Raw genomic sequence first — 144,179 nt, forward strand, 5'->3', positions numbered from 1 at the left:
TTCCAACTCACAGTTAGTTATCTGGGGTTGGAGAAGGCCCAGGATGCCTGAGCGGCTCTGGGGGCTGTACCACCTGATCCAGATGGGGGGATTTCAGCTTTAATTACTGGGAAAGGAGGCCTGCACCAAGGTTCCTCAGGCTGCTGCTCTTGCTGTGGCTTAAAGGTGAATTGCAGAGTAAAATGAAAATAGAATTAAAAACTAGATTTCTGTTTTGAGTGTCCCCACAAATCAGGCTCTGGAGGACATTTGGCACAGAAATTTGTTTTAATTAACTTTTAAAAAAGAGTCCCCCACTTCCCTCTCTGAAGTTTTCTTGGTGCTTCCTACCTGACTGCAGACATCCCAGAATATGCCATCACAAATACCAGCATCTCATTGTAACCCATGCCATCCATGGCATTTTTAATATCATAGGCCTTGACTGCACACTCAAGTTATACTGATTTAAGGCAAATCGATTTACATTTATCAACACAAACTAAAGTGCTATAAGCCAGGTATAAACTGATATAAGAGCGTCCACACAGGACTAGGCTCTTGTTTAAATATATTGCTTTTTAAACCGAGTTGAGTAAAACCAGCGCAACTTTTGTGTGTAGACTGAGCAACAGAATCAGTCTGAAATATGTTCAGCAAACCAGGAAGTGTCAAGAGGATTTCAAAGAGGGGAAAAGAAAAAAAAGGTATTAAAAAAGTTAGTGGTTTACTCATTGTTCATCTTTGCTTTGCAATTCACCTTAACTAATCCTGTGTGTGAGCTACAATGCCTGGGACTGGAAATATGTGCAAAATACATAAACCTAAGAAATGGAGAAAAAACTCTCCACTGTCTAATAAAGTCTAATAGCTATTTGTTAAAAGAACAAACAGGCTAAATCAGTAAATATGCTCTACATCTTTTTGTGTTCGTGCTATAATTAATGTAAGATCCTTTAAAACTCCTATCGATACATACACTTGTCACAGGGTATGATGGGGCATGGGCCCCACACAAGTGTAAAAAGAGTTAACCTTAGCAGGGGGCAGTCAACGTGAGTCCTCGAAGTGGCCTAGGCCACGTCCAGACTACCCGCCGTATCGGCGGGTTAAAATCGATTGCTCGGAGATCGATATATCGTGTCTAATCTAGACGCGATATATCGATCCCCGAGCGCGCTTATATCAATTCCGGAACTCCATCAACCCCAATGGAGTTCCGGAATTGACAGGGAGAGCTGCGAACATCAATCCTGCGCGGTGTGGACGGGTGAGTAATCCGATCTTAGATATTCGACTTCAGCTACGTTATTCACGTAGCTGAAGTTGCGTATCTAAGATCAATTTCCCCCCCGTAGTGTGGACATGGCCCTAGAGAGGTTGTATGGGACACAGCTAATAGGAGAGAGGCTGCAAGAAACAGCCAATCAGGGCCCAGCAGGCTTACATAAAAGAAGCTGCAAGGCAGCACAGAATCAGTTGTTGCTTGAAGACTGTGTTTCTAGCAGGCTGAGAGTCTTGTGGCACCTTAGACAGAGAAATTGTTCACAGGGACAGGGGAAGCAAGATGAAGTTTATGGCCGGCTGCTGGGATTGGGTAGTTGCATGCCTTGAAAAAGGTGCTGGAGCCATAGAGAATTGGCCCAGGAAAATATAGCAGCATTGTGAGAAGTATAAGAGTTGCAGCAAGAGGTTGCTAACTGTAGGGTCCCTGGGCTGGGACCTGGAGTAGGGGGCAGGCCCAGGTCCCATGCACCACTGGGGAAGTGGCAAGATTATTGGACTGAGATGCTAACCCCCGAGAAGGGGGGAACATGGATGATGACACAGTTTGAGGCCTGAGTCATGAACAGGGTGTGGCAGTTCCTGAGGCAGCAGGCAGATGCAGAGCTGGAGTGATGGTGTGCAAGCTATGAACGGAGTGTTGGCTTGAGCTAATCCTCAGAGTAACCAGGAGGAGGCACCAGTCCAGTGGTGAGTGATGTGCCCTGTGACACAAGCACATATTTAATATATGACAGAGCTACATCTTTTAGAATTTTCTTTTGCTTTATTCAAATTAGTAATCATTTAGATCATCTTTGAAAGTCTTTCCTCCCTTGCTCCCAATGCATGCTTAACCTAATTAACTATAAATGAGAAAAATGCTATTCACATAAAATGTTAACCTATAAATTATCCAGCTCTCCCTATTGAGGCTGGCAACACCTCTCCTAGAAAAGCTACAATGTCGGTGCAGTGTTTTTGGCTTGCCCTCCGGTTGGTGCCCCCAAAATAATTTGAGACAGCATGTTTCTCTGCCACTTTGGCCATTTGACAACATTTGTTGACAGTGGGTTGTCTCCAGCATTTGCAAGATTATACACAGGAGGATTTCCAAGATGATTTTGGAGGGTGAAAATCACTCTTTACATTTCAAAAAACATTTGCAGAAAACTAACAGTCATGTATGGAAATATGAATTCTTTATTCCCATTAATGTCCTCAGCTGCTCACTGTGCACCTCATTACAAACCATCCATTTGTGTCTTTCTGCTGCTCTCCTCTCCAAGCCTTCTTCTCAGTCACCCCGGATCTCTGGGACATGTTCAGTCCTCCAGATTTTGATCAAAAGCCCATTAAAGTCAATAGGTGTCTTTCCATTGACCTCAAAGGGATCAGGCCTCCCCAGAGCCATGCATCCACCACCTTTCAAGTTCCTCCTTAAAATATGCTTCTTCCAAAAGGCCTTTCTGCTCCACTCCAGGTACATCTACACTGCAGCTGGGAGCTGAAATTCTCAGCTCTGGTAAGTGTACATAGGCTAACTGTGTATGAACTAGCCCACTAAAACTAATGTGGCCATGGAGGTATGGGCACTGACTCAGGTTAACTACCTGAGTACTTGTATAAGATCTCAGATGGGGATATACAAATTAGATCATTGAAACCTTTGACGTGTACAGCCAGATAGGATTCCCCCAGCTTTTCTCTTCCTGTAATTTTTTTTCTTGAAGTCCTCATAATCCTTCATTTTCATTCACTTCAGATTGGTGATAGGTGACCCACAGTGAACAAGACAATATTCAATTTAGATGTAAACAGATAGAGGAATAAACATCTCGTCTGAAAGAAAACCTGTTTTTATTTACCTTTGCAGGTCACGAACCCCCCAGACACAGACTTGAACATATTTTCAATAATATGTACATAACTCCTTACACTGTATCTATGCATACATTTCACAATGATATTGATGACCAGTGTGATGCCAGCTTTCATTGGAGATCTAACATGACCATTATTTGGTGAACTAGAGTATATGTGCCAGACTCAGGAGGTTCCTTTAACCCCTCTTCACTTTCTTGCCAGTTAGCATTAAGAGGCTCTTACATAACAGAGCATTAACAGAGTTGTTCCTTTAGCTGATTGTTAGGGAACTAGGCTTTTTGCTGTTAGTCTGCTGCATGTCGATGAAGTGGATATTCATCACCCACGAAAGCTCATGCTCCAATATGTCTGTTAGTCTATAAGGTGCCACAGGACTCTTTGCTGCTTTTACATAGTTCAGGGCACATTGCTGGCAGTAAACTAATTAATAATAAATAACTATAACCATTGAAACCTGCTAGGCTCTCATGGTGAGAGGTGCCTTTTAAAGCTGTGGGGGGAGGGAGAAAATTACTATAACCTTATCGTGTTGGTAGTCTCCTTATTTTGTTGTGCTGATGTTCCTCAAAGGATGATTCACAGCCTTATATCCTCAGCAGAAAATACAAAAGACATTTTAAGAATATTCATTCCGATTTTTAAATGAATTTGCTTTGGCCAGTTATGTGCCCTGTTTTTGTTCCATCGACTTTCAAAAGAGTATATCAGGAGTAGAATGACTTGTGGATGGGCCCTCAAGCAAAACTGCCTTTCCCCACATATGACTTCTCTCACTTTCCCCATTCTCCATGTCTTCTGTTTCCATTGATTCTGCTACAATAGCCAGTCCCTCTCTTCCATATCCCCACAGAGACACTGCAGCTAAAAATGTTCCCCAATACCACTCTCAGTTACTTCTTAGCCAGTGCCAAAGTCACCCACAGCCACATGGGGCCATAATTATCCTGCTTCCAGACAGTCACATAGTATAGCCATTCACCTCCACCCAGGGCCAGCTCTAGCCATTTTGCCGCCCCAAGCATGAAGGTATGCCGTGGAGGGTGCTCTGCCACTCGCCGATCCCGTGGCTCTGGTGGACCTCCCGCAGGCGTGCCTGCGGATGCTCCACCAGAGCCACGGGACCAGCGGACCCTCCGCAGGCACGCCTGCGGGAGGTCCACCGGAGCTGCCTGTCCCCCTCCCAGCAATCAGCAGAGCGCCCCCTGTGGTATGCCACCCCAAGCACGCGCTTGGCGCGCTGGGGCCTGGAGCCGGCCCTGCCTCCACCGCTGCAGGAGGCAAGCTGGTGGGAGTACCTTTGTTCAATGATTCACAGAGATGTAACTGCTAGGAATGTAAACCTATATCCTCAAAGGTATTTAGGCACATAACTCTAACTTAATTGCTTTCAGTGAGACACTTAAATGTCTTTTGAGGGTCTGGGCCTAACGGTATGTCTACATTTAAATTGTGTCACAGTGGTGCTTCAGTGCAGATACTACTTACGCTGACAGGAGGGGTTCTCCCATTGGCATAGGTAACCCACCTCACTCTTATCTGGCTCAGTTCTATGGGCTTAGTAGGAATAAAAAGTAGTTACATGCTGACAAAAATAAGCTTTATCTGAATACACAGAGGGAGGAGATCTGCTGAGTATGTAGATTCCATGTTTATGAAGTCACTTTATGAAGCAGAATTTCACTGTAACTAGTTTTTACAACACTCTATGTTACTAATGGGGTAACTGAGACACAGAAAAAGCAAACAACTTTCCAGGGCTTTGCAGAATTAAAAAAAAAAGAAAAAAGGAAGAGTCAAGATGAGCACTCAGGAGTTCCCGGCTCCAAGTCCATGCTAAGTTTAGTAGATCAAAACTTTTCTCCTTTAAAATCACTGAACTGTGCAAACGGCATGCTCTCCAAAACCAGAACATATAGGCTGAGCTGTGTCACAACTGCACAATTTAGTTTTAATTAATCAGTTCCGAGTCTCATTAGCAGAACGCAGCAAGAGAAAAATATTTGAAAGAAAATGAATTTTTGTCAGAAAAGAGCATATTATTTGTGAGACTAAATTGCTTCAATTTACAATTAATAGGATTAATAGGATTCAGTAACCACCAGTAGAAAATATCAAGAAAGCTATTAGTGGACACTTAGGTCATGTTGTAACTGAACATATTTTGTTTCAAAGCTTTAGATTTGAGAAAAACACCCACCATTCTCTGCAGTCCCAGCTATATCTTAGCTTCAGAACAAAAATGTGAAAGGCCCAAATATTAAGCAAGGATAAATGTAGATACATAAGCAAATGTCATGTTACAGATTTACCTGGCAACAAGCTGCCAACGGGGTTCAGGTCAGAGGTTAATGAAAGACATCCAAAGGTCATTCAGTGATTATGTGAGAGCATGAGTTTAATAGGGCATCAGTACGACAGACACTGACAGAAGATTTATACCAGAGGTGATGACATTGCTACGAATACTGCTGATAAAAAGAGCCCCAATATAGGACTGAACAGAATGATGAATGGGGCACATGTCGACTCACACTTCTCATTATAAGCTCTTTCACTCTTGGTGGCACTTAGCCTCATTTATTTACTGTGGCTTGAAGGTGCACGGCAATAGCATGGTATATCTAGTGCTTTTAAATGTAGGCTTGCCATATAAAAATGAAAGAAGAGATGAGATTAGACCTTTGAATAATTGCCCAGCTTTCCAGCAGAGATTATATTCACTAGTGCTAACATTATTTTTTTCCCTAATGTTCTCTGTGTGAACAGCTCAAGTGAATGAATTTTTTAAGGCAGAAGGTCAAAGGAAAATAACTGATAAGCATTGCGCGTGGTATAGAATATCACTTTACAGTGTTCTCTCCATCTCATTTGTCAGATAGGGAATAAGAGATAATATAATAAAAGTATATAAACATATTTTTTGTCATGCCACATTTAGTTTTACTTGTCCCAAGCACTATTTTTCTTTGTGGATATTGGTAGGGAAAGGATCAAAGAAGTCAGCCAAAAATGTCTAATAATAATAATAATAAAAACCCTCAGAACCAAATGCAAGGAAAACTGAGACCTGATGAATAACTGGCACTGCACCAAAAAACACCTTTTCAGCCTGTTATATATTTATCAAACCACTGGAGTGTGAATTCTATGAATAAGTCTTATCATCTTTCATGCAGCAGGCACAATAAAAATTAGAATTACAGAAAATTGTGGGTATTACAAAAGGTTAGTTCTACCTATTCATACCTATCCATAGATGGGAATGTCACAAAGGAAAGTCTCATCTGTCTTTCTGCCTGGGTTCTCAACCAGTGATGGAGCAATGTTGGATGATGTCGCCTTTAAATTTAGCTGCATATACAACAAATGAAATGGCTTGACCAATAGAAATTGTAAAAGGCATATGCAATTTTAAAGGATGGAGAGGTGGATCATGCAAAGCATGAATTCCCCAAAATAGTTGGGAAATAATTAATAGTTAAATAGTTGATACTATTATTATCTAATTTTAAAATCTAACATATCTGTATTTCATACCACAGATCACCATAGTATCTGAGCACATTACAAGTATTAGAAAAACTAAATATAGCAAGAATTTATTACTATAATAATTATTATTATTTATTAGGGGCCAGATGGTAAGCCCCTGACTCCTGTTGGTGACACTGGCTTCACTGGGACTACTCATGTAAGTAACTGTTCACTAAAGTGACTAAGCGTTCACAACCTGGTCCCATAGAAATAGTAGTAGCAATTAGAGATCCCCATAGACCCTATATACACACACAACAAAAATATGGTCCCTGCCCCGAAAAGCGCACACATCACCTTTCTGAACTGAAGAACTGTGGTTTCTAAAGTTGTACATAAGACACCATTTAAAATGTAAAGGATTTGTTCACTATAGCATTATATAATTCCAAACCAATCTCTTTTCCAAGATGAACACTCCCAATCTTTTTAATCTCTCCTCATGTGAAAGCTGTTCCATATCCCTAATCATCTGTGTTGCCCTTCTCTGTACATTTTCCAATTCTAATATATCTTTTTTGAGATGAGGCAACTAGAATTGAATACAGTACTCAAGGTGTGGAGGTGCCATTGATTTATACAGAGGCAATATGATATTTTCTGTCTTATTATCTATCCCAGTCCTAATGATTCCTAACATTTTGTTAGCTTTGTTGCTGCACATTGAGCAGATGTTTTCAGAGAATTATCCACAATGACTCCAACATTTGTTTCTTGAATGGTAATCATTAATTTAAATCCTATCAGTTTGTATATACAGTTGGGATTATGTTTTCCAATGTGTATTCATTCGCGTTTATGAGCACTGAATTTCATCTGCCATTTGGTTGCCCAGTTTTGTAAGACCCCTTTGTAACTCTTTGGAGTCTGCTTTGGACTTAACTACCTTGAGTAATTTTGTATCCTCTGCAAACTTTGCCACCTCACTGTTTACCCCTTTCCCCAGATCATCAGGAACAGTCCTGTACAAGTTTTCCCACACATTTCTACCAATGAACTTCAAGCCTGACATGCAGTAATCTAGTACTGAGTCTCTGATATCACACATAGTGGGGCGGCTTACTGATTTGGATATATGTCCATCATGGGGCAGTGTAAGAGTCCGGTGCTGGGGTTCATCCCTCTCAGGCATGGTGGGGAGCCAGGACACCTCCCTACAGGCAGCAGTCCATGTAGGCCGAACCCCTCAGCAGGGGCTGAGGGAATAGAGGGTCTGTAAACAAGGCAGAATCCCAGCCCTTCAGCAGGGTTGGGTACACACAAAGTCTATAAGCCCGGCCCTGGGGCAGTAAGCAGTTCCAGCTCAGGCCTGTCAGCAGGCTGAGTAAACACAAAGTCTATAGCCCCAGCCCTAGGGCAGGGCGGGGCAGTAAGCAGTTCAGGCTCAGACTCTTAGGCAGGGGCTGAGCAGCAGTTTAAACTGTAAGTCTATATAGAAGGCCTCCTCAGGCCAGGGAGAGGGGGAAGTCTGCCAGCCTTGGAAGGGTGGCAGGGGGGACGCAGGCCCTCCCACTCCACTGCGTCCCAGCCCGGGGCCCTAGCAGCGGCAAGGGCTCGCTGCAGTCAATGGGGAATCCTGGCCGCAATACACTGACATTGGTTCAGGGTCCCCTGGAGCCAGACTGGGGTCGGCTACCCCCGGGCCACTTCCAGTCTCCCCCTCTCTAGGTACCTGTCCTCCGCTGGCGTTGTCCGGTGGGTCCCAGACCATGGGTTCCTCTGGATACTGGGTGGCGGGAAGCTCTGGCAGCTCCTTCGGATACTGGGCACGAGGCAGGTCAGGCCGGCGCTCCTCCGGGTAGTGAGTGCAGGGCAGGTCAGGCCAGCACTCCTCCGGATACCGGGCACGAGGCACGTCAGGCCAGCGCTCCTCCGGGTAGTGAGTGCGGGGCAGGTCAGGCCAGCGCTCCTCCGGATACCGGGCATGAGGCACGTCAGGCCAGCGCTCCTCCGGGTAGTGAGCGAGGGGCAGGTCAGGCCAGCGCTCCTCTGGGTACCGGGCACGAGGCACGTCAGGCCAGCGCTCCTCCGGGTAGTGAGTGCGGGGCAGGTCAGGCCGGCGCTCCTCCGGATACCGGGCACGAGGCACGTCAGGCCAGCGCTCCTCCGGGTAGTGAGCGCAGGGCAGGTCAGGCCAGCGCTCCTCCGGATACCGGGCACGAGGCACGTCAGGCCAGCGCTCCTCCGGGTAGTGAGCGCAGGGCAGGTCAGGCCAGCGCTCCTCCGGATACCGGGCACGAGGCACGTCAGGCCAGCGCTCCTCCGGATAGTGAGCGAGGGGCAGGTCAGGCCAGCGCTCCTCCGGATACCGGGCACGAGGCACGTCAGGCCAGCGCTCCTCCGGGTAGTGAGCGCAGGGCAGGTCAGGCCAGCGCTCCTCCGGATACCGGGCACGAGGCACGTCAGGCCGGCGCTCCTCCGGGTAGTGAGCGAGGGGCAGGTCAGGCCAGCGCTCCTCCGGGTAGTGAGCGCAGGGCAGGTCAGGCCGGCGCTCCTCCGGGTAGTGAGCGCAGGGCAGGTCAGGCCAGCGCTCCTCCGGATACCGGGCACGAGGCACGTCAGGCCAGCGCTCCTCCGGGTAGTGAGCGCAGGGCAGGTCAGGCCAGTGCTCCTCCGGATACCGGGCATGAGGCACGTCAGGCCAGCGCTCCTCCGGATAGTGAGCGAGGGGCAGGTCAGGCCAGCGCTCCTCCGGATACCGGGCACGAGGCACATCAGGCCAGCGCTCCTCCAGGTAGTGAGCGCGGGGCAGGTCAGGCCGGCGCTCCTCCGGATACCGGGCACGAGGCACGTCAGGCCGGCGCTCCTCCGGGTAGTGAGCGCAGGGCAGGTCAGGCCAGCGCCCCTCCGGATACCGGGCACGAGGCACGTCAGGCCAGCGCTCCTGCGGGTAGTGAGCACGGGGCAGGCTGGGCCCAGCAGGAGCTCAGGCACCAGCATCTGTCCTCTCCGACAGCCTGCAGCCAACTGAGCGCTGAGGCCGGGCTTTTATACTTCCTGTCCCGCCCCTTGACTTCTGGGGGGTGGGGACAGGCGGCGGTGACTCCGCCCACTGAGGCACCTGCTCTGGCTCGTCCCTCTCAGGCATGGCGGGGAGCCAGGGCGCCTCCCTACAGGCAGTATAAAACTACAGGTTATATTTTTATTTTGAGCCAGAGCCAGCATTTGAATGGAGGACTTTAAAAATGAAAGGTTGGCATACTTAGTCACCAGTGAGACACTTTCATTCGGAGACTTTTATTATAGGCACAAAAGTCAAATGAACAGAACACATTTTATTTGGTGGATGGAAGACATGGTCCTGAGCACAGGTAGCATATTTGTTACCAAAGCAGACAAGAAAATCTCAGTAAAGCATATGAAGCTCATATCCTCCAAATGAATGAGATTTCTTATTTAGGAATAAATTAAATAGAACAAAAATCAGATTTCTTATTTATATGCAGTGAAAGAGAAAGCCAGGAGCAGTGGCAGTATTGCTGAAGCATAAGATCATAAGAATGGCCATACTAGGTCAGACCAATGGTCCATCTAGTCCAGTATCCTGTCTTCTGACAGTGGCCAATGCCAGATGCTTCAGAGGGAATGAACGGAACAATGCAATTATGAAATGGTCCATCTCCTGTCATCCAGTCTCAGCTTCTGGCTGTCAGAGGCTTAGCAATCTTGGCTAATAGCCATTGATGGACCTACCCTACATGAACTTATCTAATTCTTTTTTGAACCCAGTTATACTTTTGGCCTTCACAACATCACCTGGCAATGAGTTCCACAGGTTGTGCATTGTGTGAAGCAGCACAAGGACGCTAATAAAATATGCATCACTCACCAATGTTCTAATATTCCCACTGGAGATCATGTCCTGTCTGAAGGTGTTTGATGGAGGATCAAGTTGACTGTGAAGATTAGACCACTATTTCTGAGACTGTAGATAATCACTGAAGTTCTAGACAAAGCCTCTCTCAGTTTACCCCATATGCAGTGTTTCCCTAACAGTGGGTCCCAACCCACCAGTGGGTTGTGGGAAGACTCCAGATGGGTCACCACATCCAAGGCTGGATTAACTCAACACCGGGCCCTAGCCTAGGCAAACATACATTTCTCTTGGCACAGTATGGATGGGAGGCCTAGACGACGGAGTTGGAGAGCAAGCCCACCCTGTGCTCAGCCTGCAGCAGCAGTTTCTGTCCCACAGGGCTTGGCCTAGCTCCCTGCTCTGGGTGTTGCGACCTGGTGCCTGGGATTTCAGCGTCACTCAGGTTTGGCCTGACTGCCCAAGTGACACTGTGATCCCACGCACTAGGTCACAATGTCTGGAGCAGGGAGCCGAGTCCAGACCCGCGGGACAGGAGCTGCCACTGAGGGGTAAGAGTGGGGTGGAATTGCTCTCCAACCCTCACCCCTGGAGCCTCCCCTCTGCACCAACCTGGGATTAGAATTGCAGTGCCAGGGCAGAAGGTGCATATATGTAATAGTGTGTGTGTGTCGGGGGGAGATTTTCAAAAAAAGACAAATGCAGTTGGTAGGTCATTGTAGTAAAATGTTTGGGAACCACTAAATTATAACAGGTTTCAGTTTTCAATAGAAAGCAACAAAATGCCATAAAACTTTTTGACCATACACAATCGGAATCCCATTTAGTAGCACGAAACATTATCTTTGCTCCACTGCACATTGAACGGCAGCAAGATTGTGCTAAGCAGCGGGGAATTTCCATTGAGAAATTGTATGAGAAGGTTACCTTGAAACAGATTGGTGCTACGCGCTCCAGAAATGTGTCTTGTTTCTACCATGCTCAACTGCCACTCCCTGTTGGTGTCTTTGAATTTATTCGGAATGGAAGATCTTCATAAGACTTTCAGAAGGAATATATGATCATTTCTCGCATTGTACTAATAAAGGCTGGTATAGTTTTGCAAAGTGATTATATTATATGAACAATGGACATGGAGTTCAACACTTACCTAAGGAACAGAAATAAAAACAATGTGAATAACAGATAACTCAGAGAACATTACCTACTGGAATTTGATTATAACTCTATAAAAAGAGACTGCTTGCTCACTGAAAACAGATGGTCAATCATTATATTTTAGCACCTTCTATGGAATGACTTAATATTGTTCTTGGAAGAGGTTTCTCATCCTACTTTTCCAGTCTGTAAAGGATCCAGTGGGTAAGTAATAAAAGACATAAGCTCTAATACTACTTCGTGTTTCCAGTATTTCTATTTGTTTGTGATTTCTGTTTATGCAAGACCTGGCCTGCTCAGAGGACTTCAATACTTGGATGATGGAAATACCATTAGAAGCCCAGATCTCATCCAAAAAAAAAAAATCCAAACACTAGTATGGAGATATTATTTGGGTTCCTTGAGAGTACACACCCCAAATTCTTTACTGATATAAATCAATGCCACTCCAGTGGAGTAGTGCCAATTTATACCAGCAGAGACTGTGTCCAAAATACATTGCCATAATAAACAGGAACAAAGGGACAAGGGGAAACCTGAGATCCTGTCTAGACCATGCTTTAATTCAGTGCCTCCATATCACCAAGGTATCGAGGCACATTCCTGTCATTAAGCACATTTATATACCCATTGACTTCAGTAGGACTACTGACATGCTTAAGGTGCGATGGATGTATAAGTATCTTTTTGAAACAGAATTCAGAAAGAATGTATGCTTAAAAGCCCTGGGGCAACCTTAAATAAAACAAGGTGAAACATAATAAAGCTAATGCTGAAAACAGAAACTTTTTTATTATTGTGAAAATCTGGAGGTGGGCGCAAGGCATAAAGATTAGATCTGGATTCAAACTCCAGCCAGGTTTGAAGGGTTCCGCTCCAATGTTCTGAAAAAATACATTTGGATTATTATCAATGCTTTTTTCCAGAAAGAGAAGCTAAAACAACAGTGTAGACAATTGTAAAACCAGGACTGCTTCAGGACTCATTGCTGACACTGATTGATGGATGACTGTAGAAGATTTGGACAAGTCTTTCCAATCAGTTTCTAATAAAGATTATAGCAAAAGCAGCAAAACTAAAAGGGAGAAGAGAAAAGGGTTTAATGTTTAGGCCAGATCAATCTACAGTACAAAACCTACTATCTAAGGGCCACTTTTGCTAATATTTATATCATGCAACCACTCTAGGCATTACCTTCATTTGTGAAGTACATAGTTTGGAGAAATGGTCTGAGGTAAACAGGATGAAGTTCAATAAAGATAAATGCAAAGTACTCCACTTAGGAAGGAACAATCAGTTTCACACATACAGAATGGAAAGAGACTGTCTAGGAAGGACTATGGCAGAAAGAGATCTAGGGGTCATAGTAGACCACAAGCTTAATATGAGTCAACAGTGTGATACTGTTGCAAAAAAAGCAAACGTGATTCTGGGATGCATTAACAGGTGTGTTGTAAACAAGACACGAGAAGTCATTCTTCCGCTTTACTCTGCACTGGTCAGGCCTCAGCTGGAGTATTGTGTCCAGTTCTGGGCACTGTATTTCAAGAAAGATGTGGAGAAATTGGAGAGGGTCCAGAGAAGAGCAACAAGAATGATTAAAGGTCTTGAGAACATGACCTATGAAGGAAGGCTGAAGGAATTGGGTTTGTTTAGTTTGGAGAAGAGAAGACTGAGAGGGGACATGATAGCAGTTTTCAGGTATCTAAAAGGGTGTCATCAGGAGGAGAGAGAAAACTTGTTCACCCTAGCCTCCAATGATAGAACAAGAAGCAATGGGCTTAAACTGCAGCAAGGGAGATTTAGGTTGGACATTAGGAAAAAGTTCCTAACTGTCAGGGTAGTTAAACACTGGAATAGATTGCCTAGGGAAGTTGTGGAATCTCCATCTCTGGAGATATTTAAGAGTAAGTTAGATAAATGTCTATTAGGGATGGTCTAGACAATATTTGGTCCTGCCATGAGGGCAGGGGACTAGACTCGATGACCTCTCGAGGTCCCTTCCAGTCCTTGAGTCTATGAGTCTATGAGTCTATCCATATCAGTTGTGAATATAATAGTTAAATTAACTAAATACAGATGAATAATTGCTCTCTTTATAGTTGTGGTGAAAACTATGTTGAGTAGGTTTCTGGGCTGTGGATCCATTCATCCTGAAGCATTTATATAATTACATTACCAACTACTGAAATGCAGTCACGTTTGGTAGAACATGGCAGATAATTAACATCATCCAGCAACAAAAGACAAAGTTTAGGTGGGGTACTATATCCAGCTGGTTTAGCCATGTGTTACATCCTGCTCTTCAGATAGGAATTATTTTGGGGAAGACCCACGGAGGTTATGCAGGAGGTCAGACTAAATGATCACAATGGTCTCTTCTGGTCTTAGAATCTAAGACTAGAATCTTATCCTCTGATTTACCCACTGTAATGAGTAGGGCTGGTCGAAATTTGGTTTCCAACTAAAGGATTTTTTTTTTTGTGAAAAATATCTGATTTCTGTGGAAAATTTAAATTTTTTAAATTAAAATCCTGAATTTCAGCTGAAAACTATTTGTGTATTTGAATGTCCCCCAAATAAATAAATAAATACATTTTATGCGGAATAATGTTTCCAACCAGCTCTACTAATGAGTCCTATCTGCATATTATTTTCAGCTGTGATTAACAACTGTTTTTCAATGCAGCTGTGGCTAAAACAAATTATAAGTAAAACTGACTTTAAAAGTGAAATCAATCTCCATGGAAAATAATGTATTGGAAAATATTTTGTCCATTTTGCTTCAAAAATTTGACTATTTTTCAAACTTCTGACCATGACTAGTTATAACATGGTTTGACCAGTCAGTGAGGATGAGTTCTGAACTTTGTTATAACCAAACTGAAAAGCTACATGAAGAGCTACATGAAGAGCCAAAGCAAGATATAACCTGGTTCAGATAAACATCTCTTACTTATGCTTATTGTGACATTCTATGCCTTGGGAGAGCACCCCATATTCCTCATGTATATATATATTGTGATCTTGCATATAAAGCATGCCATATAAGGCATCAGGGGAAAGGTTATGATCTGGTGAAAGTCATTGTTCTATCTAAATATGTACATCATTAGTGTATGGTTGTCAGTAAAACATGCTGTAAATTGGGGAATCAGCCAGATAATAGCTCCCCAGAGACAACAGCAAGGAAAGTAACTAACGCCCAGGCAGGTGTCAAACAACCATCAACAACCATTGTCCAGCAAGCAAGTTACAATTCAATGACTCGGCTGCATAAGGCCACGCCAGGGGAATTGCTCAACTTTGTCTGGTGACTCACCAATGCCCACCAGGCACGCCTGGACTTGTGTTCTCCAAACACATGGACTAAGGGTATAAAACAGAACACACTGCAAGCAATAAGGACACTCAGAGGACTGAAGTCCCCAACAGAGGGGACTGGCCCAGGTTTCAAGGGTGAAAACTGTGTACTATGAACTGCAATATTCAGTGGGATGAGGAAAAACTACTTAATCTAGATGTTACCCAGTCTAACAGGGTTGAGACTTTAGACTGCGTGCTTATATTTTCTTTTCTTTTGGTAACTTAGGGCTTGTCTACACTGGCACTTTACAGCACTGCAACTTTCTCACTCGGGTGTGAAAAAACATCCCCGACTGCAGCAAGTTTCAGCGCTGTAAAGTGCCAGCGTAGACAGTGCACCAGCGCTGGGAGCTACGCCCCTCATGGAGGTGGTTTTTCTTGAGCGCTGGGAGAGACCTCTCCCAGCACTCTGCCGCAACTACATAAGCCAGCCCTAACTCTGACTTTTTGCCTATCACTTATAATCACTTAAAATCTATAGTTTGTAGTTAATAAATTTGTAATCACTTAAAATCTATAGTTTGTAGTTAATAAATCTGTAGTTAGTAAATTTGTTTAACTGTTTATCTTCACCAGTGAGTTTGCCTGAAGAGTTTGGCAAGGGTGTTTGCTCAGGTTTACAAAGGCTGGTGTTTTTCCACTTTCCATTGATGAAGTGGTGAACCAATTAATAAATTTGCACTGCTCGTCTTGAGCAGTGAGCTGGGGGGATTTGGCTGGTGCCTTTTGCTATGTGATTTATGTGTGGCTCTGGGAGCATTCCTGCAGTCTAGCTGGGTGTGGGCCTCCACATGCAGTTGTGCTGCATGATAACAGCACCTGGAGTGGTTTGCTGCTTGTCACTAGCAAGGCATTGTGAGACACAGTCCAGGCTGGAGAGAGTTAAGGGGGCACAGTGGTCCCACAATCCCAGGCTATACCCCAGGGATCCCATCACACTTATGCATGTTTGTTAAACATGATATAATGACAGGAGGCTTATGTCATAAACAGATAGTTAAGGGTTAATAGAACAGGAGTACTTCATGTCTCTTTTGCCTGTAAAGGGTTAATAAGTTCAGTGAGCCTGGCTGTCACCTGGCCAGAGGACCAATCAGGGGACACGATACTTTCAAATCTTGAGGGAGGGAAGTTTGTGTATGTGCTGTTAGTGTTTGGTTGTTGTTCACTCTGGGGGCTCAGAGGGACCAGACGTGCAACCAGGTTTCTCTCCAATCTCTCCGATACAGGCTCTTATAAGTTCAGAATAGTGAGTACTAGGTAGATAAGGCAAGTTAGGCTTATGGTTGTTTTCTTTATTTGCAAATGTATATTTGGCTGGAAGGAGTTCAAATTTGTATTTTGCTGAAAGGATTTTAATTTGTACTTGTATACTTAGGCTGGGAGGGTATTCCCAGTGTCTATAGCTGAAAGACCCTGTAACATATTCCATCTTAAATTTACAAAGATAATTTTTACTGTTTTTTTCTTTCTTTAATTAAAAGCTTTTCTTGTTTAAGAACCTGATTGTTTTTTATTCTGGTGTGAGACCCCAGGGGAAGGGGTCTGGATCCACCAGGGAATTGGGGGAGAGAAAGGAGGGAAGGGGGAGAGAGAGGCTAATTTCTCTCTGTGTTAGGATTACTGTCTCTCTCAGGGAGAGTCTGGGAGGGGGAGAGAGAAGGAGGGGGGAAGGTGCATTTTCCTCTCTGTTTAAGATTCAAGGAGTTTGAATCACAGTGATCTTCCAGGGTAACCCAGGGAGGGGAAGTCTGGGAGAGGCAACGGTGGGAGAAAGGGTTTACTTTCCTTGTGTTAAGATCCAGAGGGTCTGGGTCTTGGGGTTCCCCGGGCAAGGTCTTGGGGGGGCCCAGAGTGTACCAGGCACTGGAATTCCTGGTTGGTGGCAGCACTACAGGTTCTAAACTGGTAATTAAGCTTAGAGGAATTCATGCTGGTACCCCATCTTTTGGGCGCTAAGGTTCAGAGTGGGGAATTATATCATGACAGCTTAAAACCGAGGCTATTGGCTAAGACTCCTAAAGCATGGCTGCACAGAGGTTTTTGGGGTAGGGTTGCCACCTTTCTAATTGCTGGTAACTGGTCCCTTGAGGCCCCACCCCTGCCTCTTCCTCCCTAAAGTTCCACCCACTGTACTTCACTCCTCTGCACACTTTCCCTGTTGCTCGCTGGATTGTCTCCACCTCCACCCCACTCCCGCTGGGCTCCCTCTGATCCGGGGCTGGGACAGGAGCTGCTGCAGCCTGACAAGCAGCCTGCCTACAAGTAAGAGTCAACCCTGGTTGAGCAGGGGCTGGCACAGGTTAATGACCTGGCACCTCCCCTGCCCTGCAGTAACCGGACTTTTGGCGTGCTGCCAGGTCCCCTTTTTGACTTGACTTTCTGGTAATATACTAGGCACCTGGGAACTCTAAATGGCACCTGGACACAGAAGCCAAAAACTGGACTGTCCAGGTAAAACCAGACGGGTGGCAACTCTGTTTTGGGGTCCTAGGGCAAATTCTGAAACTGAAGTCCTCCCACTCTTCCAAAAAATGACCATGGTGACGAAAGAGTTTAAAAAGCGAGGAGAGGGGCAGGTCAGAGAGGGCCAAGGCCTGTGAGGTTGCTGGCTTCCCCTTGGGGATGAGGGCAGTGCAGTAAAGAGGCATTTTAGTGCCCAGGGTGGGCAAGCATATTTCCCCCCCCCACCTTTTTCCCTCCTCATTTTTCTTATTTAATTCTCCAATCCTTCCAGTGATTTGCTTAGGCTGACGTGCTTCTTTCTTTCCACTTGCTTATACATTCGTCTTGACCTTGTTTTGATTTCTATTGTATTTATTGCCAAATGACACACACACAATGCTTGGGAAATGCATTACTTTATGTCTATACATTTTCCATTTCCTTTCTGTGACCTTTCCCTTCATTGTTTTCGCACATTTAAATTCACACAAACCTTCCTTTTCTTTAAAAAAAAAAAAAAAAAAAGTATGCTGCTGAAGTTCTACGTTCCTGCATTCATTTTCCTGTATTTTAGTTTCATTTAACTCCTGTTAGACTCTAGATGTCCAATGGAATTAATAATGCAGTAGGAAGCCCTTCAGGTCTAGGTCTTCTGAATCTGGTCTAATTTGGTAGTGGTCAAACCTATAATGTCAATGGCATTATTTAAAACCTAAATCCTACAATACTATGGCTGTCTGTGGCTGTTTGGTGCATGATGTAATGTGGTTGTGTTAGTCATCTTCCTAGTGGGCAGGTCTCCATATCACAGAAACCACCAGCGTCGTTGGCACTACACCACTCCCTAGGTAGCAGCCTCAGCAGGGATGCCAGGGACTGAATGTGTATGGAGACTAGATCACTGCTGAGACATGTTGGCAGGCTGGTGTGGGGAAACTTGTGCTGTGACTGTCCATGCTGCACCTGTTCAGTAGATAAATAAAGGGCTTTAGTCTCTGGAGCTGGTGATCCAGCACCTTCTGCAAGCAGTAAAATAAACAAATAAAACAAACAAAAACTGCCAGTGATATCGTCCCTAGGATTTTATATTCCATCCATAATGTGAGATAAGTAATAACCCTTTTCACATGTAAGAACAGATGTGAGCTGATAGCTTAACATCACTACTGCTCTGTTATGCTTCAGTCTCTGAAATGCCAACCTTGTTGAAAAGCCAATTGTATACAACTTGTCTATAGCAGGTTGTACTCTTGCCAAAATATTGGAAACATTCACAGTGTGCTACCCCTTTGTGCATAACAAGTATCCCATATGTTGCAAAACACAACAGCAGTTCTGATTTCTGCATGTGTCCCAGCTGCATGCTAACCAGAATGGCTAGTCTGTCTCCTTTTTTGAAGAAGAGACAAGACAGCAGCCTTAGCTGCCAGAATAAAGGAAATCTGTGGAAAATGTGCTTACTTTTCCACATGTCTGAAGATCTTCCAGAGGTCTTCTGTATGGATGGAGAACTTTCAAGAAGGCTTTCCAGGAGATTTGTAAGGTATTTTGTACAGATATATTTGCTATATACTGTTTATAAAATAAAGACCTTTTTTACTGTTATAGATGATGTCTCAGATGCACAGTTGTACCTGATGTAGTTGTCTGGATTTTGCAATAAAGAAGAGGCAGACACTGCTGACTACTCACTCTTAGTCAGACTCCAACATAATCTATGTGAGAGGCTCCTTGCAGGACTCTGAAAGCAAATTTGGCCTCATACCTGAGAAGAAGCAATTTACAGAGGCCTCTGTCTGGATATCTGTAGCCCTCTGAAAAATACAGGCAACAGCAGGAGGGGTTTTCTTCTGAGTATAGTCTCCACTAGTCACAGGGAGTGTTTCCCCTCTTTGCCTGATCCATAGAGGATCTGAGCCTATCACAGTCCCAAGCTATAGCAACCTACACTCTTACTCCTATTTGACCATGCTCCAATCCCCAGTGTGGGCCCTGATGACAACCGCACATATGTATCACACCTGATGTCTGTTTCTTTAAATTTGCTTTGCCTTTGGATTTTTGTAAGCTTCTCCCTCAGCAGTTCCTCTGACTCTTAAATGGCTGCCTCTGAATTTTGATTAAGTTGTTTGCTACAATCTTGTTTAAATTCAGCTCATTTAATTTTTTTCGCAATGTCTTTCTTTGCTATTCAGGCTCAACCTCCCGAATTCTCCATTTGGTACCTCAGGAGCTGTTTCTGCCCCACCAAGAGTTTGATTACCAAACCCTTTGAACTTGATTCTGGATTTGACAGCCAGAGGCAGGCTGGAGGGGATACATCACAGCTGCAACGGAGAGGGAGACCCTAGGGAGAATTGTGTCTCAGAGCAGTACATTCTGCTGTCTGGCATCTCTGCACTCTTGCCCCTGGTGCACTGTGCACTCCTCCCGCCCCCACACACTAACTGGTGTAGAAAGGAGGCAGTAATATAGCCCTAAATTCATTATGCTCCCCATTCAGTTAACACATGGGAGCATTAGCAGGAAGCAATTCCTGTTCTCTCCAACAGCACTGCGCTGAGCAGAAGCAAAGGAGCGTTCTCTTCCTACCCAATACACACACACACACACATGCACAGAGATCCAGGAGCAACTTGGCCATTTATGTCACACATGGCCACATTGTGAACTACAGACCAATGTAGATTATTGAGTCTCTTCCTGTCTGCTTCTTTCTCATCCATCAATTCATTGTCCTCCTCTTCTTCATTTATACTGCTTTCAAGGCACATGTTCTGGTAGCCAGCCTGCTGTCAATATCACTTGCTAAGGTGAACAACTGCTAACCTCACTGGAGTTAGAGTGGTATGGGTAGGGCTCCACACCTTAGGATTAGAGTTCCTATGGCTAGGGTACTTGGAGTTAGGGTTAGGGATCCTATAAATAGGATATTTGGAGCTAGGATTAGTGTTGCTTTGGGGAGGGCTCCCCGCCCTACAGCTAAGGTTCCCTGTGGTAAGCATGTCTATGGGATGGATTGTGGGGGGTGCGGGCTCTGGGGTGGGGCCATGGATGACGGGTTTGGGGTGCAGGCTGCTCTGGGGCTGCGAGACAACTCCCTTCAGCCCTCTCTTGCTGCAGCAGCTCAGAGCCAGGTGAGAGGTGCCTCTCCCAGGCCGTGGCAGTTCCAGCGGGCCTGGGCTAAGCTGGGGGAGGGGTTGCTCTCCCCAGTAGCTCCAGGCTGGGCCAGGGGAGCGTCTCCTCTTCCCGGCAGTTCTGGCGGGGCAGGGCTGGTCTGGTCTCAGCTTAGGAGAGTGTCTCCTTGCCTCGGTAGCTCTGATGGGCCTGGGAAGGACTGGGCTGGAGGAGGGGGTTCCTCTCCCCGTTTGCGTGGCCCTTGATAGCCTGCCGTGTGGCCGCACAGCTTACAGGGAACTTAGCTCCTGCCCTAGGGTTAGGGTTCCTATGGGTAGGGTCCCTGCCCTAGAGTTAGGGCTCCTATGGAGAGAGTACTTGAAGCTAGTGTTATCGTTCCTATGGGTATAACTCCCCGGCCTAGGGTTCCTTGGAAAGGGTATTTGGAGCTAGGGTTATGGGTTCCTGTAAATGAGTAGGGTACTTAGAGCTAGGGTTAGGGTTCCTATCGGTAGGGCTCCCTGCCCTAAGGTTAGGGTTCCCATGGGTAGGATACTTGGAGTCAGGGGTAGAGTTGCAATGGGTAGGGTACTTGGAGTCAGGGATAGAGTTGCAATGGGTAGGGTATTTGGAGCTATGGTTAGTGTTCCTAAGGCTAGGGCTCCTCGGACTAGCGTTAGCATTCCATCCAAATTGGGTAACGGGAGGCAGGGTTATGGTTCTGATGGTTAGTGTATTTGAAGCTAGGGTGTGCGCAAATCTTCGTATCAGAAAAGGCCTAATTCAGGCCAACAATTTTTAAATCCTCTTTGAAATTAATCTAATGATTAAATCTTTATCCCTGTTAGTGATATTTATTAAGCAGAACTATACTGTGCCAAAATAACAAAGTTGAAAGCAAAAGGATTTTACACAGTGACTCAGTTTTGTGCTTCCTGTTTTAGTCATGAACTGGATTTATAACAAAGGCCAGTGTTTTGCATTTTAAAAAGAACTGCAGTTGCATTCATTAAATTTTACTTTTTTATATATTAATTGCTCTTTTATTCATTTGCTATACACTGCTAAATTGCAAAAATACAAAATATAAAAAATAACTTCTAAAAATGCATTTTTAATACACTTCCCATTTACACATTCTTTCTGCATTTAAGTGTTATTGCATGGATTCTCCTTTTTATATTTTTTTACTATTTCTTCCCTGCCCCCATTTTTTTCATTTCATAGGCCCCAATCCTATGCTTTACATACATCCTTAATGTTACTCCGGAGTAATCCCATTGAAGTTGATGAGCTAATGAGTTCACAGAAAAAAATCTAAAAAAAATGCAGTTGAAGGCGACATGCAAAGAATAATTTTATAAAATATAATGGAGAAAAAAGAATTCAGAGACTGCAACTGAAGTTTCTTTTTCAAGCGTAAAACATTGAATTCTTTTAAAACTAGTTGCACTGAAGTCACTAGGGCTAGGTTTAAAATAAATCAATGGGAGTACAGTTAAGTATTTGCATAGCTGTTTGCAAGATCGGAGCTACAGTATTTTTTTAATTGTTACAGACTATTTCGTATTGCAGTTTCTCATTCTTTCTCTCTCTCGTTTTTTCAGTCTTTTAAAAAGACTTTTTTGACGTTGCATTTCTTTTTCTTTGAACAATTCCTGCTCCTTCCCTTGTTTTAGCACCATCTCACTCCCGTTTTTTCACCACTGTGCCTTTTTTAGCTTGCATCCCTCCCATTTCTTAGCACTAGTTATTTCTTTGAATTACTGTTTCTTTTTGCACTTTTACCTCCTTCCTCACTATCTTTTTATTTTAGCGGTTGCTTGATGGGTGCATTTCCTACCTCTCTGTATATTATGGACTATACTACGTTCTTCTTGCACTTTTTCCGGGAATCTTTCTCTTGATGTCTCTCTCTCTCGTTTCCGGCAGGTCCCCGCTCCCCTCTTCCCAGCACCTCTGGAAACGACCTGTTTCATTACTACAGGAGCAAAGGGGAACCTCCGCTCCGGTCCGTGCTTTGCAAGCGCCCCAACTGGCCCCGCGGAAGCCCGACTGCCCCGAGCTCGTCTGCAGCCGCCTGGCCCCGCGGAAGCCCGACTGCCCCGAGCTCGTCTGCAGCCGCCTGGCCCCGCGGAATCCCTCGTGCCCCGAGTCAGCTGTTCGCCCCGGCTCAGCTGAGCGCCGTGGAGCCTGCGCAAGGCGGAGACTGAGGCAGGGGAGGGAGAAGATGGCGGAGGCAGAGTAAGTAAGGGGGCAGTGGAGACACTTGTGCTGGGGCTGGGCACTGGCTTGCAGTGGGAGTGGCGGGGCGGTAGGTCGGGGTGGGGGAGATACGGATTGTGCCTTCTGGGGGATGCAGCTGGGATGGGACAGAGCAGCTGCACCCCTGACTAGGCTGGGGATGTCTCGCTGCTAAAACCTTTCCCCTGGAGGGAGTGACTTCAAATGCCGTGTTCAGTGGGGTGGCTCCGGGGTTCCCTCTTTGGGATCCTATGTAGTGAACTCCCCCAGGCGGGCGTCAGCCCTGTATTATGTGTCAGAAGGTGCCACGTCCACATCCGGCCCTGGGTAAGGGTCAGATGCTGCTCTCTGGGCGCACAAGCCCCTTGTTGACTACAGCAGGAATTTTATACGTCTGTCCAAGGGCAGAATTTGGCCCTAAATGATTAATAACAATGTGCTGCTTCACATCGGGCCCGGACCCAGTCACTGAGAGTTGTTGCCACCCGACTGTTGGCGTATGCAGGGCTGGATTAACTCTCCTGTGTGCCCGGGGCTATTAGATTTTGTGGGGCCCCTGTATGCAAGTCTTTTTCCTAATTTAAAACAAAATGATCACAGTTATGGCATCGAGGTTATTAATGCTATACTAAACTCGCCTTTTAATAAACATAAAGCCGTTCTGTGGTTACATTTCAGTCTTAAAACATGTAGAATATAGTTAAGTTAATTCAGACTAGTTTGAATTAACTTACCTTAGAAGGGCTGTTATATTAGTTTCTTTCTGGGAGGGAATTTGGGTGCAGGAGGGGGCTCCAGGCTGGGGCAGGGGCCTGGGGTGCAGGAGATGGTGAGGGGAGTGAGCTCTGGGAGGGACTTTGGTGCTGGCAAGATTCTGACCTGGGGCAGGGGGTTGGGGTACAGGCGGGGGTGCAGTGTCTGGCAGGGAATTTGGGTGCAGGAGAGGATTCTGACTTGGGGCAAGAGGTGTGAGGTGCAAGCTACCGCCAGCAGGCACTTACCACAGGCGGCTCCCAGCCGGTCGGCACAGCAGTGCTAAGGCAGGCTGCATGCCGTGGCCCCATGCCGCTTCTAGAAGCGGACGGCTGCTGTCATGTCTCTGCGTGTCCCAGGGGAGAGGGGGACAGCATGCCTCTGTGTGATGCCCGCGCCACCCCACAGTGATGGTGCTGGGGGCATGAGCAGCACGCAGATCCATCTCCCCCCTTCCCCCCCCCCCAACGAGGGGCCGCAAGGACATTCCAGCAGCTGGCTGTTTCTGGGAGCAGTGTGAGGCCATGTCATGCAGGCAACCTGCCTGAGCCCTGCTGCACCAAGCCCGGGGCCTTGGCCTGCTGTCACTGAAGTCCCTGCATTAATCTGGCCGTGGGCGTATGTGATCCTGGACAACAGGCATCTCTGAAAAATCCACCATCCGCAGCAGATGCTCTAGTTGGCAGGCTAATGAAGGTCTGAATTCCCCTTGCCATCTAGTTACTCTCTTATCTCTGAATATGTGCCAGAGCCACAGTGGCAGGCTGTAGTGGAGAAACTTGCACTGCTATTGTCTGTCCTGAACCTGTTCTGTTCTATGCTTTTGCTTTCCAGGGCTGTCAGGCTGGTAGTTATCATAAGCACAACATTGACTTAAAAAAAAAAAGGCCTTCAAATTAATCCAAAATGATTCACAGAGTCTCCTTCCAAATGAATGGGACTTGCAAGGCCAGGAATCAGTAAGGGCCAGGGCAGGACAGGGAAAGCTGCATAATTATTGGTGCGGTACCTGAGTGGTTAAGGTGCTTGACTGCAATCCTGAAGGTTGTCTTGGGTTCAAGTCTAACTTGATCTCACACTGAAAGGCCACTTCCAGTTCACTCAGTTGCAAACTGGGTACCTGATCCACTGGGTTAAGCAGTAAAAGTCAGTCTGATTTGATGCTGGCCACATCACTCCCTTATGTACTGTTGGCCAGGAAACTGACATGCCTTAACCACCTCAGCCTGAGAAGCTATTGTTTTGGGGGAACTTTGATTTGGCTTTGAGGTGAAGTTCCTGGATTTTAATGTCATGAGGGAAACTTAATCCTTGTCTACATTAGAAAACTCCCTTGGTGTGATAATGGTAGCTTTTCATTTCCCAGTTCTCATCACCTGGTGCTAGATTTTTAGTTTAAGAAACTGTCTTCTTTTCCACTCCACCATGTTTTGCATAACATCTATATACTACATAAGAATAGTTTATTTGTGGGATTCACACAAATGAGCCTTATTGATTAGCTCAACTGGTAAACTTTGGAGCTTTTCGTATTAGAGACATTGCAGTGACTGGAAAAAAAATCTCAGGTGATAATTTCCTTATTGTACATGACTCCCAAAGCCTTCACGTGGCACAGTTTCCCCTCATTAAAAAGTTTGGGTTGAAGTGATGTGCCACAGAAGGGGTAAAGTGGAGTCGAGCCTGTCTTGTAAAAGTGCCAGCTCTGTAGCTTTCCTGCGTTGTTACAACTTTTCAAGAGGTGATGGCACAGCAGTGTTGTAGGGTCAAATTGTAAACTGTGGTGACATTATTCAGACCTGGATGGAAGCTTTGGATAAAATGTAACTTATTTCGATTAATGTGTATATATAGGCGCATACCGTTCCCACACACACAGCTGTAACTTCCCTCATAAATCTTAATCTCCACATTTAATGCAGGAGGCACATTAGTAATGCATTGGAAAAACATAGGATCTTGGTGCTTTCTAAAGATTGGTCAGTTGTTGTCCCTTATTTATTGGTGGGAAACTGAGGAACAGAGGTAAGTTCATTTTCCTTAAAATCACACAGCAAATCAATGGCAGAACCAGGATTAGAACCTAGGAGTCCTGTGTCCTCGTTGCCTGCTCCTAACCAATACACCATGCTGCTAATTCAAGGCAAAGCACTCGCTGCTGTAAACACGTTCATACTCTCTATAACTGCCTCTGCACTAGGGAATTCCTTTCCTTGCTCTGAGCGGTCAAGGTGACACTGGTAAAAATGTTTGGGCCACAGCAGAGTTTGCCCGGTTAATAGCACCACTGCAGCTGCACTGTTGCTATAAAACAAGTTATTTCCTGCCATAGGCAAGGCCTGTGATTGGTTGATGAATGTTGCCAGTTGTTTCATAAATCATTGTCTGGTGAATTCTTTTAATATTGTGTATGCTGACATCATTAAACTCCATCCATACTACTGCCAATATGTTTTCTCTAGTAACTAATAATAATACTATACCAAGCTGTATATAACATTTTTCAGCAGTAGGTCTCAAAGCACTTAAAAAATATCATTATCCCCATTGTACAGACAAGGAAACCGAGGCACGGGTAGGTGAAGTGACTTGCCCAAAATCACCTCACCTGCTAATGGCAGAGACAAGAATAGAAGCCAGGTCTCCAGAGGCCCAGTCCAGAGTTCTATATAAAAGGCCACACTGTTTCCCATGCTTTTTATTTTACTTCTTTAAACAATGACATATTCTTACTTGGAACTTCAGTGATTGTGCAAGAGGTCCATGGCTTATCTCACTAAGCAGATGTGATAATGTTTAGCTGCTGCTTTTGCTGTCATCTCATTTTATATGATGCTTATTAACCTTGCCCAGCTCTCCTCTTTCCCCTTCTTTAGGGGCAAGAGTACATGACATTGCTGTAGCAGCAGTGAGATAAGCTGCCACATTCATATTTTTTTTAAAAAGTCTTAGTCGCTTAAGATGTTGTTGCTCCATTCTAGATGACAAATTTCCATTACATTTTTAGTTATCTGCGCCATCATGCCAGAGCTGCATCAGATCTGGTAGTGTTGTAAATTTAGCACTGGTGTAAATAACTACACAAGATGCAGGAGGACAGAAAAGTAGGCCCTCTGTATCCACAATAATGGCAGCATTTCAAGTTCACAAACCTGGGTCGCACACTTAACTACTCACAAGCGTAGTCCTATTGGAGTCGTTACAACTGTCCACATGAGTGAACTGATGCCCAAATCCACAAGAATGAAGTTCCATATGGATAGGGCAACACTTTTTTATGCGGCCTCTTTGGTAACCCTCTCAAAAAGTATAGATTTCTGCCTAGCTGTGGATCATAAGACAGTATTGAAGACTGTATGGTGTGCACTAGGAATGGACTGGGGTCGTCTTCTTCTGTCTCTATCCATGTGGCCGTGAGTAAGAGTTACAGAAAGCTGCCACCAGTTGGCAGTTTCAAATTTAAAAACAATGTTTGTTTTCTTTAAAGTTCCAAGTGGCTAAGCTGTCCATGTCCTACATGAATGTGATGTTGAATCCACGTAAAACAATAGTTTTGATTGATGGTTTTAAAATAGATGATTGAGAAGGAAATTCTGCCATTCATATCTAGTGTGTACAGAGCTGGGCATATATGTCTGGAGTGCTCTGATGCTGATAGGAAGGTGGAGTTTCTTTACCTCTTTGCACTGTTTGTTTTGTAGCTGAGAATCATTTTTCTTAACACACTGTTAAAATTCTAATGAAATCTGTTTTGCCTTCATGAGAATTTCTGTGTAATGGGATTGTTTGTCCTTCTAGCTTCCAAAGACTCACCTTCTCAATTATTACAAAGCTTGTTGGCTCAACCCTGCAAATTTTTTCTCAAATTTCATTTCCCTACTCTACACTGTGATCATTGTAATGGCTTCTTTTGAAGATCAAAGAAGTGTGTAACTCCACAGCTGCCTTGAAGCTAGATGCCTCATTCTCCTCTGAGCCACCTACACCCTTGTACCACTTTGTTGTCTTCTTCCACATCAGAGTCATCACAAACTCATTCTCGGGTTTGTTTTTCTCCCCCCTCCAAAATATGTAAAGCTGTTGCTAAAACTTTATTTTTAGCAGCATATACATCAGCTTAATGCATGATTGCAGACAGAACTGCAGTAGCATTGTTGCACAAAGAGCTAGTTCTGTTGAGGTTTGCCTTCTTCAGAAGGTAAATTGTATTTTCTGCAAATTCAGAAAAGCTTGACTTATTTTTAAATATTTTTTTAACAGATTAAAATACATTTTTGTAAAAATGTCTTCTCTTTTTCAGCCTTGTCTGTTGTTTTCACAGGGTTTGGAGTACGTCCTAAATTGGAAGAGTTAAAATACTGACTGCAAGTGGATCCTCCCCAGTCACACTGGTGGATATTACCTAGTGCGTCATGGCAGAAAGCGATGCAGCACCAACCATATCAAAAAAGTGTGGTCCATACATTTCGTCTGTAACCAGTCATGGCATAAACTTGGTGATACGTGGATTAGTGCTGTTCTTTATTGGCGTGTTTCTTGCATTAGTGTTAAACTTGCTACAGATTCAGAGAAATGTCACACTCTTTCCACCAGATGTGATCACAAGCATCTTCTCTTCAGCTTGGTGGGTACCACCTTGCTGTGGCACAGCCTCAGGTAATGTCAGAAGGTGCCAACTGTCTGTATGTTTCGTGTGTGTGTGTGTGTGTGAAGGGGGTGGTGGTAGTGAGGAAATTAAAAATCCTTCATTAGTAGAAAAATACGGAAGATTTAAAATTTTGGATCTAGTCCTGCCCCCTTTCCCATCTATCTGTTTCCTCTCCAAAAGATTGGTGTACATTTTACAGAAGTTGTAGGGTGAATCATAGAATCGTAGAAATGCAGGACTGGAAAGGACCTTGATAGGTCGTCTAGTCCAGTCCCCTGTACTGAGGCAGGACTAAATATTAGCCAGTTTGAGCCCTGTTGTGCTGAATTCTTGAGTCAGAAGATTATGCTCAGTTTTCAGGATTAGGAAAACAGAGTTTGGCAATCCACTGAAATCCATACGATGGTAACCTTGAGGCTAGATTACTGCCATGCCCTTTGTGGGCAATTCTGGAAAGGAACCTGGAGATCCCAGATTTTGCATCATGGAGTAGTTTGCCTTGTCTGCTGTAAGCCGTAATGAGAGTGTGCCATTTTTGCCCTACCTTCCTGTTTGCTTCTGAGTGCGGGTCAAGGTGCAGGTTTAGATCTGTAAAGCTCCACGTGGTCTGGAACGCAGCTGTCCCCCTATATCCTAAGGCTGTGGCTACACTCAAAACTTCAAAGTGCTGCCGTGGGAGCACTCCCGCAGCAGCGCTTTGAAGCGCGAGTGTGGTTGCGACACCAGCGCTGGGAGAGAGCTTGCCCAGCGCTGCAGGTACTCAACCTCCCCGAGAGGACTAGCTGGGGCACTGTTTACACTGGCGCTTTACAGCGCTGTAACTTGCTGCGCTCAGGAGAGTGTTTTTTCACACCCTTGATTGAGAAAGTTGCAGCGCTATAAAGTGCCAGTGTAGCCATAGCCTCTGGAGATATAGGCACAAGGTGCTGCTTTGCTCTTGTCAGTGGCACGTTGTTAACAATGGATGTTCTCTGAAATCTGCTCCCTTTAAAATTCTGGCAGAGTTTGGGCTTCAGAACACAGTGTAAGACCTTTCCCATGGGTCAACATAACACTTTACCAGTGGATTATTCTGAGCAGATGGATGGGGGAATTCTATTATAAGCAGACCTTTATTTTAAAGACAGTATCTTCCTTGAGCTTGATTTTAATAAGAGCGAGGAGTCCATTTGCCTCTGTGGGTGGTGATACAAATCAGTAAACTTACCTTTGGTCTGTTGGGCACCTCTGGCAGCTGGGTTTTGCTAAAGGCAATTTTTAAGTCAAATATTTTATCTGTTTACTTTTCTTATGGTATGGTGTTGAATCATTTCACTACAGATTTCATAGAAGAGCCTGATCTGAGAGGAAACCGTCCAAATAGCTGTCTCAATATGTCAGTTTTGTTCTCTCTGTATTTGGAATATTTTGGTCATAGTTATATACTTGTATCTGTAAGTTGCCTATCTAACATAGCTCTTATTCTCTAATCTTGCTGCTATGGTGCCCTGTATTTGCTGCATATATTTTTATGCTTAAATTGGTTGTCTTGACATAGAGCTCATGAGGGGTTTGATTTACTGATAGAGCAGTTTGATTTGGTCATCTCGAAGGATTTTTTCTTTCCTATTTGTACCAGGGCTCAGCTATCCAACAACATATCTATTATGTCTTTTTACAGTAAGAATGATCTCAGGCTTGTTTTGTAAAAGAGAATACATGGATGTAGCTGTGTAAAATTATGTTAGTAAGATGTGCCTTTTGTGTCCATGGGGCTTACAAGAGAGAGCGGAGACAGGCTCTGAACAGATTTAAAGGGTCAGCGGTATGCCTACTGTTCTCATTTAGTTACACACCATGCTGCCACACTATTTTCAGTGCACAGTCTACTCCAGTTGTTTCTACCTAATGGATTTGTTCTGGGGGTTGAAATGAGTGTCCCGTTTGCGATAGTGTCACTCTCTTAGCAAGCAATTGAGACCATTACATACCTACATAACTCTTTACCAGAACTCTAAGGTTCAGGCTTTGTCTTCGTCTTGAGGTGACAAGCTGAGCTTCTATGCTGAAATTGACTTACAAGGTTGCATGTTCTTAGTCGATTTCTTCCAGCTTTAAATACTACAGTATCTCTTTCTAGGAATGTTTCACAATTCTTCCTTGCCTGCTCTTGTCTGTCTAGCACACAAGTGCTACCTGAGGGATTAGTGTTTGCAACCTACTCAAGGCGATCTGCTGGATAACTGGTGTGGTGTTCTGCTACTCCTACCTACACAACCTGATTTACATTAATATGTCTCTGGGGTATGACTTCCCCCTCTCCATCACCCCCGGTAAACAGATATGCAAAATCACAAAATATGTAATTCTTTGAACAACCCTCTAGGCATTAGGCCTAATTTACTCATCGCAAAGACACAAATGAAGAGAGATTTTTCATAGCCATCCATCAGTGCTATTTGCGGAGACTTTTTTCATCTGCCAGTGTTACCTATCAGTTGGGCCTCACGTCCTCAGCTAGAATGCTGGTTACATGGCAATTTCTGATGCTGCTTCACTGGTGATTTTTCATTTATTTCTTAAACCCTGTAGATCAGGTTCCTCTCTGGCACATGGAAAACATTTCTTGTGAGATGCATCCAACCTACCACCATAATAGGTGTTAGAATTCAAAGCTACCTCCTGAGCCCCTGCTTCTTACATATTAAAACAGCGTAACATTAAACAGCACTTTCAAGTGTGCCTCCCAGCTGGGGTGGCAACTGTCTTTATAAGTGGAACTATATAGAGTGAGTGTTTAAGGAAATGTATTGACAATGTTTAGAAAATCCCACTTTTAATTTATTTTCACCCCTTCGTGGTAATATGCACCAGCGCAAAGCTGCTGTGGCTGAAGATGCTGCAGGGGAATTTTAAATTACAAACATATAGCTGTTTTCATTGAATTTTAAGGCAGCCTTTTAATAATAGTTTAGGCCCAAAATATAAGTTATCTGAAATGCCTTTTTTTATTTTTAAATCATGACAGTGTTTGAAAAATATTTGTTTTTTATGATTGCAGAATCATCTTGGTCTAGATTGTCTCAAGATATTGCAGATGCTTTAATTGTTAATTTTTCTTTAATATTTCCACAGCTGTGATTGGGTTGTTGTATCCCTGCATGGACAGACATCTGGGAGAGCCACATAAATTTAAGAGAGAATGGTCCAGTGTAATGCGATGTGTAGCAGTCTTTGTGGGTATCAATCATGCTAGTGCTGTATCCTTCTGTGTGGTAATGAAGTTTGCAGTAACAAATTAGTTTCTGACGAACCAAAGGTTAAATAGCTGCTCACAATGTAACTGTTTCTAAAATATGATATATAAAGTTTTTAAAGGACATACAGAGTGTAGCTTAGAGTTAAAACTGTTATAGAATGTCAGTAGCTGCACTAGTTAATGAAGGTCATGCATATAAGTTTCTGGAAATACCACTTAAACTGAAATCTCTCACCCTGTTTTTTTTAAATATATATTTGTGTCTTTTTTAGAGTTATTCAAGTACATACGGGAAAGGAGTTTATGCTCTGAGACATTTTTAAGGATGCTCTTCTTGCACTTATTGTAAACTCAATACAGTTACAGTTTTAAAGACCAAACTTCACATGTGTAGCTGCATCAGTGAAGAGTGTGCACTTCGCTAAGCATGGGTAAAAAATTGGTAGGAAAAAAATACTTGGCATTGGCTGTTCATGGATCTCAAAGCACTTTCCAAAAGCGAATAAGTGTTATTATCCCTGTTTTACGGACGGGGAACTGAGATGCAGATAGGCTAAGTGACTTGCCTTAGAATATGTGGAAAGGAGAGAAGTTACAAGTGAGTCAATGTGGCATGATGTAAAATCCATCGTTTTTCTGCTGAATTCTCAAAAATCCATGTACAACTTTACACTAGATTAATACTAGCCTTGGATGAAGGAGTCATGATTCCGAGAAACCCATTGGACAAAAACATCCTCAGAATGGACTGTGATGCCTCAGTGGCAACCCATGAGCAGTTGCGCTTTGTGTCAGCATGTATAGGGTCTCCCTCTCCAAGTTAAGGCAATTAACTAGTCTACCAAACCCAGACTCAAAGATAAGTAATTAAAAAGAAAATTAAGAATCTCTAGAAGGCTCATTCTTTCATCTTTAGCATCAGGTCCCAGACTATGGTCTGCAGAGAATTGCTGGTGATGTGGTGAAAACTCCCTGGCCATGTGGTGCTGGCTCTCTTTCTTCTTTCCAGATGAAAGAGAACCAGAAGAGAGAGAATGGATGAAATGAAATGCCAAAGGAAGGCATGGAAAATGGGCTGCGTTCCCATTCAAGTAGCCTTACCTTCGGCTGGATGTTGTTCTTTTCCCACAATACCCCATCCTATCTAGTGTGGCCAGAAAAGTTGGAGCTATCAAGCTAGGGTCTGCTAACGTCCTCCTGTGGGCCTGAGTTCTCCCATATTTGAAGACATGTCCATCTGATCTCATGGATGCCACCAACTTCTGACCATCCCCTGACTGTGGGCACATTCAGATACAGGACCCTAAGAAATTCTGACATGTTTCTTGAAAATTGAGTGGCGAACTCCTCATGAGTCAGATTACTTTCAGCAAACACCTCTGCAGTTTGCTATCAGCCGTTCCACATTTTTAAGGAAGCAGTGCCTCTTCCATAACAATTATTAGTGTAGCAACTCTACTTTCTTCTAAGTGGCTTCCTGAAAAGCCTGAGCTTCAGTTCATCTCACTTTAAAATAACAGCATTTGATCTGACTTTTGGTCATTGTGTCCTTGTGTCTGCCATTCTCTCTCTATTACCGTCCAGTTTACCCCATTTCTTGTTAGACTACTCCACTAGATCTTTCTCCAGGCCAGTGGATTCCTGTGGTTGAGACCAGGACAACCTTTTAACCTATACATTTGTCACCCCCTAAATCTAAGTTTAGGCTTATGAAAATTAACAATCTCTCTTTAACGGTACTTTCTTACAGAGATTTTAAGAAAATGAATTAGTTGATATTTGTAAAGTGTTTAAAAGAGGGCAAAGTGCAACAAAAGTGTTTAGGATTATTAATTTATCATATTTGCATAGCTGTAGCTTTTTTAAAAGCAAACAAGATTCTGAATAAATGTTTTACTGGATAAAAATACTATTCTAATTAAGAACATGTAATAGTTATTAAAATTAAATAGATTTTGTTTTTCCAAATGACTGTATTTCAGTAGGCAACAACGTAAGATATATGGCATTTTGGCAATTTAATGCTAGATTTAAGGCTTTAACCTTAGGATATTAAAGGAGCAACAGGTGAGGCTGGACTGTCATTGGTACTTCTTTATCTGAATAGTAATATTTTTACAGTAAATCTGTCCAAAAATCTGGTATTCCACTTAATTTCTGGCTAGTCTCCTTGTACTTTAAAGCACTTGTACAGTTTGTAGCAAAGTCCTGAGACAACATTATGAGTTTAAAAAATATTGTAAACATAAGATAACATTTTAAGTAAATATTTTTCTTAACTTAGATAAAATACTTTAAAATTATTATTATAGTATTCGTATACCATTTAGTTGTATTAAATGAAGAGAGCCATGTGTATGCAAGAGCTCGGTGGTGTTATTATATAGGACTGTGTTATTTTTCAGGTCAAAAGTTAGTTAACAAAGTAAATATTATTGATCTTCACCTGAAGTTGGCACTTTAAAACTGATCCTTAACAAATGACCACAGAAAGTGGATTTTGCCAACAACATACAGTTGTCTCTTACACTTGCAGCGCTTTCAATTGGACTATGGTGGACCTTTGATAGATCACGAAGTGGCTTTGGTCTTGGAATAGGAATTGCTTTTCTGGCCACCTTGGTATCACAGCTTCTGGTCTACAATGGGGTTTACCAGTGAGTCTTTATTTTTCTTCTGGTTAAGTGGTGTTCATGTTAGATTAGTAAACAAGAACGTTGAAGGTAGATCTGACTTAACTTGAGCCCCAAACTTGCAAAGACTTAAACACTTTACTTTACTGTAATTGGACTAGTCATATGAGTGCTTATGTGTGTGTAAGACTGAGATTTTGGTTTGGAGTTGTAAAACTGCTACATTACCAACAGCGAAACAACCTGGATCAAACAGAGAAAGGATATTAGAATGAATGAATGGATGGGTAGTAAATTCGATATTTGCAGTAAGAAATCAAACTTTCTACTACAAATGTGTGTATCTTTAGGCTAATCTATTCCCATATCTAGATTTCTCAGTATATCTATCTCTGTGCCTAACTTTAAAAGTATAAGTTTTTTTGAAGAAAGGATTGTGCACAGGGTTAAGTTCAATGTTGGCAGTAAACAGGTAACAATGCAAACTTGTATTCCTTTCTAGATATACATCTCCAGATTTCCTTTATGTTCGTTCCTGGTTACCATGTATATTTTTTGCTGGTGGCATTACTGTGGGGAACATTGGTAGGCAGCTGGCAATGGTAAGTTAGGGTTTATTTTATTTGGTGGGGGGAAGCTCGATACTGAGCTTGTATTGTCTGGTTTTAAAAAATTCTTTCCTAATAAACACCAACCAGTTATTCAAATTGCAAATGTGGACTAAGATGGGAGTCCAGAGACAGTGCTTTTCGGTTTGGTCAACATGTCCCTGCCACCAGCAGAAGTTCTGTCCGCTGCTGAGTGCCCCACATATCCTAAAGGGTTCCCCATTTCATTGTGTTCATTCCATTCTGTACGTGCTTTCCAGGATTAAGGCCAAAATAAGAGCACCATGTTTGGGGGAAAAAAAGCTGCATAAGTCCTAAGTTAATAGCTAATGTACTTAGGTTCTCTTTTGCTATGCAAGGAGGCACAGAATGCCAGCGCTCTGTGCATAGATTGTGTACAAAATGAACGGTAGTTGGTGAGGGTACCCTGAAAAGCATGGGATTTTGGGGGCCTGAACTGATCTGGGGAAAGTGTGGGTAGAGCTGTTGTGTCAGTTGCTAGGTAGATCCCTCCCTTTCACAGCTGTCTAACTCAGAACTTCATTGTATAAATCCTTGTTCTCAAATAATTTTCACTTTCTTTGGTTGTTTTGCAGTATGAATGCAAAGTCATTGCAGAAAAATCTCACCAGGACTGAGGAAAGGCAAAATACATCTTTTATATAGGAAAATATATGACAAACAACTGTCGGAAGAACATGCTATAAGGAACATTTTGACTATAAAATTGCCAAAATGCAGTCCCTCGCCACCCCGCCCCCTTTGAATGGTACACTTTATTGCAATCTGTGATTGCTGCTTCTGTAAGTCAGTTAGAAACCTTGGTGTCTGATTACTGTGAAGTAACACTTGTATGCAATACATTTAACAATATTTGTTCATAGACAAGATTGGTTTTTTGCCAGTCTAAACTAGGTTTACCATCTTTTTCCACAATGTTACAGTGCCAAACAGACCTTTGAGTTACTGTACTGTAGCTGAAAATTCTGCTTCAGTTTTTCTAGGCAATTTGGGGAATTGAAGTTTTTGATAGTTTAGCAAAAGCCAGAGAATTCAAAATTAAAGCTGAAGATACTGCAACTCATGCTGGTAGCTAGTCATAAACATGTCTTTTCCCCTGAACAGAATCACAGCCTTGGTACTGATTAACGAAGACATGCATCACGTAGGGCCAGATTCTGACACTACTAGTCATGCTGAGTAATACCTTACTCTACAAGTAGTGTGGCTGAAGTCTGTGGGACTAGTGGGTGGGGGAAGGTTCTATTTTAGGTACGTGTATGGCCTGATTTGTGTAATATCTAAGTGTCTCAAACTCTATAATGTATTTATCCTCACTACCCCCACTGTGAGATAGGGAAGTACTGTAATCGTCATTTTATAGATGGGGAACTGAGGCACAGAGAGGCTAAATTTCTTGCCCAAGGTCACACAGGAAATCTGTGGCAGAGCAGGGACTTGATTCCAGGTCTTCCAAGACCAAGATTATTGCACCTTTCTGTCAGTGTGTGTGTGTTGGAATCTGGCCTATATTTTGGGGCTTTCCCCCAGTTTCCCTTTTTGGCTTTGCAATTCCCCCTTGAAATTATAGGGCACACTCACCTTTGCTTCAAATAGACTCCCCCCTGAATGATTTAAATTGACGTCTGCCTGATTATGCCAGCAGTGAATTATGCCTGGAACGTCCCCACCTCTTGTTTCTTGACTTCCATCACTGTCTTGATGTTGTTTAAGCAAGCTCTTTCATTGCATTTTAATTGTTATTATTTTTAATCTTCAGTGAAAGATTTTTAAAACACGTAACAGTCACATAAGGAGACTGAAGTTGGTCCAAAGAACAAATACATGTTTAGATAAGTTTTAATAAATAATAATGTCTATGTATGTATTGTACATGAAGCCTGATATAGGCATTTTTTTTTCAGTCTTGTGTGCTTATATCTGAAATCTGTAACATATGCAGTGAAATGCCTCCAATAGCATGTAACAACAATAAGAGTCATCAGAAGGAAAAACTTTTGCATGGACGAAGCTTTTCAAATTTTTAAATAAGCAAATGATATTTGGAGATCTCAGTTCAGCAGCACCACAGTTGTTCATTGGCTTATTACAGCTCCGTGACATTTCAATGCCTCATGCACATCTTCACATATTGGCAGGGGCAGCTCCAGGCATTAGCGCACCAAGCGCGTGTCTGGGGCGGCAAGCCGCAAGGGGTGGCCTTCTGGTCGCCATGAGAGTGGCAGTCAGGCTGCCTTGGGCAACATGCCTGCGGGAGGTCCGTCAGTCCCCCGGCTTCGGCGGCAATTCGATGGCGGGTACGCCGAAGGCGCGGGATCGGTGGACCCCCCGCAGGCATGCCGCCAAATCTGTGTTACTGGTGGACCTCCCGTAGGCATGCCGCCAAAAGCCGCCTGACTGCCATGCATGGGGGGGGGGAAATGCATAGAGCTGCTTCTGCATATTGGTCACAAATCAGGAAAGCACTTAAGCATGCTCTTTCCTTTAAGCTAACCTATGCTTAAGTGCACTCCTGTTTAGGGATGTTTCTCCTCCATTAGGGCCATAATAAATAATGCAACCTTGGATGTTACATAAATGAAGGCTGTAATTCCATTTCCAGGTTCTCGCATTTCACAAGGAACCTGCTGCTATATTTTAATTTATTTTTTTCCATAACATTTGGCCTGATCTGCATTTCTTACTCAGGCAAATGATTTCTGTTGGACTGCCTGATCAGATCCTCAGCATGGTTGTCTTCTTAAAAAGCCAATGATTGGCATAAAAGCTGAGATATTGCTCATAATTTTTACAGTAGCTGTAGGGAAATAATGTGATACCTCATTCCACGGCTTTAATATTGACCACTGTGTGTGTTTAAAACTGGAGGTAAGTAATTTCTTATTTGCTTAGTAATAAGTTCTTCTGTCTATTGGTTTACATACCTATAGAAAACAGGGCATGTGTATTCAAATGTACAGTAAAAATCCTTGTGAAAATTGGTTATTGTTCATTTGTGGCACCCACTTTGCAACATTTTAAAATCACATTCATTTAAAAATGATTGGAATATACTGTCAGCTAACTTCTTTCAAAATTTCAGTTTTGAAACTTTAAGCTGATTGTGCAAAATGCACTTGGGTCGTCTCCTTTATTATAGAGATGTTATTTTTAAAATTCTTATTTGACTAAAATAAATTGCTGCCGGACTAAAACCTTGTATGCCAAATTTTCAAACTGCATTATAATTTTATGGCTGGAATACTCAGAACCTGAAAAAAAGAGGTACATAATGGGAATGCTGACACAGCCTTAACTATAGTGGTGTGAACATGCTGCTATTATATAGTATGTAATTATAATATTAGACTGTATTCAAAATGTTCAGTATAGAATGAATAAGGTATATTTTAGATACAACTTTATAAGCACTATAAACTCTTCACTAACTGCGAGTTGTAAGGTCTATGCTGTTTACTTCTGCTGTTAAAAGCAAAATATGTATTAAATATAATTACAGTATTTTGTGACAGGCTTTTATTTTTTTAAGTAGTAATCATTCATAGTTATACTGAACATCTCTACAAGTGGTTCACATGCTAATTTTAGCTGTAGAGCTGGCATGATGGTTTCACAACCCCCCTGTTTAAAACTACTAGATTAAAAACAGGAATACTGAATAAGAAGTGAGGCTTAAATCAACAGTGATTCCAACAAAACGTTGGTACTGAACTGCTTTTAAAATTCTGACATTTTTAATCTGAAAGCTGGTTGGGGAATACTGGGGCTGGATGGGAGAATATATACAAATGGCCAATTTTATCTTGAACTGCTTAAGAGACAGAAAATAAAGATTTTGGAATAAATGGTCATTTAAACATGGAAAAGAGGTTAATTGTGGGATGTCCCAAGACTCCATACCAGCACTTGTGTTGTATAACTTATTTATCCGTGGTCTGAACTGGGTGGGGTTAACAGTGAGGTGGCAATGTTAGGTAATGCAGCATTAGTTAGGTTAATCAAGTCTAAAATTTTGAGTTGCTTCAAAGCTACCCACTTAGCAATTCTATAGTACATATATACCTTTCATTGTAAACAGATGTGGAGGGGACTGGACTTGATGACTTCTTGAGGTCCTTGTTAGCCCTATATTTCTATATTTATCTAATTCACATTGGAAGGTTCAGTATGAATTATTCATATACATTGATGGATCTTTCATTAGCGGAAAAGAGAGGAAAGAGAGCTGGGTGTCATTGTGGGCAGCCCAGATAAAAATTTCTGGTTTATATGGTGTACTAGTCTAAAAAAAACCCAACAACCCTGGGGAAAAAAAGCAATCAGTCATAGGCGTATTAAGGCAGATAAATATTCAGGCTGAAACATAATAATGTCTGTGTTCTGTTTGGACACGACATCTCAAAAGTAATATAACAGAAATAGAAGAGGTCAAGAGCATTGCAACCAATGAAAACAAATAGCAGTATTAAATGACTGCATCTGAACATAGGAATTACTACACATATTTCCCTGTTGTCATAATAAGTAATGCTCACAAAAATTTTGGAATGGATATGAAGGCTCATGCTGCATGGTTTAAATCAATCTTTTAAATATTAGATATTAGGCTGAGAGATGATGTGGGGGGAAATTTTCCCATATCTGCTTGCTCCAGCCTTACAGCTTCCTCTGAAGCACCTGGTGTTGGCCACTGTCAGAGACAGAGTACAGGACTAGATGGACCTTGGGTCTGATCCAGTATGACAATTCCTATGTTTCCATGGACTGTTATGGAATAGCTTAAAGCTTTTTTCCTAACACCTGTGAGTTAGCGGTTAATTTATGGACTGAAGATTGAGGGTTTACATCCCTCATTGTGTCTAATGAGATCTCACACACCTCTGGATGATGTTATCCATATAAACATCTAAAGTGGGGGATACTAGAAGGGTTAGGCTTATTTAGATTAGAGAGGACACAGGTAAGATGTGGTGCGATGGAACTATTTACAATAATGAACGTTATAAAGAACATAAATTGGGCATTTCTTTACCTCTTCTCAGTGCTATAGGAAGGAATTTAAACCAATGAAATAGCCAGACAATACATTTTCTGTTTCCTCCTTAAAACTCACCTCTGCCTTGATGCCTATAAATCATTGCACTATGGCTAGGCTGTTGGCATACTAACACTTTTATTTATTAATATAAACCGGATTGTTTCATTGTCTATCTTGTCTTTTTCCAGGTCCATTTGTTTGTTTTATACATGTATTGTCTCAACAGGTATATAGATTGTATACTCTTCGGAGAAGGGGAGGCCTTTGTATTATAGGGTCTAGCTAAATGGGTCCCAAATTAAAGTTTCTGGCTGCTACTGTAACTCTGCTTTGAGTTACTGCTTTGTAACTCATTGGCAGAAGGTAGTATTGAGGAAAAGAGCATGTAATTAAAGATTAGACGAATAATAAGAATATCCATAGTTATGCTACACAGGGTAGAAATGTACAATGAACAGAGCCCTCATGCTAACCCTCCAGGAGTGTTCTGGAGTCTCCAGAACTTAAAGGTTAATCTATAATTGAAGATTGTTATGTGATGAAACATCCAGGAATCCATCCAACCAAACTTGGCAACTCTACCTCATGCTAAGTCATGCCAAACAGTTGCATGGGGTTAGGAAAAAACTCCACCCCATCCCATAGGACAGTTATTGCATAATTGTCCTTAACAGGGAAGTTTATACATTTCTTAGAAATATCTAGTACTGTCCATTGTTTGAGATTGGATATTGCACTAGACAAATCATTGGTTCGATGCAGTGTGACAGATCTTATGTGCACTCCTGCAGGTTCTCAAAGTCTTTAGCTAATGAATTTACTGACCTTTGCAATTAAATAAAAAAAGCCATGGAAAGCTGCAAGCTACCATCTGATGTGGGGAGGCAGGGACTGGCAGTTGTGAAGAAAGCAAACCTGATGCCAGTCCTTTAAATATTAATATAAGAGAAACCCTGGCAGGAGCAGTTGGATAAAGAGTACTATGACTCTGTGATGATTGGTGCTTCGTTAAATATGTAGAAATCTCACTTGAGTCCTTAATAAAATAATGAAACAAATATGGACAGAGAGAACTCATTTTCTTAATAGAGGGTGACAACAGACAGCATGAGTTTACAAAGAACAAATCAAGCCACATGAACGTGATTCCTCTTTTGATGTTGTTTGGATGAAGGGAGTAGGTGTAATAAATCTGGATTTTGTGAAAGCATTTTAATGCAGTGCCTCACAGTTGTGTGTGAAAGCTTAATTCAGATGGTCTTAAATACAGGCACTGTCACACACACATGAAAACTGGTTGAAGGAACTGTAAACAAATAAGAATGATAAACCACAATTTTGGGAGCTGGAGATTGTCTATTGGGATCTAACAGGCATTGGTTTTAGGTCTGGTCTTGCCAGCCCAAACCCAATGCTGATGTCCTCTCCCATGGACAAGGAAAACACAGAGCTTTCAGTGATGTCACTTATCAATTTACCAGCGTGGTGGTGACCCAGAGTTCTGTGTCTGGAAGTTGGATGGTATGCTTTGTGGCTTAGATCTGTCTTTTTTCTTTTCTTTTTTTTTTAGCCCATCAAAAAGTGAAGACCTTTTGGAGAGAGGCTTTTGTAGGCTGCAGTCCCCATTTTGTTGCTGTTTTGACCTGCAGCTTTTTCATAGCTGATGCATTGGGTGCTTTAGTGGGTAGGTTGTATATGTATCTGACTGTTACTATTTTGTTATGATAGTGCTTAGAGACCAGGACCCCATTGTTCTAAACACTGTATAGACATAAATGACGTTGCCATTCTGTGCTGCTGCCCATCGTCATAGCACCTTCCAGACACAATAGATTGAGATTGGCAATAGAGAAGTCCGAGGCTTCTTGGAGTTGCTAGTTTTTCTCCTTTCTTAGGTTATAGACAGCTTTGCCTGGGGTAGAGTCTTTTTTCTTTTCTTGAGGAGGGAGGAAGGATAGAGTGAAGCAGCTGGCTGTGAATGTCTTTCTGTTGCTGTGGAAAAGCTTTATCAAATAGGAAGCTTGGCAGCATCTCTTAGAGCAGTGTTTCTCAACGACTAGTCTAGATCAGCACTGGTCCCTGAGATATCCATGACAGTTTAGGAAGGCAGCACACTGGTGCCTGGTATCAAAAAGGTTGAGAAACCTAGAGGACTCTGGGCTCATCTAATCTGTCCTGGACCGTTGGATCCCCTCCCCCGACCTCACCTCAAGAATGCCTTGTCCTCACAGGCTTTGTTCTGAGCTTTGTGATCTATGATGTCCTGGGGATTGCAGTTGCCAGTGGTTTGTCTGTGGAAATGCTGTCTGTGGGATCTGAGCCATTAATGGCTCTGAATAATTAATGGAGTCACTTGTTCCCACCCTGCCCTGTAGGAATGCAGCAATGAGGAAGCTGGTGATCCTCCTCATGACAGGTCCTGGACACAGGCCTGTCCTGTATGGTCAGGTAGGTGCAGGAGTTTTACCACGGAGTGTCCATCCAAGTGTTCATCCTAAGCTACTCTGTGTCCTCTCCACCCTTTTCCAACTTTCCTGTCTCTGTGTCCCCCATCTAAGCCAGTGTGACAGAGCCACCTTCTCCACACCTTGGGCCACCACAAACAGACTAGATGCTCTCAAGTTCATGAACACCAGTGTGTTATTTATTGGGTCCATGACACCAACTTACCAGTTCAGCCTTGTGCAGCACCATACTGTTGGAAGTAAACCTCCTTACCCACTCGCTGGGCAAGGGAGAAGGCAAGATCTCACCATCCTGAGATCCTGTACCCCGTGGCAGCCTTCCCAGCACTTCCTTCCTGTCCTATAACTGTTCTCAGCTGACAACCTGATTGCTCTTATTAGCTCGTCAACCTCCCCCCTAATTAAGCCATTGAGCACCCATCTCCCAATTAACTCTGCTCCATGGGAGAAATAGCTCATACCTCAGGGTCCATCTACTCAGTGATAAAAGACCTGCAACATGGATGCAGCTTGCATGGGTCACCTGTCTCCGGGTCACAGAGCTAAAAATCACTGTGGAGACATTTGGGCTTAGGCTGGAACCCAAGCTCCACCCAACCACTTGCAGTGTTCCAGAGCTCGGGCTCCAGCCTGAGCTCAAATGTCTGCACAGCAATTTTCATCCTTGCATGCCAAGCCCCGTGAGCCCAAGTCAGCTGACCTGGGCTAGCCCTGGGTTTTTTATCCCAGTATAAACATAATCTTAGTGACCAGAGTGCTGCATCAGCTGTAGGCTCCTAGCACTCTGTCACATCTAGTCTTTCCATCTCTGCTTTTGGCTGGATTCTGCGGCAGTAGAGACTGGCAGCCCCTTCCCTCCCCCAGCTCCTAAGGAAAAAGTGTTATCATAACAGATGCATCACCCTGCCTGTCTTGCTTGTTTTTTACATTTGGAATCATTGTTGCTAGTAATGCCCATTTATAACATTAATGGATAAACATCACACACTTAAGTGGTGTTAAATGTGAAATATAGTGCTTGTAAAAGTACAACCATGGCTGGGAAAGAGGGAGTGTGTGCCTCACAGTGGGAGTAATCATCTAGTGCTGTTAGTTCTGACGCCAGCACTAAATGCAAAGCAGGAGGCATGCTGGAATTTAATGTCCAACTCTAAATCTTAAATGAAAGGTAAATCCAACTACTTAATGACAGTGGAATAGTAAACATTACTTAGTTTAATTGTTTCATGCAGTCACATTGCATTTTCACTATGTATATGATCATGTTTTGTGCAAAAGGACCTACTGCTTTGTCCTGAATTTTCTTCAGCAGGCAAGTTGCAGCCTCAAATGAAAGTATAAACTTTATGCACAGATTTGCAGGCAGCATACTGGCAGTTAGTGTGTTGACTCCTGAAAAGCAGTTAGTTCCGAGGGGAAGCAGTAGTCCGCTCCTGACCTCCCTTAGCAGGCTTAAATCCAGGCCAAAAGGCAGCTTTGCATTTTTTTTAGAAAGGGTTTTCTTTTTTTCCTAGCAATCACTAGAACCCTGCTGTCTGAGGTGTGAGGTACAAAAGATTAACTGTCCTGTTAATACTTTTGCTCTAGGTATTTTCTAATGCACCCAGTGTACCATAATTTCAAGGAATCAAATACAATAGTAAGAAAGAGAAGATGGGGGAGAGAGAAACTAGTAAGTACATTACAGGTCTACTAGCTGAGGGTTCAGAAAATCCTACGTTTTAGGCTTCCAGACAGAACTCACAACATTCCAAATCCCAGATAAATAGAATTCATCCAAACGTTAAAAGAGATTCTCGTCGGCTATGCCCATGCCTCTGTTGTGTTAGCTTTCTATGAATATGCTAGTAAATAAGTTTACTGGGAGGGATGTTTGCTGAAATAGTGCAATTTAAGCGAAGGTTGCAAAATATATTCAGAAAGGAAATACTGAGTTTGTAAATGTGAGTGTCTGTACACTTCACTTGAAGTTACGCTCAGCAACTCAGGGAACAGGAATATGCCTTGTGGTAAAAGCAGCTTGAATTTTTAGATTTTTGAATATTTGCTGTGACTAGATGCTGAAGCAAGAATTATTCAGTGAAAATTCGTAAACAGAAATGGAGACAAAAATTAGCAAAGGAATTGTTACAAATTATTTATCCATCTCTGGGGAAGGGAAACCACAAAACTTTGCACAGGACTACACAATGAACAGTAAGGGACAAGAAAGCTTGAAATGATAAATGGCTTTTTTTCACAGCCTGAATTTCAAAATTGGCAGCCAGATCCACAGATCCAGTGTTCATACAGACACGCTCTCTGATCCTTGAGCCTGCTTCAAATTATGACAGTGGGTAACTGCTCCTAAGGAGTAGCTTTGCTGCCTAGAACTGGCAGAGTATGTTGTGCATCAGCCCCATCCCATCCCCACCCCTATCCCCAATCCAACCTGGAATACCACTTTATAACAGAGGTCAGCTGTCCCTTAGCATAGGCCATTCATTAGCTGCAGTCTTTAGGCAACTTAAGTATCCGCTGAAGCAGTGAAAAACAGTTTTGGGAGGATCTGATCCCCAGTAATTTTGTTGGTAATGTGAGAGTACATCAGGTTTATGTGGGGCAGAAATAACTTTGATTGTAATGGGTGTGTGTTTTAATGATGTACAATTGAAACATAGGCTGCCTTGCTTTTCAAGCAGTCACTTGCTCATCCTCCACTGCTGAGATCCCCTATCACTCAAAAATACCAAAGAAGTAAAAGTGATATCCTCTTCTCCTTTCTCTTCCTCTGCTACCGCCACCCCCACCCTCAAACTAGTTACACATATGAGTTTGATTTAAAGGCACTTTAGTTCTTGGAAAACTGGGACTATTTATAGGGTGGGTTAGTATTGAAAGAACCCACTTTTTTCCTTTTAAAAACAAATGCATGTTCTGTACTGCACGTTGAGTACAATCATTGCCGAATGAACTGAGACAGGGCCAAGTCCTCCGCTAAACTGGCACAGCTCCATTGACCTCAGTGGATTTGCAGCAGTTTCACCGCAAAGAATTTAGCCCACCATGGTTGAGAATGCTCAAGAATACTACGACAATTGTTCAATCCTTTTCCTAAGGTAATAAGGAGTCAGAAATGTATCTAGATAGACAAGAACAAACTGTGAAACTTGCCTTTCCCTTCTTCTCTTTCATCATGGATGGAAGCTGTCATCTTTCTCTGTGATTTATAAGGTGCACTTTTTATAAGGTATGTCAACTCTTCAGAGGGACGAAGTTGTTAGCATCAGATGTGGCAGATCAGCGTAATGATGATGTGGGTGCAAAGTGTTGGCTATTGATGAGCTTGTTGTCACAACAGATTGCCATATTCATGCATTTTTTTTTTTTATATTTCACTGGTAGGAAATTCAGCTCAAGATTGATTTGGGCTGGTGTCTCTTCTGTTAAACAATAATAATGTTCCATGTGATTTCAGACCCACATTTAGCCACTGGCTTCTCAAAAGCAGTGTAACAAGCACAGACGGTTAGAGGTGGCCTGAGTGAGAGTTGGTGAAATCTAGAAATGAAATCTTTGAGTTGGGTATCTGCTCACGGTAAAGTTTGCTTCATGAGCCTGATCATTGCACTGATCCAGTGAGCTCAACTGTGGGTCGGTGAAGGGAAAGTTCTCCTGGGCATTAGAACCTGAAATATATTTCCTAAAATCATCAGAAAAATAAACACATACTTCTTTGTATGTGGAATCTCTCTGCTCTGAGGATACCGATTCTCTTTGTATGGATGATTCCCTGAAGCTCCAAGAGTAGTGTGGAAGTCTTCAGGACTCCTAGTACATAAGAATTTTCACACTGGATTGGAGTAATGGTTCATTTAGTTCAGCCTTCATAACTCTCAGTAGCGTTTGACTTAAACTCTGAAGTAGAAAATAGCTAGTAGAACAAGCAGAGATCTGTTGTGCAACTCTTTTTATTTGGTACAAAGTTAAAGGTTTATAAACAGGAGTTTGAAGAGAGAAGAAATCATAATCCTTCACTTGAGGATCAATGGATGTGAATTGTTGGACTATAGCTTTTGCTCAGGAAGCCAACAACTGACAACTCTGAAATTCAGTTCAAATATGTTTGTACAGACAAATCTATGTGAGATATGATACATGATCTAAAACTGGTTGATATCAAAGGTGCCTAGTGGGGTGAAATGAACAGGTTAGAAATTGTTTACCTGAATCTTGGTGAAGCACAGAGAAATGCAGCCAGTTAACCTACATGAAGCTGGTCAACATTGCTTGTACAATGCAGAACATATATTTGATGCTTTTGAGTGTTTTTATTGCATAACACCTTGTCCATCCTGCTAATTAGAATTCTTTAAAACTTTCATCAACATATAGAAAGAGTACTATCTGCTTATAGTACTGACCCACCCAATATTCTGGATCACAAGAACTGCCACTTCTTAAACTCATGGTTAAAACGATCTCCCTCAAGTTGCTCTTCTGTTTGGAAGAATGAATATTTTGATTTTAATTTTTCTATGCTTTCCCATTATCAAAGGTTTTTTCCCCTTCACAATACTATTTTTTAATAAAAATGTGCCAAATCAAATTTTGATTATACTTGATAAACTTCTAGGGAGGATGTCTACTTTAAAATATTTTTGGTTTATTTCTAACAAACACTCACTGAGTCTTAATTAAGGTCCCAATCCGGAAAAAGTCACATACGTTCTTACTGTCAGTTACATTGACCTCGTGCATAAAGCCAAACATACCTGTAAGCATTTGTAGGATTGGGACTTCAGGCTTTGTTTTATCTAGCTTTGGGACAGGGTTTTGTTCTCAGTATGTACAGTGCCTAACACAATGAGTCCTGGTCCATGGCTCGGACTCCTAGGTGCTACTGGAATACAAATGCTTTAGTACTTACAAGTACAAGTAATTTAGTACTCCCTAACAACGCAATCCTGAGAATTTAAACTTAAACCTCTACAGTCCTACCCAGAGCCAAGTCATAACTATACAGTTTTGCTCTACAGTTTCCCACGTGTTGAAAAGTGGTTCCTTTTCAACACTGTCTTGTCAAAATGCCAGGCACAGCTTGTTTTTGACATTTTCAGTGATGGTTAAATAATCATCATGTTTCTGTTATACCTAATGTTGACTTGAAGGCAGTTGTGCATTTCTCAGCTCAAACGTGAAATAGCCAGACTTGTGTCTTGACAAATATTTTTTTTGCTTGCCCAAGGCAACTTGGAGAAAAAAAAGCAGCTTCCAGTTAATCACTTGCTTTAAAATTCAGTTTGATGAAATAGGCAATTAAAAAATACGACATTTTTCATCAAAATCTGCAAATTAAATGCCTCTAGTCAGAGTGGGCTGCAAAAAAAATGCACTGGATAATTGCCACTTGAAATCAGTGAAGTATCTAATGTTCTAGGGGAGTGAGGATTGTGGCTGTTCTGCCTTAGTAAGCCTTGATTGATTTGGTAAATAAGCATTTCCACTTCTCTCTTTAAAATAAAGAAGCAATTTTATTGTTTCTGTATGGGAGGTAAACAAGCTCGTGAGCAGTAACCCAGTAATAGCATGAGGCCGAGTGCCATCTGTCATAGAGAATTTTGTCCCTTTATGCACAATACTTTCTCATAGTGTTGGGTCCAGTGTAGGTTAATTGAACAGCAGAGATCTTCCTTTTCTTTGCTGACAAATCTGTATTTCTCACATCCATATCCTGTTGTCTTGTCTCCTGAATTAACATACCCTTTGGTGTCAATAGTCTAGAACACCTGTTGCTAAAAATCTAAATCCATTTTATATTAGGGGAAATGCTATTGTTCTGGGGATTAACAGATACTTCTGATGATAGTAAGAGGTGACAGTGAGGAGAAGGTCATGGGGGAGTAAAATAATTTGATGCAATGGTGTAGGATGCAGTTGATAATTACATTACTATTACAATAAAGAACAAAGGCTAAGTCACTCACATGTTTCCCCTTCAAATTTTGCCACAGTTCCCCACACCTGTTTCTCCCCTTCCCAGCTGTTAACACCCATCCTTCTGTCAATGGTAATAATGAAATTTTAGGTGGGTTATATATTACTGTAACATGAAAGAATTACTACTTTTTGATATCAGAAATACTTCCATGGAAAAAATATATATTTTAGTACCAATGATTCAGAACAGCATGTGTTTTTTGGTTTCGGATTAGAGATTTTAGGCTCATTTTGCATAGATAAACTCCAAACGCATGAGATGTCCTAGAGTGACCTGGTACGGCTGACTTTTGTAGCTCTCATTTTGTTGCTTGACATATACTCAGAAGGGTATTGCTGCATGGTGCTCTTCTCCCCATGTGATGCTCGTTGTTTGTCCTCATCAGTGGCATACACTGTGCCACTGTGCATTGATGGCTACCAGAGCAGACACATCCAATGGTGGTGATCTCTTTTCTTACTCCTTAAATGAATGCAACACACACAGAGCTGCCTGCAGTAAGCACTCTGCACCTTAGTCATGTCTATGTCTACATTACACTTATGTCAGGTATAACTTATGTTGAATGTGTGTGAATAAACCACTCCCCTCAGCAACATAAATTACACCGACATAAGCACCGGTGTGGACAGTGCTTTATGTCATTGGGAGAACTTGTTTCTCCCGCCTACGTAGCAATGACTGCTCTTTGGGAGTGGATTAATTATGTCGACAGGAGAGCTCTCTCTCTTGGCATAGAGCAGTTACACTAGGGACCGTGCAATGGCGCAGCTGTCTCGGTACAGTTGCACTTCTGTAAGCTGTGTAATGAAGACATAGCCCTAGTCATTAAGAAAAAAATTGCCCAACTTCCCTGCTCCTAAAGATAATGAATCAGATTCTCAACTGTTGTAAATCAACAGGGTCCATTTACGCCAGCGGTGGATCAAGTCCATTTTTTTTCACAGTAAGCTCATAGACTCATAGACTCAGGTCAGAAGGGACCAATCTGATCATCTAGTCTTCTCCTTTACAGTTAGATTTTGCCACAAGGACTCAGCCCATACAAAGGGTGGAGTTGCCCCAGGAGCTTCCCAGGGAAGGAACTGTGGCTCAGGGAGTCACAACTCCCTCCCTTCTCTCCCCTTAGTGTGGAGGTGGGGGCCTTAGTAATTTTTTGCTGGCTTATATCAGTGACAAATTATGATTCCCTTACCCATTACTGGCTCAGCTTTGCTGGCTGGAATGGTGGGGAAGAGGAGTCAAAGCCTTGTTCAGCCCCCATCTCTACCAGTCCATTCCCTGTCCAAGGGCCTGGTAGGCAAGGTAGAGGCAGAAGAGGATTTCTTACTCCCCCATTTTGCAGATGCATAGTTCATCCCAGAGCCCAACCCTCAGTTTAGTGTAGGATTTCATGGTGAGCATAGGTGCAGTAGGTCTTTGTATCCATACACTGCTTGATGTTGGAGTGAGATCAGATAGATCATCAGAGGTATCCATTCAAGAAATGAGGGGATGTGGCTGGTACAGCAAGCAAAGTGCTGTCCATTTTACCCCTGCCATGACTTCTCATCTGAAATTTATAGACGTCCTTCATGTATATTACAATACATTTGCTGTTGTGACAGCCACTTCAGACCCACAATGAGTCCTTGTTGTCATTCTAATGGGCCCTCTGCAACATACTTTGTTGCTAATGAAATGTTACTAATATTTGAAAAATGTTAAATTAGGCCAAAGTTTCCAAACTTGGGAACTAAAATCCAGTACCTATATCAATATTGTGAGCACCAAAATAGTTAGCCTGGTTTGCAGATGTGCAGCATTTCCACAGCACCAAAGTTTGAAAATGTTGATTGTACTTAATTGCTCATAGGACCTAAAATTTTATAATCCAAATAGATACCATAGGGCCAGTCCTACCAGCCCTCGGCATATAATGCTCCAATTGAAGCCAATCAAATGAAGCTGACTACATGGATGAAAATTCCTCAGAAACTATCACAGCCCAAGAGCTATAGCAAAGTCAGTGATAAACCACTCACACCCCATTGATTTCAGTGGGAGAAGAGGTAGGCTAGTGCTGCACGCTTTTGAAAATCCCACTCCTCATATTTAGTCATTCACAATCCCTGCATGAAATCTGACCAAATTGTCATGCACAGGGAATCTCCATGGGCTTTGGTAGGGGACTGAACTCTGCCTACGGCACACAGGGCCGGTTCCAGGTGTTTTGCCACCCTGAGCAAAAAAAAAAAGGGGACGAAGTGCCGCCCCTTGAAAAGTGCCACCCCAAGCACATGTTTGGGATGCTGGTGCCTAGAGCCAGCCCTGACCTCACACATTAATAGTGTAGCCATTAGAGATTTTTATTAATGGAAAGCTGAACGCAACCGTAACTGTGAATCAAGAAGATTATATCCTGTCTGCTATCACTGGGCTTTGTGTTTTGTCAGATAGGCAGCATTCACTTTGAGGAGGAATAATTATGTTTTAGGTCATCAGCTGATTGGAAGATTCAGTATCCCTGTTACAGATGGTGAGAAAGCTAAATACAAACCATGACTATCCCTGCTCTGGAATCAGTTTGTCTAAGAAGACCAAATTGCTGAGTCATTTTGTTTTTCATGCTGTAATTGCCAGTTGATATCCACACTAAGTTAGAACTCCTGGTAACTTTCAAGAATTCAAGGACTGTGCAAATTACAACCAGGATGTTCCGAGAGCAGAATGTCCCCCTCTTAGCAGATGGCTGTGGCCCACAGTGTCCAATAATCACATCATGAAATCTTATTACTTTTGCATGCTGTGCTTGGAAGAACATGCCAAGCTGTAGTCAGGTTTCACGGGATCTGAAAGTTTCTTAGTGAAGAAATAATTTTTCTTCTTCTACTTCCTTCTTCTCCCCCTTCCCCCAATAAATGGACGGTTCACAACCTAGAAAAAGTCATCAGCAGTTCAGGATACACTGACAGGAATAAGGGAACATACTGATTCTCGAATGAAAATTGCTTAGCTTTTCCTTACAAGGACAATGTTGTTACTCATTTATAATCTGCAACTGTAATTGGTATCCCAGCACAGCAGTGTTCAAAGAGGTAGCATGAGCAATATCATTCTGCTCTATAGCAGTGGATTAGCGTTTAAAAACCCTTTTAGACTGACTGACTTGGCATTGCTTTACATGTGTCCTTGCCCTGGGAAATTTTTAGGATTTGGCTACTGTCAGTATGAGACTCTAATAAGACAGTTTGCCTCATGTGACTTCAGCTAAGCTTTGTTCCCGCTGCCTCTTGGTGATTTTCACAGATGATAGATGATGCTGTAAACGAAGTGTGCAGAAAAGAGCAACCTTCCTGCTGGAGACAAATTACCTTCTTGCTTCTGCAGGCTGCGTGACTGTTATGTTTTTTCCTCGATTGCAATCTGTATTGGGTGTAACATTATGTAATAAGTGATTAAAGATCAATGATGACCAAGAAGGTAAGTGATCAAATATCGTACCTGATAGACGTGTACACATCATTTATCTCACTTTTCTCAGGGAAGAAATTATACTGAATTCCTCAGCTATTATTTCAAGGCAAATGGAATCTTAGATTCAATTATGGGTTGGTGCTTCTGCCTTAAGTTCTCTTGGAAGTGTTATTCAAAAGTCAAGATAGTGTAGTTGCACTTGTCCCTTTTAGCAGCTCTAATCAAACTCCAGCTTATCAAAACCTTTACTTGAGGGAAGAAATCAAGTCAATCAGGATATTGTGTAGATTATAAATTAGGACAATAACTATTTATTTTTGCTTGAAACATTTGCTACTGAAGTTACCCACTAAGTCAATGTCTGAACCAGACCTAGAATGAAGTATTTCCTATCCTGTATATTGTGGCAACACCTAAAAGCTTCATTCAAGTCAGAGTTCTGTTGTGCTATCCGCTGTAATTCCTACCCCAGAGAATTTGCAGTGTGAACAACAAACAGAGCAGCTAGAGGAAACAAATAAGAGACTAGAGGAAGGGAATTTGAAGTGAGGAAGGAAAATTCGATGTTTTAGCGTAACTGACTGCACAATTCACAGCCAATCAGCATCAGTAATCACAGTATTCACAATTTGCCTGCCTGCCTAATTCCTGCCTCTCAGTCCTTTATTCATACCCCTGGAATATTCTGGATTATACTGGGCAGTTTAAACCTGCATAGGGTAAAATTAGTTAAATATTGATACATCATTTCATGAAGATTTGGCATGGCTTTAGATGCATTTTTACAATGGGATATTGAACGACACACAGTCAAGATTGACTGATACAAGGTTTCCTGGCTCCGACCCCAACCCATAGGCTACATATCTTTTTAAAATTAGCCTCCAAACTAGCAACCTTCCAGAATGACAGCTGCAACATAGGTAAAATCCAAAAACTCAGGCTGTGAAGTGAGTTCTTCATGCTGAGGAGGAAGACATTTGTTCCACGCTGCAGAGTATTGAAAAAGAAACGTCATATCTGATGTTGTTCAGTTTCTTATGTCAAATGAATTAGGTGGTTTGGGCCAAGTATGTAGCATTCCATTCTCCTCATCACAAAGCCGCCATCACCGCAGCTGTTACCTGTCACCCTGCCTTAGATGAGAAGGAGTGGAGGAGGGCAAATAATCCTGAAGCCAAACTTTTGGGATGCAACATATTTACAACCACTTTGCAGTGAGAATACCTAAGAGCCAGACCAGGTGCAATAGAGGTTGGAGGGAGAAGAGAACCAAGCCAGGCTTCCCTTTCCCTCCGTCTCTCCTCTTAATATCAGGCCCCTGTGACTCATTCTTCTTCACACTCCCTGGGGGGACAACACATGAGACCAGAGGTCCACCAACTGCAGGTGTGGTGAGAGAAAGAGCCAGATTGGGCTTCCCCCAAGAGGCCAGCACATGGCCACGGAGGCTCATTGTCTCCTCTGGCAGCACCACATGGGGCAGGAACTGCCCTATCTCCTGGGAGAGAAGAGAGAGAGAGGGGCCAGGCTAGCCTTCCCTTGTGTCCTAACCGCATCCTCAGCATTCTTTTAATGTTGTTTTTTGTATGTAATACATATGTAGAGGCCCTGATGCTGTGAAGAGTAAGCATGTATGCAGAGATCTTCAGGTTTCTTTGAAGCATTGGAACCACAATAAAGAAAAGGCGGGGTTAAGCAGCCCAAGAGAAACACAGTGGTCAGGCCAATATCCCTTCTAAAGAGGTAACCCAGACTCCCTATTGTCAGGACCAAACTGATATAGTGTGCTCATCTCTGTCTTTAATGAAGAAGAGGCTGATCCTTGTCCTCCATTCTGAAGTTCTTCAACCAAATTATAATGCATCGCCTGGAACAGTGAATCAGTCAGGAGCAAGTATGTTTTGTAGAACACAGAGACACATTAAGGCCAGATAACCAGTTCCTGTCCCAGAAACCTCGATGTGTGATCTTGGGCAATTCTTAACCTCTCCATGCCTCAGTTTTTCCAGCTACACAATGGGGATAATAACACCCACCTCAGAAGACTGTTGGGCGATTTAATTAATTCATATTGGGGAGGGGCTTTAATATTCTTAATGCAAAATATTGTTATTCTCACATCTAAATGGCTTTCTTTGAAAATGAAACTCTGCTCTGAATGGCCACGATGGAAACGCAGACTTGATTGCCAGCTTCTTACTCCGAGGGGGCTGGCAGCAGGAAGAAGGCAGCAGGCTGGTTCATCTCTTGGAGGCAGGGAATGAATGCCTCAACAGTGACCCCTCTGGCTGATTAAGGCATGACAGCAGTGATGAGTTTTGAAGGCAGTCATGTTCCTCTATACAGGGGTTCTCCACCCATGGACTGCAGACCAATCAGCACACAGCTGTGGCCCATGTGACATCCTCCAGGCCGTACAGGTAATATATCAATTGTGTGGCTGCACCCCACATAAAAACATAGAGCTGCATATGTGTCCCACAATGGTAAATCAGTTGAGAACCCCTGTGTCTAGTACTTCTGAATACTGGACATAGTGTGGGAGATTGCAAGGGACCAATCACAACAAATTTCCAGCAGATCTATCTATCTTATCTACCTGTTTATATAGCACTTACTGTCTCATCGCGTTCTTTCTTTGGAGCCACTTTGAGAGCCAAGGCATGCTTACAGCACATTTGAAGTGTCAGGATCAACACTACTCCAGTGGCTGAGTTCTGTAATATAATAGTTACAAGGCTTGTTTAGGCAAGCAGAGCTAAGAAAGACTTCATACAATGTTTCTTCATTCTAACTGTGGGCAGGTTTTTCACAGCATTATCTCCAAAAGCTCTGCTCTAGTGCTGTTCCTTTCTTCTTGTGTATGATACGTCACACACGGTCAGGGTGTCTTGTTCAAGGGGGTTGTTTTTTTAATTTGCTTTTCCTGGCTGGAATGTCCACCTGGATCTGCCAGTTAGCGATTATGCATCCAGAGCTGAGTATGTCCTGATGTAACAGGCTTAAATGCATAAGCTCTTGAGGGCAGCATGTGGTAAACCGGCTATAAGTGAGGACATGAAGAGAGAGTCTAATTTTGGTTCCCTAGTATAAAGTTTCCATGTAGGAAAAAGCAGGAAGACATGTGTACCCTTTCAGTTAAGAGAAGAATGACTTACTGGGATATTGGGATGTTTTGGTTATTTATGATTTAGATTGGATACAGGGTGAGGAATGGTATGGCTTGGGGCCTTAGAATAGGTTATGGGAGGATGTTGAGGTACAGCAGCCAGGGGATACTCACTCTCCCTTTCCAAGCCCTAAGGGGGAGCTGCTGGGAATTTATGTTTCTGAAAGGAGGAAACCTCCAGTGCTGCAGCTCAGGGAAGTATCTGGTCTCTGCTGTGTGCTGTCACCTCCAGCTGGAATCTCTCTGTCTCCACTGGGCCTGGTGAGACCCAAGCTACATTATCCGTGGGTGGATCCCCTGTGTGTTGGTGGCAGTAGGCAGCCTGCTGCTCCACCAAAACATAGCCATGATGTTGCATCTCTATGCACAAGCACTGCTCATGATGCTGCCAGTGCAGGCCGCTGCCAAACCTTGACCTGGTATAACAGCACCACCTGCCCTGCCCCCTGGGCCCTCCCATTGGAAAACCCACTGCACTAATTCATTAACTGGCACCAATCAGCATTTGTGTTGGCATCTCAGAAGTGAAGACATGGAGAAAGAACTACTCTTGCGCTTCTAGCCGGGATGCTGAGGCCTATTGGCAGGGCAGCATGGGGAAGCTGGAAGGGCCAAAGCCAAAGTGGGTAAATGGATGGCTTCAGTGATCTCCAACTATTCACCCCAGTTACTTTCACAAATATTTATAATCCTTTTTTAAAATATGGAGGAAGAAAATTTATATTTCATGTGGTAAAAATATAAAGGTTCCTTTCAAAGAGTTACATATAGGCAAAGCTGAGAACATTTAAAAATTCCACATGCGTAGATGGGTAGGCTATGAACTTGTGAGAGAAAGTGAAACTCAATAAATTCTTCATCATCATCATCATCATCATCAAAGCAAACCCAAAAGTCTCCTTGCACATTGTGCGCCATCCCAGCCCAATACATTGCATTATAATAACAGTGTTTGCTTAGCATGGAAAACTCTTAGTTACTACAATGCTGAGTGCCATTATACAAATCTAGAAAGATAGACACGATGAATGGGCCAATAAAATTTTATTCATGTATGTTCCAAGAGCTTTTGTATTCCTAACTAAAACACTAAAGGGAAAGTTGGTCCATTGTGTTTGTTCACAAACTGAACATTAGTCATTGCTATGGTATATTAAATATAGCCAGAAACAAGGGGAATGGATGGCTAAGCAGCCTGGTATGGGGCTGCAAAACCTTTCATATAACAATATGATGGGTTGGTGATCTATGTGAAATGAGTAGTTAGTTTCATTTAGAGCCAAGTGAATAATTGTCTTTTCCGTTTAGTGGCCAAACCCAAAAAATCTAAAAAAAATATTTGGTTACTTTCAAATTGAAACTTGCATTTTTTCAATTTTTCTCAACAAAATGAAGGACAGAAAAACTTGTTTGGGTCAAAAATGAAACATTTTGGATATGGATTGAAAATGACATTTTGAAACAAAATGGTGATTTGAATTGATATTTGCAAAACAAACAATGTTGACACTTTCAAAATTTTTGTTTTCATGTTTTTTTGGGGGGATGAGGGTAGGGTGAGGGTTGGCCAAAGCTATTAAATGAATTTGACTGAATTCATGAATAGTTTGTACCACCAAAAATACATTTTTCATCAAATTTACTATTCACTAAAAAGTTTCAACCTGTTTTCCTCTCACTGCATTTTCTAGAGGACAGGTGCCCATGGTTTTCAGTCTGTGAGTACCTCCAGTGAAGTCCTGAATACTTTAGACTCCCAGTCAAGTCAAGACTACACTCTTTGACTGCCAGGTGAACTATATTATAGAGCATTTTATTTTGATTTAGTTGCGAGTTGAGGATACTCATCACCTCACAGTTTAAGCCCCATGTCCCCCCAAAATTTCACAGTTATACCTCATGTGTAACTAGAGGATTTTCATAGATTTTTAAGGCCAAAAGAGACCATTACAATCCTCTTGTCTGATCTTCTGTAGGCCACAGAATTCCAGCAAATGGTTTCTATATCAAGCCTATGGTGGAGCTAAGGCATATTTTTAAAAGACATTCAACTTTGATCTAAAGACTTCAGGTGATGGAGAATCCACCACATGCCTAAGAAAGTTGTTCCAATGGTTATTTACCCTCACTGTCAAAAATTTAAGCCTTGTCTAGCTTCAGCTTCTAGCTTTTGTCTGATAGATTAAAGAGTCCTTTAGCACCAAAAACCATCTCCTCATATAGGTACTTGTAGACCGGGATTAAATCACCTCTTCTCCTTCTTTTTGTTAAACTAAATAGACTAAGCTGCTTTAATCTCTCATGTTTTCCAGATGAAACATTCTTTTATCTCTTTTCTGAACCCTTTGCAATTTGGATTTTAGTCTGGAGAACTGTGAATCTGGCACCTTTTATGTCATGAACAATACAGTCATTTAAAAAGACAAGAAAAGATGGCATCTCAGTAAGAAAATGATTCTGGGAAAAATGTCCTGAGGTCTGTTTGGCCTGTTTCCCCATTCACTTTCCATTGTTTTAGAATAAGAAATTCCATCAGGGTGATTGCTACTCTGAGGAACTGTGTGTTCTTCTAGTTGCTGTCAACATCATTCCTACTAAACTCAGTTCTGGGTGTGAGGTTAGCTTGAAGGATGCCAGACAATACTGGCATCCATAGCCTAATTATATAGTCATTGGCTGCATCTTCTAGTTTATTTCAAGACACCCAGAAACCTACTCAGTTATTCTGAGGCATAAAAGGAGACTTATTTGGAGACTTATCTTTTCTGTTTTTTTTTTAAATATACTGACTGTTTTAAAAACATAATGTGCCATTGTACTTGAATGACATAAACATAGAAACTTCAGAAAAGATCTATTGCTAGAGAGAGATAGACTCGTTGGGTCAGATCTTCAGCTGGAGCACCACAACGTTGCTGTGTTAGCATTAATGGAGCCACACCAAATTACACTAGCTGAGAACCTGGCCCATGATGTTATAGTGATCTAACAGTTAATGGATTTATAACACTATATGCATGAAAATCCAACATATTGAAACCTCAATTAATGGGACTTAGGTGCCCATATACCTCTGAGGATCTGGGCCTAAATATATGATAAAGCAAATCCACTATGAAGGTGGTCTCGGTTGGTCATCAAAACTTATTTTGGTAAAGTGAGGTATGCAGGTTGCTTAGAAAGAACTTTAATGGAGTTGGGAGTTGGAATACGGTAATTTTATAGTGTACTTGACATACTAACGATTAGGGCTCACTGTATGCTTATATGAATCATTAACTTCAAAAGCTGCTAGTTCAGCCTCTGGCATAGAGCAATGCATCACTGCTAACTGGTGTTCGCCACAACAGAAACAACACAGCTGTTCAGATAAAAGTTATAATTCATCTCACTTGTGTAATGAACAGTTGAATCCAACTCAGATACTACTAACAAAATTTAAGGTTTATTGCAAAATATTTTAAATGTGCTCAGAGCTAATCTCCCAATGATTATTCAGCAATGATATCTGAAACTTTCTCATTTTTATTAGGGCTACTCTTTGCATATCTAGTCTATAAAACTTTAATATTTGCATGTCATAAATGATTTTTCTAAAGTTAACTTTTCTCATACTTTGACTTATCAGTTTTGGTCTTGGTGGTATGCATTTCAGTTGAAGTTTTATTACATTATCTTGGCAGCACATTATATTTTTTTACACATGGATTTGATTGAGAAATGAAACTGGAATAAGAATGAGGTAGTAGCAGCATCTGCTGGAATACCCAACTATTGCTGTTGTCAATCAATATGATTGATTAAATATGGTGGCACACATTTTATTAAAATGAAATGCTTTCCCTGAAAAAGACTATTATGCCAATATATTATATAGCTTTTCTAAAGAATGTTTCTGAAGAGGTTGTCTGTTTATGATGTATAATACATATAAATAGTTGGTATGAATTGAGGAGTTCAAATTATATTTGGCTGTTAGTGGAAACTGGTGTGTGTGTATGTGTGTGTGTGTGTGTGTGTGCACGCGCACACGCCCTCACTCCTGCACACGCAATATCTATTATTGTCATATTGGTAAGGCCAGCAACAAAAATGGGAGTTTAATTTTTCTACAGGATTGCAAAAAAGATTTCACTCAATTCACTGATGTTTTTATATACAGGTCCTTGATTTCAAGGTACTTAATGCCCTGGTCGCAGGGTAATTAAGAGACCATCTAAAGCTCTGGGGTGAGGGCTGTGATCAACAGCTCCACTTCTCAGGCACCATGGGACTTTATACCATAAGACTAAAGCTTGTCTATGCAGGAGAAGAAAAAGCTTTCTCAGAGTCCGGTCTGTGGCATGAACTGCCATAGGAACAAAGAACCATCACAGATCTCACTATCTTCTATACCAAATGCAAGGCATACGACTTCAACCTGCGTTTTCTAGCATGAACACAGAGCAGCATGTACGTTTTTTTAAAAGAATCCAAATTTCAAATCCACAATTCTTTCCCTGGGGAGAGAGTGAGAGAAAGAATGAACCGCACAAGACAGATATTAGTCATGTGGCTTAATTCATTCCTGGAAGGTGTTTATAACTACAATGAGGACGGCAGTATAGGGGCCTATACAAAATAGAATGTGTCTTTGCAACATTCATTATTCACTTATCTTAACATCGCTTACTCTGGTGAAGACCTTTTAGGGGGAGAATCATGGTGCTATTGAGGTCAATAGGAGTTTTGCCAGGATTTCACGAGTTTTGGGTGACTCTCACAGTTCTACAACATTTAAAAACTGAAATATTGTTCCACTCACACACCTTGTCCATACAATAGAATGAATTATGAAAGACTCTAATGAAAATGTCTTGCCATTTTATTTCTGGATTTTGAAATTCTAAATGTCATTGAAATTTCAACAAATTCTTACCATTGCTGCCATCATCCTCATTAAATGAACTGGAATAACATGTATCCTTGTTATTTTTGTAATAATGATCATTCCTAAATATAAAACAGATATATTTTCCTGATATCAGGCCACATACATCAACCACAGAGCTAAAATCACAAACCTTATGTGAACCAGCCACTATCGGGGGACAAAGATTCACACTCTTCTATAGCAGTGGTTCTCAGAGCTGGTCTGCCGCTTGTTCAGAGAAAGCCCCTGACAGACCGGGCCAGTTTGATTACCTGCCACGTCCGCAGGTTCGGCTGATCGCTGCTTCCACTGGCCGCAGTTCACTGATCCAGGTCAATGGGGGCTGTTGGAAGTGGCACAGGTTGAGGGATGTGCTGGCCGCCCTTCCCGCAGTCCATGTATACACTACAAAATTACATTGGCCTTATTTACATTGGCTTATAGCCACTGCAGTTATTAAATCACTAGTGTGTGTGCACACTTGGATCCTTGTGTCAGCAGTACACAGCCTCACCAGGAGCACTTGTATCGATTGTATTGTCAGTGTGGAGCATTGTGAGACAGCTCCTGAAAGCCAGTAAAAGTCAACATAAGCAACACAGTGTCTATACTGACACTGTGTCGGCCTAATTACATCGATTGTGACTTTATGCTGCCTGGGGAGGTGATGTTACTATGTCTGCACTACAGACCTTACAGTAGCATGGCTGTACTGCTGCAGCTGCACTGTAGTAAGGTCTCGTGTAGCAGCTCCATGCCAATGGGAGAGCTCTCCTGTTGACATAATTAGTCCACCCATAACGAATGGCGGTAGCCATGTCTGCAGGAGAGCTGTCCACACTGATGCTTTTGTCAGTGAAACATGTCAATCAGGATATGTTTTTTTCTCACTCCTGACTGACAAAAGTTTTACTGACAAAAGTGCTAGGGTAGCCTAAATTGTCATAGAGAGGGATTTATGTTGGCCGGAGCCAAAGTCAAGTGAAGACACTTCCACAGCTAGATTGACACAAGGCAACTTACATTGACCTAACCCTGTCGTGTAGACGGGGCCTGGGTAACAGCTGCTCTGTTTAAGCTTTGAGATATTAGACTAAAAACTGACCCCACTGACTTCAGTGGGGCCAGAATTTAACTTCTTTCTTTATCTTTTTCTTTTTCTTAAAATACATGAGCAAAAATGTATAAATATACAATTGGGGACTTTTCCTTGACCCACCTATGCAATTTATGGGGGTTATCCCACTAATGAGAGTTATTATTGCTGGCCATGGTTATGAACTTCAATGGTGCCTAAATCTGGGGATTAAGAGCCTAAGTACCTTTGTAGATCCAGTCTGTAGATACTAGGGTGATAGACACAACAGAAATGCCTTAGGTTTAGACAGAAAGACAGACAGATAATCAGAACAATGTCATTAGCTAAATATACCTCAGTGACAGGCCTCTGTTATGCCACCACTCAAAGCTTCCAAAATAGTAGCAAGGAGTTCTCTCCTCTGACTCCAGTTCAACAAAGCATGTAAGGAAATGCTTAATTTTAAGCACTTTCCTGAACTGGTGTCTCACTGAGTATGTCTACACAGCATTTTGGAGTGGTCCTCCCAATCTGGGTCAACAGACTTGATTAGCATGGCTTGCACTAGCACTCTAAAAGCAGCTGCATAGACAGCACTTGGAAGTTGCGGCTTGGGCTGGAACTCATGCTCCAAAGCCTGGGGATGGTGGTGGGCTTCAGAGCCCGAGCTCCAACCGAAGCCTCTTCTGCAGTGATATTTTGTTTGATTGCAGTTTGTGTCATCACACGGTAAAAACACTATACTATAAAATGTGATCATACTGTATAGAGGACTGCCTTAGGCAATCATGTATATATGATCTCCATTAAATCAGAAGTACCTTTGCTACAAAGAAATAATTGATAAACATCAATTTCTTCATTTGTTTCTCAGGACACCAAGGCTACCTCCTGAAACGAGAAATGTCCTTGAACAATTGAACAGCAGAGAAAACCAGCTGGAGCCTGTTGCTTCTTATTTTTTCACCTTTTTAGGATTCTGAACATCTGTTTGTGAATGTGTCTGATCACTAGATGGGAATTTAAAGCAAATACACCATTCACTATTTTTAGCGCAGTGCAGGCCTTTAAAAATTACCCATACGTCTACTGCAAACCAAGCAAACAAACAACGTATTTGGAACCAGAAAACCCCCAAATCCAAAATATCGTGAGTGGCTTTAACATTGTTGTCCAAAGCATATGAAATACAACATTTTGGAGTTGGTAATTGCTTTTAGTGAAATCTCTGAAACCCATAGATTTATATTTGTTCAGTTTCCTTTAAAATGGATCGGTATAGCTGCTTCTATTTTTTTACACAGATTTCTGAGAAGGTGATATTTGCCTATACAGTTGTATTTTTTTATTTTATTATATAAAAGATTCTAACTGTTGATTTATTATGTATGGAACAAATTGTGTCTTTGAAACATGCTATAGTATAATGACTTGAGTTAGCACCGAAGATACATATGCAGGGACTAGCAGTCAATTTTGACTCAGAGTAGATAATACACCAACTGTGTATTAAGTTTAATGTAGATTAATGTGAGTTGCTTCCCTTTGCATGTATGTACACAGGTACAAATAATTAAGATTAATTTCCACTAGATATAATGGCTCTCATTGTGCACGGTGCCATAAAATTCTTCTTTAATAGCTATTAATTGGATGTATTCGCTTTGATGGTAAAGTCCTGATTAGTCTTGTTACCCTACAGTCCCTGTCCCCCTCCCTTAGCCCACTTTTGTGCTTAGGGAAAGATTTACAAGAAGAGAGTCACAGCTATGCAGTTTATTAGCAAAAAATCAATACATGTATGCTTTCCTCCTACACATATAAAAGGTTCTACAAAACATAGTGACTCTGCATAGTGTTAAAAGGAAAGACATGGGACATGTTTCCATTGCTTTATTCCCCATCCTCCTTCCCTCATACAGAACTTTCACAAGGAACAATTCACAGTTTTTGCTGGGTTTCCTTTTACATCTTTGTTTTCTTCCTTTGGCTTCTGTATGGGATAGGAATCTCAGGATTACTCAGTGGTAACATAACACCATACACTGAGAGTTTACTGGTGCCAAGCTATAAGATGCAAGACTGAAGTGAACAATCTCTTTTATTGGCTGGTCCCAAATATTTTTTTTTGGAAAAGATTCAGTCATTTTCCTCCCCCCATCTCCATTCTTTGACCTACTTGCAATCCTAGGCACTAGGCCAGAATCTCTTCTGGTACTAGCCAATGTAGCTTCATTGACATCTGTGGCACTATTCTGATTTACATCAGCTGAGGATTTGGCCTAGGTTTTTTTTGTTTTTGGTTTTATAATAATATTTTTTTACAAATGTTAATTACAGATGGGTAAAGTCACATAGAAGCTAATGTCTAAGGCCAACCCTTTCAAATCAGGGTCACCCAGAGCAGGGGGCAAGTGGGGCAATTTTCCCCAGACCCCACAGGGGCCCCGTGAGCCCTGGCCCAGTGGCAGTCCGGGTCTTTGGTGGCATTTCAGCGGCGAGGGGCCCTTCAGTGCTGACAAAGACGAGGAGTGACTGAAGGCCCCCTTGCCACTGAAGACCTGTACCGCTGCCAGGTGAGTACAAGCACCACAGCTCCCTCACTTTGCCCCAGGCCCCCTGAATCCTCTGGGCGGCCCTGTTTCAAATTTTGGTTCCTAAATACGGGGCATCTAATCAAGTGGCTTCTATAGATTTTCAGTGGTGCTGAGCTTCTGAAGGCAGTAACAGATGCAGGAGGTCAGCAGCTCAGGAAATCAGGCAAATTATTTTGTTGCCTAAGTATGGATTCAGGAACCTAACTTTAAGCCCCCAAGTTTGAAAATATCAGCCATTTTTAGATGCGTATGTGTGTGTAAAAATTTGCATGCATTTTTTTTCATGCTTGAATTGCACTTGCAAAACGCTCAGGGCAAATGTACAACTGCAGCTTGTATGTGTGCATTGGGCATTGTGTGCCTGGAACATTTGTGTGCACTTTTAAATAATTAGGCCTGAATCCCAGGATTCTTCCATTACAGTTTGCTGCTCTCGCAACTTTCCCACACTAACACAAATCCTCTGTACTGTCATATTATTAAAACACTGTCCTGATGCCTTCCTTTTTGGTGATTAAGGAATAACTACCATGCCATAGGGTTATGGGTAGCAATAAACAGACTTTGGGGTTAACAAATTAAGATTTGGGATAAGTGGTGCTATTCTATGCACTCCTGGACATTCAGGCTATGTCTGCACTTATGGCAGCATGTAGAATATGGGCACTACATGTGTAGCTACATGCCACATTGAAAAGCACACTGGCACAGAAGTATGCAGCTACACCTGGCAGTGAAAGACTGTGGCAGCAAGGAGACAATGGGGAAAGGCTCCAGCAGTGGGGCACTATTTTGCTAAAAATAGTATAAATGTGGGAGGTACAGTTTGGGTATGTAGAGAGCCATGTAGGCTCAATACCATAGGATTCAGGCATGTGGGCACTCTACTTGTTTAAGCCATGCCACACCGTCTACACTGCTACTTATACCCATGCTAGCTGGGCATGCAGTTTTTGTGCTTGTGGAAGAAAACAGAGTCTTCACTCTTAGGTTGGTTGCAATAAGTCAGAGACAGTTTATTTTCCTGACACTTGCAAGGTGGGGAGGGTACATCCGGACAGGGGTTTCCCCCCGTCCCAGGCAGGTCTCCGTTACATAAACAATTAGGGCAAGCATTTATACCTTGTGTTACAGATAATAATGATCAACAACCGCATTTGTTTATACATATTCCTTCTGATATCTTATTTTTCTCAGCAGTTCCTGCTACAGTCTGTATTCCTTTCTTATCTAACACAAGGTCAAAAAACAGTATTTCTTACAGTATTTTTTTTGTTCCACTCGCCCAGGCCCTACCTAAAATCTCGCATTATTAGAGCTAGTGTTAGCCTAACTCTTACTTTATTCCTAAAAGTTAAGATATCTGCGTTCAAATCCCCTTTATCCTTTTCTCTGTTTCCACATGCTCTACATGTCACTGTAGGCATAGACGTGTCTTCAGTTTAGTCAAGTCTTGATTTGGCCCTTACTTTTACATGCCTTGCTCTGTACTGTTGTAAAGTCGGTGGACAGTAATTAAAGGAGTTGCAAATGCCAGGAGAGTTTGTCCCCAATCAGTACAGCTGAAGGAGGAGGTTTCATAGATTACAAATCTGGAGGGGACCACTGTGACCATCTAGTCTGATCTGTGTAACACAGGCCACTGGATTTCCCCAAATTAATTCCTCTTTGAACTAGAGCATGTCTTTTTTAAAAAATCCAATCTTGATTAAAAAAAATGTCCAGTAATGGAGAATCCACCACAGCCCTTGGTAAATTGTTCCACTGGTTAATTATCCTCACTGTTAAAAATGTACACCTATTTCTAGTCTACATTTGACTAGCTTCAACTTTTTGCTTTTGGATCTTGTTATACCTTTGTTCACTAGTCTGAAGAATTATCACATTTCTGTCCGCCAGGTAGGTATTTATAGACTGTGATCAAGTCACCCCCTAACCTTCACTTTGATATGCTAAATCGGTTAAGTCACTTGAGTCTTTCACTATAAGGCATATTTTCAAACCCTTTAAAATCCCCTGGGGGCATTTTTGTTCTGTGTTTATGCAGCACCTTGCACAGTGGGGTCCTGGTCCATTAATAGGGCTCCAATTACAAATAATAAATAATAATAATTATTGTGGCACTTCTCTGAACCCTGTCCAATATTTCAACATCCTTCCTGAACTGTGGGCACCAGAACTAGGCACATGTTTGGCTCCATCTCTCTGTGGAATGAGGCACAGATGCTGCCCCTTCCAAAGCTTGCAGTTTTCAGGATATTGGCAGAAGGCTAACTGTGGAGAGGCTTTGGGCTCCCATGCACCGGCTCTGTACCACCGGCAGCATACTTCTTCCAATGCCTTCTCTTAGGCTGCGGCTTCCCCCGGTACCCTTGTTAAAAGGAGGATGAGATCACCACAGAGGAAACTGTGCTGCTAGTCCACAGTAATTAACCCTAGGCTGTTGAGGGGGGAAACATATGTGTCCCTGGCCTCACATCCACACAAAGTGGGGCTACTTCCTATGCCAGCCTTCTCAGTCCCCACCAAGCCCACACAAGAAGGGGAACAGCTATATGTGGAGAGGATGCTTCGCACTTATATCTGGGGGATGTGACTGGGTGCCAGAGGGCCTAATCCTGCACACATGTGCTCCCATATTGAATGTGACTTTTGCACTCAAGTGTTTGCAAGACCAGGTCCTTTTGTCAAGGAGGGTTTTGTAGCTGTGCAAGACAAACCTACCTTTAGCCAGATTGCAGTTGGCTGTGAGCCTGTGGGATCACTGTGCTTAATGATTTTAATGCACTAACAACCAAAGCCAAGTCCTAAAAATGTATCATTTTTAAATGATCTACATGCATGATAAAAGTACATGATAAAATGCCCCATAGTAGGGTCAACACTTCTAGTTCCATGAATCTCTGCTATTTATTTCTTTGGGCAATATTCCACTGTACAATGTGGATTTTGGAGGACATATAGTGATAGATCTATATTGCTATCTTTAATTGTATTTCAATATCCATAAATGCTCCTTAAAGTACTCAGGTCTCTCCTTGCAGTCAGGAAAAACTCATACTGGGCCAGATCTTCAGCTGGTGCAAATCAACATAACATCATTGATCCAATTTACACCCCCCTCCAAGGAACCAACTGATTGATGTCATTGTGCGTTTTCTCAGAGTGAGATTGAAGAATTGGTCATTTTATGAGATCAACAATCTCTCAAACATTAATGTGTAATATTCCTTCTCCTATCCCCAAATTACAAGTGTGCATAATAATGGCAAGTGTAACAAAAGTAATAAAAATATTGCCTATTCCTTGTAGGTTACTCATTTTAAACTATCAGAGGGGTAGCCGTGTTAGTCTGGATCTGTAAAAGCAGCAAAGAATCCTGTGGCACCTTATAGACTAACAGATGTTTTGGAGCATGAGCTTGAGCTCATTTTAAACTGCCTAGTAATTATACATTTATTATAATTATATGTGTGATATGTAGCAAGAAAAAGTGACTATTAAGAGAAGTAATTAAGAACAGTATTTCTTGCTCCTAAAAATAAAACAGATACATCAATAAATCCTTTAACTGAGTTTGTGGTTATTTTAATTGTCATTTTGATCACACCACATTTTCTAACTCCAAAATATTCCTCTTGTCCTAGGCTCTGCTTACGAGTCCTTTGCTTTTGGTCTACCCTAGCAAGGAGAGGGTTAAAACCAATATTTGTAGATAAAGAGGTAAACATATTTACATTCAGTTTTTCACACTTCATGCATATGTCATGCAGTGAATAGTTTTAGAGGTATGTTTGTACTATCTAGCCAGAATTTTTACAGTCTGCAGGACACAAAATCTCTATAAAGTGACTTATTGAAATAGAAGCAGATTGGTAAAACCGTTTCTCTCTTATGAACTGTGAAGAATGATCCTCTAAATGAAATCAGGAAGGAACTGGGCAGAATCTTGTTTAATGGTGTGACAAAATGAATCACAACTATTCCAAGCATCCATCACTGCTAAAAGAGGACCACAAATGATCTGTGAACTACTATATATTGATTACTCATGTACTACAAGTGTCGGATTTAATGTTCACACACCATGGAAAGGCGGCAGGGACAGATGGTGCCTTAACTCTTCTTTGATAGATTTTAATGGTGAAATATTGATTTCTATCTGGCCAAGGCCTGCTGTTAGGGGCCAAAGTCATTTGTTGGGTATAGCTGGACACCTAGTCTGCTAGGGGTAATCAATCATTTTTGGCAAGGCAGGTGAAATTCTGAAGAGAAGCACCTTGGAGTCCCAAATTGTATCAAGATGAGGCTGAGGCTGGCGTGCACGCACGCACCTACACAAAAAGGCTCCGTGAAATTGTGCTTGTAAAGAATTATTAATGATAAGACATGTTTACTGAGAAGAGTCACAGCGAATCACAGCTGACATGAAATAGTCTGGGAGCCTCAGCGAGAAAATGAGCTTCTCGCTAAAAGGGACTATATTTTATTTAAACATCCGTCTAGGGCTGAAAACTCAGGTAATCTGTTGTGTTACAAGCCACTGGCTGTTCTTGCCATCCTGAGAGATAACAGTGAGAAGCTAATAGGAACACATCAATCACAATCAAGCTGCAATTCCAGCAGTGTCTCCTCTTCCCAGCTCCTTTTTTTAGCTCCTTAATAACAATGATAACATAGTTCTGGGCTCCTGAGAGGGTTTCTTCCCGTGGTGGGTCATATTCATACAGAAAATGGCTTGCAAAGTCAGCATCTCACTCCTATGGAAACGGATGTGTATGTGAGGGGGAGGGGAATGATGGGGAGGAGAGAGAAATTGACATACACTGTGTGTGGGGGACTGGGGGATGTGGGTTTCCCCCCATAATAAATCAACTGACTCCAATGTCACTCACCCCACAAGGAACATTCTTGTTGGGGGTGGGGAACGTCTGCCCAGATGTGCAGCCTGCTCCAGTCATGCAGCCTGCAGTGCTCCCAGATGTGGGGAGCTGGTTGAGGCTGATTTTTTGTTTAGATTATCTTGCTTACCTAATGATTTTTGCTCCACTGCTCAGCTCGATTGTGTTCACTAGGATGGCAGGCTATTAAAATGTCAAGGCACATTGAATTGTTGTTATCAAGGAGAGAGACCTTTCCAATCAACCTGTGTAACTCTGGGTTGCATAAATGCCAAGAAAGGATTGGAGGAGGGAGACCTTCTCCATAGGACGCCAGGGCGAGGGAGCCAGAGATTCACAGTGTGTGTGCACGTGTACCTGTTGTGGTGTGGAGCAGTAATTAAAATGCCATCTTTTATAACAGGTATTAGACATTTTCTCTCATTTGCATTAACGGGGGGGGGGGGTGAAACTTCTCCCCATTGTGCAGTTTGCGGCAATCCTTGTAAAGAAAATACAGTGAGGAGGAAACTTATGTGGCTGGATCACTGGCCCTGCATACTAAGGAGATGCTAGGCTGGGCTGAAGGAGAAAAACAAAGGCAAATGCCTTCTTCATGTCAGCACCTACCTTAGGGATCGATAAGAAAATAAGTTTATTGCTCTACAGGGAGAAACACTGGGAGATTGCCCAGTATCACCCTATTGAACAACTGGTGACAGGATGATACAAATCTAGTGTATTTGGTGACACAAAATCCCCTAGCTCTCGTCACCACTGCCACTGTGTTCATGTAATTGTGGAGCATTTTATTACACGGAGGCATGTCAGATATTGCCATGGATTGATTTTTTCTTCCTCCCCTAGTAAACTATACAGTACATCATATTCACTGGGTGGGGGGAATTCCCTGGATTTACTTCTCTATGTTTAAATCATTTCACAAATATTTTGCTTTTCCCTGTCATTTCTGTTTCATTTTTATTTAAAAAAAGATGGCTTTGTTTTTGCTTGGGTATGGTTTTGTAGAATAATGACATCTATTCTTTCCTCCATGCATCAAGCATCATTGATTGGCTAGAACATCATTGTCTCTACTGGATGTTCATCTTCACACTTGCCTTTGTCAGTTTCATCATCTGGCTCCCTCTGTGTGTCTTACATGCACACATGTTTACATACACCACCAGACTCATACACAGGCAGACACAGTTTCTCTTTCAGCCTATCCTCTGGTTTCTCTCTCTCTCACACGCACACACCCACACACACATTTTCATTTTATCTTTGTTAGGCCTCAGTCTTGAGTGAAGAGGGGCAAACTGCAGTGCTGCTACACGATCATTTTCATGATTGGGACATTAGGATGTGTCTGTACTAAGAAAATGGGACAGGGAAGAAGAATTCCCACTGGCTTTCCCTCATACACAAAATGTCCTTTCTTATCACATTTTTATTCGTCCAACATTTTTCCCCTCGCTGTCTCACGCTTTCATCTGTCTGGTATTTGTATGGGGCCCATTACCACAGTAGCTGAGTGCCTTGCACTCTTTAATGTATTTATTCTCACAACACCCCTGTGAGGTAGGGAAGTTTGACTACCCCCATTTTACAGATGGGAACCTGAGGCACAAAGGCCTGGCGTGGGAGTGAGGCATCTAAATACTTTTGAAAATTTAGCCCTAAGTGACTTGCTAAATATCAGACAGAACATATGTGGCATAGGAAGTATTGGAACCTGGTCCCTGAATTCCTAACCAGTGGACCACCCTTCTTGTCTCATACATATACTTTTTCTCTCTTTCCGCACTACCCCTCACTTGAAACATGTACTGATAGGCAGATATTTTTAGCAACATCACAAATTTAGCTTGTAAATTTTCTCTCTCAAACTGCTGCTTACTCAAGCAGCTGTATTTGGCTAGATAACTAGAAGCTATGTTCTGCCTTTGTCCTGAGTAGGGGTGTAAGGGCCCCCACAACCAACCTACACAGGTGAGTGAAATCTTCCCAGATCATTGGTCTAATGCAAAGGAAAACTGTGCTGTGAACAAATGTAGGAGAAGGAGGCAGGGTAGAGCCTTGGCTCTGTTCCTTTCACTGGCTAAAGTGAATGGCTAAATGAGAAGGGGGGAAGTATGCTACACCCTTACAAGAGCCACAGTAACTTCCTATTCTCCAGGCCCATACCAGAGGAAGGGAAGAAATGTGCACAGGACCTGCTGGGGTGATGCATCTTACACACCACTCCTTGCCTGGGCCAGTGCCTAAGCTGAAACCTTCTGTATATGTATGAATTTCTGAACCCCACAGTCACTGCTCTCTGGAAGTAGAACTCATTTTTCTTACTGTTCTGTTCCTTGCCTACATTCTCATACCACTAAGACAAAGTATTCTGACTTGTATACTTCCCCCATGAACTCATTCATGAATTTGCTGTGTTGTTATATCTCATCTCCTCCACCATGCTTTACATATCCTAACTGCCTAGAGACCTTACCTTGTGGCTCGATACTTTGCTTTGCATTAGCAGGTGGCTCTCATTAACAATAAGAATACAAAACATGACAGAATCTAATCCTCTCTCTTGCACAAACTATGGGAATGATCAGATCCAGACCTGAAATTGATGGCTTGGGACTAAGATATTTAACCAAACCCAAATCTCTCAACTAAAGCTGGTTGGAAAATGGTAAGCAATATCTGAAAAAATATTGTCAACATTTAAAAAATGAATTGATTCACAGATTTTAAGGGACTCTTAGCCCACCTCCTTAAAAAAAAAAAACACAACAAAAAAAATGTAGCTATCAGACCATGCTCACATTGTAGGAAACTCATATTCAGACCATCCCCAGAAGGATCCTGCTCTTATTTAAGGATAGAAGGATTTCTATTAACTTTAGTGGGCATTTTGATCAAGCCCTAAATCAATGGCAAATCTTCTATTAAGTTCAGTAGTGCAGGATCAGCCCCTACCACAGGTTTGGAATAACCGAGTGAGCTGAAGGCCTTCACTAGATTGAGCTAATAAACAGGGTCTGTGCCTGTTAACCTCATGCCTTATTTGTTCATTATGGTCTTGCCATCACAGGGTGATTGGCCCATTAAAGGGAGATGGGTCCAGCCTCACCTGTGACATACTGAACTCACATTTCCAGTTGGAAGAAATTAGTGAAATCACCTGAAGGGCAAGTCATGTGGCTGACTCAAGCCTTCTGTCGGGAGGGGGAAGATAAGCCAGAAGCTTGTACAGATGGGGGACTCTAGGTAGGAAGCTACTACTGCTTGATAAGGCTAGGCTGTGCTCTAAAGGAGCTTGAGAGAGGTTGAGATGAGAGATCCTAGGTAAAAAGGAATGTATGCTGCTTGAGATTGGGGATGGTTTGTGTTTGTATTGAGCTTGGTTATCCTGAAAGTAGACTTAAAAAAAAAAAAAAGATTTAGTTGTAGTGCTAAGTCACTGCAGCAACCAAACCAGGTTGGATGGGGGAAGATCCAGCTGGAGTGAGCGGAAAGTGAGGCAGTAGGTAGCTAGTCTGACACTGAACTGGGTAGGGTGGTGTGGCTTCAGACTTCAATCACGGCGTTCTTTGCTTCCAAAGTCCTTTCCACATAGGTCCCTCAATCTATTGTAACATTGCTGAGACACAATCCTACACAGGCTGACCTCTTGCTACCTGAAGAGAGTGAGTTAACTTTTGTGGCTCTATAGCCACGCTGACTGAAATAACTGATGGTTGTGTGCTCTCAATAATTATATTGAGCCATGCATGGTAGATGGCAGAAAACCTTTATTTTAAAGGTCTCTTAATTTGCCATCTCAACAGAGAAACAAAAGGGCTATAATAGTGTGAGTGATAGGAGGACAAACTGGCACAAATGGCCCCAATTCATCATTGCCCTACTAGGGAGGCTGATGCAAAGGGACCAGGGCAAATGTAGCCCTTGAGGAAATCCCATGATGCTAGATGGGCACTGGAATAGTTTGTATGGGTGTGTGTGTGCTGAGAGTCATTTACCCAAACTGTAAAACCTGTATCTGATGGAAACCACTTCAAGCCAGGCGGTGCTGCAGCACCCTCAGCACCTATGGTGCTAGAGGTTCCGTCTGCCAAGTACACAGGTGGCTCCACCAGTCCCATGTTGCTTGCACAGGAGCAGAGGCTGCTCAGGCTGGGCTGGGGGAGGACAGTGATGAACAAGGGATTTGATGCGGAGTAGATGCCTGTTCATGCAGTAAGGAAGAATGCCAATTTCTCTTGCACATCAGTGTGGGCAACCTGAGCCTTACTTTGGGGCAAGTAAGAAGCAGGCACTCTGCATCCTCTTAGTCCCTGCAGAGTTGGTGGGCAGGGGAGCTTTGATTCCAGTCCCCTACTCCAATCTGCTGGGCAGTGTCACCGAGCTGGTATTGGGGATGGGGCAGCTGATGTAATTTGCTACTGGGTATAGCCTGGCTGCCAATAACTACACAGCCCTCAAGCAAAAACAGTGATGCAGTGCAATATCCTGTATATGGGGTGTCAGGAGAGCTTGATTTTTACAGCTTTGCTGCTGATTGACTGTGTGACCTAAGACAAGTCACTTCACATTTCTGTGCCTCTGTTTCCCCTCTATTTGGTCTGTTTAGACTGTGTGCTATTCTGGATGGGAGTTCTGTTACTATATGTATGTACAGCACCTAGCACAATGGAGCCCTGACCTTGGTTGCGACCTCTAGGGGCTACTGTCATAAAAATGTCTGTCTATTTGAAACAGCAGATCACCTAGTTCACTTCAAATTATGATGTAAAATTCACCTCTTAGCAGTAAGTGAATCAGACTCTCTTACTGACATGCTCCACAGGGACCTGTCCTCAGGGATTGAGGAATATCATTCTTCCTACTTAAAAGAATAGATGTCCATCTGCTCCATGCAGAGTGGATGAGGATAAGCTGTTCTTGCTTTATCAATGTGGGGGCTGACACAAAGACTGATAATGTTGATCCATGATCATGGATTATGACTGGCCTTAAAAGAGAAGGACAAATCAAAATGTTCAGAAATGTTGAACTAGCTCTTCTGAGTCAGGCCAAAACTGTGGGATTTTAACACACAAGTGCCAAGATATGAAAGAAAAAGACCTGAAAACAGTTTGAAACACTCCTAATTACCAACAGGCACTTGTTAAAAATACTAACTGCAGCTGCTTGAAAATACCTTACCAAAGAAAACCCTACAACTGAGATGACTGAAGAACATGTGAGAAATTAAAGAGACAAACCAAATCACAGCCCGAATTTGACAATCTCAAGATCTGTTGGAGGATCACTGAGCTCTGATACTCTACTTCAACATGTAATGAGCCAAGGCAAATAGTGACAGCCTAGAAGTAAAAGCATATTGCATTGTACTCAGGCAGGATGTGAGCCAGGCACCTACATGCTGACAGATGTGCAGAGGTTTTATTCATTGTTTATGTCAGAACTAGGTAGATAGTTTAGTGGGGAAGAGACTTTTGTAATGTATCTGTATGGTGCCTTGCACCCTGGCCTATAACTGGGGGTTCTAACTGCTACCACCATACAAATTAAGAATCCTGTACAGGTATATGAATCACATCCTATCTAGGTGCAATGCAAAGAAATGTTGTCTGTACCTTTAAGCAAAGTTGTTTAAATGTTGCAACCAGGTGTCAGGAATACAGACATTAACATAGAACAATTGCACCATTTAAGGGCAATTGGTGAAGCATTAGCCTTAGATTGATAAAAGTTAGTAAGGAAGTAGGATATGCATGCTGTGCCCCAGGTGAATTTTCCTGTTTTGCTTTCTTTGTCCCTTTGTCTAATTCCCGCTCTTTTATCTGTATAAATAAGACTGTTTGGGCCTTGCATGGCCACTCACATATTCTGAATGTTATTGGCGGAGCGCTGCGCTAATAAACAGAGTGGTCTGACAAATTGTGCGTCCTGATTCTAACTTTGACAGTCCCCTACCTGCTTGTGCATATCCCATTATCAGCATTGCTCTACTTGTGTGAGAGGGACTCCACCAACAAGAATGTGCCCCTAAATGCTCATGGATGTTATGCAGGGCAAGTTGGACACTCCCACTAACAGCTGGACTGTCCAACAATCTCCTTCCATATCTAGTTAGGGAAGTGTGTACTTGTCATAAACAGCTAGATAGTTAAGGGTTAATGTCTCTTTCACCTGAAAAGGGTTAACAAACAGTAAACCTGCAACTCCAGACCAGAGGACCAATCAGGAGACAAGATACTTTCAAATCTCGGTGGAGGGAAGTCTTTGTTTGTGTGTTTTCTTTGTCTGTTGTTCTCTCTGGATTCTGAGGGTAACCAGATGTACCTACAGGCTTTCTAATTATATATTCAGAATAGTGAGTATTAAGTAGAAAAGACGGTTATAGTCTTTTGATCGTTTTTTGTATTTGCAAATGTGTATTTTGCTGGATGGATTTTGATTGGTATTTGTGCTGGGGGGGAGACTTTTTTCTAGTGTTTATAAGCTAAAAGACCCTGTAATATTTCATCTTGATTTTACAGAGATTTCATACTTTTTTTCTTTCTTTCTTTCTTTTATTAAAAGCTTTTCTTTTTAAAAGACCTGAGTAATTTTTTCCCCTTGTTAAGGCTCAAAGGAACTGAGTCTGTACTCACCAGGGAATTAGTGGCAAAAGGGAAGGAGGAGTGGGGGAGGAAAGGTGAATTTCCTCTGTGTTTTAGATTCACAGAGCTTGAATCTGTCTCTCTCTCCAGGATGGCCCAGGAAGGGAAAGCCTGGGAGAGGGAGAAAAGGGGGAGAAAAAGCCTGATTTCTCTGTGTTGTGATTCAAGGAGTTTGAATCACGGTGATTTCCTAGTGTACCCAGGGCGGGAAAGATCTGGGAGAAAGAAAGGAGGGGGAAGGGAAATGGTTTATTACCCTTTGTTGCGAGACTCAAGGAATTTGGGTCTTGGGGTCCCCAGGGAAGGTTTTTTGGGGGGACCAGAGTGCCCCAAAACACTATATTTTTGGGTGGTGGCAGCTTATCAGATCTAAGCTGGTAATTAAGCTTAGAGGACTTCATGCTGGTACCCCAGCTTTTGGACTCTAAAGTTCAAATTGGGGAATTATATCATGACAGTACTTACCTTCAGAAAAGTTACCAAATGCAGGGAGTGTACCTGAGTTTCACTACACTGTTCCTGCACCTCTACATGACAGAATAGCTGCCTGCTTTGATCAATAGTATCAGGCTGGGCCCTGAGGTGAACAAGAGACTTTGTGGTTTAATAATATTTCTGAATGTACAGAATTATGCCTGTTTTATGGTCCCCGTTGAGACTACATGTTAGTAATGCTGATTCTCAAGGTAAATCCAGTTGCAAAGTGGATTTAATTCTTTAACTCTGATTTGTATTTAAAAAGGCATTTGCATAGGAAATTTGCTGATTATACACGGGATGATATGTGCACACCTATGTATGTGATAGAAATGCAGGTAAACGAATTCAGTGATACCTTGTTTTGGTACTGCCTCATTGTACCATGTAGTTGTGCAGCATTGCTATAACTCAGACTGGGACTCTTCTCTGGTGAGCACAGGAGGTTTGCCAGAGGGAGAAGATGCCTAGACAGCTCATTTGGAAGCCCAATCAAAGCACCTTCAGCTACAAGTAGTCTTCATTCCATGCCCCTTCTCGCCTTGTACAACATTGCTGGTGGTACCTCTTGTTTTAGCTGACAGGGGAAATAGCTCTTCAGTGTGGGGTAGGCTCAGATGAATGGTGGAGGGACTGGAACTAGGATACACCTACTTACTCAATGAGCCCATTTTGCAGCTGTGACAGTTGATACCCCATGTTCATCCCCTTACAAAACTATGATAAATTTTGTACAAAGTATGCCTTGTAAAGTATCATTTGAAAACTCATAATGTGCTGATCATTATTGTCCTGGTAAAATGTGGCAACATTGTATGTAAAGTTATAAAATTCTACTATATGATATTATTAAGACATGCTCCAAATCTGAAGAGCAGTCACAAACCAGTTTCCCAGAGACAAAAGGCTAGCCAACACCTCAGCCGGGTGTCAACAGAATCAAATGGACCATTTGATTTTGGTTAAATCACCATTCCCATTCACACAGACTGTCTCCTGAACCTCAGCTGTAGATGATTATCAGAGGAGACAGAATAAGAAGGGGGAACAGACACACATATTATTCCTTCCTTTCTCTCTAACTACAGCATCGACAGCACTTGAAGAACAAAGGAAGCAGTGTTAGACTATGGAGGGATACTGAGTGAAAGAATTCAGACAATAAGATTGCTAGAACGTGTGGTGAGAGAAACCTTTGCTTTGAATTCACTTAGGTTGTTAAGTAAGGCTTAGTTGTGTGTTTGTTTGTTTTTTTACTTTTATTTTTTGTAACCAATTCTTACTTTTATGCCTCATTACTTGTAGTCACTTAAAATCTATCTTTTGTAATTAATACTTTTTTTTTAATCTAAACCAGTGTGTTTGAATTGAAGTGTTTTGGAAACTGTAGTTTTGATAACAGGATCTGTGCATATCATTTTCTATTAATGAAGTGACAGACTTCATATGAGCTTGTATTGTCCAGAAGTGAGCTGGGCAATACAATATATACATTTCTGGGGAAAGTCTGGGTCTGGGAATTTGCTGGTGTTGCTCTGTAGTATAATTCTTAAATGGCTGGCTATAACACTCATGCGGTACACTTGGTGGTAACTTACATGCTGGAGGCTGTGTGAGAGCAGGCCAGGAGTGGTAGCTCTCACAACGAAGCAGTGTAAAAGGCAACTCAGGTTGGAGAACTGAAGGGAATCAGTAGTCCAGACTGTGTCCTAGGTAATGTCATAGAAGCAAGTGCTTCTGTGACACCTCCATATGTGTGGCAGCAGTGCTCTCAGCTGTTTCAAAGAGATTTCTACACAGTCCAGGATGTTATGTGCTTTAGCCTTGCTTTGTTTTCCAGATTTTATATATTTTTTTTCCCTTGTGGCCTCACTACAGGGCAGAGTTAAGCTGGTTTGGGTGTGTAACAGGAATGGTCTGTCCACTTTAAGAGTGGTAAAGGATCTGTGGGTCAGCTAAGCCTGTTTCAAGGCCCAGTCAGATACATGGTTGCCTGCAGGATCTGGGGAATTGTAGTTCTGTGAGCATCAAGTGGTGGTCACGTGACCAGTCACAGTATATAACTTACCTCAGTCAGTGAAGATAGAGAGAGGGTAGAGATGACTCTTTAGAGTTCTCAGGCAAATGTCAGGAGTCTCCTGAAGTAATTTGGGGAACTAGTTCCAACTGGAAGGGGCAAAGGACTGCAAAGCCCTAGAGGGCAGGCTATAAGGAAAGTGAAGGTATTTGAGCTAAATGGTAGCTAAAGCATATTATAAACCAAAAGGTCTAATTAAGCCTGGGGAGGAAATCTGGAAGGTTTGTTTTGGATGTTATTTTCATTGCAATAAGCTGGACATAGAAGGGGAGCAGTATTGTGAAAACACCAGGTGTGGTTGCTTGCTTGATGTGAGGTGGAAGGTAAATTGATGCAGTGGGTGGGCTGAATGCTGGATCAGATGCACCCTGATACAGAGTGCCATCACTGCATTTTTTTACTTTAGCATGTTTAGATTTCTCTGTAGAATAACCTTAACTCTGAGTTCCCTGGGTTTAAAATTCTTGGCTTTGAGAGAACTACAAATCTCTAATGTGTTTAACCATTACATTACTGATGTGTCCCTTGGCCTTAATGGAACTTTTTCCTATGTTCTGTAGGATTTTTTTTAAAAAACTAAATCTCATATACTAATACTAAAGAAAAGTGAATGCTACTGTATCATATTTGTACTGATTTGATGGTATGTATCAACCTAAAATCACTTAAAAAGCAAACAGACAAACTCCAGTGAAGATCTCACTGGTTAATCATAGCAGCACAAAGTACCAATAGAGCCACCTGCAAGTTTAAAATGTGGTTACTGCTTTGCATCACCACAGCAGGACAAAGCAGGAGAGTGTACTAGTGGATTTGCAAATTCAAATAATGCAAATTTGCAAACAATGACTTGTTGATTTAGAGAGAATCATAGAATATCAGGGTTGGAAGGGACTTCAGGAGGTCATCTAGTCCAACCCCCTGCTCAAAGCAGGACCAATCCCCAACTAGAGGTGTTAGTGAGACCAGCCCTATGTAAGGGGAGAAGAGGAAGATCCCATACCTGAGTTGCAATGTGTCTGTGCTTAAAGGGTTCTCCCTGCACTCCCCTGAGCTCTGCCAAGGGTTCTGCATCAATGTGCAGAGGCAACAGTGTCATCGGAAGCCTTTTTTAAGTACTGATTCCCAAGTCGGCATGGAGCTTCTCAATAGGTTGACTATATTTCCCAAAGAGAGAACAGGACACCCAGCCACTCCCCAACCCCTCAGGAGGCTGCTGCCCGGTCCCTGGAACCCTGTGGAGGCCACCCTAAGAAGGCTGTTGCCCAGTACCTGGAACCCTGCCTCCTGCCCCAGCTCTGCTGCCTCCTTTGTGGGGGGCTGGCACCTTGGATTGCCCCCCCCCCCACATTTGTCTGCACTGCACCCCACTTTTTTTGACAAAGGACAGTCAGCAAGAGCAAACAGGACAAATGCCTCCTTTTAAAGTCAGGGAGGAGGGGGAGTCAGTACGGTCAGGGGAAGTCTTAAAAAAGGGACTGTTCTGGCCAGAACGGGATGTATGGTCACCTTACTTCTGTAGAGTAATGAGAATGGGACTAAGTAATCCACCAGTGAACTCTTCACAATTGTCCAGTCTCCTTTACACCGCTGAATCATTACAACCGTAGAATGGTTGCATGCAAATTAACTCTAGAGAAGCAGTGGCAATTGATTGAATTACCTCTGTCATAGTTAGAGTTGGACAAATAACTGACTTTTTTGGTTCACTGGAAGTTGTGGAAAACTTCGGGGGGAGGGAGTGGAGGAGGGATGCTAGTTTGATCTGCACTGAATCAGATAATTTCAGTGAATTAAAAAATCTATTTTGAGTCAAATGGAAGATGTCATCCATCCCAAAATGTCTTGTTTTCAAGCATTTAAAAAGGGCTAGATTCTTAGCCAACCCTGGAGGAGCAGGTGGTCAGGGGCGGCTCCAGGCCCCAGCATGCCAAGCGTGTGCTTGGGGTGCTAAGCCGTGGGGGGCGCTCTGCCAGCGCCATGAGGGCGGCAGGCAGGATGCCTTTGGCAGCTTGTCTGCGGAGGGTCCGCTGGTCCCATGGCTTCGGAGGAGGTTAGCACATTCATTTAGAGGGGAATGAAGAGACACCTAGGTCTTCCCTATCCCAGGTGACGGTCCTAGAATTTACAAGGAGGATGGTACTACCTCTTTCTGGCTGTACTGTGAATTTACTCCCAAAAAACTATTTTTTCAGGCCAAAACTACTACATGAATTTTATTTCAAATTAATGAATAAATAGCGTGAGGCTGACCAAAAAATCATTGTTTTGATGAACAAGCTACTTAACCAAAAAATGCCTATCCACTCCTCCCCAAGTTGCTGAGACTGCCTGTGGCCTAAGTTAAAAGAATTGTATACAACACTCATTGATAATTTCTTCAAATATATCCTAAGTACAAGGCTTCAATGAAAGTTTGGACTATGAGAGTTCCACTATTAAGATCATATGAGACAAAGCAAAGGCTGACACCAATGCTACTTTTTGTTAAAGGATCCAGTGTGGGAGCCGCAGAAGTACCTAAACTCCAGAGTTAAGTACCAACATCCCAGCTTTAGGCTCATTATGATCCACAAAACTTCTGCTGAACCCTGTAGGTGCTTAAACTCACTTGGCACCCAAATTTTCAGGTATAAGTTCCCCTATGTTTCTGTCTCTGACTGTGTGCACTGTTACCTGCCTGTGGGTGTCTGGATGCCTATCTCCTGCTTTAGCCCCAGAGTAAACCATGAACAGGGGAAGATGGGTGAGCAAATGCCTACTCACATGTGGGGTGCTAGCTAGTAGGCATGCTCAGAGGTTGCTGACTGGATCGGGTCCCATTTAAGAGGAGGAGGTGGTTGCACCCAACTGACATCTTTTAGTCAAGGGGTTAGAGTACTTGCCTGGGACGGAGGTTTAATTCCCACTTCTCCTGCCAGAGGGAGAAAAGAGGTCTACCTCAGAGGAGAGGGCGCCAATCACTGAGCTATGGGATATTCTGGTGTGGTGCAGTCTCTCCTGATGAAGCTGTTCCAGTGTGTCTAAATAACGAAAGATTAACTGGAAGAGGGAGACTAGACCCTGATCTTCCACTGCCCAGGTAGGTGCCCTAACCACTGGACTACAGAGTCATTCTCATGCTCACTTGGCTCCAATGACTATTCCACTGTAGATAAATACTTAAATAGTCATTGGGCGAGTGAGAGAGAAACACTTTATAGTCCAATAGGTTGGGCATCTGAGAGAGGTGGGAGACCCCCTGTTCAAATCTATTCTGCACCTCAAGCAGGAGTAGGGGAAGAAAAAACTGAACCTGGATCTCCCGTACAGGTGAGTGCTCTAACCGCTGGGCTAAATGTTACAAGGTGGGTGACAGCACCTCCTCTAGCTATTTTGTGTAAAGTGAGGCAGGCGCTTACCTCATTCCTGCAAGAAATGCCTAAGTTGCCTGACTCCAGGCAGTGGGTTCCCATTCATGGATTGCTAAGCAGGGCTAGGTACCTCTCTGCAGCCCAAAATTAGGTGTTTTTCTGTGTGAGAGAGGTGGGGCTTAGCACACCTGCCCTTCTTTGCCCCTCCCAGTGGCCAGTTCAAGTGGCTCCCTGCCTGGCTTGCATGGATCATGTTCTAAAGCACTTCTTTCTCCCCATTTATTGTGCAGGAGCCTGGATGCCTAACTCAAGGTTTGTGGATCACAGTGGTGTTCCTGTGATTTTTTTTTTTCTTTTTCTAGGTGCCATGATACTCAGTGTTGCAATGCTGAAGTCCATGTGCAATTTTTAACTCCTACCCTAATCGGTAATTTACAAGTAAATCCATTAAACTCATTTTATATTTGGCATAAATCCAGTAGTTTGGGGGATGATCCACTTTCTTCCTCCCATACGAAACAAAGAAGTTGAATCCCAGGCTGTAAGTGCAAAATGGAACAGAGCTGTACTTATTGACTCAGAGCCAGTGCCCCGACTCTAATCAATTGCACTGCTTTGATAATGGCTAATAATACATAAGGACGGGTGTAATTTTGTGTGACTCATGTCATAGGACAGGAGATAAAAAAGCAGTCCTTGGAGCTGCATCTTTATTTCAGGGTGTATGATAAACTAAGTCTATACCTGCTAACTTCTCACGACCACTATCATTGAAACCATGTGTTTTGATTTGGCCTGTGACCTGCTCTAAAGGACATTGACTCTACAGCTGATACTAGGATATGTAGTATCCAGGTCAAAGCATAGTTTACACAAGTGGTGATATAAAACACAGCTCACGTAGAACCCAGTTCTCTGTTACTTGTCTCCTAAAACGGTATTTACCAGTTAAGTCTGGTGGTGTCAATGTGTGGAGAAAATAAGCTGTGGCAAGAAGCAGTGATGTGGATCTGCCAAAGTGAGTGCCTGGCACGTGCTGCACTGTGCCAAATTCAGGCCCTCTCTAATCACCCCGAAACTGTAAAATCTCTCTGGCAGATTGGTTCTGCCTTGGCTAAATAAATCCCCAGGAAATGTGGGCAGCAGGTTTTGGCAGCATCCATGCTAGTTGTGCTGACCAAACACTCCTAGAATGCCTTCTTCCCATCTTCAGTTGGCAGATGTCCCAGAATGAGATGCAGCAAATGCACCCTCCCCTCCCACCCCACCTCCATGGTTACCCTTAGATATGTGTCTGTGCAAAAGGCAACTTGCTCTCCATTTAAAAATTAGCAAATAACGAAGTATGTATGCTCTGATCCTGGACAGATGAGATTTTTGCTAACATCCTGAGACCTGCATACACTCCAAATTCCACTTACGGGTATGTGCTCAGCATCACCTAATCATTAACCCCATGGGCCTTTTATGCACACAGTCCCCATGCCAAGAATTAGTGGACTTTGCTTATTCATTTATATTGTGAAATCTAATTGTCTTGCATTGAATACAGCATATCTTCTGCATACGTGATTCAGATTATCATGCTATACAGTGTAAATCAATGAAGTGAAATGTAACCATTGACAGCACTTACAATTTCCCCTATTACTATGAAATCCTCTTTCTTTAAGCGGAAGATGCTTTTATGACCCATTGAAGCATGGCTGACGTGGTCTTCAATAGTAGCTATTGCCTAAATACTGCAAACATAACAGTTTTAAAAGATACATGTGGTACCTATTTAAAAGAGGTAGAATAAAGACTTGGTTAAATTGTTCATGCATATTTGTACCATTTTCCATGCTAGTTCAAAAACTGGATATTATCCTTGTCCAATATATAAGATCAGAACTAAAGTGTGCTTATCCAACCTCCTTTCCCCATCCTATGCCATTCCTCTTGCTGACAGTGCAAAATACCACGCATACTATGTACTCCTCTACTGGTGTTTACATATGCATCTGTGTAATTTAATCATTATTTATACTAATACTTTTAAATGGATTGGTAAATGTTCCAAATTGTTTTGTAAAAATAATTCAATTTCAGTAATATGGATACTTCCCAGAACCTCTGCTTTTAATTATTTGCTGAGAGGTAGGAAGAGACGATAGCCATTTTTTTGTAAACCCTAAAAGGATCTGGATTAGCAAAGTGTAGAATAGTGAGGTTCTAAAGCAGTTATTAGCTCCCTCCCATTGCAAGAAGTATAGACTTATTGAGGGAAATGGGCCAGCCTTTAGATTGACTGGCTCATATCCACCTCATTTGGCCCTCAAAGTTTCTGAAACCCATGCTTTGTTTAATCAAGAGAAATTATCACTATATAAGTCAACATTTCCCTCAAAAATCCTGAGTGTACCAGGTCAGGCTCCAGTTATAGAACTATAGGAGCAATTTGATGGACCACCACTAGGCGGGTCTCAGAGTTGCCTCATTATTAGCCTAGGAACTCCTCAGCTTTGCAACCCTGACATTTGTAGAGGAAAGATCCAAATAGGGTGACCAGACAGCAAATGTGAAAAATCATGATGGAGTGGGGGGTAACAAGAGCCTATATAAGAAAAAGACCCAAAAATCGGGACTCTCCCTATAAAATTGGGACATCTGGTCACCCTAGATACAATCCAGACAGTTTTCCAATGATCTGTACCTATAGTTAACTACACAAAAATAACTAAGCAAAAGCAGTGCTTATCACATGAAAAGAGAAAGTTAATATCAAATTGTCAAATCTAAGCAGCTGGTTGATTAATTCATATCACGTTAACCACCAACTCCTTATAAGCTTTAAGTAATAATTTGGGGAGGCAACAGTCCTGGTATTCCACAAAAGTATGTCTCAATACCAATCAATATACAGTACTTAGGTTCCAGCCAAATATCTGATATAGAGAGGGTCATATCCTTCCCAAGTTAAATCTAATGTTGAGCATTTAAAGTATCCTGGCCGTTAGGTGACAGCCATTCACTTCTTTGCCCCCTTCCTACATCCACCCCCAAACATAGGATTACAATGAAAAAGTCTAATATAATTTATGAAACCACTTGCTAAATTTAATAGTCAAATAATTAATTTAGATGAAAATAACACTCCTTAGGATTAAGCATAACACTCCTAACACATGAAATATATGCATGTGTGATCTTTCAGACAGCAAGGTTTTACCTAATGGTGTTTAAGACATTTTGAGGAATGCTTCTACAGAAGCATTCTCAGATAAATTCTATGAGTTCTCGACACACACACGCTCACTACCAGCCATCTGCTGGAGTTAAAAACAATTGCAAGGATGCTGAGGTAGATGCATGCCTCTACTAATAAAGATTGAAAAATGAAATGACACTAAGGAGGTGGCTGTGACTCTTGTGGTTTCCTTTAGTTTCATGAAGGTGACACAGAGTTGAAAAGATTAGCTGGTTTTGTTCGCCTGATGTTTAATGTTGATAGACTTGCCGGCTGGTTAATGGTTAATTGCCTGTAGAAATCTAATCTTAGATGTTACATGTTGCTGGACTCCTACCCCTTTAGTTGCCAGTTGAACCACAAGCTTCTTTGTCAGACTTAGTGGTGCTGTATAGCCAGAGGCCAGCAGCTGTTGCAGGCAAATGAGCCAGAAATGAGCAAGCATCTTCCTTTCCTTCAGTTGGTGGCCTGAGTGGTTCCTCCCCCATGGAACTCCTTGCAGGAGCTTCTTGGTGAAACTGAATGGGAAGTCCTTTTTTGAGGTCTAGTAGCACCTAACAAGATCCAGTTGGGTCACCTTTAGGAAACAAGGAACTTCCCCGTTTCCATAACTTGGAGCTCAGAAAGTCCACAGATCTAACAACGTACCTAGTCAGTCAATCAGCAGGTTGGTAGATATCCTGAGATGTTTGAGATTATGGGTCAATCCACAGGCATTATCTCAACCATTCTAAAACTCCTGACTCAAAAATAATTAAAAAAATTCAAAGTTAGCAAGAAGTGGGAACTGAAATAATAGGACTACACCAGTCATGCATTCACTCAGCCATGCCCAGAAAGAGGCAGCTCCTGCTTTACAGACAGATGCTTATAGCTTTCTTTTAACCTTCTGGTACTTGGCAGGAAAACTTTGAACAGCCTTTTTTGATACACACAATTTGGAAGAAAGATTAGACTTTAACTGAGTCAGAGTAAAAAGTCTTTTCCCCCTCCAATCACAATTTTGGGGTTCAGTTTTTATGCTTGACTCCATTCAGTTGTTGGAGAGTTAGTTAACTCTTGACAAATTTTAAGATGCAGATTTGGAGACTGAATGATTATATACAATCAGTGCACAGAAGTCCTGTTTTTAGAGCCTGTCCCAGAAAACCTGCTGTTTTATCCAGTTCTCTTACAAACCCTGGTTACCTGAAGGGGCTGCTGCCTAGCTGCGGTGGTGAAATTGACAGGCCGTTGCTTGAGAGCTTGTGCATCTTAAGGACCCCTTCTGCCGGGTCTCTCACATGTTACAAACCCAGCCCCTCTCGCTATCACTGCAAAAAAGCCACCTGTGAATCCCCATCTCCGTAAGTGGTCTTCAGCCAGTTATGAAGGTAAAAAAATTGCATGAGCCTTGGTACCCTTTTCATTACAAATTAAGCACTGAGGAAAACCCTTGGGACTCGTGAGCAAACAGCTTAGGGAATGCAGGCAGATAAGTATTTTCTCCCACTGGCTCTTTTTTTACATTTAGAAGTCTCCATTTCTTATCCTGAAATGTGTGTGTGGGCGGGGGGGTGTGTGGGGGAGGAGAGAAGGAGTGAACACACATTTGTCACCCTCACCTACCAAAATCCTTTCATAGGAATGCCCCGGATTCCCAAGCAAACCTGTCCCCTGTATCTCACATGCCCCATCACTGCAACAAATCTCACACTGAAAATCTAGTCCTCCTGGCCTAGTAGTCCTCCCAGACTGCAGTTTTGTTCGTAGCAGAGGCAAAGAAAATCATAACTTACCTTAGGTTAGGTCCTACCTTAGGCTAGGTTTACGCTACCAAGTTTTGTATCAGAGGGGTAGCCATGTTATTCTGGATCTGTAAAAGCAGCAAAGAATCCTGTGGCATCTTATAGACTAACAGACGTTTTGGCGCATGAGCTTTTGTGGCTGAATATCCACTTCGTCAGATGCACCCACAAAAGCTCATGCTCCAAAACATCTGTTAGTCTATAAGGTGCCACAGGATTCTTTGCTGCTACTATGAAGGTTTGTCTGTGTAGCTATGTTAGTCTGAGATGTGGGGGCAGGGGGAAACTACACACTCACTCTACATAGCAATGTAGACACAGCTATGCTGACAGAAGAGTGTTTCTGTTGATATAGCTAACGTCATTTGGGGAGGTGATGTTACTATGCTGGCAGAAAAATTCCCTCTGTTGGCATATGCTGCATCTACACTGGTACAGCTGCTAATATAGCTATATGGCTATAGCTATGTCTGCAAAGCTTTGTAGTAAACACAGTCTTAGGCATTGGAAGTTTTTGGTGGAATGAGTCATCAGAAAAACAAACATTACTGCCGCCAGCAAGGTTTTTCCCTCAAGGGCAAATATTGACAATGTGAATGTAAATAAACAAATAACATTTTCTCCAGTTAAATTTCTACCCACTCCTATGACCTCCATGTCTACTTTGTTAATGAAGATATGACTTTAGCATGGATAGGCAAACCTATTCTAGCTTTAATCTAGACAGTACATCTCATCAGAGTAGTATAGTCATGGTGGCATGAGTTTCACGGGGACTAGCAAGCCAAGTAAAAGCTTTACGCACTAAAAACAAGCACATGTTTACCTCACTGATTTGCAGTGGGGACTGTGATGGTCTGCTTTAATAAATGCAAATGTTATATTCCAGAGACGCCCAAACAACTTGATTTTATTTTTTAAAAAACGCGTCCTCTGCATGTGCTGTACAGTATGTGCCTCACCATGACTGCAAGATTATGGTTGGCGGATGAGGAAGCTGTGTCTTAGGACAGAGGTTTTCAATAGATCATAAGCTCATTGTATAAATGAAAATTGCACTTTTTGATAAGTCTATTCCTCTTTCTTTGTGTTTCCATGGGGGGAGAGCAAATGCCAACAAGCACATTCTGTCCTGGGGCTTGATCCAAAGCCCCACTGAAATTAATAGAAAGATTCCCATTGACTGTCATGAACTTTGGATCAAGCCCTTACCTTCTGTTACTAGAGTTCAAACAGGTGACGTGGCAGTGAACAAAACATATGCACTAGCATTTAATATCATGCTCCTCTTCTGTGAGAATTCACAACTTTTGAACTGTCCTTGTTCTCTTGTTACTTGGAATTCATGGACGGTTGAGTAAACTTGTATAGCTTTTGGATTGTTGGGGTGTTTGTTTTTATTTTTAATTAAAACTTTTATGGAAATTCTCACAGTTAAAACATAAGGCACATATTTACAAATAACCAGTTCTAACAAATGCAGAATTTTCATGTAGTCAATATGAAATACTGGAATATACTTTGAAGTCTGACGATTAGGATATCCTATTTAAGACATGTGTATGATCTTAGCCATAGCACAAAGCCTCTTTTGAAGATTGAGTCAATCCAAGTCAAATTTTCAATAATTATAAAAATACTGGGTCAGATTCATTGTGGTGTAACTCCATTGATGTCAACGGAGTTAAACCACAGACAAATATGGCTAAAAGTCCTGTACGGAAAAAGCATGAAATGAAAAAGCCTCAGCAATTAAACTAACAGGCTTTTCAACACAAAAGAGAGCGAAACTAAGAAGTTTGTGTTTTGCCTAATCGGTTTTGCATCCTTAAATACACACTGCCTGAAGAATTGAAATCTAGAAAGAGCCAAGTCTTCACACTCCTAGCCAGATTCTAGCTAAAGCCTTGAATACGATATGTCATTATGATTAATTGTGGGTAATGAGTGTTTTATGAACCTAAGAAAGAAACACATTTGTTTCTCTGGTACTGTAGTTGTAGACTCCTGTTTTGTTTTAAAGCTTTAGATATGCAAAGCCAAATAGATGTTGAAACCCCTCTCTCAGCTCTTTTATTTATCTATGGAACAGCTACTATTAGAAGTGCAGGGTCAGATTCCACTCACACGAGTAGACCCGTTGGCCTCAGTAACCCTGTGCGAGCAAGGAAGGATTTGACACAAAGTACTGTAATTTTCAATTTTTCCTTTCAGAAAAGATTAAAATGGCATTCTGACATAGAAAAACTAAGGAAAATAGGTTCTGTGGTCATCTGCCTTAGAAAATCAATGTGACTGACAGCAGGCTAGAATAAATTTTATTCACCCATGTGAATAAGGGTGGCAGAATGAGACCCTCAATGAAATGACCTGTTCATTTTGACTTGCTAATTGTGGCCCTGATCCAGACCCCATTGCAGTCTAGTGAGATATAGGGAATATAGGGGTTTCCATTGACTTTGATGAGCTTCTGATCAGGCAGATCCAGAGACAATGGATTTCAGGAAGGCGGATTTTGGTAAGCTCAGAGAGCTGATAGGCAAGGTCCCATGGGAATTAAGACTGAGGGGAAAAACAACTGAGGAAAGTTGGCAGTTTTTCAAAGGGACGCTATTAAGGGCCCAAAAGCAAGTTATTCCGATGGTTAGGAAAGATAGAAAATGTGGCAAAAGACCACCTTGGCTTACCCTTGAGATCTTGCGTGACCTACAAAATAAAAAGGCGGCATATAAAAAATGGAAACTAGGTCAGATCACGAAGGATGAATATAGGCAAATAACACAGGAATGCAGAGGCAAGATTAGAAAAGCAAAGGCACAAAATGAACTCAAACTAGCTATGGGAATAAAGGGAAACAAGAAGACTTTTTATCAATACATTAGAAGCAAGAGGAAGACTAAGGACAGGGTAGGCCCACTGCTCAATGAGGAGGGGGTAACAGTAACGGGAGACTTGGAAATGGCAGAGATGCTTAATGACTTCTTTGTTTCGGTCTTCACTGAGAAGTCTGAAGGAATGTCTAGTATAGTGAATGCTTACGGGAAGAGGGTAGGTTTAGAAGAGAAAATAAGGAAAGAGCAAGTAAAAATCACTTAGAAAAGTTAGATGCCTGCAAGTCACCAGGGCCTGATGAAATGCATCCTAGAATACTCAAGGAGTTAATAGAGGAGGTATCTGAGCCTCTAGCTATTATCTTTGGGAAATCATGGGAGACGGGGGAGATTCCAGAAGACTGGAAGGGGGCAAATATAGTGCCCATCTATAAAAAGGGAAATAAAAACAACCCGGGAAACTACAGACCAGTTAGTTTAACTTCTGTGCCAGGGAAGATAATGGAGCAGGTAATCAAAGAAATCATCTGCAAACACTTGGAAGGTGGTAAGGTGATAGGGAATAGCCAGCATGGATTTGTAAAGAACAAATCGTGTCAAACTAATCTGATAGCATTCTTTGATAGGATAACGAGCCTTGTGGATAAGGGAGAAGCGGTGGATGTGATATACCTAGACTTTAGTAAGGCATTTGATACAGTTTCGCATGATATTCTTATAGATAAGCTAGGAAAGTACAATTTAGATGGGGCTACTATAAGGTGGGTGCATAACTGGCTGGATAACCGTACTCAGAGAGTAGTTGTTAATGGCTCCCAATCCTGCTGGAAAGGTATAACAAGTGGGGTTCCGCAGGGGTCTGTTTTGGGACCGGTTCTGTTCAATATCTTCATCAACGATTTAGATGTTGGCATAGAAAGTACGCTTATTAAGTTTGCGGACGATACCAAACTGGGAGGTATTGCAACTGCTCTGGAGGACAGGGTCAAAATTCAAAATGATCTGGACAAATTGGAGAAATGGTCTGAGGTAAACAGGATGAAGTTCAATAAAGATAAATGCAAAGTGCTCCACTTAGGAAGAAACAATCAGTTTCACACATACAGAATGGGAAGAGACTGTCTAGGAAGGAGTAAGGCAGAAAGAGATCTAGGGGTCATAGTGGACCACAAGCTTAATATGAGTGAACAGTGTGATACTGTTGCAAAAAAAGCAAACATGATTCTGGGATGCATTAACAGGTGTGTTGTAAACAAGACACGAGAAGTCATTCTTCCGCTTTACTCTGCCCTGGTTAGGCCTCAACTGGAGTATTGTGTCCAGTTCTGGGCACCGCATTTCAAGAAAGATGTGGAGAAATTGGAGAGGGTCCAGAGAAGAGCAACAAGAATGATTAAAGGTCTTGAGAACATGACCTATGAAGGAAGGCTGAAGGAATTGGGTTTGTTTAGTTTGGAAAAGAGAAGACTGAGAGGGGACCTGATAGCAGTTTTCAGGTATCTAAAAGGGTGTCATCAGGAGGAGGGAGAAAACTTGTTCACCTTGGCCTCCAATGGTAGAACAAGAAGCAATGGGCTTAAACTGCAGCAAGGGAGATTTAGGTTGGACGTTAGGAAAAAGTTCCTAACTGTCAGGGTAGTTAAACACTGGAATAGATTGCCTAGGGAAGTTGTGGAATCTCCATCGCTGGAGATATTTAAGAGTAGGTTAGATAAATGTCTATCAGGGATGGTCTAGACGGTATTTGGTCCTGCCATGAGGGCAGGGGACTGGACTCGATGACCTCTCGAGGTCCCTTCCAGTCCTAGAGTCTATGAGTCTATGAGGCCTTAAGTGTCCAGTCCAGACACTCATTGAATACATTCATAAAAGCTTAAGGAAAGCCTGGGGACAGTAGCAGAGATCCAGCACAGATTGACTCTGCCTACCCATGAACATTGGTGTGGATCTCAGCTGTTCTCTATCGAGAGCAGAAATGGAGGCATGGCTAATGGTTCTGCAAGTGACATGGATCCATGTGGCCTCCTTTCAGTGCAGGACAGGAAGAGAAGGACTTACATTCTCCTCTGCAGCAGCCAGCACTGCACATCCTTGCAGACCCCTCTAGTGGGGTTAGGACTCCCCAGTTTCACAAGAGTTTCACTTGAATGCAGCCCTTAATTTGAGGCAATGCTCAGTCTTGGGTCTATTTTAATTCATCAGTGTGGTACTGTAGGCCAGATTCTGCAGAGGGATTAATATAGCTGGACCTTTACTCCTATGATATTAGTGCAAGTCCATGAATTAGGGCCTAATTAGATAGTATAATTACATTAACGTTTTAAAGGGGTTGGGGGAGAGGGAATACAACTCTTCTCTTCAGACTTGGTCTATTGTTGTTCTTCAGTGTGCCAGAAGGTGGTGCAAAATCACTGCTCATCCCACCAGTGAAGACAAAACATTCTCAGGTTTTCAAAGGCTACTCTACAACTATCCAAATATAGTGCCAACTGGGAAAAATATGAGGCTCAACCTTAATAGCTTTTTCTTATAATCCTATGCAATATGGTATGAATTTATGCCTGGGAATAAATAATGAGTGGTAAGAGAATCTGGACAATTCTAAATGATATTTTAATGCAATAATAATAATTACAAAAGGGATTTCAAATGTGATTATATTTACAGGACAAAAAAGTCTTTGTTTCATTGAACGCATAAAAAACACTGAGGATACACTGTAATTTACCTCTATGTACTTGTTTCCTCCTCTTTGTATGAATGCTTATTTCCTGTTTTAACTCTGTTTAAAAGATTTTCATAGCCAATATATTATTCCCATGTGGTATTTGAAATGGAAACAGCTATTTTATGAAAAAATATTGTCAGGTACCTCTAAGTCAAAGGAGGCAATAGCTTTGAATGCTGAATATTCCTCTGTATTTAAAAATAAATAAATGGGAGAACATTGGCAACAATTAGTTTATAATTATTCAAATTTGCAAAAGAAATTAATTTGTCTTTACAAAAAAAACTTATACAGCACAAATGTCACAACAGCAACAAAAACAATTTTTCTAGTTTCTTTTGTTTTTTAAACTTTTTATAACCCCACAAAAGTGCTACCCAGAATTTTGTTTTAAATTGGGTCAAAAATTGGGCCTGAGTTCAAAAACCACTGGTAAAATATTTAATAGCTCACATTTAAAAGCTAAGTGGAAAAAAGTTTATAAATGTGGAGGAGAAAGGTGTATAAATGAAATATTGATGAATGTTTATCTGTTTAGAAGTTTGTGGGTTCTAAATTAGTAATGATTGCTACCATGGGATAGGTTAGAAACATCTGTCAGCCTGCCATTGATCAGTCCAAAGCCACTATTTTATAATAAATGTCACTCATTCTATATGGTACACAAAGGTTAAACTTATTTATTATTTATTTATGTATGCTGGCCCATATCTATTGCTCCTTTTTTTCTGTTTAGTTTCTAGTTACAATAGAACTGTAGACCCTTCTGGAGTGAGATGATAGACCTATACAGTATAAAAAATATACGTTTCCACATGCTTTTTGTAGCTCAAAATGATATTAGGTTTGTGGGAAAATAAGTAGGTTAGTGCAGAAAACATAGGTAGTATTACCATGTTGTCAATTTCTTTGCTTTTTAAATTTTTGATTAAGTTCTTGTGGATAACTTTTTCTCTGTTACAATATAAAAAAGGCTTTTATTTCAAGTTCTGCTTTGGAAAGTGGAAGAAATAATGGCAGACGGGCTAAATGCAAAAATTCTAACTGTCACTTTAAAAGCTCACTGTCATGATTTACAGTATTTCAGATCCAAAATCTCTTAAAACAAGGGAGCAGATCCTCAGCTGCTGTAAATCAGTATAGCTCCATTGAAGTTAATGGAGCTGCATTGATTGATGCTAGCTGAGGATCTGGCCCATTGTTTTGGCTTTTATTTGAGGGCATGCAAGAGCTAAAAACAGCTCTAGCTTGTAGGAAGTGTCCTTTTCCTCCCTATTTTAAAAGGTAAATTGTGTCATAACTATGTATTAGGATAGGATATTTTAGAATTTAGTAATTAGTTCTATTGAAGTGACTCTTACAACTGTCATTTTAGAATGTATGCACATTTATCCCTTTGCTAAATATCTCTGAATATAGGATTTCATTTGAATATTTGATCAGTCATTTTTGGAATCTTCTGTTTTAAAAGTGTCACAAAACAGAGAAGGTCAAAAATGCAGTTTGAAAGTTTTTTGAGCGAAATCTTTCTTGCAATACAAAAGAAAACAAAATGGAACAGAAACTCAAATTCACTTTCTGTGTGACTCAATGTGAAAACCATTTGATTCCTTAGAATTTTTAAAATGAAGTCTAACATGCTAGTAACAGCATTATAATTATTTGATGAAACATATATACTATATGTGTATAGTTCAGGCAGATGTATATACATCATCTTTAAACAATCATTTTATTTGACAGTTCTTGGTAGCAACAATTGAAGGCAAAAGATACCAGTGATAGTTTATCTGGATTTTCCTGTTGTTAAGCTAATGGGGAATTTCCTATTGTTCCTGTTCCTCTGATCTTTCTTTCTTCTCTTGTTTAGTTGCTCACAAAAAAGTGGAGGAAAAAAGAACAAACTGAATTTTGTACTGTTCATAACCATTGCTGGAAATCTGTCATAGCTACCAAGAAAAGCTAAAGAAAACCAGAAACAGAGAGGCTATTATTTATAGCCAGCAAGATACAGTATGGCACCATATGGTAGGATTTATCAAATTCCTTCCTTCCTCATGCAGGGTAAATAGTTACCCTTTGTTGTTTTTTTCCTAGCCACTTATTCATTTACACCATGGGCTAAATTCTGCTCATCTTAGTACTTCTATATCAGCAAGACTACTTGCGGGTGTAAGGCAAACAGGATTTGGCCCTATTTCTTTTTTTTTCTTTCAGAGACATAGTTTTGCTAGAACACAGTGTGCGTTTCAATCAATTAACAGACAATGATAGATAATTAATGCCTGGCTTGGATCTTCTCATTTGATACTGAAATGTTACATTAGCCGTTTGAGGGTTTACAGGGTGACACTTACCAGGTGTAAGGTGCTGTAAGGTTAAGAAGCATCAAACCTAAAATAAGAGCCTGACTTCCTCTTCATTTTGTCTCCCTTTGTGTTACATACTAGGGCAAGAAAGGTCTGCCAATCACTATCAGTTCTTTTTCTTGTTCTATAAAGGCTGGGTAGTCACAGCAACAGGGCTGTGACAGGCTGGTATCCATTTAGAACTCCAGGGGGGTCCTAATAGGATTGAACCAAAGGATCAAGTGAATAGTTTCCTATTTCAGATTTGTAATATCTCTGAACTGCTTGCATATACATGGACTTTACGGTGTTATGAGGTGACTTTTAACCAGAGAAAAGATCTGTCTGTTTCTTAGAGAGCCACACTTTAGAAAGGTTGCCCCCTTGCCTACCCTTCCCCTGGAAAAAAAAAATTAACCCCATTTTACACACACACACACACTTGGAAAGTGTCATTTCCTTTCATTAATTCATTTTACCAGATCAAAGTAAATACTCCATTTATGGAGAACAAAGAAGCCCCTTTTTGGTATTCTGTGGAAGTCGCTATCAGATTCAGAAGTTTACTCATCTTTCTGAAATCTGGCAATGACTGCGCACTGCTTAGATTGCAGCCAAACAATTCATGCACGACGGGCAAATAATTTCAATACAAACCACTTTTTAACATGAAATGAATTAGAGGTGGGGATTGTTTTACAGATTTGGGGAAATCTAGAGTTGTTTTGGTTCTGGTTTAGGTTGCAGAGGGGTTTGGTAAATCCACAATGAAGACAGCTCTAAATGAGAGCTGCTTAAAAGGGCGAAACCATGAAAAGGAAGGAGGGAAAAACAAAACAAAGAAAGAAAGAGAACCAAAAAGCTCTGCCATCCTTGAAATTAAATAATCACACTATCAACAACAGCTTTCATCACAGCTGCCTTTTCTTTTGGCTTCTGTCTGATTAGGAAATACCCAGAATCAACTTTTGCTGATGGATGGTAGTAAAACACATGTAGATACCGGTGCCTGCCTAGTCCTGTGAAAGGTTGTTTGTGCCAAATATGAAATTTACCAGGAAATAGATTATATTTTATATGTTTTTATGACCAGATTCTAATATCGTTTTTACTATGAGCATCACATTGTGCCATGAAGAGTGGGACTTCTTGTGGAGTAAGATACTGTAACCCTATGAGGAAGAGGATCAGGATCTGCCCCTTAGAATTAATAACTTACATTTTAAAAACAGATGAAAATGCTGATTGCTTGTTGTTGTTGTTTTTGAAAACCACGGCTTCTTTTTTGCTTATGCAGGATTGCACTTGGGGTGTTTATGAAAGATGCCCCCTGTTGATGAACAGTGTACTTTGAATTTCCCTCATGATCCATAGAGGGCCAAATCCTGCTCACCTTACAACCACAAGTAGTCTTGTGCGTAGGAGTCAACCCCAGACAAATGCAATACGAGCAGTGTTAGTCTAAGCTTCTTTGTGCTGCTCTGCCAATGAGCTATAGCCTGAAGCAGAGGAAGATCCTCAGCCAGTTTAAATTGGTACAATTCCTTTGGCTCCAGTGAAGCTATGCTGATTTACACTGGCTGAGGATCTGTCCAGAAGACACCACCTATAGGATTCAGAAGGTACTCCATTCTCTGTGCCCATTTCTTGGCTTTTTAGGTGAGATTTCCACCAACAGTGCTAATTAATACCAGTTGTAGTGGATATCATGGAGGCTACCTTCACGGTTCACTGTTATATCACTCTTGAATCTGCCTTCTCACCCAGCAGTCTTTCTGGTTGCTGTTATCAAAAGATCTTCCAGAATCCTTTTTGGTAGGCCCTGACACATCTCTTTTGAAATAATATGTCGTTTCCATACCAGCAAGAATGCAAAGTTCACGCATGGATCAATTATTATGAAATGATTGTGTCTAGGTAAGTATACTTTTGCATCTTCCATGCACGATTCTTGCTAGTACAAGTTGTTGCAAAAGATTTTACATGCCTTGCAGACTCAAAGGCATGCAAATAATTAGAATAGTGATACCATCCTGAATGAAAAAATTACACAGAGAAGGGACTAGGGGTCTGAGCCATCAACCAGTTATACTAATAGGAAGGATTCCATTAACTGGTTCAGGACCCAGGTGTGTTGCTGAGCTGCACGTCTCAATGGGAGGAAGAGTATAATGTGAGATACACCAAATAACAGCTTTATCTAGGGTATCAACACACCTGGGCCAGGTATATTGAAAACTCAGTAAGGGACTTTGAGACAGTTTAACCACAAAACTCAAATCTAGCACAAAATTCTAATCTCTCAACTTTCCCCTCCTCACTCTACTAAATCTTGATGCAAGTAAACAGCTGCCTCAGTAAAGAAATGATCTTTGTGGGCTAAATCTTGCAGTTCTTACTCAGGCAAAACTACCATTGAATTCAGTGTAAAAAGGACTTTAGGATTTGGCCCAGGGTTTGAAGATCTCCACTTTTTCTTGCTATGGGGATTTTCAGCATACCTGATGGGGGTCTAAAGATCTTCTGATTTTCCTTTATCCAAACTTTTAAGGATCCCTGTGTTATGCTGATTGTCCTTCCAGCAAACTGAGTGTTGAAGGATCTCCTTCTTGAAGCACAAAAAACACCATTGCTTACAGAGCAGGTCCAAAGTTGCCAAAATCTCAATGAAGAGTTTTGAGATTTTGAATATTTGGGGAAAAATGAGGAGGAGGACAAAACTTGTTATGCTGTAGCAAGAAGATGATGATAGAATTTTGTGGTGGTGGTGGCTGTTGAAATTTGGAATTTCATCAACATTTTGAACTTCAAAAAATAGTCCATCAAAATTCTTCAAAGTTCAAAATTTCTACAAATAAACATACAGGAAAAATTCATGAACATTGCCTGAAATATTTCCCCCTTCCTTCCCCCCAGTCAGAACTAATTAATTAGCTAGGCAGTGGAGTAGCTGGAACTCTTGAGGAGGCAGGGGAATGGGAGTAAATGTGGATTCTTGGTCTCCAGGATGGCATCTACCTCAGGTTAACCCCTTCATCACATTCTGAAGTGCTTCTTAATGTCACCAGGACACCCCATCAGTTGAAATGTATGGGGTGGGTTGATGTTTGCTGTTGTTTTAAAGTTTAGATCTTATTGTTTCCATGTTACATTGTAATGTATGTGGATTTGCTCACCGGCCACTGCCCATGGTGAAGCTGTAAAGGTGTATGACCACCTGATAAATTACAGTTTTGAATAAAACACTGCACTCGCCCGAATCCTTTTTTGCTAACTTTCAGGCCACAGAAAAGAGATGTAAGTATAATGCGATGAAACCCTGTTTCTTTAAAGAATCAAACTATCAGCTTCCCCTTGATTGTGAGAACTTGCGGGTGGCCTGTGTGAGGGAATAACTGTGGCTTTATGCAGCATAGGAATGTTATTTGGAGCCTTCCTATCTACTACGAGATATATAACCGGTCTAGCTTTAGGAATTTACATTTTTCCCTGAGACACTTTAAATGTCCAATAGTATGTCTGTTTCTTCCTTTCTAGTGTGTGGGAGAATTAACTTGATTAGTTTATCGGGCTTTTAAGATGTATTTATGTTTGGCGTAAAAGAACGAGGGAGCATGTGTCGTGTGTGAAGAATTCATTGAGCAAACGCTGAGTTAAAGGAATGAATTTTGCATTTCATTTTAGACGTGGTGAGATGGCTGCTATTACCTCTTCCAGCAGTGAGCTCTGTAGAATAGATCCAGACCCTATGACGGTTCTGCCTCCAATTCCTCATCCCCCTGCATATTGGACAAAAGCTTCTTTGTTTCAGTGGAATGTAACAGTCATGTCCATGAAAGCGACCTTAAATAAATGTAGCACAGTAAAGGTACCTCGTCTCACGTTGAGGGGCATCTGAATTTTGGCCCTAAGCAGCTGGTACATGTTTGAAAACCTCATTACAAATGATGATTTTTGTTTGAAAAACAGACATTTCATTTAATACCAACACCAATTCTCTCACCTGCATCTGATGATCTGGACTGTAAGCTCTCTGAGGCAGGGGCTCTCTTGTTTGTTACCTGTATGGAGAGTGCCTAGCATAAGGCACTCTCCATACAGGTATTGCTACATATTATTGGGGTTGCTACATAATAGCATCACACTACAGTAATCTACAGTCTACATGAAAAGTACCTCTGACTACAAATAAATACAGAGTGGATATGGGTGCTATTGGTGATACATATACTCATTAGGTATATGATCTCCCCATGCATTTTGTTCACCTGAAATGAGGGAAAGAAATTTTCCTGACCAACTACCTGCTTTTGTGCTACAAGCCACTTCTCCTTGTGCACAAGTAGATACTTTCCAAGGATTTGTCTGCTTATGAATGGCATAGAGCTGAGCTATCTCCTTGCATGATAGATTCCTGAGAACTTCCTAGCTAGAGGGTATGGCTTGTAGCTTTTATGATAAAGAAAGTGAAGTTTGTCCTTTTATTGTCAGTCTGCACTTTATCCTCATGATATCTGGGCTTTTTTTCATCCCCATTAAACAGGAGAGGTTGACAAGCCAAAGAGTCAGACTCAAGAGGGGTATGTTGATGTTCAGCGAATTAGGCACATTTGAAATAAAGCTGGAAAGGTCAGAATAATACGAAGCTGCTGGAGTTATGGTTTGAGGAATGGATTTGTGCTTTATTTCTAAGATCTTCCTCAAAGGAAAAATACGGTATGCACCAGTCCTTCTAAAAGGATGGGTGGCATAGGCTGACATACCCATGGGAAAAAATTGTGCATGCTTAGCACCCACTGGCAGCCCGCTTGATCAGCCTCTTCCCTCCCAGCGCCTCTCACCCACTGTGGATCAGCTGATTAGCAGCATGCAGGAGGAGCGTGGGCAGGGCATGCTCAGGGGAGGGGGTGGAATGGAGTAAATCAAGGGTGGGAAGAGGTGAGACTGTTGAGCACCCACCAGCAACTCATAAAGACGGTGCCTGTGGTGGGTGGGTAGGATGGAGAATCAGCGGGGGGGGGTGTATCTGGAATATGCCAGTTACAAATTAGCCATTAAAATAAACAACTCTTTAATTTGAAGCATGTATCGCTGAGCAGTAGCGCACTTCCCATCCAAAGCATATATGTGCAAATTGGCATACAGGACTGCACATACGCTACAGTCTGTGTCTGCCATCACTTCCCTGGCACTAGAAAACCATCTGCTCCATCATCATCACTCCTTGGGGTGGAAAGTGGATGCTGAGCACCTCCAAGACCCCTCAGCCCATTCTACCCACCCCACAGTCCTCAGCTGAGTAATAAACAGTAACTGCGTAGCCATCCAACTTTTATAGCAACTTTAAGGCATCAACCCAAGCAGCCTACCAGCACTAGTGTAGTCCCCAGATGCCTGCCCCAGCACACTCATTTGGAATTGTTATCACTAGACTTTTGTGTTCTTGGTAGGCATTCATCATGCACAATATTGTGATAAGCCTCTGCTTCAATTGCATTGTATTGCTTGTATTACATTAGCACCCTGCTGCCCCAAAAGAAGCACAAAGCCCTAAATAAACACATAGTAGGAGACAGGTTCCCCATCTCACAGACTTCACAATCTATGTAGACAAGGCAGAGAGGGAGTATTATTACTCCCATCTTACAGATAAGAAACTGAGGCTCAGGGTGTGACAGGCAGCCTGTTACACAGCTGGGAATTGAACTCAGAGATCCAGATCTTGCAAGGTCATTCTGCCTCTCACACTGCAGCCTATTCTTGGTGTTATTCTTTTGCTTCTAGGCATATTTTCTAGGGTTGGTGGCCATCAGCCTGTCTCTCACTGGACTGAACTGCTGCCCCTTGAGGTTATGGACATGGAATGTTTATGTCCATTATGTATATTGTAGCTTCCAGGTATTCTCCCACATATGGCACTCCCTTCCTTCATGACTAAGGGTGCTATCTCCATTTTTTTCATGGGTAATCTGCAAGAAAAGATTTCAAAGTTAAGGAATTGTTATGTTAAGATCAGGCTTCTCCTGATAGTTACATGCATATTGCCTTTAACTCCAAAAGATCCCGGTGTTCGTTAGAAACTCTGGACTAGAGCCATGCAGAGAATGGAAATTCCGTTTCATGGCAGATTTTGACATTTTTTTTTCATTCTGATTCAGAATGAAAACTCCAAAATTTTCCATGCAAGAAAATTCTGGGGAAAAAAATTCATTTTGGGTTGATTTTAATTTTTTCCAAACAAAACATTTCAACCTTTTGGGTTTTGATTTTGACTTTCTAATTTTAATATATTATAAAATCAAAACATTTTGAAATGAAAATGTCAAAATGCGCTGCTTTAACATTTTTAGAACTCCTTTCCCACTTTTCCCCCCTCCAAAATAATATGTCGGTGAAATTAACATGTTCTAAGTTTTTTCTGATCAACTCTCCTATGGACCCCAAATTGCTAAACTTCACGCCATATGTGGGTGCACCAAACAACCAGTAGACAGCCAATATCTTCAATGGAAGTAATGTTTTAATAGAATAGCAGAATCGAGCCCCAAGTTTGCCAGATTTGTCTCCTCTTCAAGTATGTGAAGGAAAAAGGAAGGATAAGCCGGAGGTGGGGTTGGGTGAAAAGAGAAAGATAGAGAATGAGAACCCAGTTCTCCTCTCAGTTTCAAAATAGAGAGCGGTAAACAGAGGGATCCCCCAAGGATCTGTACTGGGACCTGTGCTGTTCAACATATTCATAAATGACCTGGGAAAGGGAGTGAACAGTGAGGTGGCGAAGTTTGCAGATAATAGGAGAAGATAGTTTAAGTCCAAAGCTGACTGCAAAGAATTACAAAGGGATCTCACAACAAAATGATTGGGCAACAAAATGGCAGTGAAATTCAGCATTGATAACTGCAAAGAAATGCACAGTGGAAAACGTAATCTCAACTGCACATATATAATGATGGGTTCAAAATTAGTTGTTACCACACAAGTAAGAGATCTTAGCATCATTGTGGATAATTCCCTAAAAACTTCAGCTCGGTGTTCAGAAGTGGCCAAAAAGGCTAACAGAACGTTAGGACAATTAGAAAAGGGATAGAAAATAAGTCAGAAATATTGCGAAAGCCACTAGATAAATCCAACACTTTGAATGCTGTATCCAGTTCTGGTTGCCCCATCTCAAAAGGTTATAATGGAAATGGAAAAGATTCATAGAAGGACTTCGAAGATCAGGGCATGGAATGGCTTCCATTGGAGGAGAGACTAAAAAGATTAGGGATGTTCAGCTTAGACAAGAGATGTTTGAAAGGGGATATGAAGAGGTCTATAAAACCATGAAAGGTGGGGAAAAGTGAAGAGAAGTGTTATTCTCGCAATACAAAAAACCGGGGTCACCTGATGAAATTAACAGGCTGCAGGTTTAATAAAAACAAGAGGAAATACTTTTTCACACAATGCACAGATAGCCAGTGGAACTCATTGCCATGGCATGTGGTGACGACCAAAGGTATAATTGGGTTAAAAAAAGGACTAGATAAGTTCATGGAGGATAGGTCCCTCAATGACTATCAGCCAAGACTGTCAGAAATGTTACCCCATGCTTGACTTGCCATAAACCAGGAAGGGAAGATGATGGGGCAGGATCTCTCCAAAATTGCCCTGTTCTGTACACTCCCCTGAAGGTCTGGTACTGGCCACTGTTGGAAACAGGATACTGAGCTAGATGGACCATTGGTCTGACCCAGTATAGATGTTCTTAGTTTGTAATGGAGAAGACAGTCAGGGTCTCAAGCTTTCAAACTAGGAAAATGGCAGCTCCTTTGATATTAACATACATGATGAAGCGTATTCCACCAGTTGTAGAAATAAGGTATATGGTAAAAATATTGCCTAGTGATTTATCTAATATTCAATTAAATATGTGAAGGTTAATCAACTTCTAATCTGAAAAGATTACCTGGTATTCTCTCACCTACACCCTGCCCACAGTCAGGTCTGCTCTCCCGACACCAGGATAATTACTTGCAGTTAAGTCACAGGCCTGGAAATTGAGAGCTGTTTGGCTCCCAGTTTTGCACAGGTTTCCTGTCTGGCTCTGGATCAATCTCATAGGCTAAGAGCATCTGCCATTTTTAGGTGCCCACCTTGAGATTTCAATGGTCTGCTTTACAGAGTATTAGGCTTTGCATGTCTCGGGATGGGCACCCAAAAATTTTCACCTTTCAAAGCCACAGAACTTATTGAAGCCACATTTCGCTGTTAGCCAACTGCTTTAAACTGAGACGCTTTCTTCATTAGTGAGCAATAATACAGAGGCAGGACTGGGGACGATGAGTGTCTATAGATCCCTTGTCTAACTCAGCTGCTCTTACTGGGAAGAAAAGAGCTGTGTGTTAGTGAGGGCCCTGCAGGAATCCAGACGCTTTCTCTATGTACTGATGTTATAGAGCTTTAGAACTTTGGTTTAGCAAGTTTTGTGTTCGATTAGCCCAGCTAAGCAAGGTATGAGCGCAAGGCAGAAGTGTTTAGATATGGACTAAGAGACGCTGCCATTATCATTCCAGTGCTGATGAATTCAAGAGACACAGTGGATGTTAGGCCACAATTTAGACTAAGAGATTGTCTGTCAACAACATCTGATGAGCAAAAATGTGTGTGCTAAAATAAAGGAGGGTGAATATTAAGATGAGAACTTGAAATAGTGATGTAGGTAGTGTAAGAAAAGCCTCTGCAGAAGTCTAGATAGAAAGGAGACACTGGGGTCACTTTACTATTCAGTAGCTTCATTTTAAAAAGCTATTCCAAGTACTGTTTAAAATGTTTGGACGCTATTGATAAAACAGACACATAGACTTTGAGGTCAGAAGGGACCATTATGATCATCTAGTCTGACCTCCTGCACAACTCAGACCACAGAATCTCACTCACCCACTCCTGTAACACACCCCTAACCTATGTCTGAGTTACTGAAATCCTCAAATCGTGCTTTAAAGACCCTATATTCAGGGTTTAAAATACAGCGATGCTGGGAATGATTTTTGCATAATATTTTCTGAAAAGACAGAATTCTGACCTCTGCTTCAACAAAGAGTGAAGCAGAGCTGCAGGAAGTGGAGTATATGCATGTATAGAATTTGTCAATATTCCAGTTAAGACACTTGGCAAAATTCGAGTTTTTGAACTTCCTTGTGCCTCAGTTTCTCCATTTATAGCATGGGGATTATACTTTCCCACGCCAAAGGGGTATTGTGAAATTTAGTTCATTGTTTGTAAGGTTCTCAGATACTACAGTAAGTGCCACAGAAATACCTCTACACCACAGTTTTCCCTCTTTAATTGAGAATGCAACATGGGCATGATCTTGTTCCTACAGGCAAAACTCCAATGAATTACATCGGAACTTGACCAGGCTGTATGGTGCAAAGACTTGTGTGGAGGATACAAACTGCCAATTTAAATATTCTTTTTCCTAAGCAAATGAACTCACACAATATAGGTGAGATTTTGGCTTTGCCATAAGCCCGGTGTAAGAGGGAGCTGCAGAATGCAGGTGCTTCCAAGGCATCATTCCCATTTTCTTTCCCCTCGCTTCTGCGCAGGTTGTGGCATAATTTGCTAATGCTTTATACTAGTAGCAAATTATGGTACCGCTTGCACCAGCTCATATCTACTGAACTCTATTCTACTGGCCAGCACACTGGTGGGGGTGGAGTCAGGCTCTGCCCATTCATTTCACCTAGTCCAGGGGGCAGGTATGGGTGCATGGCACCTACTTACACCTATGTGTCTAGACTCAACATCTGGGGAGCCTCCATGGTAGTACAAGAGAACTGTCTAATTCTCCCTTCCACTTCTGCAGGGGTGTCCATCGCTTGCCACAAACTGGGCCTATTTATTTTATTGCTGTGCTCTTATAATACCTTAGAACAGTGGTTCTCAAACTTTTGTACTGGTGACCCCTTACACACAGCAAGCCTCTGAGTGTGACCTCCCCCCTAGAAATTAAAAACACATTTTATATATTTAAACACCATTATAAATGCTGGAGGCAAAGCAGGGCTTGTGCTGGAGGCTGACAGCTCGCGACCCCCCATGTAATAAACTTGCAACCCCTGAGGGGTCTTGACCCCCATTTTGAGAACCCCTGCCTTAGAACATAACAAGCTCTAGTAATTTTGAAGGTGGTGATGCACATACCTTGCAACAACAAATATGCAATTGTTGATTAGACAAAAGCCTTAAAACTACCCTGAATTAAAGAAAAAAAGACAATCTTTCACCCCGTGGCTACAGTTTAGCCAGCTGGAACCACTCTACCTGAAATCACTTGAACATCAAGCACCCATATTTTTAATATATAAATAGGAGACAATATTAGACCAGAGACAATCCTCTGTCATTGCTTCTTAACCTTAATCCCCCAAAGGTCACTTCAATGGCACCACTGGGCTTTTGGCGTGCCGTTAAAAAATGGAGAAAAATCCAGCCTTCCACTGGCCAATGGAAATCTCTAGGTGAGGATTTGTCAGGGTTTTATAGTGTTTGTAAGGGATACTTCATGTACGGTAACGTGGTGATGGTGTTCTTTGATTTGTAGCTCTGAACAGACACAGTCTCATAACCTTTTGTACACGCTCAGCTTTGGAGGTCCTAATGCTGCCTTTGTTCAGGCCATTTCCATGCTCAGGATGAATGTTTTTCTTCATAAAGAACATGTTAAAACTGCTGCTGAAATTCTAATAATATTTATATTTCAGGCATATGATTTGGCATATTTTGTCGGTGGCTGCACATAGCTTTTAAGTTACGATTTAATTTAGATTTTGTAAATTAAAAAGCAGCTGTTTCTCTATATAGGAAACCTGAGTCAGCTGTAACTTTACTGTTTTAACAGCCATTTTCAAGGTACAATATATTGTATATCAGGGCCAGATGCAGCATAAAATCTGTCTGGCTGCTTCTGTAGAGCTAAGTCAGTACAAGGCCCTGGGAAACTTGGCAAATCACTGCGGCTTGGCACCTCTTTTTGTTTTTGCCAGACATACCTGAATTGAGTCTGATGATTGGTAACTTGATTTACAGGGAATGATACAAGTTTGACTCTCAGTAATGGCTAAATGGAAGGATTAAGGCAAACTCCTCCCGTCAGAGTCACACTGAAAGTGCCATGTCTATGGATGAAATTCACCCCTGTGTAGAGAGCTGGTGTATGTGAATTTTAGTGGTTCATGGGCCCTCTGCACAAGGGGGATTTCATCACTTGTGTACGGAACTCCTGTTGACAACCCTGAGAGCACTCCTTTTGCAGAGGAACAGAATAAAGGCAGGGAGATTACCATGTGGATCTGAGGGGTTAGTTCTTTGCTAAGACCCCAATCCTGCAAACAGCTATACATGCATGAAACTTTTCTTATGTGAGGAATCCTTTTGGCTTTGCACACAATGCTCTGAATTAGTTTTTGCCCTAACATGCACATTTCCCTTTATCTCCTGGATTTTCCCTGCGACATGAAGAATGACTAGGCTATGAAATTCAACAAGGAATCTACCCAAAGCACCCAACCACATGCTAGTTCTATGTGGGTTTTGGCAGAGCAGTGTATTTCCCAGTATGCGGACATGGGGAGTCCCTCAGTTTGAACTACAGAAGGAAAACATGTAGCATAAGCTTGAGAGTTTTGATGCCTTAGGTAGACTGCTAGCCTTGTATATGGTACAGCTAAACTAATCTTGTTTTAGTTGTGCACTATGCATAATAGTTAGTAACAGCCAATCAGCCTCCACGAGCATGTGTTGCATAGCACAGTTTAGCTAGAAGTTGGCTCACACTGGTGCTTCAGATGTTTCAAAATTATTGATGTAACAGTACTTCAGTTAGGTTGTTTATTCCTGGCTTGTAACGCTGTCTGTAAGTAGCAACTGCATAAAGATCTTTAGCATCTTCAGTGTGAAGGAAGCCAATCCTTCCCTTTGAATTTTACATACACATACCGTATCACAGATTTTCCCATTTGTAGATCTCTCCTTGAGGCATCCTATAAAAAGGTGGTTAAAATGCACTTCTTAGGTATTCCCATCTCAGAAGGTTTTAGATTCAAGTACAGTTTACATTTACATTGCCAGCTAAATTCAAAAGGAGCAACCCACTTTTCCTTATATTTGACCCTTATTAATGGCTAAATCTGACATTTTCAAAGGAGCTTTTTGGGCACTTTACTCCCATAAATTGCTTTGAAAATCTTGATCTGATGGCATATAATACACAACCACTATATGGAATCACATCTTGTGCGTGATGGTACATTTCAGCCTCTCCTTGGATTAGATCATAAGCAATGCCATGCCCAGATATCTGAGGACAACTAGCTAGGTCTAGGAAGTGGTGTTGCATTATTTCTCAGTTTCAATATAAATTCTTTCCTTTTGCACTAATCTCTGTCCTGGAACTTCATACACTTTTCCATTCCCAATTTATTTATGATTAGCACGGTGTGAGACTGTGATCTTTTTCACATAGCCTTGACTAGAAGGTATAGTCTTCGAGTGAGGATGAGGTGGTAACCATCATGTGAGACAGGAAAATAATGGCAGAAGAAGGATTTTGAAATTAGGGACTGATCACGGAGTTCACATCTGGAATCTCCACTAAGAACTTCTGCTATGAAAAGTAGGACTGTGCGTATGAAGCCTTACATTGGGAGACACTTATGATAGGACAAAAGTGATAAAATAGTGATCACGTGCTCCTTTTGTTCAGCAACAGGGTGGCACAGCCGTTACACTGTTACATTCTTTCTGGCTCTTGTTCTGCAAATATGTACTACCAGGTGTAGTTCTCACTACCTGGAGCAGTCACACTGAAGTAAATAAGGCTATCCATGGCACTAGTTATACTGCCCTTACTCAGATGGACTAGTACCTCATTACACACACAGTCCCGTTTGATGTCAATGGGACTATTCATGTAGTCAGGAACTACTCACTGTGAATAAGCAAGATGCAGTTGGGCCTCATGGTATAAACAGTACGCCTGACAGAAACTATTTCCATGACCAGGCCCCATGTTAGTCATAAAAGTCAAGGGGCTAGTCCTGCAACCATTATTCACGTAAACACTTGAATATCCCCAAGATTTGAAAACGAATCATTGTCTGTTTTTAAAAATTAAAACAATGGGCCAAATTCGTCTTTGGTGTAGCTCATGGATGCCAATGGATCAATTTAGCCCAAAGAAATGTAAAATAAAATTAAACTACAGGATATCACTTTCTTAGATATATATTACAATATTAATAACAACTAATAGCTTTTTTCATGGGGATCCGAGGAAATAATATAAAGTTTCCAGTGTTCAGTTTAAAAACAGCTTTCTAAAATCTGCTGAGTATAGTACCTAGTTGATTATATGACTTAACGTTCATTTTATTTTTTAAGTATCAGAGGGGTAGCCGTGTTAGTCTGGATCTGTAAAAGCAGCGAAGAATCCTGTGGCACCTTATAGACTAACAGACGTTTTGGAGCATGAGCTTTCGTGGGTGAATACCCACTTCCTCGGATGCATGTATCCGAGGAAGTGGGTATTCACCCACGAAAGCTCATGCTCCAAAATGTCTGTTAGTCTATAAGGTGCCACAGGATTCTTCGCTGCTTTTATTTTTTAAATAGCTTTACCATGTCAGATTTAGAACATACTATAAGAATGGCCATACGGGGTCAGATCAATGGTCCATCTAGCCCATTATTCTGTCTTCTGACAGTGGCCAATGGCAGGTGCTTCAGAGGGAATGAACAGAACAGAGTAATTATCAAGTGATCTATCCCTTGTTGTCCAGTTCCAGCTTCTGGCAATCAGAACTTAAGGGCACCCACACCCTGGGGTTGTGATCCTTGTGGACCTATCCTCCATGAATTTATCTAATTCTTTTTTTAAGCCAGTTATATTTTGACCATCACACATCCCCTGGAAATGAGTTCCACAGGTTGACAGAACAGTGCATGAAGAAGTACTTATGTTTGTTTTAATCTTGCTGCCTGTTAAAGGTCACCCAATAACTCTGCTTTTTGTGTTATGTGAAAGTGTAAATTATACTTCCTTCCTTATTTTCTCCACACCATCCATGATTTTATAGACTCCTTAATTTCTTTTCTAAGTTGAACAGTCCCAGGCTCTTTAAGCTCTCCTCTTATGGAAGCTGTTCCATACCCTTAATCACTTTTGTTGCCCTTTTCTGTACTCTTTCCAATTCTAATATACCTTTTTTTTGAGAGCGGGCCACCAGAACAGCATGCAATATGACTTTATATAGTGGCATTATGATATTTTCTGTCTAATTATCTATCCTTTTCCAATGACATTGTTAGCTTTTTTGACTGCTGTGGCACATTGAAGAGATGTTTTCAGAGAACTATCCACGAAGAGCCCAATATTTTCTTAAGTGATAACAGCTCATTTAAACCTTATTGTTTTACGAATAGTTGGGAATATTTTCCAGTGTGCACTACTTTGCATTTATCAACATTGAATTTCTCTTGTTTTGTTGCCCAGTTACACAGTTTTGTAAGATCTCTTTGCAACTCTTAGTTAAGTCCAAAGCTGACTGCATTCTTGAGTAATTTTGTATTGTCTACAAATTTGCCACCTCACTATTCATTACTTTTTCCAGCTTATTCATGAATATGTTGAACATCGCTTACCTCTCTCCATTTTGAAAACTGACCATTTATTCTTACCCATTGTTTCTTATCTTTTAATGAGTTACTGATCTCTGAGCAGTCTTTCCCTCTTATCACATGACTGCTAACTTTTCTTAATAGCCTTTGATGAGAGATCTTGTTGAAGACTTTCTGAAAGTCCAAGTACATAATCCATTGGTTCGCCCTTGTTCACATGTTTGCTGACACCTTCAAAGAATTCTAATAGATTGGTGAGGCATGATTTTCCTTTAGAAAAACCATGTTGACTGTTCCCCAACATGTCATGTTCATCTTTGTGTCTGATAATTCTGTTCTTTACTAGTACTGAGGTTAGGCTTTCCAGCCTGTAACTTCCAGGATCACTTTTCTTTTTAAAAATCAGTGTTATATTAGCTATCCTTCTGTCATCTGGTACAGAGGCTGATTTAAGTGATAGATTACATGCCACAGTTAAAAGAATGAGGAGTACTTGTGGCACCTTAGAGACTAACAAATTTATTTGAGCGTAAGATTTCGTGGGCTAAAACCCACTTCATAGGATCCAGTTTTAGCCCATGAAAGTTTATGCTCAAATAAAATTATTAGTCTGTAAGATGCCGCAAGTACTCCTGTTCTTTTTGCTGATACAGACTAACACGGCTACCACTCTGAAACATGCCACAGTTAGTAGTTCTGCAATTTTGCATTCGAGTTCCTTCAGAACACTTGGGTGAATGCCATCTGGTGCTGAGTATCAGAGGGTAGCCGTGTTAGTCTGGATCTGTAAAAGCAGCAAAGAATCCTGTGGCACCTTATAGACTAACAGACGTTTTGGAGCATGAGCTTTCGTGGGTGAATACCCACTTCCTCAGATGCATGCTGGGTACTTTATTGTTTAATTTATCAATTTGTTCCAAAACCTCCTGTATTGACACCTCCATCCAGGAAAGTTCCTCAGATTTGTCACCTAAAAAGAATGGCTCAGGTGTGGGAATCTCCCTCATGCTCTCTGCAGTGAAGACTGATGCAAAGAATTCATTTAGCTTCTCCACAATGGCCTTGTCTTCCTTAAGTGCTCCTTGATCATACAGACAAATTATTATAGCAACATAATGTGTGCCTCTGTAGTAAAGATTCTGTCAGGATATCCATTAGAAAACTCACTTTTCAGGGTTTATAACCTGGTCATAAAAATTCACTCTGGACTATAATTTTTACTAAGGATAAGAGCAGATCTGTGAAAAGCACCCTAGCAAAGCCAGTTGCCACTCAAAACAGTCAATAGCACTAGATATGCAGGGCTCACAAGCAAATTTTATCAGTCTATGTAAAGTTTGGAAGGACCTAGAATGGTCTGTGTTGGGAAGTTGCAGAGGACAAGACAGACTGAGTGAAAGGTAGGTAGTTTCTAACTCTGTTGACTTTATTTTTTGGGTACTGAATCTAAGGGGTCTGTCTGCCATTTTGGGAGGGAGAGCTAATGCAGCATGTTAAAAATGAGATACTCTACTTGTGTCTGTCTTGTTGTTCATTTGGGAAATATCTGGCTGATCTATGTGTACAGAAAAGCATAACACTGAGAAGTAACTGAGAATGAAATTGGTTCCAGAAGTGAGGGCCAATCTAAATTCTATGTAGCATTTCAGTCTTCAAAAAAAGGCCTATCTGAGATTTTACTGTTGCAATTGTCTTCTGCTGGGCCTCTGCTCAAGGGTGAATTATACCCATAATCCTCTACACTCCTCTGTTATGAGGATATCAAAGGCTGGTTCAAATATATATTAGCTAATCCTTTCCTCTCCTCAGCTACTGATGAGGTGACATTCTTCCTTTTGTATAGCTGGGGATGTTAAAGAAGCCTTGCCCAAGGCCAAACAGCAAGTTTTTTTTGACAATGCAGAACTCTTCACTCTATGTTGTACTCTACACACTGGTCTATGTTGTCTTAATGGAGCAGATAAGTCTCAGAACAAGGGAAGGAAAAATCTGGATAGGCTGTGAATCTCTACGGTAACGAAGGAAACGAGGTTAGTTGGTTAGGAGACTGGAGAGGTTTATGTTTTTGCTGATGGACATTAAAACTGAAGAGAGGCTAAAGCAGATGGTAAAAAATGTCATTTTTAAAATTCCATTTCATGGATAGAGTGATTCAAAATAGAATTGAATAAATCAAGATATTTTCTTTAATTGCATTTCTCATCCTTCACTCTCACACTCCACACTTTTTTTATCTAAGATAGTCAACAAAGTTATAAAAATGTCCCATCACTTTTATATATTTCTAAATTGCCATTAATGTGATTTACAATTAAGACAAAGTCTGAAAATAATGGGAGCGTTCATAAGCCCAGTGATTTAATACAATACATAAAATTGCTGGCAAAGCAATAACCTTAAACATCTGAGGAATAAGTTCCAGTGACGCCATAAATTCCAGCAAAATATTTTGGGAATTACAACACAGAAATTTATTATAGTTTGGCTGGAATAATTTCTCCTTGGCTGATAGGATGTTTTACTGATTCTGATCTATGGGTGATTATCAGTGCTGTGTTTATCACATGAGCTTCTTTAAGATTTATCTGATTCCCCCCACCCCAAGGTTTCTAATCTTAAAATAGTGTATCAAAAGTATTTCCCCCACTTTCAGTCAAGGCCAGCAGAGAGATGTGCAGACGTGTTACTACCATCTTAACTAATAGTGTGGATTGAACAGTGAACCTCCAGAGTTAAGAGCATGAATCTCTATAGCTTGATCTAAAAAGCCCGACTCTTAAGTTGAGAGCTAAAAAAGACCCATATGCTCTGCAAAGAGGGATCATGTAACACACACTGATCAGTGGGTTACATACTTCCTCTGCACAAGTGTCTGAGGCACATCAGACAAGCCTTTACTTACATGGTGGTCATGAGCCAAGAAGCTGGGGCCTTTTGCAGCCTGAGCTAAAGGCTCTATAGCTGGGGCTGTAGAAGACTCTGATCCTTTGTAAACTGGGCACAGAGAGGTATGTACAACACACATTGACTAGTGGGTTATACAGGCAAGGGTTGAAGTCTGCTTTTGCAGCATAGGCTGCAGGTTTTCAAGCAGTTACAGAGAGGGGCTCACCTCTGAACATTTCTGAGTCCCAATTTCCAGCATGGCTGTTTGTGCTGCCTTTGGTCTCCATGGAACCAACATGAGCTTTGTTATCCCTTGTGATACAGGGTTAAAGAGAGAGATGGGATAGTTAATGCTCCCATGAGCAGCACTAACAAATCCCCTTTATTACTATGGCCTTGATATTATGTAGGAGAAGAACATGCTGCAGGGGATGGCAGCTCCCTGGCTTCTCCTTTTGTGTTCTTCAAATATCTCCTTTTCCAACATGGCAGATGGGGCCACAGAGATAACTTGCAATGGGGAAGCAGGCAGCTTTGTGGGAAGCTGGAAAGACCTACCATGTGGCCACCTCTCCCATCTGTGCAGCCTCGGGTGACCAGATAGCAAGCGTGAAAAATCAGGAGATGTGGTGTGGCGGGGTGGTGATAGTCCTGAATATCAGAACTGTCCCTATAAAATCAGGACATTTGATCACCCTTGTGCAGCCCACCATTGCATCTCCAGCAGATTTCTGCAGAGCTTCTGCCCTTTGCACTGAATACCTCTATTTGACCCCATCTCCTGCTCTTGGCCGCATGTGCTGGACACAATGGGTAGCTCTCCTTAACTGCCTTCTCTGTAGCAAGACATAGGATAATGACATAAATCTGATTATCTTGGTTGGCTTTTTGTAGAGCACTGAGAGCACATTAGCTACTGTCCACTACCTTCGCCCATGTCTCCTGGTCCTACAAGCAATATTTTTTCAGTGGAAGGTATGGTTCCAGAGCCTGGAGTGCTATGCAAAATCCAAACAATATGCCCAAGTGCTTCCTGAGATGAGTCACTCAATCAAATTGAGCTTAAGACCAACTTCCTAGCCCTGGATATCAGAATACTACAATGTGTTGTTCTTATTAGGACTTATTTCCATAGAGTCATAGGTATGTGTGTGAGGAGAGAGTGTGTGCTTTCCAGACCAATAGAATATATCTGTACACTGAGGATCTTACAGCCGAAGGGCTCAGCTGTGCATTATGGACCTGATCCAATGACAATTGTATTGACTTCAAAGACTCCCACTGATATCAACAGGCTTTGGATCAGGCCCAAAGGTCTTGATACTACAAAGTGCTGAGCACTTTGGCCCTGATCCTGTATCTAAATAGTTGCATTGGTTTCCATGAAACTTCTACTGTGCTTAAAGCTAAGTGTGTGCTAAAGTGTTTTGCTGGATTGAAGCCAGAGTGCTCAGGACCCTTGCAGGATCAAACCCAGTCTGCACTAGCCCACGGTGGAGGCAGTGTGGAGCCATACCTTCTCAGCAGGATCTCCAGGAGGTGTTTTTCTTGAGGCTCCAGCATGAAATGGGAAGTGGGCCTACTGCCGCTACTCTTCAGATGTGTGCAACATACTCTGTCCAGCATGTCAGATCTGCTGTGTAGACCAGTGAAGAGAAACAGCAGGATCATACCTCTCTACCCTCTTTGTGGGTATTTGAGGGGCTACATTGCAACAGGCCCTTGTGCAGGACATGCAGGTTGGAGAGGCTCCACCAACATTACACACCTGCCTCATAAGGGGGTGTGAGGGATCATGACAAGCACTGGGGCTGGCCAGGTAAGGAAGCCCAGGGCTACAGCAGTAAGGATCTGTTAGCTGGAACTAGTTCTATCCGTCTCCTCAGGATTATGTAGGCAGTTATAGTTTTACTATTACACATGTACAAACACACACTTTGAAGTAGTTAAAAAGTGCAGGGGGTGGAGGAGTTTTATATCTTATTTTCCTTTTTAGTCAAAATTTTGCTATGGGGCTTGCCCGTATTTCTAAGGATTTAAATTTCCTTGAGTATTCTTTGACGGGTGTGACCGAGTGCATGGCATTAACAGGTGAGCCTGCACTCTGATCACTTTTGAAGAATAAATTCCCCCAGAGAGGCCTGATTGGGGAATGAAATGTAATTAGCAAACCATGGAGGATGAATGAGTAAAAGGATTAATTAGCCCATCAGCTGAGGACTGGGAAGAAAGTGCAAGGCAGAGGCAGAGCTGGCTGAGATTTCTCCAAGAAGAGAGAGACCTTGTCTCCTCTTGTACCCTAGGAAAATTGCTGAGGCTATAAGGGACCTTGTATTGTCCCCCAAAACTGTAAAGGTGTTGGTGGAGGGATCTGAAATAAATAGCACTGTGTGCCTTTCCAAGCAGTGGAGTCTGAGCAGGTTTCTGTGGTGGGAGAAGGCAGGAGCAGACCAGCCCCAGCTACATGGGGTCCAGCTTTGTACCTACATACACTGGTGAAATATCATTAGCTTAAATGGGGTGGCTCATGTGCAACCAAAGACCAATGATGCTCCTCTGTGCCTGCTTCAGAAAAGAGAGAGAAGTGAAGCTGCTGAATTCTGAAGAAAACTATTTGTTCTCATAACTAGGCAAGAGTGGTTGGCTTCCCTGTAAAGGTCATCCCAGAATGTTGGCGAAGCGAGTGAGGTTGGGGAGAATGCCAGTAATGCAATTTAAAACTGCCTAAATATTTAATTTTTGAATTTATGCCACTTAATAATTCAATCCCAATCTTCCAGATTTTTCTGTATTTTCTTCCCTATATTGGGGTTTCACCCACATTCCCTCTTCCTCAAATACCCTGTCACATACCAGAGATGCAACTCTAGCCATTGCTTAAACTCCAGGTGGCTGGATGCTGTGTCTGTATACATTAGTTAGAAGATATTCTTCTTTTTTCCTCTCTAAATAGTACAGACTTCTAGAGCATAAATGTAATTAGTCTAAAGCTGTATCCACCTATATTTTTGCAGTGCTATATCTTTTGCAAAGCACTCACACAAAAACAAACAAAACAAGAAACCTTCAACCTTGGTAAAACTTATTCCTGTCCCCCTGCGTAGTGTTCAATGACCAGCTAGTTTGCTCACATTCCAAGATTAACTTTATATGTAAAAAATAAAAATCTCAGTGAGAACTTGGCAGAGTGCAGTGGATTTCCGTCCTAGAAACAATGGATGCTGGCCACGTTACACAACAATTAATGCCATATTATTGCACTGCATACAAAATGAATGTAAAAAGGAAATGGTATATATTAAATGTGACTCTTGTAAATGTGTATGTGAAGGTTCTTAGAACTATTGCAGAACAGTATTGAATGCTGGATACTCCCCTTTTTGCATGTAGAATGGAGTTAATTAGCAAGATACTATACCATATTAGCCTAGCAAACACTCATCTCTTTGAGCCAGATCCTTTGTAGGTGAAAATCAGTGTAGCTCTGCTGACTTCAGTGGAATTGTGTTGACTTATACCCACTGAGGTGCTGGCCCTTTAATTTTACAGATTTAGTAGTTTGGTGCGACCTACACAGTTGGAGATGGGCTCAAACTGGAACTTCAAATCTGAACCCTGATATCCGAACCTGTCCTATAGTTCTGAGTCCAGGTCATATCCTAGAACAGAAATGACATTGGCATGTGGCTCAAGATAGCAGATATCTTGTGACTACTACTTTTTTTGCACCAAGAGGGTGGAAATCTTGTGAGAACAGTTAATCTCATGAGATTTCACCCATTCAAGGCAGAAGTCCTCACAAAATCACTGATCAATTGATTTTTGTGAATGTTCTTCTATTTTCGGCATTCCTGAATCTTTTACTGGAAGCTTTTAAGAGTTTAGAAACTTTTTGAATAAAAAACTTAACTTTACTCCAGCATTAATCTTCACCTTGTTCTAGATGATTGGTTCTTCAGCTTTTTGCAGGGCTGGCTCTACCATTTTTGCCACCTCAAGCAAAAAAAATGCTGCCCGAACTGCCGCTTGGACAGTGCCACCCCAAGAACGGATGGAATGCCACCCCTTAGCATGTGCTGCCCCAGGCACATGCTTCCTCCATTGCTGCCTGGAGCTAGGCCTGTGAGGACTACACAGTAGTTAAAGCTCATGAACAGCTCCCCTCCCCAATTGTGAAAAACACATGCCTTCCATTCATAGTCATAGATCATCCATGTGACAAAGAAGGTAACTTTTGACATGGAAAAGTAATATTAGGTGAACGTTTAATGTATTTTTAGCTTATCTGATTGTGACATAGCAAGTGGACAAAGTGAGAGAACCTGCACCATATAACCAACCTGCTCTCCCCAGGTTACTAGCCATACTACAGTTTGGAAAAGATACTTTAGACCAAACTTAATCCTGATCTAGATCCTTGGCTCATCTTTAAATACAATATATAAAACCCAAAGCTTTCTTGACCTTCAGATACACACACAAAATATAATACAGAATTCTACAGTAATCTTCCAAATTATAAGAATATAGTAGTATTTGTAACCACTACTCTAGAATACTATATTTTTATAATATTGCAATAACTCCCACAACCTAGATTTTCTTTATTCTTTGTAATGAAATCAACATCTTTGAATGAACTGCACAATTTCATCAAAAGAAATTAAAATTGCATCTATTCCAGGTTTCTAAGAAATATCCTTGAAGGGTTGCTCTGAATTGTTTGCAATTAGACATTATTTTTCCACTGTGAGTAATGTCAAATTATTTAACAGCCGTATCTACCTGTTAGCCAAAAAGAAAAAAAATCATTGAAATTTTTTTTGGTGGTTAACTATTTTCAGAAAATAGATATCAGACTTGTAATGCATCTTCAGAGATTATTTAAACAAAAAAAAATGACAGGTCTGTTGCATTTGGGTGAGCTGAAATACTGATTGAATCATGAATGATTATGAGACTTTTCATGGCTCCTCCACTCTTTTCTGAAAATATTAAAGGTCTCACTAAACTTATCAAGTGGCTGATTGCCACCCGCAGGGCACAATAAAGAGCGAAGGAACATGTCGCTGCATCACCCCAGTTCATTTCAGTGTTCCCAGTCAGTCTTTCCCCCCCAACACCATTCTTCTTTAAATAACAGCATTTGAAATATCTATTTGTTTAAAATGTATGGCATGTGCCTCTGATAATCTGTCTTAACATGATGCAGGGTGATACAGTACAATGCAGTATAATTGCTACTTAGCAGCTATGGGATTCTTGTCATCTGGGATTTTGATCTCGTGTACACTGAAGACAATGGCCAATATAGGAGAAATTGGCACACATCATTGTCCTTTTTTACCTAACTAATGGTCTCATAAACAAGATAATAAATAGGGAAAAGGCACTGAAGAGAATACTGACAGGTTCTTCTCTTCAGTGGACCTGGTAGCAGCATGGAGGGTTCCTTCACTGTTGTAGTTACTGAGCTGATAACTGAAGGAAGTAAAGATACTGTTTTCGGATGCTGCAAAAGAAGCTATGGAAGAAACTGAAACAAAGCTTGAAATAGAAGTCTGCCTTATATAGAATTCAAAGGCGCATTACTGGAACAAGCCCCAAGGGATTTATGAAGTTGAGTCTTGACTGGGGATGGGTATAACTAACATGGGTAAAGGATGGATTCAATGGATAAGCACTCAAATATTTTTACACTTATCCTGATCCACTGGTCTGCCAAGAGACGGTATGGAATCTCGCAAGAGAATAGTCTTTATTACGAGCTTTTTAGTACTTCCTACTTCTGCTCAGCCTGGAAATGTCCCAGGACCATATAAAGGCCCAGCATATAAGGGCAGCCCTGTTGACTTTGATCGCTAGGCAATACTGCCCTGAAGCTAAGGGTAGCCCTACTGACATACTGCCCCGCACTGAAGGGAAGTCCTATTGACTCTGGCCGTTAGGCCGTGCTGCCCTGAATCTAGGGACAGGCCTATGAATGTCGGCCAGTGGGCCCTACTGTGCTGTACTGAACGGCAGTTCTATTGACTTTGACCACTAGGTCATACTGCCCTGAGGAAAAGGTGGTTATTTTGACTCAGCCGTGGGGCTACAACATCCCTCTCCCCCAAAGGTTGACGGGGTACACCTGTCCCACGACAGTTAGTAACAGAGCATTTCTCTGCTGGCTACTGAGTAGAGTGTTTCTGTGGTCTGACTGCCCGACACAATTCCATTTCAGACGGACACATGGTGCCTGTTAAGTACCCTTTCAAATAGCCATGTATTTGCCTCCCCGCTGTTTTGTAATGATACTCATTAGCATTTTCCTCTGCAGCTCTTGCCATCTGGAACAACCTTCGTGTATCTGTCCACCTCACTGATTCTCCATCTCTTTTCAAATCTCATCTGAAAACATCTCTTTTCCCATTCTGCCTGTACCACTTAAGTTCTCTTTCTTCTCTGTTATTAACATTACCTGTTATTTTAACTTAGCCTAAAAATGGCTTTTATAGCATTGATTTATCTGATTTTATACAGTGTTTTTGCTTTTTTGTGTTTTAACTCAGTAAAACATTTTGGGGTGCAGCTTCTATCACAGAATTATAGAAATGCCAAGTTGAAAGGGACCTCGAGCTCCCATGTCCAGCTCCCTGTGCTGAGGCAGGACCAAGTAAACATAGACCATCCCTGACAGATGTTTGTTAATCTGTTTTAAAAAAAAACAACCCAGTGACAGGGATCCCACAACTTCCTCTGGAAGCCTGTTCCAGCACTTAACTACCCTTAGAGATAGATTTAGGTTAGACATTAGGAAAAAATTCCTATCTTGCTGCAGAAAAGCCCATTATTACTTCTTCTACCTTCAGTGGACTTGGAGAACAATTGATCCTATCCTCTTTATAGCAGCCCTTAGCACATTTGAAGATTATCAGGTTCCCGGTTAGTTATCTTTTCTCAAGATTAAACATGCCCACCTTTTTACCTTTCATCATAGACCAGGTTTTCTAAACCTTATCATTTTTTTTTTGCTCTCCTCTGGACTCCCTCAAATTTGTCCACATCTTTCCAAAAACATGGTTCCCAGAACTGGACACAGTACTCCAGCTCATGCCTGACCAGCGCTGCGTAGAGCAGGACGACTCTAGCAACATTAGAATACTTTAGGTTTCTGATTTTTAGAGGTGCTGAGTACAAGTCCCACTGACTTCTATTGGAACTGTGAAAATCAGGCCTTATATATTTTGGAATCTATGTATTTACTTTATTGGTGTCACAGACCTCAATACACTTTCAAAACTATTTTTACAGACAAGGGAGTTTCATGCACAGATGCAGGGAAGCACTGCATGGTGGGCACCATTGAAATGTAAACATTTACTGCACTGGGGCATTTTCTTTACCCAGAGTGTCTGTGGTATTCCCTGTTGGGAATTAAGACGTGGGGATTACCATACATACTGCAGTAGCTTTATTTAAATTTGATGAAAGGGGACAATCAAAACAACCTCTCAGGGCAAAGGGTAGCTTCTGTAATTGGTAAAAGATCAAGATTTTAATAACATTGACCATGCATGGGTCTTAGGACTTGGTCCAGTGCTCATTGAAGGGAGAGGGAAAGGCTGCCAGTAACTTTAGTGGGCCCAGAAGTGTTTTGTGAAGATTGAGTAAGGCAATGTCTACACTGCGCACCTTACAATGGCATGACTTTGCTGCTGCAGCCACGCCATTGTAAGATGTGCTGTGTGGCTGCTCTTTATCACTGGGGAGAGAGCTCTCCCAGCGACAAAATAAAACAACCTCCAACGAGGGGCAGCATCTTCATCACCGGGAGCATGATTCCGCTGCCAAAGCACTGTCCGCACCAGCGCCTTTCATCGTTAAAACGTTTGTCATTCAGGGGTATGTTTTTTCACACCTCTGAGCAGCAAAAGTCTTCACAAGGAGAGTGCCAGTATAGACACAGCCTAACTCTTCCATTTAAAGAGTCAACCTCCAAGCAGGCATACTTTTTGCTCAGAGAGCTAGTGCACCATCTGATTCATTTTTTATCCTGGGGAGAACAATTAAAAAATTATTAATTTTGCAATAATTATGGAGTTATCTGAAAGCTTAAACATCCCATTGCAATACCCCCCTCTCTACTCCATATCAAACTCCTTTTTATCTATAGATGTAGATTAAAAAAAATACAATATTCCAATACTTTTGTATAAAATGATATAGGGTTTATAGTCTACAACGAGTTCACAAACATCAAAACATTTTAAAAAAATACAGCTTTTAAAAAATGTTCACTAACAATTTTTTTGCTCCTTCTTTCCTTGTTGTAATGAAATGAAGACCGGTGACGACAGAACAAAATAACAGCCCAATCTTTGTGTTTTGTAATGAATAATAAAGTGTTTTAACCTCTTTAGGGATTTAACACCACGTTAATCCTTTAATCCCCAGAAAAACCAATTTTGTTGACATGAAAAGGGGATATTTAACTTCATCCAATTAATTTTCTACCTTGGAGATACCATGATTATGAAGATTAGATGGAATAGATTCATTGCAGCCAACTTATTCTGTACAAAGTGATAGCTTTGCCACTAGATAATTGTATCAAAAAAGGAATTTGTATATCACAATTAGGCTTACTTTCCCCCATTTGAAGAGATGAAATGCCAATGCTTTGAAACCCTGCAAACGTTATCATTCACTACTTCTGTAGTAGTTCAGATACCATTCAGCTATTAAATTCAGCCAACATTCCTGCCCGGAATATTTTTTAATTTGAATTGTTCTTGTGACACACTTTAAATATATACTGTGGAAATATTTTCTAATAGTAAAATGCTAATAGTCTGAACTTACTTTGTAAATGTAAAGAAGGTGGAGGGAATGAAACCCGTGTAGAACAATTATTGGGAATTAGAGATGGAAAATAGTTTCTATTTCACTATGTGCTTTTGCATCCATCTCAACTACTTAGCACTGCAAGTTTTGCCCTGCTTCTGAACCAGATTTAAAGGGACAAAGAAACCAATATTAAGTGTATTTACAGGGCTGTATTGCCAAGTGCTCAGCATGTATAAATTGGCCAGCTTTTTAAAAGAGCACAGCTTCTACTGAAGCACCTAACTAAGGATCAGATCTTCAAAGGTGTTCAGCACCCAGTAACTCCTCTTGTGAATCTTATGGCCTGATTTTCAGAAGAGATGAGAACCCAACATGCTGAGCTTTTTTGAAAATCTGACCACATACTTTGATTTAGTTGGGGATTGGTTCACATATTTGATTTACTTGAGGATTGGTCCTGCTTTGAGCAGGGGGTTGGACTAGATGACCTCCTGAGGTCCCTTCCAACCCTGATAGTCTATGATTTTGGTGCCTGAATGGGAGTCAGACTCTTCAAAATCTGGTTTATAGAGATTAATCTAGTTTTCATTGTATTTAATGACAAGATTCTCATGGAGTTCAATGGGAGTAAGGTTGCTGAGCCTTTTTCTTTTCTCATGCTATTAAAGTCAAATTGTACCAGTCTAAAACCAGTGTAAGCAGGATCAGCCCTGCTGTTTCTGTCTTCATACTGAGCCCATCACCATGGTATCTAAGAGTCACTATAATGATGTAACAACTTTCATGCAGAAAGATTGCCAACTGGTTACCTGAGGTCATGTCTACACTATGGGTACTACAGTGGCACTGCTACAGCACTATCACTATGCCAGCATAACCCTTTAGTGTAAGCTTTTTTTGTCACTGTGGGAAGACCACCTTTTTGAGAAACGGTAGCTAGGTCAATGGAAGCATTCTTCCATTGATATAGCTTCATCAACACCGGAGGTTAGGTCAGCGTACCTATGATGCCTATGGGTGTGGATTTGTCATACTCCAGAGCAAAGTAACTATGTCAATCTAAATTTTAAGTGTAGGCCAAGGCTGGCGCTAGGTCAATTCACCTTTGGCGTGCACTGGAAACGCTCCCAGTAGTTTCAAAGGCACCTGTGTCCTCTTTCAACAAAGGTGACTTTGGCTTGTCTTTATAAAGATCAGTTTGGAGAACCTGCAACTTCCACTGAAGTCAACCAGAGTTGTGGTTGCTCAGCGCCTGTCATGATTAAATCTACAGATCCCAGACACAGCAGATAGTAGACATTGATTTTATAACAGATATTACACTTGGTATGAGCCAAAAGCACTCTGATCTTTCCCTTAGTTTTAATATTTTGGTACCATTAGAAAGACAGACCTGCATGCTGAACATGAATTATTGCAGTCCATTTGTGGATAGTGTATACCAGTTCCTTCTGTTCATTTTAAAATGTACCTGGTGCAGTATTGATTTTTAAACAGCAATAACTTTGCTACAATACTACAGTCCTTCTCTATGATCTGCAGCACTTTTATTCAGCGTTAAAGTACGTGACTTGTACAGCATATTAGTTTGTGCATACATGCACACTGCCTTACATTGACACAATGCACCATAATGGCTTGCAAGGAGCCATTACATTCTGTCATGTCAATAATCTGCAGATTAAAGCTCCCTAAACGGGCATTAACACCACTGACTGTAACAATCCAAAAGAGCCAGTACAGCCTATGATGTCAATAATCCATCAGTTAAGGATTTTTAATAGTATGCATTGGCACAACAGATTAGAATGGCTCTGAAGGAGACAGTAACACCCCTTCATGGCAATGATTCACAAGTTTTAAGAGTTGTTTTACAGCCTTCTATTGATTTCTCACCCATCCTATAAGGACCTGCAGCAAATGCTACAAATAAAAAATTCCATTTTTAAAAAATATTAATTGGACAATCATAAATTCAAGGTAACTGAATCCATTTCTCCACTTTTCTCCCACACCTGTATGCATGTGGACACACTTCCACGCCCGTGCTTCAAAAAGTGTAGCATACATAAGAGAATGCATGCAGATTTCAGACCCCTGTGATCTCTACACACAACTGGTGGAGTTAACACCTTAACTCAAAATATTATTGGTCTTGAGGGCTCCAGTCAGGCCCTCAACAATCTGTTGGTTTTTATTAAGGAAACAAATGGCTACGCCTAGGAAACAAGAGGTTCAGAAAATGTCAAACCTTTGGGCCAGATTCTGACTCTTACTCATGGTGAATAGTACCTCTGAGTACTACTTTCCAAGGCCCCCATTCATCAAAGCACTGAAACACATGCTTCGTCCTGTTGATTTAGGGTGACCAGACAGCAAGTGTGAAAAAGGGGACGGCGGGGTGGTCATAGGAGCCTATATAATATAAAGCCCCAAATATCGGGACTGTCCCTATAAAATTGGGACATCAGGTCACCCTATGTTGATTTCAATGGGAGTTAATCATAGGTTTTGAATTGTGTCCAGAGAAAGGTACTATTCACCGGGAGTAAGGGAATGAACATCTAACCCTTCATGTCTGACTCTTTCCACAGAGATCAGTGTTTGGTCTGTTATATATTGATGTAAGATGCCGTGGTTGTCCAAGTTGGATAGTTTTTAGGGAATTTTTAAAGTCTCCAGTTGTCAACAACTTAAAAGGGACAATAAATTATGGACAGTCTGAACCCTGTTGATGACCCAAGCTGGGGTCAGAATTGCACTTGAATGGTTCCTGAGGTCTCTTTCAACCCTAATATTCTATTCTAGGCAGACAAGCCTGATGGTTGGAGCAGTGGTCAAAGCTGCAAAAAAAAAAAAAAAAAAGCAGTTAGTGGTCTCAGCCCAACTTCAAGTGAGCAAAATTATTTCCCTGGCCTGTTTTCAGCCTCAGTGAAGAGGTTAAGGACTAATAGGCATAACTGCTTATCTTCAGGATTTCCCTGAGGAACAAGTATAGGTGGTGTGAGAACGATTGCAGTGCTGTTACGTAGGCAGTGCCTGTTCTGTGAATACTTACGAGACTACTTTTTCCTGTGCTGCTAACTCAGTACCTTTCTCCAGCACTTGAGAAAAGTAAAAGGCAAACAACCCAGAAAGAATGTCAGCCTTACTTTGGAAGGCTAAATCCTCAGTTCCATTGACTTCAATGGTGTTACACCTGCTTAAATGGGCTAAGCTAATTAACACTATTTGAGGCTCTGACCCATGGATGTTTGGTGTTTGGTTCATTTGTGTCCTTCAACATATTAATGTTGAACCAACTTTTTAAAATAAGTTTCTCCAAAGGTAAATTATCTTTTCTCTACCAACTTCTTTCCACAGTCTGTATATTTTACAGGGAATAAACAACAAATCTGTCACCCTGTAATTAAATTGGATTACAGAACAACTGCAGACTTGTTTGCTTTCTACAGATTATACGGTAATTATATATGGTGTTACCATGAAAAACCAAGAATTTCTAATTGTCATTACATGGTTATTTTTACAGTACAATACAATTGTTTAACTATACATGTAGCATTTTTACTTCAATGGAAAACTGATTAAAATATTAATGCTTCAGTGTTTTGAACAAGTGCCAACATATTATATAATATTTTATAATATTAATATTTGTGTATGGCTGGGATTCTCCTCCATTGCCGCATAATTTCATAATTGCCCTTTCCTTTGTACATGAGACACTTATTCAGAGGAAAAAATTGAGTTTGTGCACAAAATTTCAGCGGAAGTTGGATGTATACATATTCAATAGTCAAGGGAAGAATTTGGGCTAGATGCTATAAATGAGGTGGGCTTTTTTGATCCAAAAGCCTATTTAAACATCCTCATTCTTATATATTAAACTGGCTTCTTCATGATCTCTTGTTAGATATAGTAGGATCATCAAGATTATTTGTTCATTATAATAAGAGTTTGATCAACTGAATCCAATGAAAACAGCAACAATCAGAAATCAATAATCCCAGAAACATGCAAATAACTGATTTTTTTCAGTTTGGTAATTGAAGTGAAATTTAAAAAAAAAATCAAACTTTTTTTGTTAAACGTCATATAAAATTGGAATAAAATTCAAAATTAAAAGTCATCCCAAATCAAAATATTGAAATGTTGCATTTTGTTTCAACTTTTCGCAGATTTTTTTTCCTTTGACCAAAACTAGGTAGTGAATTTGAACTGAGTTCACAAATTGTTTTGGTTGACCTGAACTGGCATTTTTTCTCCTTAAAAAGGCTTTGTGAAAAACTTCACCCAGCTTTCCATAATACTCATTACACACGTACCAAAAAGTGATCAGCTTCTAATCTGTTCAAAGTTTGTCTAGCATTCAGAATCTTGCTTTATAACAGGGGCTTGCCAGCTGCTCATGTCTCTTCTCATCACCATTTCTCACCTCACCTGACATCTGATGAAAGAGCTTTTTTTTTAAAAAAACAAACAAACAGATTCTGACTGGTTCTGATTATTCTTTTTCATTTTTAAGTGGCCTATACTTCAGATTTGAAACACCTGACCTTCCTGGAGCCACAGGTTCAAACAGTCTCAGTACCACTCATTTTTATGTACATGCAAATCCACTAATTTATCCTTCTGAGGTAGATAAACTACATGGTATTCAATTTATCATGTGCTCTTTGGGATGAGACCTCCATGATTAAGGTCCTTCTTGCTCTGCTTGAAAATAAAAAAATCCCATGCACGTTTTTGTAAGAGTAGACTCATAGACTCATAGACTCTAGGACTGGAAGGGACCTCGAGAGGTCATCGAGTCCAGTCCCCTGCCCTCATGGCAGGACCAAATACTGTCTAAACCATCCCTAATAGACATTTATCTAACCTACTCTTAAATATCTCCAGCGATGGAGATTCCACAACTTCCCTAGGCAATCTATTCCAGTGTTTAACTACCCTGACAGTTAGGAACTTTTTCCTAATGTCCAACCTAAATCTCCCTTGCTGCAGTTTAAGCCCATTGCTTCTTGTTCTATCATTGGAGGCTAAGGTGAACAAGTATTCTCCCTCCTCCTGATGACACCCTTTTAGATACCTGAAAACTGATATCAGGTCCCCTCTCAGTCTTCTCTTTTCCAAACTAAATAAACCCAATTCCTTCAGCCTTCCTTCATAGGTCATGTTCTCAAGACCTTTAATCATTCTTGTTGCTCTTCTCTGGACCCTCTCCAATTTCTCCACATCTTTCTTGAAATGCGGTGCCCAGAACTGGACACAATACTCCAGTTGAGGCCTAACCAGCGCAGAGTAAAGCGGAAGAATGACTTCTCGTGTCTTGTTTACAACACACCTGTTAATGCATCCCAGAATCATGTTTGTTTTTTTTTGCAACAGTATCACACTGTTCACTCATATTAAGCTTGTGGTCCACTATGACCCCTAGATCTCTTTCTGCCATACTCCTTCCTAGACAGTCTCTTCCCATTCTGTATGTGTGAAACTGATTGTTCCTTCCTAAGTGGAGCACTTTGCATTTATCTTTATTGAACTTCATCCTGTTTACCTCAGACCATTTCTCCAATTTGTCCAGATCATTTTGAATTTTGACCCTGTCCTCCAGAGCAGTTGCAATCCCTCCCAGTTTGGTATCATCCGCAAACTTAATAAGCGTACTTTCTATGCCAACATCTAAATCGTTGATGAAGATATTGAACAGAACCGGTCCCAAAACAGACCCCTGCGGAACCCCACTTGTTATACCTTTCCAGCAGGATTGGGAGCCATTAACAACTACTCTCTGAGTACGGTTATCCAGCCAGTTATGCACCCACCTTATAGTAGCCCCATCTAAATTGTACTTTCCTAGCTTATCTATAAGAATATCATGCGAAACTGTATCAAATGCCTTACTAAAGTCTAGGTATATCACATCCACCGCTTCTCCCTTATCCACAAGGCTCGTTATCCTATCAAAGAACGTTATCAGATTAGTTTGACACAATTTGTTCTTTACAAATCCATGCTGGCTATTTCCTATCACCTTACCACCTTCCAAGTGTTTGCAGATGATTTCTTTGATTACCTGCTCCATTATCTTCCCTGGCACAGAAGTTAAACTAACTGGTCTGTAGTTTCCTGGGTTGTTTTTATTTCCCTTTTTATAGATGGGCACTATATTTGCCCCCTTCCAGTCTTCTGGAATCTCCCCCGTCTCCCATGATTTCCCAAAGATAATAGCTAGAGGCTCAGATACCTCCTCTATTAACTCCTTGAGTATTCTAGGATGCATTTCATCAGGCCCTGGTGACTTGCAGGCATCTAACTTTTCTAAGTGCTTTTTTACTTGCTCTTTCCTTATTTTCTCTTCTAAACCTACCCTCTTCCCGTAAGCATTCACTATACTAGACATTCCTTCAGACTTCTCAGTGAAGACCGAAACAAAGAAGTCATTAAGCATCTCTGCCATTTCCGAGTCTCCCGTTACTGTTACCCCCTCCTCATTGAGCAGTGGGCCTACCCTGTCCTTAGTCTTCCTCTTGCTTCTAATGTATTGATAAAAAGTCTTCTTGTTTCCCTTTATTCCCATAGCTAGTTTGAGTTCATTTTGTGCCTTTGCTTTTCTAATCTTGCCTCTGCATTCCTGTGTTATTTGCCTATATTCATCCTTCGTGATCTGACCTAGTTTCCATTTTTTATATGCCGCCTTTTTATTTTGTAGGTCACGCAAGATCTCAAGGGTAAGCCAAGGTGGTCTTTTGCCACATTTTCTATCTTTCCTAACCATCGGAATAACTTGCTTCTGGGCCCTTAATAGCGTCCCTTTGAAAAACTGCCAACTTTCCTCAGTTGTTTTTCCCCTCAGTCTTAATTCCCATGGGACCTTGCCTATCAGCTCTCTGAGCTTACCAAAATCCGCCTTCCTGAAATCCATTGTCTCTATTCTGCTGTACTCCTTTCTACCCTTCCTTAGAATTGCAAATTCTATGATTTCATGATCACTTTCACCCAAGCTTCCTTCTACTTTTAAATTCTCAACAAGTTCCTCCCTGTTGGTTAAAATCAAGTCTAGAACAGCTTCCCCCCTAGTAGCTTTATCAATTTTCTGAAATAAAAAGTTGTCTGCAATGCAGTCCAGGAACTTATTGGATAGTCTGTGCCCCACGGTATTATTTTCCCAACATATATCTGGATAGTTGAAGTCCCCCATCACCACCAAATCTTGGGCTTTGGATGATTTTGTTAGTTGTTTGAAAAAAGCCTCATCCACCTCTTCCGCCTGATTAGGTGGCCTGTAGTAGACTCCCAGCACGACATCACCTGTGTTTTTTACCCCTTTTAGCCTAACCCAGAGACTCTCCACCCTTCCGTCTCCTATGTCCATCTCCACCTCAGTCCAAGTGTGTACATTTTTAATATATAAGGCAACACCTCCTCCCTTTTTCCCCTGTCTATCCTTCCTGAGCAAACTATACCCATCCACACCAACATTCCAGTCGTGTGTATTATCCCACCAAGTTTCAGTAATGCCAATAATGTCGTAGTTGTATTTATTTATTAGCACTTCCAGTTCTTCCTGCTTATTACCCATACTTCTTGCATTTGTATAAAGGCATCTAAGATACTGGTTTGATCTTGCCTCCCAGCTTCGCCCTGACCCTCCTTCCTCTCTGCCATTATAGCCCGTGCTCCCTCCTGTTTCCAACCCATCTCCCAGGTCTTGTTCCCCACTTACCTGTGGGCTTTGCTCACCTGTCCCCGTCGGATATGTCCTGTTGCAACTGGCCAACACTCAAGGGCGGCGCTTCCATTGAGGCGAACTAGGCAATCGCCTAGGGCACCAGGATTTTTGAGGGGCGGCATTTTGCCGGGGGGGGTGGCAGGCGGCTCCGGTGGACCTGTCGCAGTCCTGCCTGCAGATAGTCTGCTGGTCCCGCGCGGCTCCGGTGGACCTCCCGCAGGCACTGCTGCGGCAGCTCCACTGGAGCCAGGGGAGAGGCGCAATGGCTGTGCGCCTAGGGCGCGAAAAACTCTAGTGCCGGTCCTGCCAACACTTCTCCCATCAGTAAACTACCAATCATAAGCAAATGGATTCCCCACTCTGCACCACAGATAGGAGCATGTCAGTGGTGCTGTATGTGTCTAGTTAGTCAAGCTCTTGAGGATCACTTGAGATAAAAGGTGCTGTAGAAATGTAAATTATTAAGTATGCTGCCATTATTATTACTACCTAGTGTTATATTCTATGTTATCTAGAGTATTTTTCATCCACAAACAGTGAACTCAGAAGTCTAAGTAACAATTAGGGTGCACCTCTTATTAAAGTCAATGGCCAATCTCTCATGATGACCAACAGTAAGGATAGGATGGGTCCTACTCTAATAACTATATAACATAACTCTGGTGGGTTTTGTATTTCCCAGCTAGCTAGTCACAGCCAACATTGTGAGCCACTAAAGCTCTTTGTGTAAGAGAGGGCAGTAATTTCCACCATAAATTCATTATTGTAGTGCCGAGGAGCCCTGATCATGTACTTGGACACCATTGTGCTAAGTATGATACAAACACAAAACAAAAAGGCAGTCCTTGCCCTGGAGAGGTGACAATATCAGATGGATACAGATAGGGAAGTACAAGGAAACAATGAGATAATATTGGTCAGAATGATAGGCAGTAGTCTCAGCAAACCAGAAAGTTTTAACAGGTGGCTCTAAAGGGGAATAACAAGTTAGTATTGCAGATGTTTATGGGGAGGTTGTTCTCTAGTGTGGGCAGTAGCCTAGGAGAAAGCGTACAAAGGTGCTTGTTTGAAAATTTAACAAATAGGTGATGAAGTCTGAGATTGTGGGCCTGTTGGAGCAGGAAGTCCACATCTCGATAGTGAATAAGAGATGATAGGCCCTACGTGGTCTTGCAAGTGAGAATAAATAGCTTATCTCTGATGCAATACAGAAAGGGAAGTCAGTAGAGGCAGACAGGGAGGGGATGACATGGTCGAAGTGATGGGCTAGGAAAATTGAAATGTCACTACTGTCCACTATATCCATTGAATCTGGAGCAAGTCATTACCAATCCTCCATGTTTTTCAAGTCAGGTGACATCAAGGGCAGTTCAACATACGGAGGACTTGCAGGCCTGGGCCTTTGGTTTGATCTTCTGCTATTCTTATCTTTTACAAATCAGTTGGAACTCATTTGGTTGGCAGTAGAGCAACAGATGCCACTGCAGTCAGTGACACTCAATGAAGATGTAGGAAGAAAACTGTCTCATTGGATGAGACCTTTTGCATCTTGGTATTTACTATTTAGAAAAGCTGAATTTGACACTTGTTTGGTGAAATCAGCAAAACTATTTATTTTCCGGTTTTAATGTGATGTCTGTGTTTATATAGAGTGAGCTAGATAATGATTCACAACCTTGAAAGCCAGCTGAAAAGTTCATATACTTCAGTGCTACCAGATAAACCACCTGGATTCTGAAGTTGTATATTAAAACTTTTGTTTTGCATATAGCACTATTATTAAGGTTCTCAAGATCATTGTTCTGGGACTCCTACCTATAATGGGGCTCATAAAGGAAAGACACATAATAAATGAGGGCCACTGATTAGTCATCATATGGGGAAGATGAAGTGAACAACAACATTTCCCTACATGAAATTCTTTTAATGAGATCCTGTCACACAGCATGCTCTTGAGAAGCCTTTGCAGTCATAGGAAAATGGCTCAAAAGCTTTTTCAAGCTAGGACCATTATGTGCTGTAATTTAGAATTTTGTTACCTAAAAAGTGCTTTGTCTGTCAATATTAAAGTAAGCACAACTGGTAAATACAATGTCACTTTAGACTGTGGGAAAATAGTCACTAAACTTAAGGTGAAAAAGAGAACAATTATTTGCTGTCATGCACTAGTTGCTAATTGTGCTCATCGAGTGATTAAAAATGAATACATCAATTTGGTTTTAAATTGTTTTGTCTGAAACCCTTATAGAATTTTAGGGAAGTAATTCCTTCTTTCACTTTGTTCATCACTTCCTTCTTTCTATGGGATTGGACACTAAGGACCAAATCCTGTTCCTCTGAAGTCAATGGCAGAACTCCCACTGACTCCAGTGGATCCAAGGCTATGTCCTACATTTGTAAATGTATGGAATCTGCTAACTTGATTATTATGAGTAATAATAATAATACTTTCTCTTGAATGGAAGATGCGATTGAAAGGCAATCTAGGCATTCCGTGAACAGTGAAGTGAAATTCGTCTCCACGTGGTAGGTTCAAACAAGGCCCAATGGACCACTTAAGCCCCTCTCTGGGAAACTGAATCCTGAGCCTGTGTTCAATGCTCACTGATGCTGTAGTTCAGAGGCAAGTACCCAGAAGCTCAATGTGGTATTTCAGGAGCAGCCCCTCCAAAGGCATTACACCTGTGAAGTAAGCAATATTCCCAGTTTTGCAGTGAAAGAAATCTAGGTTCCTACAGCTCGATCCAGCAAGCTGTGGCCTGGAGCCTACAAAGTACTTTAGCACAGGCTCAGCTTAACTTCAGTGGGACTACACATGTGCTGGATCAAGGGCAGAATGCACAGCACCTTGCAGGACCAAGCCCAGAGAGATTAAATAACTTGCTCAAGGTCACACAGGAATTCTGTAGCAAGGGCAAAAATAAAACCAAGAACTCCTGACTCCCATTCCTGAGGCTTCACCACAAGCCTGTCTTTCCTTTCTCTATTGTACATGTACATTGGCATGGGTGGAAAATCTTTCTGCTTCATTTCGCAGGGTGGTTACAGCCAAGCAGTAGATTAGTGAAACATGCCTGGTCCTGCAAGCCTAGTGCACTGGCAACTCCCCTGGACTCTCATGGGAGTTCCATGGGCAGAGCACTTTCCGGATCCATCCCTATAGTTACATATCTGATTGCACAGTTAGTTAGCCTGCTGATTTTTAAAAGAAAGCTCACAGATATGAAGCAGTTCTGTGGAAAGACAGAACCACAGGTCCATCTAGCCTATCCTCCACTAGGTAAATCCATTTCTTTTCTTCTTGTCAGGTGTAACCAGCTGTCTGATTAAACTGTGCATTTTTTAGTTGTGCATTTGCTGTGTTTTAAACTACTGAACATTTTTCTGCTGCTGACCATCATTGTATCTGGGTACCTTCCAAATAAAATAGATTGGCAGTAGTCCTCTTCAGGGTATAGAAAATCTCCTTGGGGCTAGATCTAGCCATCTATTTGGTAATTTGAAGCTATTAGCACATGTGACATCTGTCCTTCCACTCTATTTGGGTTCTGCACTCCTCTGGTTCCAGTTCCTTTGAAAGGAGGGGAAGCAGTGTGGTCTAGTAGGTAGAGCCTGGGACTGAGACTCAGGAGTTCCATTCCTAATTCTGCCACTGGCCTGCTGGCTGACTTTGGGCAGGTCACTTCACTTCACCATCTGTAAAATGGCGATAATGATACTGACATCTTCATAAAGGACTTTGAAATCTACCCATGAAAAGAGCTAGGTGGTGATAATAATTAAAACGAAATATAAAATGTTTACTTGTCATTCAATTCACACTTCTGTCACTGATTCATTAACCCTACTGTGCCTCCATTTTTCAGCCAATGAAATGAAAACAGTAAGTACAATAACTTTCCTCGCAAGGGCTGTCACAAGTTTTGAGAGCTCTAATGAAAGAAGCAATGGAAAGGCAATCTATTAAATTAACAGATATAGGGCTAGCTCCTCAGCTGGTGTAAAACAATGTCGCTCCATTGTGACACAGACTCCACTTACATCAGTGGAGGGTGGTGTTCTAACACCTCTTTATAGCAATGTGTTTTAAATACTCAGCTACTGCTGCAGTTTGACAAAAATCCAATTGGAAAATATATTTTACAGAATATGGTACAGACAACATTGTACAGTAATAGTCTAATTTAATGCCAGCAAGGGGTTTACAGATCATCTGATGTTCTGATATATACACTACGGAAGTGCAAAGAGTTGGTATGGATGTATAATATAGAAAGTATAAAAACTTGAATATGTAAGAGAAGAGCTTCATTTGGTTGGCTGAATCTGGAAATTTTCCTGGCATATCCAAAATGTAATTTTGAATCTCAAATGCATATTTGATTACTAATATTCAGTACTTTTTAAAAATGATTTTCATTATGTGGTTAAACTGTATATCCATATGGGTTAAAATTTGTAACCCCCCGGACTGATAGACAATTCAAAAGGTTTAACAGATTTCATGCATGGCTTGCTATTGAAAATGTATATCTAAAGGAAAATTAATATATTGATCATAGAGATACACTAAGGCTTATATGAAATAAGTCTGTTGCTTAAAAGCCTATGGACAATCTAATTTTTACCAATAAAGTATAAATCCTTTGTGTATTTGACTTTTTTGAAAGTCCACTTACAGATATTTAAAATAGTCCACGTGTTGGAGCTACACATGAGAGTTCTAAACAAGACTCGTTATTCCTATGGATAAATGTATTCTTCATGGAATATTGACATCTTGATCACTTTGAGACATCTTTTTATTTAGACCATTAGATATTACTTAGCTCATAAAACTAGTGACTAAAGGCTTTCCTGCTTTACTTATGTGTACATAAATATTCTGAGTAAAATTCATAAAAGCACTTATTTGAATTGGGAGCTTTAGATCCATTTTCAAAAGTGACATTGGCACTTTTTTCTTTTGTCTCTTAGGGCATCTTGGGGCTAACCAAGTGAAGGTAGGAATGTATGTTTATGGCCTGGCCTAGACTGCCACTTAAGTGATGTAAGTTACATTGCTCGGGGATGTGAAAAAAATCACCCCCGTGAAGTTGATGTAAACTATGTCACTAACACAGTGTCTACACCATGCTATGTTGGGAGGAGATGCTCTCCTTTCAATTTAGCTTCCGCCTCTCAGGGAGGTGGAATACTGAAGTCGACGGGAGAGTGCTCTCCCATCGACTTATGTCTTCACCAGACACGCAAAATCGATGCTGCTGCATCAGTCAGCAGCGCTGATTTTAGCAGTCCAGTGTAGACAAGCCCTTAAATCTCTACAACACGTATCTAGAAAGGCCCAGATCCTTAAAGGTTTTGCGGTGCCGAACTCATGTTGATTTCAGTGGGAGTTAAGCACTTAAATATAGTTGAGGTTGTGGGCCTAAGTGAATAATAGAACTGTATATATTTGTCATCCCTTACTGGTACGAATTTTTAAGTTCCACATAATTGTTAGCCCGTCTTACACACAATGAAGGGAGTTCTGAAAGAATTCACAGCTCCATAGTTACAGTAAATGACAAAGTACTGAACATAATCTCAGGCTTGGGAACATTAAAACTATTTGATCAAATATTGGATTAGCTTTAACTGTTGTAATAAATTTAAGGATAACTTTAGTAGATAATGATAGCTAGACCATAACTAGGAGTAATGCGAAAATTTTAAGAATAGGGGTGTTTAGGCTGAAATTAGTCTCTTTAGGGAAAGCCTCTTTCTGTGATTAAAATTAGAAGGAAAAAATAGTGGCAAGGGTATGGTCTAGATAACCCAGTTGGCCTTTCCCATCTCTAACTTCTTTGGTTCTGTGATAAGTTGTTTGCATTATGGGAGAATATAATACATAGTGAACCTGATTTGAGTAACTCTTATGTGAGGCAGGCAGGCACTGGATAGTTTGATAGGGAGTGTGCATGATATTACTAATTTGATCAACCATGGGGTCGGGGGGAAATTTGGAAAGATGCATGAGAATGAAACAATGGAACTTATTGACATAATCCTCAAAAATCCACATTAGAGCCCACAGGCAAGACGAGCTCATACACAGCACATACCAGGGGACCTTCCCAGGAAGAAAAAATGGGACCATTCAAGTGAAATCCTTTCCACCTAGGGCCTATAGACATGTTGAGAAAATCCCAGATCAATAGTATCAAAAGCTGCTGACCAGTCTAAAAGAACCAGAAAGCCATCAGTCAATGGGACTAGCGCAGTCTGTCTCACTATAGAAAGGAAAAAGTCTTTACAATTCTAGAAGAGAAGGGTAGGGACAGCATGATCATTACTAATGATCATGATCATGCCACTGTTAAGACATGTGTTTTGTTTTGTTTTAGCAGACCCTAATGACCACTCCATAGGAGGGAAGCTGTCACCCTTCCATAGGCAAGTATCTGAGGAAAAATAGCAGACACAAGCCTGACCTACCAAGCCCCAGTTCAGGAAAGCATTTAAGCAAATACGTAAGTCCATCCCTAATGAAGAAAACATTTAAGCACATGAATAAAGTTAAGCATGTGCTTTCCTGAATAATTACTAGAGATGCCTTCCTGAACTGAGGTATCTAAGGGGAAATGTGTATGTCTGTTAATTGTGTTTTCAGACTCAATGGACAATATGTGGCCCGCAGGCAGGCCCCTGGCCCCCAACCCTACCCTATAGAGAGCCCTATTGATGTTTGCTCAGCAAATCTGAGTCATCAAATGTCTGTTTGCGGGAGCTCACTAGCACAAAGAGCAGCTTCCTTCACCACAAGACACAGGAAATTTTCATAATTTATGCCCTCTGATTTCCCACTGAAGTGTAACCTAGTCTTATTAATTTCTGAAGGAGGTTATATTTAGTTTCCATCAGGACAATGCAACATGTACATGAAAGACTCAGAGAAAAAGGGAGATTTGAGGGAAAATTGTATTAAGGACGGGATTGGGTTTTTTGTCTTTTAATATATTTTCACATCTGTTTTTATTTCTATCCATGTTTATTATTGTATTTTTGGTGAGTGAGGAAATCTTTATATTAAAAATGTTTTTGCAATATATGTTTGAGGGGGGCAGTTCTGAATGTCACTAATGGCACTTGGGTGGTAGAAGGCATAGGAGCATTGTTGCACTAACTCGAGTCAGTGAAGCAAATGTGAGATCAAACATGCACTGGGAAATTGTCCTCCAACTGTCTTTGAAATGTTCAAGATCACACATCAAACAAACCAATCAAAGGCCATCTTAATGGGGAGTACAAACAAAATACAGAGGTGTAAACTGTGACTGGTCCAATATCACACTACAGGTCTGAGCTAGGAATAAAACTCAGTCCAGTACCCTAACCACTGGTCCAATATGTCTGTCTGCTAATACACCAGGCCAGATCCTCCAACCCTTACTTAATGTTGGGTAGCACCTTACTCTACAAGAAGTCAAGGGGACCAGTTGTGGAGTGCAACTAAGGTGCCAGGGGGGCCATGCTGAGATTGCTCAATTAGGGCAAACTGCGAAGAATTGGGCACACAATCCCCCAAACTTGTGGTTATTCTTATACTTAGATTCACCCAGCCAGCAACAGAATAGCTTCTACGATACCTTACTAGTTACCTAGAAGCCAAAATACAGTTCCCTTAAAGCAACCTAGCCTTGAGTTCCCACTCAGACAGCCAAGTCAAATATGATGAGGATTGCCAAAAAACTTGTTCATCATATTAACCCACTAGGTTAATGAATATTTTAGATCTTACCCAAATACACGCTAAACTAAGATCTATTAAAAAAGAAGAGTGTATTGGTTAAAAGATGATTATACATACAAACTTGAATAAAATTCTTCAGTCAGTTTCAGAGTAGAGATGATAAGCTTTAGACGTGTAAAAAGTTCTTTCAGTATCAGTTCATCGGGTTATAGTCCAATGTCCAATATCAGGGCAATCCAGAATGGAACTGGAAATCTCAGACTTGCAATTAAACTTCCTCTGATGAAGCTTAAGCAGATCCTAGATCAGGATCAGAGTCCAAGAATCCATTTTTATAGATCCCTGGCAGCCTCTTGACAGTGTGCGGTCTGTGGGTGAACAATAGTGGATTTGAAGTAATCCCCTGTTGCCTAAGCACCACTGGTAATTAGCTACATGGATTAACATACGACAACTGCTCATCTCCTGCCATTTACAGGTAGTTTACTACATACTGCAAAGAGAAATGAAGACAGTGATATTATTACATTCACAGTTCATCTAAATGCTAACATCTCTTTTTGATCTCTGAATTAACAATACAGTGACATACAGGAACTGTTTGGTTACATTGTCAGCCCCTAATAGTATATATGTAAACACACAAAAAACACACTTATCTACTAATCCGTCTCTAAAAGTTGAATCTGGGTCAATTAGCCTGCTAGTTGTATAACCTTTTCTGGCCCTGTGTCACATGGACTAATGGTATCAGTCACCTGGCCAACATTTTAGCTTTATGAGAAAATATCTTTGATGGGGAGGAAACTTGTTTTGTTCTCTCTTTCCCAGATACTCCAAAGCCTCCTGATCATCTAGCAGCCCCTCCTTTCCATTTTTATTATCCTATTAGTCATTTATATTCATATTAATGCAAGAATAGCCATACTGGCTCAGACCAAAGGTCCATCCAATTCAGTATCCTGTCTTCCAACACTGGCCAACACCAGATGTTTCAGAGAGAATGAACAGAACAGAGGAATATCAAGTGATTCATCCTCTGTTGTCCAGTCCCAGCATCCGGCAGTCAAAGGCTCAGGGACACCCAGAGCACAGGTTTGCATCATCCCTGATCATCTTGGCTCAATGGACCTATCCTCCGTTGTTTGTAATGTACTGAATTACAACAACTGAGAGATGATGTGCAATGGGACATTCTAGTAAAAATACAGTGTGAAATCCTGGCTTTATTGAGGTCTATGGCAAAATTCCCATTGACTTCAATGAGACCAAGATGTCACTCTTCATGGTTTAAAAGGGGAAATAAAAAATGAGATCTCAAGAGAATGAAACATATGGGTTCATCTGGAGCAGTCTGGTTGTTCGGTTGCAGAAAGAGGGGAAGTGGAGAGTGCAATGTCATATTTTGCTATTGTCTCTTGGTACATGCACAAGATATGGTAGTGGCAGCGGCAAGTGGAATTACTTCTCTCTTCCACAGATGGTCAAAGACATGCATTTCTGAAGAAATGTGGTCTTTGTATATTTATTGGAAGCTTACATGTAGGATGATGAATAGCACTGAAACATTTCTTCACATTTTCCCCGTCAGTAGAATTCTGCTGACTTATCATACACAGACCAAAAGCTGTTTCCCAATGCCCATATAAGATGTTGCATCATGAACTTTTGACTAAATGTTATTTGCTTGGCAATATGCACACTTCCCACAAAGTACCTGATCCTGAAGAATGTTGAATTACCCATTGATTTCCCTGGGAATTGAAGAAATGCAGTATCTCTAGGAACCCAAGCTGGAATGAGATAGGAACCCCCTTGGATTGACATGGGAGTTATGTACATCAAAATACATGGTACCAGTGGGGTTGGAAATGTCACCTTTAAATGTGAGTGCCAAAACTCTTTAGAAAGTTTCTCTTAGAAGATTTGATATAGAGGTAGGCAATTACTGGTTGCAAATAACTTGCAAATTTAGCCCTATGCTGTGTTTGCACATTTTAATGTTTCAGCAAACAGTTCACTTAAGCTATGCATAGTTCATTAGTTACTTTCTGGAGTTCAGTTGCCTACCTAAATTGCATGGATTGGAGGACAGACTTTCCTGTGGGCAGGAATAGGGAAACCACAATTGCAAGTGAACTTCATGAAAAAATCAAAAGCTCAAAACTTTATGCAAACATGTTTCATGACCCTTACTTTCTACATCATAATAAACAAAACATCATCTGTATGAATTTTACTGTAAAATGAACAAAAAGTCACAAGGAGCAAAATTAGTCAAAACAATTTTGCAGTTTTTATCCCATTGAATATTTGATTTCTTAGCAGTGTTCTCCTACTGTAATGTACATCATACTCTTCTTTGTTCTGCAGAAAACACAAGGTTTTTGGTTCTAATGGTTTTATGTGAACCAGTGTGGTGGGTTTTTGTTTTGTTTAGTTTAGTTTTGTGTTTTAATGGTTCAGTTCCCCAGTGGATCACATTTGGTTTCACTGAGTTTCATCTTCAAATGAAGAACCCCCAAAGCTAAAACTCAATATTTTGGGGCACGGTGTCAAAGTCATTAGAACAAATGATGGGCCCAGAATGAAACTCCTGAGCCAGTCATCTTCCTTGAAGCTTGCAGTGTTTGGAATCCAGATACATTTGTATATCTAGATACATTTGGCAGATTAAGTCCATCTGTAGTAACTACCAATGCCAAGAATTTCAAAACAGAAGTCTAAAAGTAATGGGTGAAATTCCTCGAGGCACAGCACAGAGGTGGAGAACAGAAACTTGCAGCTTGGGAGGAGGGGCCTAAGGTGGCTTTAAGCTCTCAGGGATGTCTAAGTGTGATAGCTTTCCCAGGTTGCCCTATGGGCAGCAACACATGCTGCAGCCCTGCCCCCAACATACTCCAGCCACATACCCCTTGCAAGTACTGACAGGAAGGATCTTGGAGGATAGCCTGCAGCTGAATTCTTCAGTTTCTGCACTGGTGGAATTCCTCTGGATGAATCTGTAGCCACCTCTGTGGCCTCTTTACTTGGCTGGTATGAGGATAAGAATCTCTCCCAATGGGAGCTCTTGCATGCTTAGGGCCCAAAATTTGTCGAGACCTGTCCACAGGTTTACCTTTGCACATTGTGGGTGAAATCCTGGTCCCACTGAAGTCATTTACAGAAATCTCATTGACTTCAATGAGGTCATGATTTCATCTGTGACTATTAACTGCAGGGGGAGTACTCGCCATGCTTAAAGATAAACATGGCCAAAAAGCTTTGCAGGGTTGGGGCCTAATGATGGATTTAGGATTCTAACTTTAGGCTCCTATTTTTTTAAAAAACACTTGGCCCCAAACTCTGCCCATATTTGCAAAACTCAGTGAGTCTAGCCTGAGTTTCAGATTCTGAATTAAATCAGAAACATGAGTTTTCTGTTTCATTATGGAAAAACTTCACACATCTCTATTGGTGATTTAGCCACCTTAAAATTATTTTGTAGAAAAATTAAAATATGAATGCACAAAACTTATGACAGACTAAATAGAGGGCAACAATTTGACTTTTCTAAAACACGAAGTGGTTTTGATTTGGTAGGACTGCAAAAAGCCTACTCAGGCTATTAACTTCTAATTTCTTAGCAGTCAAAAGTGATTGAAGAGGGTTTGTTTAGAAACAGCCTCTCCCAAAAACTTGCTTCAACATAAAGCATTTATGGGAAGCTTCGGGCCTTTGTAGAGATCAAGGGTTCTCAACCTTTTTCTTTCTGAGCCCCTCGCCCCCCCACTCCCAACATGCTATAAATACTCCATGGCCCACCAGTACTACAACTGTTTTTCTGCATATAAAAGTCTGGGACAGCACTAGGGGGTGGCAAGAAAGGCAATTGCCTGGGACCCCCACGCCACACAGAGCTCAGTTAAGTGAAGTTGCTCAGACTTCAGCTTCAGCCCCAGCATGGCGGGGCTTCAGCTTTTTGCCCTGGACCCCAGGGAGTCTAATGCTGGCCCTGCTTGGCGGACACTATGAATCTGCTCGTGACACCCCAAGGGGCCTTAGATCCCAGGTTGAGAACTGCTGGTATAGACAATATACAAACCTAAAACACAGGGATTTATTACTGAAAGTGAGTTTGTCATAAACAGTCGTTTTGTTTACTATACAGAACCACTCCCTGAAGGAGTCCTGCGGCTGATATGTGAAAGAAAGTTTGAAAGTAGAAGAAAATTCTGATTTGATTTCATGAAGTTCATTTACGAGTGCTAACATTCTGCTATGAAAAGCTATAAACGTGGGATCTTCCACAAATGAGAGAAAATGTTAACTAGTTTTAGCTGTTGGATTATAATTTAAGACAAACAATAGTCTACTGCATTGCAATTGAATGCAGAGGTATTACTGAACTCAGCTAAAATCAAGTAATCTTTTAGTTTCTGTTCTCTCCAACTAATCTACACCGCACTGTCACAAAATGACAAATTACAGGATGAACGTAAGAGCAGTACCTTCAAAAATACAATAGTTATACAAGCCATCTACTGTTAATGAAGAATATAATGCAATTTGTCTGTCTGTAATACAATTATGCAAATCAAAGATGGAACTATCCTGAAACCTCTCTCTACATTCCAAGTGATTAAAATGAGATGATTTATCAAAAAGAATATTACTGATGTTTATGTGTTGCATATTAATCCTATTACAATAATGTATCTTTCTACTAATGTAATGGATTTGTGCAATCTAACAGAAAATGACTTTTATACTACCCACAATTACAAAAATATTCAAAGCATATCCATTGCTGTATAATAGCATATGCCTACAACCGTACAATAAACCTATTAAAACAAACAAAGCTTATGAATGTAACCTTCATACCAATAAAGACAATTCTAAATTCAATTTTATTGCCCTCATTATTTCAACAGCTCCATATATGATAAACACTGGAAGTAAATTACTGTAACCTTCTTTACTTTATAAAGAAAGAGAATTCTATAAAAATAACATACAAATGGAGACTGCATTGCTCTTCAGAATCAATGGAATGGGTATTAACAGCCTAGAACAGGGGTAGGCAACCTCTGGCACGTGTGCCAAAGCGAGCTGATTCTCAGTGGCACTCATGCTGCCCAGGTCCTAGCCACCGGTCCAGGAGGCTCTGCATTTTAATTTAATTTTAAATGAAGTTTCTTAAACATTTAAAAAACCTATTTACTTTACATACAACAATAGTGTAGTTATATATTATAGACTTATAGAAAGAGACCTAAAAATGTTAAAATGTATTACCGGTATGCAAAACCTTAAATTAGAATGAATAAATGAAGACTCGACACACCACTTCTGAAAGGTTGCCAACCCCTGACATAGAACATGTCATTAAAATCTATTTGGACTGCAACTTATATGTTCATCCATACACTTTTTAACAGCCTTGGTGGTTTATATATAAATCTGTTTGTATAAATTGGTTAAATGTATGGTGATTTGTATAAATGCAGCCCAACCGACACTTCTATTGCAGGACCAGAGAGTAGTCATCAATGCTTAAAGACTGAAGAGGCATTCTTTTTATGTTGTGTCCAGTGAGGCATGTGGAGGAGTTGAAAAACATTAGAAGTATTATGGAAGTGACTTCCATGTATATAGAAATTGAATAGATGTGAAATTCCATTGGGGGGGGGGACTCTATTAAGGGAGTTTCACAACTAACCACTGGAAAGTTAGGAAAAGCAAAAGATGAGGCTGCATATTCAACCTTAACTCTGACTCCTTGTGCATATGCATTATGATATGATCACATGCTCAAATAATACTATATATAATTTTCTACAACCTTAGATTCACAAATGAAGTATCTTATGATATTTGCTGTTCATTTACACTTACATTAATTTCAGTTCCAAAATAATTCAGTGTGTTTGTATTGATTTAGACTTCATAGGATTTTTCCTCCTTAAGGTGTGTTTGGGTTTTGTTTTTTTTCAGCATTCAGTTGCTATGTATCATACATCTTAAGTGCAATTCAAAGGTTGAGCTTGTCAACTGCAAACCTAACTTACCTCCCTATATATACCAATGCAATTTCATTGTTACTGAGTTGAATATGAAGGGCCAAATTAAGAGGTGATGTTTGTTTGAGCCCTTTTGTGCCCTCAGCACATGAATTATCTCATGCTTTCAGGATTAGGCCAGTATATTCTCCATGTCAAAACTGGGAAATTAAAAAGGCACAGTGAAGAAAAAGGTTAAGGCCTGATTTTTCATTTGCTCTCAGAATGCCAGTCTCTAGGGGGCTTAGTGTAAACGAGAATCAAGACTTACATCTTTACACGTTTATTTAAATTGCTTTACAAGTTACAGAACATACCTACTCTGATGAATAAATATTGTACATACTCTCTTCCTAGCCTTAGCCTGTATAATGCTGTTGTGTAAGTTATGGACAGGATTTTGGGATGCAGCTAAACTTCACATGGCAGAGGTCATGGAGTTGTTGGCCACGGCTGCTTAAAACTCATCTTTACATTCCCCTGAACTTGGTGCTGCTCTGTGTAGGCTGGTCCCCTACACTGTGTTAGAACACCAAAGAGCCTGCTCTAATTTTACACCAGTCTAAAGAGTTAGCTAAATAGCGATGTGGGGAGGTCCATTGTAGGCTGATGAACCCAGTCAGCTGCCCCCAGCTCAGTTTGTAGCCCTTACATCAGGGCTAAGTTTATTCTTTAATGCACACATGCACAAAGGAAACTGGAACAATAACAAAAAGCAACAGTCCTCTTCTCATTTGAGGCTGTGGGGCCCTCTGGCCTTCAGTAGCTTTATGGTCTGGAACTTCCCACAACGTGGGTGCGGGAAGTCCTCAGGGCTGACATTCTGTCTCACAGCCTACTGCTGCAGTGACATATGAATGCATTCCCAGCCTTCTCCTGGTCCCAGGCTCACTCATGCAGCTGAAGTCCTCTTTTATATATCCCTGAGAAGTGCATCATCAGACAGTCACTTGATGCTGTCCAGCTGGGTCAGATGATTCCCATCACCAGACTGCTGGTCTCCTCTCCTGACCAGTATCAGAGGGGTAGCCGTGTTAGTCTGGATCTGTAAAAGCGGCAGAGTCCTGTGGCACCTTATAGACTAACAGACGTATTGGAGCATGAGCTTTCGTAGGTGAATACCCACTTCATTTCCAGACCAGGAGTCTCCAGCCCCTTTTGGTGCGTGAAGAGACAGACTGCTCTGTTTACATCCGTCCCAACCTCACCCCTTTCCTCCTGCCATGTCTGCTTTTCCCTTCTACCTCAGTAGTGTTGGACTGAGTGGTTCTACCACACCTGACATTGGCTGCTCACCACTAGAGTTACCCTTAAACTGGGAAGATCCTTCATAGGAAGGTTAAACTGGACTGTATGCCAAATTATACTAGCAGTGTGGTGTGAACAGGCTACGCTACAGTGGAGAATCTGACTCAATATGAGACACCACTATATGTTAAGTACAGCAGCATATATCATTGTGTCTCTAATGAGCTATAAATCCAATATCCCTCTTGCATCTATTGCATTGTGTCCTGTGAATTTGAGTTCCCAAGTTGACTTTTCTTCTGTGTTATGAATTGAGTAACATGAGCTCATTTGGTAGAAATCCTCATTTTAAGACTTTCTGGCACAGGGCTGCACTTCCAGGTCCTGTGAACCCTGTTTTTTAAAAGCCATTTATTAGAATAATGTTTCCACATGTTTCAAAGAGGGTTAAAGGCTTTCTGAACAACTGCATGTTTGCCAATCCTGTCCAGTTTTAATCTAATAACCCCCCAGCTTAAATAGAACAAGAACACAATGACCAGAGCAGTGGCCAAATCTTTTATAAACGTTGGGGGAATGGCTGTAATCCTAAGAGTCTCTCACAAAATTCTATCCACGCAGACTTAAAACTTGAAAACACACTACAGCTCTACTTTCAATTTCTTGGATCACAGAGAAACCACCAAAGGATGATTCCTAAAAATGTGCCTGTGATGCCAGCAGAAACATTAAACGGCTGTCCTGTGGTAGGTGACTGAGGCAATGACTACACTACAGAGCTTACAGAGGTGCAGCTGCTCTCCCACCAACAAAGGTCTGTCCACACTGATGCCTAGATCGGTGTAACTTGCATTGTTCAAGGGGGTGGCTTATTTGCACCCCTCAGTGATGCAAGTTACACAGAAGTCAGTGGCAGTGTGCACGTAGCCTTAGAAATAATACTTAGCATTTATAAACTGTACATATTTACTGTGGTGTACGAATACCAATCGAAATCTCTCACCACCCCTGTGTGGTAGGTAAGTATCTTCTTTGTAATTCTGTTTAACAGATAGGAATCTGTTAATATTAAGGCTTACCTGAGTCTACAGGTCAGACTGCCCCCTGCAAAAGAGGGAGAGGAATGGAAAGGCAGAGAGATGAATGAGAAACAGCCACATGCAGGCATGTTTTGCTGCTGAGATCCATTTACTGTCTTGCAATTTAGGAGGTTATAGAGAGTAGATGGGTGATGTTAATATCTTTTACACTGGCCCAACT

The 144,179-nt window shown here is 41.5% G+C and overlaps 1 protein-coding gene and 1 long non-coding RNA gene across 4 annotated transcripts; one reads left to right on the plus strand and one right to left on the minus strand.

Annotated features, from left to right (window-relative positions):
- Positions 1-17,845: 17,845 nt before the first annotated feature.
- LOC115659573 lies at positions 17,846-22,651 on the minus strand. Its single transcript, XR_004002594.1, has 2 exons — positions 22,407-22,651; positions 17,846-18,409 (listed from the first exon to the last, which is right to left on the minus strand). It is a non-coding gene; the product is annotated as an uncharacterized LOC115659573 (long non-coding RNA).
- Positions 22,652-22,707: 56 nt separating this feature from the next.
- INSIG2 (insulin induced gene 2) lies at positions 22,708-65,073 on the plus strand. Of its 3 annotated transcripts, none has more exons than XM_030579916.1 (6): positions 22,708-22,807; positions 27,882-28,216; positions 31,323-31,447; positions 33,937-34,103; positions 34,582-34,681; positions 61,684-65,073. In XM_030579916.1, exons 2-6 carry the CDS (start codon positions 27,973-27,975, stop codon positions 61,702-61,704), a joined length of 657 nt encoding a protein of 218 aa, XP_030435776.1. In that variant the 5' UTR covers positions 22,708-22,807; positions 27,882-27,972; the 3' UTR covers positions 61,705-65,073. The 3 variants fall into 3 exon arrangements, with proteins under 3 accessions (XP_030435776.1, XP_030435774.1, XP_030435775.1); XM_030579914.1 differs by lacking the exon at positions 61,684-65,073 and adding an exon at positions 35,284-35,422; XM_030579915.1 differs by lacking the exon at positions 61,684-65,073 and adding an exon at positions 35,284-35,422 and having other exon boundaries at positions 22,764-22,807; positions 27,861-28,216.
- Positions 65,074-144,179: the final 79,106 nt, after the last annotated feature.

This window comes from Gopherus evgoodei, chromosome 11 (genome assembly GCF_007399415.2).
Source record: "Gopherus evgoodei ecotype Sinaloan lineage chromosome 11, rGopEvg1_v1.p, whole genome shotgun sequence".
NCBI lineage: Eukaryota > Metazoa > Chordata > Testudines > Testudinidae > Gopherus > Gopherus evgoodei.

Coding starts and splice junctions, on each gene's coding strand:
- INSIG2 (XM_030579914.1), top strand. CDS start 27,973: ATGGCAGAAAGCGATGCAGCACCAACCATATCAAAAAAGTGTGGTCCA. Junction 31,448..33,936: donor GTATCAATCATGCTAGTGCT/GTATCCTTCTGT, acceptor AAATGACCACAG/AAAGTGGATTTTGCCAACAA. Junction 34,104..34,581: donor GTCTACAATGGGGTTTACCA/GTGAGTCTTTAT, acceptor ATTCCTTTCTAG/ATATACATCTCCAGATTTCC.